Genomic DNA, 144179 nt, shown 5'->3' with positions numbered 1-144179 from the left:
CATTTTACATTTTTGTGCTTCAAAGCTACATATATAAATGAAAATCACAATGTCTGTTTCACATAATTATTATAAAATATAGACTAAGTAATATCCTCTTCTTCTTTCCCATCTGATCATATATATGTGTGTATATATATATATAAAACATATATATATCTTCCTTAATAAACATTAGTTTTCATCCTCTTGTAAGTAAAAAGATGAAAATATCAAACCATAATCTTATGTTTAAATATATATTCAATAAATGTATAGAACCACTGATTTTGAAGACAGTTGGTCACCACTTACTGCACCACTTACTTTTATTGCAGGAAGTATTATTTATCTTACTGAAAGGGAATGATTTTACCTATCTAAACAATAAGACCATAGCAATTTTCTTTCCTGATTGTCCTAAAGCCCCACTGTTCTCAAAGCAACATGAACCCTCACCTTTACTTGAAGGGAGATCTGTGTCTCTTGACTGATCATGTCTACTCCCGAATTGAGAACTATTAACAGCTACCTAAAGCATCACACTTGGTGCTAAGATCTTCCAGCATCAATTTTGTTTTTTCCACAGCTCAGCAAAATGTATGTGAGAACTATTTATTTATTTATTTATTTTACTTTCTCCTAAAATATTATAAAGAACTCTCATTTTACCAAATTTATTCTCCAATAGCTGCCTTTCCTGCTCCCCTGTTTTCACTGGAGGAAATTTTTCACTGGATGAAAAATTAAACATTTTTAGATGAAAACAGGAGTGAGAGAATTAACTGCTTCCATAAAAACTTCCAGAAATGGTATTGTGAAAGCATCTTGCATTTGTTATTTCTATTTTTCCTCCATAGTTCTTTAATTTCTCCTTTGTGTTTGAAGGAATTCTGTGCTCTTTTCAGCTTAAGAAGAATTAAAACCATACTCAGTTCTTCAGATTTAGACATTGACATTGCAATGATCTTTAGTGGAAGAAAAAAATACAGCAGAGACCTCACACACGTCTGTAGGCTGTGATTGGGCTAGTGCTCTAGACTGGGCACAGAATGGAAACTGGATTGCTCAAAACCAGGACACAAACTGATATTTGAGGCATAACTGCTGACCTCCTTCCACAGCTTAGGATGCTACCCCTTCACCAAACATTGATGAAGGAATTTGAAAATGATACAAAGAAGCAGAAAGATATCTTGTGTTCTTGGAATGAAAGAATTAATATTGTTAAAATGACAAGACTTCCCAAGGCAATCTAAAGATTCAACATAATCCCTATCAAAATACTCATGACATTTTTCACAGAACTAGAACAAATAATCCTAAAATTCATATGGAACCACAAAGTACCCCAAATTGCCAAAGCATTCTTGAGACAAAAGAACAAAGCTGCAGGCATCACACTCCCTGACTTGAGACTATACTACAAAACTACAGTAATCAAAACAGCATGGTATGGGCACAAAAAGAGACACATAGATCAATGGAAAAGAATAGAGAGCCCAGAAAAAGACCCATGCACTTATGGTCAATTAATCTACAACAAAGGAGGCAAGAACATACAATGAAGAAAAGATAGCCTCTTCAATAAGTGGTGCTGGGAAAACTGGACAGCTACATGTAAAAGAATGAGATTAGAACACCATATACAAAAATAAACTCAAAATGGATGAATTACCTAAATGTAAGACCTGAAACTGTAAAACTCCTAGAAGAGAAACTAGGCAGAATACTTATTGACATAAATCATTACAATATTTTTTGGATCTGTCTCCTAAGGCAAAAGAAATAAAAGCAAAAATAAACAAATGGAACTTAATTAAACTTAAATAAAACCTTTTGCACAGCAAAGGAAATCATTAACACAACAAAAAGGCAACCTGCTAAATGGGAAAAATAATATTTACAAATGATATGAATGATAAGGAGTTAATGTCCAAAGTATATAAACAACTCATACAGCTCAATATAAAAAAAATCAAAAAATGGGCAGAAGACCTGAATAGACATTTTTCAAAAGGTATACAGATGTCCAATAGGCACATGAAAAAAGTCTCAACATTGCTAATCATCAGTGAAAGGCAAATGAAACCACACTGAGATATCACCTCATACCTGTAAGAATCAAAATATCTACAAATAACAAATGTTGGAGAGGATGAAGAGAAAATGGAACCCTCATACACTATTGGTGGGAACGTAAATTGGTGCAATCACTATGGAAAACAGTATGGAAGTTCCTTAAAAATCTAAAAATAAGCTATCATATGATCCAGCAATTCCACTTCTGGGGATATATTTGAAGAGAATCAAAACAATTTGAAAAGATACATGTACCCCAATGTTCATAGCAGCATTTTTTAAATAATATACAAGACAACAGACAAATGGATAAAGAAGTTGTGATATATATATATATATATATATATATATATATGTGTATATATATATATCTACACACACATATATTATATATACACACACAAGGGAATATTACTCAACCATAAAAATAATGGAATTTTGCCACTTACAACAATGTGAATGAACCTAGAGAGTATTTTGTTTCATGAAATGACAGACAGAGAAAGACAAACGCTATATGTTATCACTTATAGGTAAACTCTAAAAAGTAAAACAAATGAATGTGTATAACAAAACAGAAACAGACTCACAGATATACAGAACAAACTAGTGGTTACCAGTTGGGAGAAGGAAGGGGGGAAGAGGCAAAATAGAAGTATGGGATTAAGAGACACAAACTACTATGTATAAAATAAATGAGTAGCAAGGAAATGTACAACACAGGGAAATATAGCCATTATTTTGTAGTACTTTAAATAGAGTCTAATCTATAAAAAATGTTATATACTATGTTGTATACCTGAAACCAATGTAATATTGTAAATCAACTATACTTCAATTAAAAAAATTTTTTTAAAATAACATTAACAGAGAGAGGATATGCAGGCAGCTAACTGCATAACCTCTGGAAAAGGTGCCAGAGTCCTGAGCTGGTGATGCGACAGTAAACAATGCAAACACAAGGAGATCAGAGAGGGAAATCCCGTTCTTTAAAAAGTATATGGCACGTAATTTTGTAATAGTCTGATTATCTAAAAATTTGTTCTAGCTCACATTTAATTAATTGTTGGACTGTAAAATGTTAGGTTGGAATTTTTTTTTTTCCTTGTCAGAAATAGGATGCATTATATTTCTGGTTTTCATTGGTGCTGATAAGAAGTACACTTCGTTTCTGATACTTGTTATTTTGTTTGAGGCAGTTTCTTCCCCCACTTTTTTGGAATTTTGTAGGGACCCCTCATTACTCTCATTGTTCTACAATTTCACAATTTTATTTCCTAGGTATAGTCCTAAATTCATCTTTTGGGCTAAGCACCAGCTATTCACTTCAATGTGAAACAGCATTGTTTTCCTTTTGGGAAATTGTCAGGAACTATTTCTTTGATAATTTCTTCCCTCTCTTTCTAAAGGTTTGTCTTTCTAGCACTCTGATAGTTCAGATGCCTGAACACCTGTGCTCACCCTCTCACTTCCTTACCTTCTGTTTCCTATTCCACTGTTTCTGCTTTGTGTTCTTCTTGGAGATATACTTAATTTTATCTTCCAGGTACTACGTGAATTTTCTTTAATCCATGTTCTTTTTAAGTTTTGTGTTGTCATTTTTATGTCACTAAATTCTTTCTTCATAGATACAATATATTCTCTCATCTCAGTGAATTGCTGCTTATTTGTGGGGACTTTTTGTCTTTTCCTTTTTGTTCTCTTGTTTTATTTTGTTTGTTTTTAAGTATTCTCTCTGTATCTTCTATCTGTGTTTTCATTTTAAATATTGCCTTTTTAGTATGATACCTTTGTTTTGGATCTTCTATAATAGACACATTACTCTACGGTTTGGTGATCCTTACATGTCTGCTTATATTTACAACTAGGAGATCAAAAAGCTAACTTAGGGAAATACTATACAGCAATTAAAATGAATGAGCTACTAAAACATGTGACAGCAGAGATCAATCTCACAAATATACTGTTGAACCAAAGAAGCCAGATGACAAGAATACGTATTATGTGATTTCATTTATATGCATTTCATTCAGGCAAACCTCATCTATGTTGGTAGAAGTCAGGATAGGTGTTATCTTGGAGGACTTGTGGGTTGGAGGAGGACTTAGGATGGCTCAGGAGTACTGGTAATATGTTATTTCCTGACCTAGGTGTAGTTTATCTAAATGTGTTCAATTTTTGATAATTCATCACATTTTAACCCTGTACATTTTGGGGTGTATATATTTTTAAAAACATTTAAAAAGTCTTATTAGAACAATCCTTGTACAATTTTTTAAAATGCACTATAAGCTGTCTGTGTGAGGAAGTAAAACGTTAATTTAAAAACACAGGTCTTTACTGTGGGATCATCTACCTGAGCTGATCCTATTAAAAATAATAATAATATTAGTATCTTTTATTCTTTCCTAGTGGGCTGCTTTTCTAGGAAAGACTATTTTCATCTCCTGACTGAAGGGTAGAGCTTTATCTACCACATTCAAGAAGCTGAGTAGAGAAGGTGGTCCATTCTGTTAATCTTCCTCCCTCAACTAGGAAAGCACTATTTTCACTATATCCATGGGCTTTTTAAAAACGAATAACATGTTTATTAAGATATAATTCACATCATAATATTCACTCCTTTAAAATATATAATCCAGTGGTTTTATATTTATCAACTCCATTAATTATAACAACCCTATAGGGTAAGTATTAATATCACCTCCACTTTACAGATGATGAATCCAAGGCCAAGAAAGGTTAAATGTCTTCCCCAAGGCCTGAATGATATCATTAATATAAACTATCAGACAAGATACATTTAGCAAGGTAGATAATAAATATGAATTATCTTTTCCCCTTATTAAGTAATTAAGACACAATTTGCAAATTGTCACAATAAATCAATCATTACTTTATGGAACATGGCCTTGGTCACTCTTCAGTTCCAGGCACGTGTGAAATGCCAGGTTTACAGTGATGATTAGCTCATGCCCCTGGCCTCAAAAACGCTCACAAATGTCTGAGAAACAGGCAGGCATGTGGCAAAGGTTTAGATAGATTTTATCACCAAGGCTTATCTGTACCCAGCACAAAGTATGAGTTAAGGAAAGCAGTTGGGAACCAATTTTTCAGAACAAAACCATTATTTAAAACGTACTCTTTTAGGCATCTTGTAAACATATGAAAGGAGCAAAACATTGATTGTTTAATGGAGCCGCAACGAGAGACACAGCATATAACCACACAGTAAAATGTATAATATGTGGTTTCTATGGGAAATAGGAACCCAGTTAAAAACAAATCAGCTCAAGCTGGGGTAGTCCAAGAAGACTAGAATTAACACTTAAAGAATAGCAAGAATTTAGAACCTTAGAGGGGCAAAAAGGACACTCAAGATAAAGATGTATTTAATTGTATTCATTGATTCATATCACATATTTATTAGACATATAAAACATGCTGGACATAAGGAAATTACAAGTGGTTCAAAGATGAATAAGATATAATTTCTACAGGAGAAGAGCTGTAGAACAGGAGAGAAATAATTACATAGACTGAGCTGAGAGCAAGTTATTCTCTGTGAGTGAATTCACACGTACAGGGGTGAAGAGGGCCCTTAGTGGGAATTTGGTCTTCCAGGAGGGTGTTGTTCAAAGCTACCCAGAATAGTGCAGCAATATAGAAAATTATGGTTCTTTAGGAAGACTCAGAAGCTAAAATCGGCAAAGGCAAATGCCAATATAAATAAAGTAGAAGCAGAGGCAAAAGCAGGAGTGGGCTGAAACATGAACGAAAGAGTGCAAGTTGGGAACAAAGTGAGAAAGCAAAGCACTGAGGGATTCTTACAGAAGGAGCCGAGTGGCCATTACAGCTGCTGTGGGTTGATGGTTATGTGGGCATGGGCAGTGAGCCTGCCTGCCAGGAAAGAGTCAGGACAGATGTTTTGCTAGTGGTATGAAGAGTATTCTCTGATCAAATAGGGGCACAGGTCAATGTTGTTTGTCAAAGGGGTGGGAAAACTTCCCAGAGGAGATAATGTATATATCAGCCTTTGAAAGTTGGGTCGGTTTTTCCCGGGGGGAAGGACGGAGGCAGGAAAGGTCACTTGATGCAGAGGGTACAGCAGACTCAAAGGCTCGGGGGCATATGAGTGCATGGCCACATGGGGTGTTCAGGGAACGTGAGTATTCTGGCATTTTTAGCACATCACGCGAGTGGGAAGAAACAGTGGGGTATGGTGCTTACAGAGAATTTCAGAGAATTCTAATTAGATGTGAAGGGGAAAAAAGAGCTTTGTTGCAGAAATCATGTAAGTTGCTACTTATTTTTCAAGTTAGACCTATATTCCCTTTAGGTCCAAATAGGATTAGCTTTACTCATTTTGGCAAATTGAATGAGCTTTATTTTTTTTTCAAAAGGAAGGGTTCACCAATGCTGTGATGGTTAATTTTATGTGTCAACTTGACTGAACCACAGGGTGCCCAGATAGTTGGTCAAACATTATTCTAGGTGTTACTGTGAAAATATTTTTGGATAAGATTCACATTTAAATCGGGAAACTGATTAAAACAGGAGATATATACACACACACACAACTTATATATATTTATTTTATATGTATATATATATATTTTTTAAATTAATTAATTAATTTATTTATTTTTGGCTGTGTTGGGTCTTCATTTCTGTGCGAGGGCTTTCTCTAGTTGTGGCAAGCGGGGGCCTCTCTTCATCGCGGTGCGCGGGCCTCTCACTGTCGTGGCCTCTCTTGTTGCGGAGCACAGGCTCCAGACGCGCAGGCTCAGTAGTTGTGGCTCACGGACCTAGTTGCTCCGCGGCATGTGGGATCTTCCCAGACCAGGGCTCGAACCCGCGTCCCCTGCATTGGCAGGCAGATTCTCATCCACTGCGCCACCAGGGAAGCCCTATATGTATATATTTAAATACATTTTTATACACATACACACATCCTATTAGTTCTGTTTCTCTGGAAAACCCTAATACAAATGCCAAGAACCTCTCTTCTGTGTTGGTGGTATAGTGGTGAGCCTAGCTGCCTTCTAAGAACCTCTTTTCTAACCTACTATGCAGCCATTCTTTATCCAGTTATCAGACTTAGCTGTTAAGCACGCCAACATTTCAGAAGGAACAACCTGAGATGAATCCCTGGAGTAAGAAGCGAACTAGACAGTTTAAAGTTCCCTAATAAAACTCCTTTGGGGGATAATTATTGTCTTTATCTCTTCATACACACACACACACATACACACACACACCGTGGCTTAGAGACAATTGCTTAGGATTTTGAGTCTCGCAAATCTCAGTTCAAATCCTTGCTCCATTTCCTACCATTTCTTGAATCAGAGGCAAATGATGGAACTTCAGAAGCCTCAAATCATTCTTCTGTAAAATGGGAACAATAAGAAAATGTTCCTGTAGGCTCGGGTGAGATGAGCTATGCAAAGCACTTGTCATGTAAAAACTACTACAAATATGTGTCCTCCCCTAGTCCCAGCAAGTGCCGCATATGATAGTTCTTCCTTCTCTCTGTTCTCCTTCAATTTTCCTCTAAATCCTCCCCCACGAAGAGAAATGCACAATAATTGGAATAAATTCCCTGTTGTAAACCATTGGATTTCATTTTTCTTCTGAGCATACATGCTGGTTTATAGTCATTGGAAGCACTAAAAATAAACTTTCATTGTCTATGGCCAGGTGTTTAATACACTAGATACTTGTCATCCAACAAAGAGGTGATTGCACCCCTAAAATATTGTGCTTTTTAGTCTATAGGAAATCATTCAGATAATGAAATCTCAAGAAGAAGAAAGCTAAGGGGTCACGCAAATCTGTTTCTGTAGAGCTGGGACTGTGGTTGAACACACACACACACACACACACACGTTTATAAACATGAACAACCACCCACAAACATGTTTTATGAGCTTTCATGAAAAGCCTTCAGGGGCTTCTGCAAAGTCACCTGGTTAATCTCTAAATTAATCTTTGTGCAAGCAAAACTCCTGTAAGCTGTTTAGCAGGTGACCTCAGAAACAAGGCAGTATATAAGCTTCTGACAATCTACTGTGGGCTTGACATCTTAAAGAGCTCTCTTTTCTGACCCCTCGAGCGCACTGCATGCTTCAAACTGCACTCCCTGAATCCTGGTATGTGTGCGTGCACGCACATGTGTGCCATAGTAGTATATTTTTATCTTTTCTTTCAATTAAAACAAAATCTCCAGAATACAAAAGTATCCTCAATCTCCTTAGTGCCAGAGTTATGGTATTTTTAGAATTGGGAAGGAAGTTAGAGATCACTGGCCTGAACCCCTGGAGGCTGAGGTCCAGATGAAGGAAAAAAGAGGAAGCCCTTGAGGAGCTTCGTTTAAATTACAAATAAGAGCATTTTAAGTACGTTTACAATCCCATTACTTTGCCCTTCCCTCAGAGAAGCAAGTATATTACCTTTAGAGGTGGACTTCTTTCAGCATCCAGCTATTTACAGAGCCACACTCAGAGCCCTGTAAAAATCACCCTCACTGTCATCAATGGAACTTTAAACTTTAAAATGTGATTTCACATGCGGTTACCTATTTGATTACTAACCTGCAATGGGTTGCAAGAAAATGAATCTTATACACGTAACACATAACAGACAAGGACACTGACGCTTTGGGAGGTGAAAAGAGCTGGTAGAGGCCACGACCTGGGATGTGCCAGAGTGCAGGGCCTCACACCTGCGGAAGTTTCCTTTCCTTCCCATTTGCCCTGTTGAATGTCTACTCGATATTCAGGATTCAGCAAAAGCATTTCCTCTGGTAGGCCAACCACATGGTCCTTTGGTTTGGTTCTTTTGAGATGCCTTAGTCCCTCGATCACTGTAAGTGCAAGACTTGAATGAAGTATCCCCTTACCTGTCAGCTTATCCTGACTAAACCTTGATCTCTTTGAAGAGAAGGAACATGGTGGCAGAGGGGAACAGGGAAAGGAGCTGGGGGTATGCCCCATAGAAGCAGAAGTTGGTGTGGAATTGACCACAGAGCACTGAGCTGGAACAAGGCTTGGGTTTCATGTCCTACTTGACTCCTTCACCCATTCCTTAGCTCAGCCGTCACTACCGAGTACTTTCTGCATGTGTCTAATAACTTTGATATGGCTCTACTCTCTTATCCCCGAGGGCCTCACACTTGAAACAGATCTGTTCACCAAATCCTGATCAAAGAGAAATGGATGTGATTCATCTTGATGCTGATAATAAATATGCTCAAATTCTGTTACATTTGTTTTCGTTTAACCTTATCACAACTTGTGAACTGGAAGCTGAGCCCTGCCTGACCACAGAGTTTCATCCAGAGAAGGGATTGGTGAGGATGCGACTACCCTCACCCAGCTGGCTTTCTCCTTAGTTTGCTATCGAACCAATAATCAAATGAAACAAAGGTAAGCATGAAATCATGGATACAGGGAAGCTGGAGCTGGGATCAGTCTTCTGGTCCTTCTCCTGATCTTAAAGTGGTAGCCTAAGCGGAACTGTTTGTCTCCTTCTTAGACTCCCAAAATTCCCGAAATGTGGCTTTAGGTGGAAGATGAGCCCCATGTCTGATTTCCAGGGTCCACTCTGGTAACAGATTTTTTAAAAATACTGAGCCGAAATGTCACACTTTAAATGTCTATTTGTTACTAAATCATTGGGTCTACTTACCTTTCCCTTCTAACAGGTTGGACCATAGTTACCATGGCAGGTGGCATGTTTACTCTTTTAATTTATTTACAGTAGCGGCTGGACCAAAAGAGTTATGAAAACAACAAAGTCATATTTTTCTTTCAACTGCTGCCCTGAGGCATGTTCTCTAGGTCCTCTCTTCCTAATCATGCTGTTTTAGACGTATCTCATAGATGCCCAGTTGCTATTCAGTTATAAAAACAAGTCTCATTTCAAAAATGAGCACACTCTGGATTTAGTAAAATCCAAAGGTTTGAAGAATCCAGAAACGAGAGCATATCCAAAAGGCCAGGACACATATGAGAAAATAATTAAAGTCACTGGTATCCAAGGACATTACAGTAACACAAATCAAAGTGACAATTATATTAGCTCCTTACATTTAAAAGACTGGTAAACATTTTAAAGTTCAATAATACATAATAGAGGCAGAAGTATCGCCTCACACATTGTGACAGAAATGTGAATTGTTACAGAGTTTTTAGACAACAGTCTAACAACATCTATGAAAATATAAAAGTAAACATTTCCATTGACCCTGCAATCTCACTCATGGGAATCTATTCCACAAAATGAAAACACAAATATGTCAGGGTATACATAATAGAATTGTTATTAAAACATTGTTTTGTAAAGGGAACAGTTAGAAAACCAGTGAAGGTCCATCAACTGGAGATTGTCAGAATAAATCATGCTACAATCACCATGGGAATATTGAATAGCATGTAGGCACTAAAGGAAAATACAGGAAAGTTTATGTGATATGGTTTCACTTTGAAAAACAGGAAAAGAACAAGGATTTATAAGCTTCAACATATGTATTATATATACACATATAATATATAAATATATATATATATATAAAATACATATAGTATGTTATCTGGTTTGTAGTGAAGGGCAAGTCTGGAGTCGGGAAGACAGAAAGTGGAAGGGACGGTTCAAGCAAAGTCCAAAAATGCAAAATGATAATAATAGCACTGCATATACTATGATCACACTAGTGCCTGGATACAATTATATATGTGTGAATTTTTGCAAAGTTAAATTAGAAACAAATATAAGCCTGTACAGATAACTAGTCTCGGTGAATCCTAATCAGTTCCAAAATTTTGGGACACAAAGAGAGAAAATCAGTAAAGCAAGTCCCATTTTCTATCTCTCACCAATCCGATTTATAGTAATTATTTTTTCTACGTAAAAGTCCTATATATGGCCAGAAGGGGCCAGAATCAAGAGGGCCAGGTTGACACGCTTATGCCTTTCCTAATAACTCCAATATTTCCTGGTCTAATCCACAGCCCAGCGATCTATCTTTTTCTGTTTGGTCCCTGGAGCTCAATGACTTTGTGTAAAATTACCATTTGCTGAAACTACCTGAAGTGCTTCATGCTCTATTAAGTAGAGCTCTCAAAAATTCTGGGTTCTAAACATCACAAATTATTAGAGAAATGCAAATCAAAACTGCAGTGAGGTATCACCTCACACTGGTCAGAATAGCCACCATCAGAAAATCTGCAAACAACAAATGCTGGAGAGGGTGTGGAGAAAAGGGAACCCTCTTGCACTGTTGGTGGGAATGTAAATTGATACAGCCACTATGGAGAACAGTATGGAGGTTCCTTAAAAAAACTAAAAGTAGAATTACCATATGACACAGCAATCCCACTACTGGGCATATACCCGGAGAAAACTATAATTCAAAAAGACATATGCACCCCAATGTTCATTGCAGCACTATTTACAATAGCCAGGTTATGGAAGCAACCTAAATGCCCATCAAAAGGTGAATGGCTAAAGAAGATGTGGTACATATATACAACGGAATATTACTCAGCCATAAAAAGGAACGAAATTGGGTTATTTGTAGAGACGTGGATGGATCTAGAGACTGTCATACAGAGTGAAGTAAGTCAAAGAGAAAAACCAATACCGTATATTAACGCATATATGTGGAACCTAGAAAAATGGTACAGATGAACCAGTTTGCAGGGCAGAAATAGAGACAAAGGTGTAGAGAAGAAACATATGGACACCAAGGGGGGAAAGCGGGGGTGTGGAGGTTGGATGAATTGGGAGATTGGGATTGACATGTATACACTAATATGTATAAAATAGATAACTAATAAGAACCTGCTGTATTAAAAAAAAATTTCAAAAAAATAAAAAATAAAAGAATGTTTAGCTGTCAAAAAGACTGCATAAATGTATTAGAAATTCTTAAACTCGAAGGTTTACTGTGAAATTATTAAGGCTTTTTCTTGCATCTGAAAAGGAATTTGTACTTTATGATTCAGGTTTCTAATCTGAACGAAGATTCCAGGAACGTATGCAGTCTATAAATTGTGATTATCAATTAATAAACACGTTGGTCTCTTAGAAGTATCTATCCTATACTTTACTTCTTAAACAACAAAAAAACCCACATGTACTCTATATTCTCTTTAACACAGACTGACAGTCAGCTGTAATTTCTGTTACTGATAGAAGTATATTTTCCTGCATATCACTAATATTTCATTTTTAATGAGGCAAGAAAACCTTTTTGTAATCTTGTATTATGACTAATACATTTGATTTAGTGTTTTAGAGAAACAGCTTTGTACTTGTCTTTGTTTTGTCTTTCAAAGATTGAGGAAATTCTGGGAAGTAGACATATTTCCCTCAGAACACCCAGAAACAATAAACACTGGGGCATATTTGATGACTGCCCAATTTCGCTACTCAGGGCACTTGGATAAGAAACTAAACCCTGGATACCTCTATGCACATCTGTATCAATCATGTGGCACAACACAGCTGTATCAGCCCCACGGTGGGAAATCATTTCTCAAGGATTTGTTAACAAATTACTATTTTATGGATATTGCATTTTTACCTGTGAAGGCAAGAGAGAGAAAATATGCTAGAGAGGAAGCAGGATTCATTTGATTAGCATCAGAAGAGACAAAGAGGAAAAGAACATTTCTTTCCTTTTTTTTTTTTTTTTAATAATTTTGCTTGTGGCCTTTTTTCAAGTTTATTTATGTATTTATTTATTTTTGGCTGCGTTGGTTCTTCGTTTCTGCGCGAGGAGTTTCTCTAGTTGCGGCAAGCGGGGGCCACTCTTCATGGCGGTGCGCGGGCCTCTCACTATTGCGGTCTCTCTTGTTGTGGAGCACAGGCTCCAGACGTGCAGGCTCAGTAATTGTGGCTCACGGGCCCAGTTGCTCCGCGGCATGTGGGATCTTCCCAGACCAGGGCTCGAACCCATGTTCCCTGCATTGGCAGGCAGATTCTCAACCACTGCGCCACCAGGGAAGCCCGAAAAGAACAATTATTGAAGCTCTGTTTCATAATAAAGAAGCAGAAGTATGTATATAAATTGAGAAATTAATTCTCTATTTTCTGCAAAAGTGACATGATTCACATGAGAAATAAGGAAATCCTGCCATTTGCTACAACATGGATGGACCTTGAGGACATGATGCCAAGTAAGAAAACAAGTACTGTGTGATGTTACTCATATGTGGAACCAAAAACAAACAACACAAACAAACCCAAACTCATAGAAACAGGGACTCCAATGGTGATTGTCAGGGGCAAGGGATGGGGGCAGGGAAGACTGGGGAGATGTTGGTCAACGAGTACAAACTTCCAGGCAGAAAGTGAAAAAGTTCTGGGGATCTAACCCATAGCATTGTGATTATAGTTAAAAAGACTGCTTTATAGACTTGAAAGTTGCCAGGAGAGTAAAGCGTAAATGTTGTCACCACAAAAAAGAAATGATTACGTGATGTCATGGAGGTGTTAGTTAACACTACTGATGGTAATCATATTGCAACAATAAGTGTATCAAATAAACCTCTTCAACTTGCACAATGTTATTATATATAATTAATGATGTCTCAATAAAGTTGGGGGGAAAATGACATGATTCAAATGACTTTGCTTAGCCAAAAAACAAAAACAAAAACAAAGGTGGCGCAGCAATAATATGAACGCAACCAATAGTATTTATTGAGTCCTTATCAAATAGCAGTCATGGTACCAAGTGTTTTAAAGTTATGTCATTTTCATCCTCACGTATCACAGTAACATGTTGTTGTGTGCATTCACTGTCCAACTTCACAAACGGTTAGAAATTTAGCAAGAGTGGTTTGCTTCAAGTCAGACAGAAGCAAGCAGAGCAGTCTGGGTTAAAATCCCAGTTGTCTGGATTTTACCTGTTCCTGGAAGCAGTTTAGTTGAGGCTGGGAGGGAGGATGGGGTGGGGCAGTGCCATCTGTGATAGGAGTCAGCTATGGCAAACCTTCCCTCCAACACAATGTTAACAGCGGGAATAAAATAATATCTCTTATCCACTAAACTCTTCATAGAATCACCATTTGCCTTTTCAAACTGGAAGGGAGTTGAAGCAAATCTCAGCTTTTACATGGGTGGTGCTTTATAATATGGAAAAGTACTTTGGTTACATTATCTGGTTATCTCATAACAGTGCATGAAATGAGTAGAAATTTTGAATCCTCTTTATACAAGTAAAAAAGTGAGAGTCTCGGGAGGGGAGGGTTAGTGGTTTCCAAGTATTACACACTTCCAAAGAAGGAACCGGCCCTCAATATCTTTAAAAAAATAAAAAGATTTAGTCCAAGCCCTCAGCTTTGGGAAAGGGCACTGATTTTCCTAGAGTCACACCATCAATTAGGGCTGGCTGCAGCCCTAAGCGCCTTCTTTTCCTTACTAAGAAAGACTGTACTACAACCAATAACAAAACAATTCTTTATTGTACACGCATTAGTACAACGAGAGCCCCTGCTCTGGCCCCATGCACTGGAGGGGACACTTGGACCCTTCTCTGTCCTTGTCTCTCCCCATCATTCCTGGAGTCTGCAGTGTCCGAAGGATCCATCCAGATCCTGCCTGGTACCCGGAACTCATTGTCAGGATCTGTACAGTTCTCTTCAGCAGTACTGAGACCTCCCTCCATTTATCAATACAAACCTGCCACCCCCCAAGCTGTGCTTCTGTGAACTCTAGGCATATCATCTTGGAGGCATAGGGCATCATCTAATTCAGTCATTTTTAAACCAGGTTTCATAGAACTCTACTACTGCACTGTACTTTGGCATTTCTGCAAGTATTTGATTTAATTTTTTTTCCTGTATGTAATTTGACTATTTTAAAAAATAGTATAACACATTCAAATGTACTACATAGTGTTTTAATACTTCTGAGACCACCAGAATGTCAAGTCGAAGTCTCAAAGACTGGATTTATAAGAGGTTTCATTATACATCAGATCTTAGTGAAATATTGCTTTCTTCTGGCTTAAGCATGTAACCCAAGAAGGTCATAAAGAATACTTTCTCAAGGGGGGAAGCATTCAAACATTAGATCTACTGACTATCTGGAAAAGGTCCCTTGGAAGCCCCTGTTATAGTTATGGCTTTGCCACCTCTCATAGATTAGCTGTAAACATATTCTGGTCTTTGTTAAGCAGTACTTAGAACTCCAAGGTAGATTTCGACAAATTCAGTGATACATTCTTCCAGCACCTCCACCTATTCTTGAAAGGGCTATGTGATGCACTAATAGCTCACCAGCCGAAGGGCGTGTTGTTGATAGCAGAGAAATCATTAGCTTATACATTTACCTTGACAAATTACTAGAAGATTTTCTGCTATGTATGGAACTATGCTATGTTTTGAACTAAGGGCAGAAACATAAATGAGATATGTTACTATGGCAGATTCAATCACTCTTCCCTTCCTACCAACATAACCCTTAACACATTTATTATTTTCTATTGTAAATATTAACTTAATTCTTTCTTGTCCAATACATTGTGAGACAGTTAAAGGACATGTATCTGGATATCACATTTGAGCTTTAAAAGAATAGTTTAATAGATAGACCAGTGGAAGAAATTTTATTCAGGTAGAAGATTCAGCAGGTCCAAGGGTGCAGATGTATGCAAAGATAGGAAGGAAGCAGTTTCATTTTAGGAACTTAGGTTCAGTATCATCAACAATAGAAGTGGAAGATAAAATGCACAAGTTATACGACTGTGAAAAGTAAAATGATAAAAAGAATGTAGTGACACAAGCAAATAATTAGTGTTTAATAAATATAAGCATCCATTTCTTCCTCCAAACACACTTCTATCACTACTCTTAGCTAAATTTGCTTTTTGTGAAATGAACAGAAGTAATTACCCTCACTTTATAGATTACTTTCTTGGGATAGGATTGCATAAACTGGTATAATGGCTGAAAACATGCTTAATCAATTTTGAAGCATTGTGCACATTTTAACTATCACTTAGAATTATTGTCCCTGATGTGTATTTACATCAATAATTGATTGCATATTTTTTTTAATTCCTCCCCAAATGGGCTTGTATCCACTGTGTTGGCACCAAAGGATGAAAAGTTATCCAAATGCCCAACTGATGAACTCTGGTAAAATATCCAGAAAATTGCCTCACATCATCATGTTCAGAATATGAAACTCGTTTTACCTAGAGAAAAAGAAATTCCTAAATGAGCTATGTAACTCTTGGTTTTAGAGCAATGGAGCCAGGAGAAATCTAGTTTTGCTACAGAAAATAACTGGGTCTCTTCCCTTAGCACAGTACAACTCCCCAGTGCCACACATCACTCTGGGTCAACCCTTAACAGTCTTTCCATTTGCTGGGCCAACAGAGAAAAAAACAGAAAATGTCCCTTCCCAAGTTAGCTGCCTGTATGAACTACAAAGAATAGATCAAGATTAACAAGGCAGATTCTTATGTCTTCCAATGGTTCTACGAGAGAAAACGTATTGTTTATTCACATCCAACTTCATATTCCAGAATCAAAATTATATTCCACCTAGATCTGTTAGAGACCTTGGTTTGCATTGTTAAATCTGTATGTTTCTCCGCAGGAATGTAAACACTACATAGGCAAAAACTTTCAGTCTCTCAGTCACATCGTAAAATTCAATATGTGTAGGATAAACAAACAAACACCTACCTTGAAGGTAGGGTCCTTCTCTGGTTCAGTTCTCTGCCTCTCTTCCTGTGACATGTAAAGTAAGGCAGGGACGATGGTTACATGAGAAATGACCTGAAATTGCTTTACTCAGGGGGAATGTGCAAAAGCATCATGGTGATCATGCACTCGTCCAGAAATGCTGAGGAAGGGAGAGAGGAATAGATATATCTTCATCTTGGCACAATCTGGAAGTTACTTCTCCCTCAAAAGCACAAATTCAGCATGACATTACTTCCAGAGCCGTGTACCACAGGATGTAAGCATTCTGCAGCTCACATGGCAGGAAATAATACTTTTAATAATGATTTTTTTTTTTACTTGAGTGGATCTGAGTAACAGCATAAATGAAGACTAAATATTTTTCTACATATAGCTACAAAGACCCAATTTAAGAAAAAGAAATTCCAGTGCATTCTACTTACTGGGTGTCAAAAAGAGTTCACAATCCTTTTTTTTTGCATCATTTTATTTAAGCCTCATGGCAACCTTCTAATGTAGCTAATTTGTGGAAGTGTTTTCCAACATAAATGTTTGAGGATGAACTTTTTAAACTAAACGTTTATGAGAATTTATTATTTTACGTATTTATTTTTTAGCATAATGGTGACCTGGAGGAGAGCTATATACACCTGGACTTTGTGACACTATCAAGTAGCAGCTGACTACACAGAGAAGTGAGCTAACTATAGCCAGCTCTCCAGGCCTGTCAAAACCCGCTCTGTGCATGGGCCACCAGCTGAGTGAATTTCTGTGGGACAGGGTTGGCGGGGTATACTCCCTGTGGATATCTATGATCAGATGAACACAATCATGCTTTTTATCAGCTAAGGAAATATTTTTGTTACTGTACCTTTGTTTCAGTTTCTGTTTGTTTTGTTTCTGTGATGGCCTCCAATCCATAACATCTTGGTTTCTTCTACAGGTAGGAACTATTTTTAGTAATTCCATTTTACAGATGAGAAAATAGAAATACAAAGAGAAGGTTAAGTAGCTTACTCAAAGTCACCTAACGAGTAAGTGCTAGAGCTGGGATATGGAACAACTGTGGTTTCACTTCAGAAACTAAAGAGAAATGGAATTTTTTCTGACCAGAGCAGAACACAAACTCTCATTTTAAGAACATCGGATCAATTCTTTTCAGCAATTCCCCTCAGATGAAGCATTGTGTGTGACTATCAGAGTCCTATCAAATCTGTGCTATGTGGTGTATAAGTATGTTGAGTATATCTTTATAGTGTAAACAAACAACCAAAAGCCCAGCATAACTACAGTGCTTAGTTGAATAGTATCTCTCAAAAATTCATATCTTTCCCAGAATCTCAGAATGTGATCTTATTTGGAAATAAAGTCATTGTTGATGTAATTAGTTAAGATGAGGTCGTACTGGAAGAGAGTGGGTCCTTGATCCAGTGTGATTCATGTCCTTATAAGAAGAGAAGAGAGACACATGGGAGAGTAACATGACAAGACAGGGGCAGAGATTGGAGAGATGTGTCTACAAACCAAGGGACACCAAGGATTCTCAACAACCACTGGCACGTAGGAGAGACGCATAGCACGGATTCCACCTCAGAGCCTCCAGCAGGAGCCAAACCTGCTGAAATCATAATTTTAGACTCTTAGCTTCCAGAACTGTGAGAGAATAAATTCACTCAATTTGTGGTACTCTGTTATGGCAGCCCTAGGAAACTAGTACAACTACCCAACTGATTTGAAAAATGTATCTATGCAAAAAACTGGCGCAAAATAAAAAGAAATGAGCTATCAAGCCATGGAAATATATGAACTGATCTTAAATGATTATTACTAAGTAAAAGAAGCCAGTCTGTATGAAAGAGGCTACCTACTGTGTGATTCCAACTATATGACAAAATGGAAAAGGCAAAACACTGGTTTAGCTTAATATAGATAAAGATAGTTACAGATAGAAATATATACAGATATATGAACATACACTGGTTAGGATAGATTTTACCTTGCTCTGTCAGTTGAGAAGGTCTAAAAGCAATGACATCTCAGTAGCAATGATCATGTCTAGGGGCCCAGATCTTGGTATCTAATACTATTCTTCAATAAAAGGAACCAGGGTTCTTTGAGAAATTCCTGATTCTAAGATTGGAGTAGGAAATATACAAAATGAGCCTGGAGCATTTTGTATTGCCAAAAAGTAAGAAAGTGCTCAAGAAAAAAAAAAAAAAAGAAAAAAAGAAATCCACAATGAAGGGGATATGTCAAAAGGAGAGGAGTCAACTGAAAGGCAAAATGGAAGAATTTGAACAATCAAATAAACTAGTGTTGGATTATAACCTAGAGTATAAAATAAATATCCACGAGTCCATTCTAATGTGAATAGACAATAAAAAATTAAATAAATAAATGAGGAAAATACATAATTCCTTTATGCAGAAGAATGCCAAATTTAACAAACTCCCAAGTTGTACATCAGTATATGAAACTGTGGTTAGATTGCCACCTGGTTATTTTATATATAATTCTAGTTCATACAGTGACTTCTTAAATAATGCTGCTCTCTCAAGTGTTATTAAACTCTTTTTTTGACTAACTTTATACCATGGACTAAATCAATATTTGGTGAAAGAATGACCGATGGTTTGAATCAGTAAATCAATGAATGAATGAAGCCCTAATTTACATACAAATTATGCTATTAAATTTATAATCTAGAAACAATATTTGTACTCTGGAGGAAAAAAAGCTAAAACAAACAAATTTTCTCAAGTAATAGAAATAAAGTTGATTAGAAAAAATGTTATAGATTTTTAAAACTAAATGTTTTAGAATAAACTGACTTGGATAGGCAAGAATATCTGTTTGAGATATAGCCTAAACACATCATAGCTGTTTAACCTTAGAGAAATCCCTTGCACAGTTGAGCTTCAGTTTCTCCTTCCATGAAAGGAGAAAATAATTTTTACCTAGCCAAACTCACAAGGCTGCTCTGAAGATCAAATGTACTCATAGACGTGAACGTGCTTTATAAACTGAATGCATTACGGAAAGTTATTATTATTTGAGTGTGCTGAAGTAGGAAAAGTGCTTGACTATGAATAGAAGACAATACAGAGATTAAATAGGCCAAGAAATACATTAAGAACTATATTAAATATCACACAAATTAACACACACAGACACACCTGTGAAATCCATTAGGTCCATAGTAGCTTCCAGCAGCATTCTCATTGGTGATGCTGAGTTGGCAAAGCTGTTATACTTGAGATGTTGTGCATCTCACCCTTAGCAAAGTAGGACACTGTGTGGAGATGCAGGAAGAGTGGCAGGATTACCAAATATCTCAGCAGAGTTATAGACAAGTGGTACCGTTATAGACAAGTGACACTGTCCATCTCACTGGGATTTTCCTTCAAAGAGAAAGAGATATCATTTCCCACCATAGAAGCAGATCATGAGAAAAGGTGTAAGCATTTTTAACATGGACCAGTAATCAAAACATTAAGGTTTGGAAGATATAGGATTTGAGGAGAGTGGTGTCTGCAAAAGATAGATGTGTATGTCCTGGGCATGAGAAACAGGGACCCCTGGGGTGACCTTATAGATCTTTTCCTTATAACTCAGGTTTAATATACCTCTTATGGCTCTAAATACATTGCATACCTGTTTTTCATTTAATCCACAGAGCAGCACTTTGCGGTACATATCACTGTGTCCCGATGACACATGAGGAATCTGAGGATAGAATGCCTTTTAGGAACATGACCTGTCCTTCAGAACATACACTGCTCAGTAAAAAACATTTTATTTTTGGCTTCTGTCAAAAGCTGACTTAAATTATATGGAAAATTCTACTCTATTAATGCTCACTACAGCATGGTATCACTAAGCTTTATCTTTATTGGCTAAACCACACTGACATATCTTGGACTCTCTCTCTGGGCAATCGTATAGCATTCTATGTCCATTATATTTCTTTTCTGCACATGAATAATTCCATCCAAGTAAGTGGCTGTTTTTCATAACCTTTCAATACCTTCATTTATTAATAAATGTATGTGTGTTTTAGCCAACTTTTTGCATAATTATGTAAGTACCTGTTGCTTCTTTACATATGTTGCTCTGTAGTGAACACTGTATTCCTATTTCTCTTTGGCAAATAACACTTCTGTTCGGACTTATTAAGCTTTACTTTCTAAGTCTCATATAACTGAATATATAAGTACAAATAATGATATAAAATGAGAAAAAAAGTATGCACTGCTTTCCATAACTGAAGACATACACAAATGAAGAGAATAAAAGAAGAAAGCAAAGTAAACACACATAGTTGCAAACACTGGTTTGGGAAATACTACTAAAATGTCTTAGAAGGAGACAAGCATAAGGTGAATATAACAATCCGTCTAAGTATCCACTCCCTCTGGCCTCTTTCACATGCCACAGGCACATCCACACAAGTCTACTTGAGAGGTACATAAAATGCTGCTGCTGACTTCACACCATCTTGGAAACAGCTTCCGTTTGATCGCCTGCCTACAATCAATGAATTTGATAAAATATCAGGACATTATTGAAGAGATTTTTTTCTCTATTGTATATCCTTGCCTCCTTCATCATAGAGTAATTGATCTGATAAGTGTGGGTTCATTTCTGGACTCCACCTTCTGTTCCATTGATCTATTTTTCTGTTTTTGTGCCCATGCCATACTGTTTTGATAACTAGCTTTGAAGTATAGTTTGAAATCAGAAAGCATGATACCTCCACCTTTGTTCTTCACTCTCAAAATTCTTATGACTATTCGGGGTCGTTTTTGTTTCCATACAAATTTTAGAATTATTTGTTCTAGTTCTGTGAAAAATGCCATTGATATTTTGATAGGGATTGCATTGAATCTGTAGATTTCCTTGGGTAGTATGTTCATTTTAACAATATTAATTCTTCTAATCCATGAGTGTGGTATATCTTTCCTACTGTTTGTGTTATCTTCAATTTCTTTCATCAGTGTCTTACAGTTTTCCCAGTGCAAGTCTTTTACCTCCTTAGTGAGATTTATTCCTAGGTATTTTATTCTTTTCGATACAGTTGTAAATGGGATCGTTTTCTTAATTTCTCTTCCTGAGAGTTCATTGTGAGTGTATAGAAATGCAACAGATTTCTATATATTAATTCTGTATCCTAATACTTCACCAAATTCATTGATGAGTTCTAGTAGTTTTTTTATTGTGTCTTTAGAATTTTCTATGTATAGTATTATGACATCTACAAACAGTGATAGTTTTACTTATTCCTTTCCAATTTCGATTCCTTGTATTTCTTTTTTCTCGTCTGATTACTGTGGCTAGAACTTTGAATACTATATTGAATAAAGTGGCAGGAGTGGGCATCTTGTCTTGTGCCTGATCTTAGAAATGCTCTTCACCATTAAGTATGATTCCAGCTGTGGGCTTGTCATATATAACCTTTATTATGTTCAGGTATGTTCCATTTATACTCACCTTGTTGAGAGTTTTTTTTATCATAAATGGATGTTGAATTTTGTCAAAAATTTTTCTGCTATTAATCTATTAAGACGATCATATGATTTTTATTCTTCAGCTTGTTAGTGTGGTATAGCACATTGATTGATTTGCAGATATTGAAACATCCTTGTATCCCTAGGATAAGTCCCACTTGATCATGATGTATGATCCTTTTAATGTATTGTTGAATTCAGTTTACTAATATTTGTGGAGGATTTTTGCATCTATGTTCATCAGTGATATTGGCCTATCATTTTCTTTTTTGTGGTATCTTTGTCTGATTTTTGTATCAGGGTCATGCTCAGCTCATTAAATGGGTTCAGAAACATCCCTTCCTCTGCAATTTTTTGGAAGAGTTTGAGAAGAATAGGTTTTAACTTTTCTTTACATGTTTGGTAGAATTCACCTGTGAAGACTTCTGGTCCTGGATTTTTGTTTGTTGGGGTTTTTTGTTTGTTTGTTTGTTTTATAAATTTATTTATTTTATTTATTTATTTTTGGCTTCACTGGGTCTTCATTGCTGTGCGCGGGCTTTCTCTATTTGCAGCGAGCAGGGGCTACTCTTCATTGCAGTATGCATGCTTCTCATTGCTGTGTCTTCCCTTGTTGCAGAGCACGGGCTCTAGGTGTGCAGGCTTCAGTAGTTGTGGCACACAGGCTCAGTAGCTGTGGCTCACGGGCTCTAGAGAGCAGGCTCAGTAGTTGTGGCTCACAGGCTTAGTTGCTCCGTGGCACATGAGATCTTCCTGGACCAGGGATCGAAACCATGTCCCCTGCATTGGCAAGTGGATTCTTAACCACTGCACAACCAGGGAAGTCCCAATAGCCTGTTCTTTAGTTTGGTAACTTCCTAATTCTGGACTTTGTGCTCTTTCTGAGGAATTAGCTATATAATTCCTCCAAATTAATGTTTCCTGGCCTGTAGCAATATATATAGCACAGGGAACTATACTCAGTATCTTATAACCCATAAGGGAAAAGAATCAGGTGGCTGGGGCCGACATTTGGGGCCTTTCTGCGGGCCTCCCCTCCCTCCATTCCCCAAACAGGCCCTGGAAAGCGTAGTCTGGGCCGGTGGGCAGCAGTGATGTCAGGCACTGCCACCCGCTGCACTTTGACCCTGAAACTCCTGGCAACTGAGGACGCCGGTGGCCGGGCTGCGGTCCGTGGGGTAGCTGGATGACCGTGTGCCCCCGCCGCCCCAGGTGCACTATTGTTGGGAGTTTTTAAAAATTACTCATTCAACTTCACTACCGGTAACTGGTCTGTTCATAATTTCTTTTTCTTCCAGATTCAATATTGCAAGATTTTACATTTCGGGAATTTTTCCATTTCTTTTTGGTTGCCCATTTTATTGGCATATAACTTGTTCATAGTAGTCTCTTATGATTCTCTGTATTTCTGTTATGTCAGTTGCAATTTCTCCTTTTAGATTTCTGGTTTTTATTTATTTGGTTCCTCTTTCTTTTTTTCTTGATGAGTTTGTCTAAAAGTTTCTCAATTTTGTTTATCTTTTCGAAGAACCATCTCAGTTTTATTGATTGTTTCAATTTTTTAGTCTCTATTTCATTTATCTCTACTTTGATTTTTTATTATTTCTTAACTCCTACTAAATTTTTTGATTATTTCTTACCTCCTACTAACTTTGTTTGTTCTTTTTTTCCTAGTCCTTTTATCCTTTAGTATAGTACATCATAATTTTAAGTTGCTGATCCCGTAAGTTTGAACACATTTTAACAACCCTGAATTTTTACTGCCCCCTCCTTAATGTTCTTGACATCGTATTTTACATCTTTTTGTGTGTATTCTTTAACTACTTATTGTAGATATAGAGGATCTTACTATTTTTGTCTTTTAACCTTACTTCTACTTTATAAGTGGTTGATCTAACTACCTTTATTGTGGATGTTATTATGTGCCCATCAGGAGATTAGGGATATGAATGGGATAATGACCACATCAGATCCTGTAGAATATCCATGTATATTACTGAGGGAAGTATTTTACCCCATACTATAATAATCTTTTAAGCTAGATAACACTTTATAAAGCCCTCTCTGACTATGTCAGCCTTCTTTGGCCTCTTTAAGTAGCTCTCATCATCCCAAAAATTCCTATAGCATTTTATTTGATTTCCACACAGCCAAATATTTCATTAAAAATTTAATGAAATGTAATAGCTTTATTTTTTTTTCTAACTCTCCTGTATGCTCCTCAGTAGCATAAAGATTGTGTCTTTCTGTTTTTTCTTCTTGCAAAGTACCCTAATTCAGCACAAGGCATATTGTAGCACCTTAAAAATAATATTTAGCTTACCAATATTTTTTGACCTATTGGTCCATCCTTTATTGAATTTTTTCTTCAGTTTGATACCTATTTAAATCTATAGAGTGTGGATGCAAAGTTCTTGCTCTCTGAATTTCTCTGTTGGTTCTTTAGCTCTGAGCATTTCTCATAATTTATTTCCTGGTTCATTTTTGATAAACTGTTTCTTTCTTCTTCTGTTTTGACTCTGGAGGAAAAATTTTAAGCTCAGATTGAAATCATTAAAAAATTCTCAGAAAAGTGTTTTGTACTCCTCAGGGGAGCTACTATTATTTTAATTCATAATTATAATTACAGCAATGTTCACTGGGATAATTCTCCAGTACTCCAAAACAACATTTTCTATAAGCACATTTTGTTGTTAATGCACCATAGATTCCTGGGAAGAGCTAATTTATTAATTGGGTATATTTGGGTTTGTTGCTGGCTGAAAGAATTAGTTTCTGATACATTTTTACTATATTCAATAGTTCACAGATGCTTAGCTGAATATTAAACTAAAATTGTTTTAAAATTTTGATGCACAGAGTAGATTAGAAAAAAATCAAAAGTTTTAATCCCCATATATTATTTATTTTTTACTTCCTTTAAATACAATTATTTTAAAACTGAATATATTCAAAATGAAAGAAATAAGAATAAGGTATAAAGGGACATGAGTACTATCTTGGATTCAATAGATACAGAATAGAATGTAGAATATAGAATATATCTCTTAAATATATTCAGAAAGTTTGGGCAAATCGATCCTCTGGTCCTCAGACTAGGTATGATAAGGAAAAAAGAATCATTTGTTTCTTAAATTCATGTATAATAAGGAAAAAAGAAAATTCATCTGTGTACTTTCCTTCTTCCTTTTCAATTTCCCTTCACTTCCTATACTTCCTTTCTTCTATAACAATTATGCTGAAACTAACTCATAAAATACTACAAAACAAAATTTTATTTCATCTCCCACCATTACTCTAACTTGAGTTACATGGGAATATTCTTTCCCCATTCCAGGATGGAAATTGGAGCATATCTTGGTACGTGTTTTCCAAGTTTGTTCTTAAGTAATTACATAATCCTATAGTCATTTTTCAGACCTAAAAAAACACACAATTTTTAATAGTCCTAACCAGTATTTGAACAAAATGAATGCTTCATTCAAATATTTGTTCCAGAGTAAGACTTCCTCTCTCTCTTACCTATGGTTCGTGGTTACCTATAGCCTGCTTTTGCAGGAGGTGATCTGCTCTCTCTCACTCTTGCTCTCTCTGATCAACCCCTCTCCCACCTTCTAGTTGTTCTTTAGGATAGGCAAATAAAATAGTTTTGCAGAAAAATCTGGATTGACCTCACATGCTTCTTAGTCCCTCTACCTCTGTTTCTAACTAGGTCTGATCTTAAAATGACCATCTCAGTCTTGGTTACGTTGCTTACCTCTACTGAGATGTAAAGGGGTGATTAAGAAGATGTCATGTCATCACTGATTCAGTTATACTTTCAGTCTTTGGCTTCAATGTCTGCCTGATGTCACCTTGTCTCACAGAGCCCTTTTATTCTGATTTTAAAACTCTGCTGTATCACCTTCTTCCTGTATTGACTTGCCTAGAACTAAAAAAAAGATGATAACCTTTGTTTCAAAGATTGGCTGTTGTAATAATCATGCCTACCTGCTAGTCACATAGTTAAACTGAGAAATCTAACTCAACTTAGCAAGCACCAAGCGGTGATGCCTCACACCACTACCCAGGGTGACAGGGTCCAAATTCACATAAACGTTCTTAGTCAGTCATAACATGGGCAATGGGTTTACCTCTCAAGAATCCCATGTAACACCCTTCACTCCACTGTTTCTTCATAGGTCAGAGAATTCCTGGCCCTTTAATAGGTTAATAAAGGGTCCCGAATCAGCTTCTAACATGGAATACTCTATTTAACTGGAAGCCTCCCTTCTTTTGAATTAGACAATAATGCCCTAATGTAATTAATGACAATTAATTAACCAGATTATATCACTTTTTGCAGACCTTTTTAGAAGCAGAGGAGTTTCTAGGGAATGCCCTTGACTGACAGCCAGAAGGCTTCCTAGGCTCCAAATCCCCTCTTTTCCCCAGATCCCAGTCTCCATGACACCATGGAGATTCTATTCTATTCTACTGGCTCCTTTATCCAGGCTCTTTTTTGTAACATGCAGAATTTGGGCCTCTTTCTGAACTCCTACCAATAGGAGGCCAGATTTCTCTAAGTCCTCTCAAATGGATCTAAGTAGCAGATAGTACTTTTTCTTTGAAGATTAAAAGTATATTCTCTCAGAAGAAAATCTGTTCTCATTTATATGCAGTTGAGTTTAATAATGGTGGTTAATCAACTTTTTAAATAATTAATTAATTAATTAATTTTTGGCTGCGTTGGGTCTTCGTTGCTGCGCACAGTCTTTCTCTAGTTGCGGCAAGCGGGGGCTACTCTTCGCTGCAGAGAGCGGGCTTCTCATTGCTGTAGCTTCTCTTGTTGCGGAGCACGGGCTCTAGGCATGCGGGCTTCAGTAGTTGTGGCACGTGAGCTCAGTAGTTGTGGCTCGTGGGCTCTAGAGCACAGGCTTAGTAGTTGTGGCACGTGGGCTTAGTTGCTCTGCAGCATGTGGGATCTTCCTGGACCAGGGCTCGAACCCGTGTCCCCTGCATTGGCAGGCGAATTCTTAACCACTGTGCCACCAGGGAAGTCCCTGGTTAATCAACTTTAAACCCTGGTCTTTGAAATTAAAAAGAAAATAGGAAGGGGAAGAACATTCATTTCAATAAAATGTAACTTAGAAAATGAAGATAAAATCATGTTTTTTCAACTACTTAAATCATCTTTATCAGGCTCACTACAGGAGGACTTAATTTGAAAAGATAAAATGTATTGACTGAGTAGTGGATCTTTGGGTATTTGATAGAGGAATGAGGCCACGAGTGAGAAGCTTATCTTTCATAGAGGTTAATTCTCAAATGGAGAGATTTGTAGACTGAAGCTCAGTCTTTTTGTCATTGCAACTGGTTTTATTTCCCTTTCAAAAAACACTGTTCAATTTAAGTAATGTAAAAACATTAGTTAAAATCATAGAGTATAGGCATAACTTCTTGACAAATTCATTGAAATCTTGGTGAATGCTAGTACAATTATGACCTACTGTAAAAAAAAGCTTTATTTTTAAAATTTTCATCATTTTCTCCTAAACAAATTTATTGTTTAAGTTAGTAGGAAAATAATGATACTTTTTATTTTCCTCTTTAGAATTTGTGACCATTTATTAAATTGCTCAGGGACAAATACACATTGGTTTTTTAAAAGGAAAAAGCCAGCATGGTCTTTAAGCAATGACAACGTTGTGTATGAGTGTGCATTTGTGTGTGTGTGCACATACATAAAGCAGAGAGGGTTCAATCATATCTCCAGCAGAGAGCCCTAGAAATGTGGTTTACCAAAGCATCATTTTCCCCTGAGAAATAGTAAAAGGATTAAAACCAGCAGTGATAAACTTCACAAGTAAAAATAGTTTGACAGTTCAAATTATGTCCTTTTTCTAGATCTCATTTTGCCCAATTCAAAAAATGAGATTATCAGTCTAAAGTAGACTTTGCTTCCACTCAACAATGACTATGCTTCCTTGGGACGTTAATGACCTGCAATCTATGTACTAAAAGTTTATCATAGTTTATTTTTTTTCAGTTCCTATTTGTGTTGGTGTGGGGTACTAGGTGGGATGCAGAAAATTATTAGCAAGTAGGCATACAAGTATCTGTCCCATACTCTTTAAACATACAGTCTGCTATTAAATACGTGTAGTAAAAGATCACACAGCAAATAACAAGTGGTCATTAACAGAAGAACTATGAGGTCAGTCCTATGGTTTAATTAATTAAAATTTATGCTTATGACTTAGATCATCTATTTGTGTACTATGAAAAATAGAAAATTGATGTCTTTAAGAAATTTAAAGTAATACATTATTTAATTTGGTGCTATATCTTAGTCTTTATTATGTAGTTAGTGTGGAAATAATTACATTAATTACTTATGGTGCCCAGGAGGAAATAGTGAACTGTCTGCTGCAAGGTTAAGCATCTCTGGACTAGAGGATTTCAGATGCCCCATGCAACTGCCCTGTCCACACACTCCGTAATTCCGAGGCTATGTCTCCTTCTGCCCCTCACCTTTCACGGGAGGATGACAATTGCATTGCACTTAGAAAACAGGTATGCAAGAGGGGAAACAACAATAACTAGTTAAGATTAAAACTTGGAGAGGGGAGAAGTGTCATTTGTCATATATGCTATAAATATCTATTAAATATTTAGTGGAGTGAAAGTATTGTGGAAAGTTACATTCATAAACGTTGGATGGAGACTATTGGGAGATGAGATTTTACTACCAAGAGGCTGGGTGATGCAAAGGAAAGAGTAATGCCGAGGAGTTCAGAAAGACTTGGGTTTAACATTTGCTAGCGAGATTTCTGGGACAAGTTACGGTGCATCTCCAAGCCTTTAACTTCTCATCTTTACAGTCGGGAAGATAATCCTTGCTTTGTAAAATTACTATGAGGATTAAATGAGACAGCATTTGGAAGGCAACCTGCTCAAACTTGGTGTTCAAAAATATTAATTCTTTGTTGTTGTTGATGCTGAGTGCCCAGTTTTTATACATGCTTGGAAGTGGTCTGTATTTAATCTCTTCTCCTATCATTTTTCTCACTAAATGGGTATATCCCAATTATCATGGCAGCCACAATACTCACAGATGACTTGGAAAATGTGATGCCACACGAGAATAATCTCGCCAGAGTTATCTCCCCTCATGTCCTGAGTTGTTTCATCCTTTCTTCCTCCTATAAAGTGGACTTGGAACTTCCTACTCTGGGTTACAGCGAATAAAAAGCACTCTATGTAAGCATCAAAGCCAATTTAATCCTTGTTCAAGTCTCACAAGCCTCTTCTTGCACACAATAATCCTGCAGGACATCTCATTACTCACTGGGATAATTGCTTCAAATATCAAAAGCTGCATAATAAAATTAGAAAATCCTTATTTTAAGAAAGCTCACTCTGGCTATCCTGAAAAGGACAGACTCAGGAGGAGCATGTGGAGGTAGAGAGAATGGTTACTGGGCTGTTAGAACACTCTACGTGAAACTTAATGAAGTCCTGCACCAAGGCGGAAGACGCCAGAGAAATCTGAAGAAAATCTTATCAAACTTACTGGAACAGACTTAACGTAGGGAGAAGGTCAACCCTAGTAATAATCCTAAGAATTAAGTAAACCTGTGCGTTTCTGTATGTGGTGTGTGTAATAAATGAGAGTAGAAGGAATCATGAAATCATGCTGCCAAAGTAGGAATAAAGGTTTCTGTGGACTATAAATAGAGTTACACAGAGATTTCAGAGGAGCTGGCCTTTCATTTGTTAGTAATCCCCGAATGACTCACAGCCCAGCAAGGGCCCAGCGTCGCTGCTCTGAGAATCAAATGCTCTACTTTCTCAGCACAAACGCAAAATTGTAGCTCTATGAATACCCAAGAGATGTTGTCCTGACCTCCAAAAACAGCAGTCATGATTTATTGAGCACCTACTATGAACCAAATGCTTATGTGCCCTTATAACAAATTTACAAGTTGTAATTAATTCCATTTTCCAGATAATAAAATTGAAACTCCAAATGCTGGGGTGGCTTACTCAGGATTACACAATCAGTAAATGGCTAAACTGAATGAAAGATCAGCTTGTGTCTAATTGCAAAGCTGCTTCTCATTTCACACAACCATTCCTCCTCTATAAAGAATATATACATGTATTCAATTTCAAACAGCTACTGAAATTGCACAGAGGTAAATGTATTGAGTTGCAGCAATGTTGCCAATAATTATTCATTGAAAAATACATATGGTCACACCATACCCTGTACACAAATGTTCATCATAGCTTCATCATAATAGCAAAACACTGGAGATGAACCAGCTGTCCTTTATTGAGTGAATGGGTAAACAAACTGGTACAACCATGCATACAATGGAATACTACTCAGCAATGAAAAGCAATGGACAGTTGGTACATGCAACAACTTATATGAGTTGCTGAGGAATTATGCTGAGTGATAAAAGCCAATCTGAAAGGTCACATACTGTGTGATTCCATTTCGTCATTCTTGAAATGACAAAATTATAGAAATGAAGAATAAATTATTGGTTTCCGGAGGTTAGAGACTGGGATGGGGATGGCAGGATGGAGGTGGATGTGGTTATAAAAGGATAACACAAGAGATCCTTGTGGTGACGGATGCACTAATCTACGCATGTGATCAAATTACCTAAAACTAAACACACACACACATGCACATACACTAAGAAGTAGAAATGAAACTGGGAAATCTGAATAAGACCTGTGGATTATATCAATACCAGTATCCTGGCTGTGATGCTATTTTATGCTATAATTTTGCAAGAGGTTAATATTAGAAGAACCTGTGAAAAGGATACACAAAATCTCCCAGTATTATTTCTTACAATCACATGTGACGATACCATTCAAAATAAAATGTTTAATTTAAAGAAGACAACAGACATTTATTGGGTGTTTGATGTTAATAACAATTAAAAATAATAACAGGAAGAATTTTTAAATGTATGTACAATCAAAAATGTGCTTTTAAAAATATATTAAAAATATTGTTTTGCATTATACAAGTAATTTAGGATCATTCAGAACAATTAGAAATTTTAGAATCACAATAACCAAAAACACCTACCGTTTGACTGCCCAATAACGATATTTCGATATACATCCTCTTAGACAATTTTCTATACACTTTATACACTTTTTCTTTATAAAAATTTTATTATTCAGTTTTATAATCAAGAATTTTCAGTTAATAATTATTGGCAACATTGCTGCAACTTAATACATTTACCTCTATTGTATAATTTCAGTAGCTGTTTGATATTTCTCTGGCATAAACACCCAAAAGTGCAATTGCTGGGTCATATGGTAATTGTATGTTTCGTTTTATAAAAAGCTGCCAAACAGTTTTCCAGATTGACTGTAACACCTTATATTCCCACCAGTAATGTATGAGAGTTCAGTTTCTCAGAAGTATTTGGTGGTGTCACATTTTTATTTCAGCCATTCTGATAGGGTGTATACTGATATATCATTGTGGTTTTCAAACTACAAAGCTAATCAAATTACAATGTTCAATGCTAGCAGAGGATAGAAAAGATTAGTCCTTTCACACAGTGCTTTTAGTCAGGTTAATTCCATTTGACATGGTAAATCCACTTCTTGGAATCTGCCCTACAAGGAAAGAGATTTTTCTCATTTCAAAATCACAAAGTCACCTTCTGATTATTTAGTGTTCCAGAACAATTTGCCAATAGTTAAGGACAGCTCAGGTCACAAAGATGTTGGCCTCTTTTTTAGTGCAAATGAAGAAAGTAAAGAAATAAGAAATTAGCTTTCTGGTCCAAGGGTCAGCATCCTTAGGTCAGTCTACGTGAAGCTGTCATACGGATAGATCTGAGCTGGGTGTAGCGAGCAGTCAGGTTTCTTTGAGCCCACAAGCATGAAGACCAGACCCAGGGCCTTGAAAAGTTTTCCAGAATAATAATGGTCAGTTCAGAGACTCAGCAATGAGCCTCTCTCCTGTGGAATACTCAGCAGCTATGCAGACATTCAAGGGCAACCTGTGCAAGAATTATGCTAGTTTACAGGTGAATATTTCAGGTGGAGAACATTGATAGCCATAGATATGACCACAGTATTTACTTCAAAAACCAAAAACCAACCAAACAAATAAAAAACTTCAAGACATAAAGGTCTGGAGTTTTTTAAATGGAAACTCTTCTTCCTAATATTATCTCAGATTTAATTCCTAAAAATCCTTAAGATTTTGTTAGGTGTAAAATCAATGACCTGAACACAGAGATTATCAGCAGGGTCAAAGTTACTTCTCCCTGAGAAAGAATCCAGAAGCCTCTCTCATTTACTTTAAGCAGGATTAAAAGAAAAATTAAGACCTTCAAAATTCATTCTCTCTTCTCGCCCCACACAACACATGCACGCCCACACACATACACACAAATGGAGGCAGACGAAATATTAATTTACTCCCATTGGAATTAAAGTGCTTTTCTTACCTTGAGCATCAAATATATTCAACCCACAATTAGATTTAAGACATATAATTGTGTGTTTATGAATGAAGGAAAAGCCATTAGACAAACATTGCTTTATTGGTTTTCTCTATATTATTAGTAAAATCAGTTACTAATCCTTGAAGATTATTCAATAATTGTTTCCAAAACATTTAAAGGAAAATTCATGAGATGATAAGTTCTTCATGATCAGTGTCTAAGTATCATTGCTTCTACATTTAGCTCATTACTTTTAGCGCTTCGTATGTGCCAAACACTTTTTTTTCATTTTTTAAAAATAATCTTTGTATGCATTAATCCTTTTAATCCATATAATCATGTTTTAGGTACTAAAATCAGCTTTTCTGAAGAGGAATAATAACTTTTCACATAACTTGTCTAAAGTCTTGTAGCTAGAATGGATGGAGCCAGTCAGAATCCAGACCCAGCCAGGCCCGCTAATAACCACTGGGTTCACTGGCTCCCTGTGCCCAGAACCTTCTAGATACTTGACACTTGCTAGATAACCATGTGCCCTCTGATTCTTGATAAATATAAAACTGTCATTTCTCCAATTTCTAAAATATCTTTCCTCTACCAAGGATATGGGCATCACAGCAAATGAGGATTAGTAATCAACGCTAAGGAAAGTGAAGGGTGACTGAAGGAAGTCTGTCCTAGAACTCGGGCCCAGGTCTGCCCCCTATGGGTGTGTGACTTACAGCTGCAGAGGCTGCCCAGCTAAGGGGGTGAAGGATGGAATCCAGCTCTGCTCAGCCTGAGTAAATGAGAGGAAGGGGCACCGTACGTGGAGCTTCTGTACCCAGAAGGCACCTTTTTGAATTGGCAAACTGAGAAGTTTATAAAATTCACCCAAAGGTCCAGTTCCACGTGTGCTGGTAAGAAGCTCCTGTCCCACTTTCAAGTATGCCCCAAACTCTGAGGGATCTTGGACAAGCCTGCTTATTATTTATTTATTTATTTTTAAAATGTACTCTTTTCTTTTTTTTTTTTAATTAATTAATTTATTTTTGGCTGTGTTGGGTCTTCGTTTCTGTGCGAGGGCCTTCTCTAGTTGCGGCAAGTGGGGGCCACTCTTCATCGCGGTGCGCGGGCCTCTCACTATCGTGGCCTCTCTTGTTGCGGAGCACAGGCTCCAGACGCGCAGGCTCAGTAGTTGTGGCTCACGGGCCTAGTCGCTCCGCGGCATGTGGGATCCTCCCAGACCAGGGCTCGAACCCGTGTCCCCTGCATTGGCAGGCAGACTCTCAACCACTGCGCCACCGGGGAAGCCCCCTGCTTATTTATTTTTAACCTCCTCTTCCCTCCTCCCTTAGGCTGCTTGGGGACCTAAGCACATGATTCTAGTAACTCCTTTTGAACTTATGGAATGTGCTTTATCTTTTTTTTTTTTAGCTTTGTTGAGGTATAATTGGTGAATAAAAATTATATATTTTAAGGTTTATAAACTCGATGTTTTTATACATCTATACATTGTAAAATGATTACCACAATCAAGCACCTTACATAGTTAGCATTTGCTCTTTTTATATCTTTTTGGATGCAAAGCTTGAATTCTGTCTATATAGTCTTTTAGGACAGGTTGACACACTGAGGAACTTTCAGCTTTCAATATATAACCATTTTTAGTCCCTGAAGGCAAAAAGAAAAAAAGAAAAGAAAAGAAAAAGGAAAGGAAAGAAACCATGGAATGAAGACCATACTTTGTCTTCAACTGGGGTCTGACCCATGAAGGGTAAAAGCCTAAAATTTCAGAGCATTAGTTTACTTGCATTTTACAGAAGCAAATTCTCCCTTAATGAAAATTCTCCAAGAACTGAAAAAAACTGAAAAGAACATAAACTGCATCTTAAGAAGGTTGATGTGTGACTTGAGGGCTTAGCAACACATCCACCATAAAACGATTTTATGTTGTCCTTAAGTCCCTCATATTAAATATGGCACCTCTAATAGTAATACAGGTAAATTTGAGGTTGATTTTGAATTGAAGAAAATTGGAAGGATATTTGGTGGAATCATTATGTTGTCAAGAATTCTTCACATTCTCAACAATTTGGAGGCTAATTATTCTGCTCTATGATTGTTCGGACTTTGCATTTTGCATTTTCCTGTAGCCCTTCTCTTTTAACCACCTCATTAGTGTTTTCTCTGAAGGATAGCAGGGGAATGAAAAGGACACTCTACTCGGCCTTGTGGGCAATGAAGATGGAGCTACTGACCCTCATAAGATTCCGGCCTGGTCCGGGATTATAGATGCCTGTGATCAGCACAGAATCCCCCTAGCTGTGAACTGACGGTGTACTATAAGCATTTAAATGGAAACACCATTCATTATAAATGCATAAGCATATGTTTTATTAAACCATGTTCCATTTTCTCTTAATAAACGCCTATAATATGCATAATCATTAAAAATACATATGTCTTTAAAGCCTCTACTTCTGCTTCCTTCTTTCCTCTGTATCTCCTTTTCCCTTAGGTTACTAAGGCTTGTACTGGGTTGAACAGAGTCCTGCAAAAATTTATGTCCACCTGGAAAATGTGAATGTGACCTATTTGGAAATAGGACATTTGCTGATATAATCAATTTAAGATGAGGTCCTATGGTGGCCCCTGAATTCAATGGTTGGTGCTCTTCTGAAAACAGAGATTTGAAGACACAGAGGACACATGGGGAAGATCACATGAAGACAGAGGCAGAGGTTGGAGCTATGTTCCCACAAGCCAAGAACTCCAATGATTGCCAGTAACCACTGGAAGCTAGAGGAGGCAAAGAAGGACCCTTCCCTAGAGGCTTTGGAGACAGCATGACCTTACCAAAACCTCGATTTTAAACATTTAGCCTCCGTGACTGTAAAAGAATAAATTTCTGTTGTTTAAGCCATCCAGTTTGTGGTATTTTGTTATGGAATTCTAGGAAGCTAACGCAGATAGTATCTAGAGATTTCCCCCTGGGCACAAGAGTCTTTGAGACCATGGAGGTGCCATTGTCAAACCTGGGAAAGGTAAGATGCAAAGAAATAAATTGATGAACACAGAGAGGAGGGCTCTACTTTTGAACTGGGTGGATGCAGCCCCATATGTTGGGCTGTATTTCCACCCTCCTTAGCACTGTTTTTCTATGTTCTAATTGTTGGTGAACTTGATTGTCTCCTAAACTGTGAGCCCTAAAAAGCAGTGTCAAAATTTGATTTACAACTGCTTTATCGCCAGTACCCTGTATAGTACCTAACAGACAGTAATTGCTCAATAAATATATGTGGGAAGAATGAAAGAAGGAAGGGAAGGAAGGAGGGAGAAAGGGAACAAAGCCAAGCTCTCTTAGAATGAAGTTGAATTATTCCTTCTATTGAATTGATTTCCAAAACTATTAATGATGTCAGGAAAACCTGGAAATTCACTACTATGTTCACACACTTACCAATGAGTAATTCAACCTTTTATTCTAAAATATAATTTACCATTTGTGGTAATGAATCATTAAATTTTGCATCATTTGTTATGCTCAGCTTTAGAAAAAGGAAATAATAATAGAGTTTTTGTATTAATAGGGACTCTAGAAATAACCGTTTCTACCCTATTATTGTATAAATGAGAAAATACAGGCCCGGAGAGATGAAGTGGCAGGATCCAGGTTTCCTAACTCCCGGCTTTGTGTCTTTCCTACTATATCACATTGTCTTCTAAGGCATAGAAGGTGATGGGTAAGACAGTCTTCATTTACAAGAATATAACTTCTAACCCTATGTCATCCCACAATGCAAAAAACTGAATCCGAATAGAAGCAGACTTCTTAAAGTAAAGCTTTTCTCTCTCTCTCTCTTTTTTTTTTTTTTTTTATCACTGACAGGTCATCAGAATGAAAAACAACAAAATGGTATTTTTCCTTGTCTCAAGTACTCTCACACGGGGCCATGAATTAAGGCAAGGCCAACTTCCATCACTCAGTTTCCTCATCAGAATATGGCAATACTTCACTCTCCTTTAGTTGCTAATTTCATCCTTAAAATATTGCTGAGAACCAAATGAAACAGTGCCTGTGAATGCTCTGTAAAAATATTTTATACATGTTCTCAGACTCTTGTTATCCAAACATTCCCCTGGTCTCCAACCAGCCTCCCCTCAATCAGCCCCTTGTTGATTGCAGCACACGCTTCATTTTTGGGAACCGTCTCTCCTTCTATTTCTTTATCCTCACCAATGAAAACATCCCTGGTGGTGTTCAGCTAAATGTCACGTCAAGCTAATTCAGTCTTATTGTTTTTCTAATTTAGAACAAAAATAAATGTTAGTTCATTGTGGCAAGCAAACATTCTTCTGACAAAGAGACCAGTGTCTCAGACAAGGCCTGGCAGGATTTTAAAATTTTACAAAAGAAGTCGCTGCATAGACAGACGACTTGATTTCAACGAGGGGATTGTCAAAGTTGACTCCTTTGAAAGAAAAATAATAATGGAATTCATTCTGCAAATAAAAACACATCCAAACTTTATTCTTTGCATCAAAAATATCCCTAAAAATTCATCAGGGGTCAAATGTATTTTGATCAGCTTGCCTTTTAGTATGCTCCAATAGTGGCCCCATAAATTTCTTCTGTTTACTGATAAACAGCCATAATTTAAATAACATTGGGATTCATTTCCCAGGCATTTTATTAGCTTCTCTGAATTGATTAATGCTTCATAAAGTCTGCTTGAGGGAAAAAAAAGACAATGATTGTGTATTTTTTTTTAATTTCAATGTTATGACTTTACAGATTTACAGCACAGTGCCATCTGTTGGACTAAGTGTGCTTTTTCAGCACGAGTCAAACTTAAAACCATTCACTCTGTTGGCCTCAAGAGAGCCACCAATTATTCAAAAAGAATATTCAATTTGAGCACAGCTTAAAGCTCCATGAAGAATATGGAGCCATAGGTAGCAAAGAAATATGCTGTTATATTATTATGTTATAATTATGCGTTATTATGCTGTTATATTGAGATACTGCTTTATCAAAGAAAGCATTGTAGCAAGATTTCCTGATTTTGGATTTTTATACTCTCTTGAGAAATATATAGTTAGATAATCAAAGGAAATGGAGTTTGTGATAATGCAGACTCCCCCAATACTCCAGAAATACCAAGGAGATGTTTGCTCTGTGCTTCCTTTGAGACTTGTAATGACACACTTTGTAGCACACATAGCCACAGACAACAGTGGGCAGTTACCATCTGCTTGCATGTCTGTCTGCATTATACTGTGGATTTAGGAGGTCAGGGAGCTTTTCAGATCTATGTTCCAGTATTAAGATTGGCAGAGCATTGGTTTCCAGAATGTGGGGAGAGTATCATAGGAACATAGTTTTCAGACCTCTCTGCCTCATCAGCATATTATCCTTCCTGCCTCACATGAAGAAAAGTGCCCATTGGTATAAAGAGTGACATATTCAAAGGAGGCAACTATTACAGATCAAATTTGGACAGTGTTTAATGCCATCCTGATCTAGAAGTCTTAGTTCTAATTTCATAGCTACAGAATGAATTTAAAACATTCAATCCACTGTTGTTATCTCCCTTGCAAATATTACATTATTTTTCTGTTTTATACTTGTCTTAAATATTCACATGTGGTCAGAGTGTGTTAAAGGAAGGGTCTTCATTTGAGAACATTGGTCCAGAGGAGATCATTTTCCAGATCTTTTTCATTGGTAAAATCTCTTATACTAGATTTGCCTGTAAATATCTTGAATTCATAAATAGTCCTTTCTCTTCTTTATAAAAGAAATCCATATGCCTTATCTACTATAAGTTTTAATATGGTGATTTGCCTAGGATGTGAAAGGTCTTATAAACCTCTATGTTTAGGGGTGGAATGGAATGGGGGATATAAAACTCAGTAATAGAAATGTATCTTCACATTTCTGAATTCAGATATATGGTAGCCTGGTGTAGAAATACTAATAATGTTCATTTATGTTTTTCTTCTACTCCAACTTGTGAGCTTTCTTTTCAAAGAAAATATTCCTTTTAAAGGAGGGACTCTTGAAAACAAAACAAAAAGAAACCTTTTAAGAAATATTTAACATTAAAACAGTATTTTTTTCATTAATTTACACCTAAGAAGTTCTTTCCAGCTATTCTTTTTTTAAAATTTATTTTATCGAAGCATAGTTGACTTACAATGTTGTGTTAATTTCTTCTATACAGCAATGTTATTCAATTATAAAGATAATATACATTCTTCTTCATATTCTTTTCCATTATGGTTTATCACAGGATATTATATATAGTTCCCTGTGCTATACAGTAGGACCTTGTTGTTTATTCATCGTATGTATACTAATTTGCATCTGCTAATCCCCTTGGCAACCACAAGTCTGTTCTCTATGTCTGTGAGTCTGTTTCTGTTTGGTACATATGTTCATTTGTGTCATATTTTAGATTCCACATCTAAGTGATACCATATGTTATTTGTCTTTCTCTGTCTAGCTTACTTCACTTAGTGTGATCATCTCTAGGTCTATCCATGGTTGCTGCAAATGGTATGATTTCATTCATTTTTTATGGCTGAGTAGTATTCCATTGTATGTATATACCACATCTTCTTTATCCATTCATCTGTTGATGGACATTTAGGTTGTTTCCATGTCTTGGCTATTGTGGATAGTGCTGCTGTGAACATAGGGGTGCATGTTTCATTTTGAATTATAGTTTTGTCTGGCTATATGTCCAGGAGTAGGATTGCTGGATCATATGGCAACTCTATTTTTCATTTTTTGAGGAATCTCCATACTGTTTTCCATACTGGCTGCACCAATTTACATTCCCACCAACAATGTAGGAGGGTTCCTTTTTCTCCACACCCTCTCCAACATTTTTTTATTTGTAGATATTTTTTAATGATGGTCATTCTGACCAGTGTGAGGTGGTACCTCACTGTAGTTTTGATTTGCGTTTCCCTAATAATTAGCGATGTTGAGCATATTTTCATGTGCCTGTTAGCCATCTGCATGTCTTCTTTGGAGAAATGTCTATTTAAGTTTTTGCCCATTTTTTGATTGGGTTGTCCAGCTATTCTTAAGATTCAGCCCTTGGACCAGTCATTATTTGAAAAGATTATTCCTATGAGCTGGCAAAGCAGGAATATTTTAATCACGAGGATTTTTAAAATGTAACCAGAATGTTCCCTGGGACTACCAAATTTGTATATTATATCAGATAATACCCAAGGATAAATTTTATATGTTATTATTTTCACATTCACTGTGTATTATTCAACAAGGTAGTCATAAGCAATTTGTCAACTCATACCATAAAACTGTTATTCCTATCATAATTAATCCTCATCTTATTTACTTTTAAATATGATCACTTTTTCTACCTCCAAAAAAGATAATAGGATAGTTGTCAGGTGATTAGTTTTTGCTATATGCCTTTTTATATTAAATAAAATTTTCAATAAGGTTTTATTTCACTAATGATATATTTCCACTTTACTTTCATAGTTATCAAGTTTTGAAATATACATCATTTTAACTGTGCACTATTGATAATGACAATAATAATAATTCTTTAACTCAATTCAGAGGAATTTTATAATATATGGGATCTCTGTTAACAAAACAAATATAAACAGAGTTATAGATACAGAGAACAAACAGGTGTTTGTTAGTAAGGAAGGCAGTAGGGGGAGGAGAGAAATAGGTGAGGGAGACTAAAAGGTACAAACTTCTAGTGGCAAAATAAATGCGTCATGGGTATGAAATGTATAGTATGGGGAATATAGTCAAGAAAAAATCCAATTAAATGGCAACAGTATATGAAATGGAGATATATGCTGAAAACTCTCAAAAAAAATCACTCAGAGATTGGAAAATACAATAATGGCTCTCATGTAGTTTACCTTTGATGTTGATAAATATTGTTCATGTTCCAGATATGAGTTTTTCAGGTACTTTGTGAAAATTAATAAAATTATAATTATATAAGAATTGATATATGCATGAGAATAAACACAAATATATAAATTTATATGCATTTATTTTTTATTTAAAATAGTTAAAGGAACTCACCATTTAACTATGAACATACTGTTTTAAATTATGAATTACAGTAGTATCAAGAACTTTCACCTTCCTTTATCTGCCTTTCCTAGTTCATCCACTTACAGCCTCCCTTCCCAAACACAATCAAAATTCTAAATTTTGTGTGTGAGATTTATAAAAGTTTAATCATGCTGCGTTCTACAAAATACAATGATCAGAAAAGAAAAGCATGTTCCTGATCATTCTCTTCAAGGGTTTTCTCCATCTTAACGTCTCGTGTGCTGAATAACTCTCTGTCCATTGTAATCCTATTCTATTAACATTTTCTTGTGGTATAATAAAAGAAGACAAAACTCAATAGCCCCAACTCAAAAGGATGGCCTGAGTCCATGTTGGTTGGCAACAAAATGACCATCGCTTTGAGTGTTTTAGTTTTCAGTTTCACATCACCCATTTGCTGAATGATTATAGAAATAGAAGAGATATCTAAGGAAAGATGAGTTGTTAATTTAATATTTTATAATTAAAAGTTAGTATATGTTTGTTATTTTAAAATTATAAAGGTAAGAATTTAATTACAATTATAATTTAAAGAGAAGAAAATGGATAAATCCATAATCTCCCCTTTCCAGTTACTATTCATATGTCTCTATATTAACCTTGTAAACAGCCTTGAATTTAGCCTTCCATCCATTTTTAGGTAAATGTGCATAAACCATTTTAGGATTCTTTAAAGCATAGTTGGTGACAAAAAAAAAAAAAAACAACAGCAACAGGTATGAGCAACAGTGCATCAGAGATTCTAGAGGTACAGGAACTAAGCACACTAAGAGGTGTGCTTCTGCTATGTTACAGGTGCTATTTTAAGTATTCTAATGGCAATAGCTCATTTAATCTTTAAAAAAAGCAAACAAGCTAGATACTGTCAGTTTCTTTTTGTGGAATTGAACAAATTTAAGTTATTTCCCAGGGTTAAACAGTTTGTCTCTGTGCTAGAACCAAGACTTAAATCTATGTCTATCTCTAAAATCTTGGTTTCTTCCAAGGACTCAGAAGGAAGAGTACTCTACAAACACTATGCTTGGATGGAAGAGGTGGCCACCTTTTTTTTTTAACATCTGTATTGGAGTATAATTGCTTTACAATGGTGTGTTAGTTTCTGCTGTATAACAAAGTGAATCAGCTATACATATACATATATCCCCGTATCCCCTCCCTCTTGCATCTCCCTCCCACTCTCCCTATCCTACCCCTCTAGGTGGTCACAAAGCACCGAGCTGACCTCCCTGTACTATGTGGCTGCTTCCCACTAGCTATCTATTTTACATTCGGTAGTGTATATATGTCCATGCCACTCTCTCACTTCGTCCCAGCTTACCCTTCCCCCTCCCCGTGTCCTCAAGTCCATTCTCTACGTCTGCGTCTTTATTCCTGTCCTGCCCCTAAGTTCTTCAGAACCATTTTTTTTTAGATTCCATATATATGTGGTATCGAGGTGGCCGCTTTTTGAAAGGAGGGTGGAGAGAAAAGAAAGACATTTGTGATCATTGCCTTTTGAAGTGCCTGTCAGTTTTCTCAACGAAATAGAATTATTCAGTGTGACAATAAATCCATTAAGTTGGATCATAGTGGCCTCTTCTGGTGAAAAATGAGAATATCAGAAATCGTCATTAAAAATTATAAATAATTATTAAATATAAATTTTAAATAAATTATGCATAATTAATTTCTACATATTTTCAAATTAAACTGCCTTGTGAATACTAATTTAAAACGTGATAGTTTGTATAGTAGCTCCTTCTGGGATGGTTTTCCTATATGTCATCCAAATGTATTATGTTACAAGGAAAGCATATTACACGGGAGAAACACAAAGATGGGTCCTATCAGTGCTGCTATCTTAGGTAAATTTCTAATTCTTTCTAGGCCTCAGTTTCTGAGAAATAAGGAATATTGTGATAACAAAAGCAAGAGCTATCACAACTACTACTATACTTGATGATCATGGTATACAAACAAATATCACGCATGTTATCATAATGATTCTCATAACAATCCTGTGAAATTCACAGGGTGAAGTTACAGATCCCAAATTATATAAGAGGATACTAAGACTAACATAGATTCCATATTTTGATAAGTATATCTCTTAGTAGTGAATCCAAGTTGTAAACCAAAATCTCCTCATTCGAAGTTGAGTGGACCTTCTGCTACAGAAGAGTATTTGTGAAGAGGTAGTGGGTCCCATCAGTCTCTGCCTGTGAAAACCTTTGTCAACTCGAGTTTACTATGTTTACTATCATGATACACTCGACAACGTCAGGGTAGAAAAATTACTCAGTCCAGTGGTTTTCAAAATGTATATCTCTGTTGAGCCTTCATACTCTTCTCATAAATAAGAAGTAATTAAATGACAAAATTCCAGTCCCCTGCCCCGTGTTAACTTTGTTTCAGACAGAGTACAGTCAGGGAATAGACACCACACAATAATTTGAACAGGGCATGTTTAACATCAAGAATTATTATTTAGAAACAACGGATTCATTTTAAATGGTAAAGAGAACTCTAAATAACCTAGATGTGAGGAAGAATATGCAAGGAAAAAAATAAACTTGGACGTGGGGAGCCCTCGCCAAGCATGGGATTTAGACCTTGTTGGAGAAGCTGTGGTTAAAACTCCTTATGGAGAAGGTCACTTGGTTGTCCTGGGCCAGAGCTGGTCCACTGCTGCTGAATCAAGGCTGGTGGGCAAGAAACCACAGCTTGCAGTGGCATGCAGGAAACACCCTTCCATGTTGCAGGTGTGTGGGAAGCCAAGAATTGCAGTTGGGCATGGCAAGCAGGAGATAGCCCTCTGGGATGCAAGCAAGCCCAGTGTGGGAAGCCAACAGCTGGAGTACCTGTGAGACTCATTGGCAATTTACCATAAGATTCTGAAGTTTAACGTGAAGTCCTTGAAGGTGTGGGCAAAACTTAATTGGGGTAAACATCACTGCATCTCCCCAGATATGTCAGTGGCTTCCATGAAAAGAACAAGAAGAATAAATTAAAAGTTACCTTAACCAGAAAAAGAAATCCCTTCCTCCTGCAATGTCTCTTCAGCAGTCACTCTCTACTGAAAAATCGGAATGCCATGTTTGATGCTAAAGTGGAATGCTTACAGGGTCCAGCCCCATTATCACAGAGCAGGTAATGAAGGACATATTTGGAGCTGAAAGGCAGTAAATTGATAAATAGTACAGGCTTCAACCAGAACAGTTCAATTCTCATAGGTTTTATATGTTAGGGGACAAAAGAAGTTCTGCTTGACCAAAAGAGAGAGAGGGATATATATATATATCGAGAGAGAGAGATTCCACTAATTTAAAAAATGTGTTGGAAACTACCAATGTTATTAAATCTGCTCTACTTCGTAGATTAGAAAATTGAGGTCCAGAGAGGGAAAATAGAATAAGCTGGGGCGCACTGTCTGTTAAAGGCAGATCAAGGGTTAGAACCCAAATTTCCAAACGTATAATCCCTAAACTTCAGTTAAGGCTTTACCATATTATTCATATGGCCTCTCTGACCATACAGCAAAGATAAAGATACACTTTAGTAAGCGTGTGTCTGGACAGTGTTAGGCCTTATGGCTAGACTATCATATTAAATATAAGGCCAACTAGAGGAATTAGGTAACTGACGCTACAATATGGATGATCCTTGAAAACATTTACCCAAATTACTAAAAGAAGCTAGTCATGTCCACCAATGGATGAATGGATATACATATATATGTACATATATATATATATTTATACACACACACACACAAGGGAATACTACTGAGCCATAAAAAGGAATGAAATCTTGCCATTTGTGACATGGATGTACCTTGAGAGTATCATGCTTAGTGAAATAAGTCAGAGAAGGACAAATACCATATGATTTCACTTATATGTGGAATCTAAAACACAAAGCAAACAAACAAAATAAAACTCATAGATACAGAGAACAGATCGATGGTTGCCAGAGGGGAGGGGGTTTGGGGAGGTGAGTGAAACTGGTGAAGGGAATCAAGAGGTACAGACTTCCAGTTATAAAATAAATAATTTATGAGGATGTAATGCACAGTATGGTGACTATAGTCTATAATATTTTATTGAAAATTTGAAAGTTACTAACAAAGTAAATTTTAAAAGTTCTCATCACAAGAAAAGAATTGTAATTTTGTATGGTGACAGATGTAACTAGACTTATAGTGGAGATCATTTCACAATGTATACAAATATCGAATCATTATATCATACACTTGGAACTAATATAATGTAATATGCCAATTATATTTTAATAAAAAGAGAAGCTAGTTTGCAAAGGACCACATATTGTACGGTGTTACTAATATGAAATATTGAGACTAGGCAAATCTATAGACACAGAAAGCATATTAGTGGTTCTCTAGGGAGAAATGCTGCTATTATAAAACATATTCTAAGATCGGGCCTTGGCAGTTTAGTTGTGGTAGAATGTTGAGAATTGACAGACCCTGAGTAAATAACCTGAGTGTTACCAGGTGAAAGTGAACAGCTCAGTAGAGACTGTGTGGCTGCAAACCATCCGGGCTTCAGCCAGGGATCCCTGGCACTGGCGTCCCACCGCCCTCAGTCAGGCAGAAGCTGAGTTTCACTTGAGACTAAATGATGGGACCTTCTGGTATCAGACAATCTGGTTACTGAGTCCATTCTTAAGGGTTATCTCAGAGTTTCTGCATTTTTGGCAAGATGGAGCTATATAATTTGGGTAGTAAGGGAAATGTGATATTGACACACGTTGGCAGGGTCAGGAACATGGTAGCAACTCATATTATTTGTAGTCCTCGTAAGAATCCTCCAATGCATATTATGTGTCTTTTACAATTTAAGAAATTGAGACTTGTACAGGTTAATAAATAGTCCAAAGTGTCCAGGCTAATAAGTAGAGACATGTGCACTGAAATCCAGCCTTACGAAGATCAAGTCTATTCTAAGGGGTCCAGGTTGTTCTATGGGATCTTTAATGTTTATGGATATTGAGGTTCTCGAAAAATTATTGTAGTCCCATGCCTTGGGCAACATTTCAAAATTTCTTGCTCTATCGTATAATATCACTTATATGTGGAATCTGGAAAAAAATGATACAGATGAACTTATTTGCAAAGCAGAAATAAAGACACAGGCGTAGAGAATGGACATATGGATACCAGGTGGGGAAGGAGGGGGTGGGATGAATTGGGAGATTGGCATTGACATATATACACTACTATGTATAAAACACATAACTAATGAGAACCTACTACATAGCACTCAGTGCTCTGTGGTGACCTAAAGGAGAAGGAAATTCAAAAAAGAGGGGATGTATGTATACGTATAGCTGATTCACTTTGCTGTACAGCGGAAACTAACACAACACTGTAAAGCAACTATAATCCAATAAAAATTTTTAAAAATTTCTTGCTGTTGTATTTATCAGCAATACTCCAAGAACCCCTGAGTGCTTCAGAATAACTATTTTATTAAACTCACTTATTATTGGTAAGTTCATTTTATAGCACAAATTTCAGTTGTTGCAGTTCTAGACCAATCACGCATGTTCAGTCTTCCTCCGAATGTGAGGATAAACACCCAGATTACTTGGTGCTTCATATTTAGGAGGATTGCAAGTGTTGCTCTGACACAACAAAGTGGATATTGACTGAACGTCTTGTGGCACAAATAAGGTTTCCTTTCCTGTTCACATGCAACCACACTTCTATAATCAAGGGGACAGCAAATGGACATTAAACAAAAATGCATGAAGCACACATAGGTAACATTTAACACAAATGTTATTTTTAAAATGGAATCTCTTTTAGCCCTTTGAGAATTGCAGTGCAATTCTTTGCTTCTCCTCTTATTTTGAGAACATGTCCAGACTGTCAACATAGTAGAAGAGAAGGGTCACTTGGAAATGCCCTGAAAGTCAGAGCTTGTGCCACTGAGCTTGTGGCCTCTGCTTTTTAGAGCCAGCACAGCTGATTCTTCAGAAAAGATTCTCGAGTTTCATTTAAGTAAATGGAGTTGAAAAAAATCCATTAAAAAAATACTTTCAAGATCAAATTACTTCAATTTCTGTTTACACTGGGTAAAATTTTTATGGTTTTGGCTTAAAACAAAGTGAGACAAGTCAGCAGCCTATACTAGGCTTATTAGTAAAGCTATGATCCCTGGTTTTCCACTTTCAGCTCTAAATCAATGTGCCCCACCCCCCAGAAGTAAAGGGCTTGTTTTTTTTCTAATTGTGGGTGTTTATCTACTCTTTCCCTCCTGTCTTCCCTTTGACCTGACCGGAGGGGGCTCTGACTTTGAACAGGCTGACAACGTGCTGAAGGTAACTTTGTCAGGGAATGTTTCCAGTTTTGCAAAGTGGAGAATAATACTTCCCATCAGTACTTCCAGTTAAGCATTTCCAACATTCTGCTCTGTTTCTCAGCTGTCAATGTTGATGTCTTCCATCATACAGCTGATGTGAAACCTCTTTGAGGAACTCTTACTGGATGTCCAAATTGGACTCATTGTCTTTCACTGTTTTCGTCATAACTGGCAATGCTTTTTACGAAAATTCTGATTAAGCTGAATTGCAGTTTCCTATCCATCTGTCATCCCCATCACTAAATTGTAGATTGTTGAGTGAAAGGATGAGCCTTGTACACAGAGTAGGCCCTTAATAACTCTCGTAGAATATATAAAATTAACTAGCAATGTGTGCGTTAAAAAAGCATTGGTACTGTTTCAAAGTATCCTTAACACAAGCTGATAAATGAAGTAGCCTCTTCCCACGCGTGGGTCTGTTTTGATGAAAACCAGGTCCAACAGCCATGGCTCATGTAATATCCGCAGATAAACTAAGGAAGCTCAAAGGCAGAAGAACTAATGGAGAAATTAGATCTAGTTATAAACTGTATCTTTTAGTTCCTGTCTTAGCCTTTGGTAACCTCTCATATCTATTCTATGGTGGCACAATTGTCACCTCCTCCTGAGCGTTTCCTGAACTTGGCAGGCTGAACACCCATAGTTCTCTGAATTCAGCTGACCCAAAACAACTTTTAATGATTGACTCACTGTGCAAAATAAAGAATTCTCAGTGTGGTTTAGTATAGCTTATGTAATAATTGCCCTTCTATAGCTGTGTAGGCTGTTTCACTGGAATTGTTAGAATTCTTAAAATGAAAATTTCTTCTTTTGGTGATAATCCTTCTTCTTTTCATGTAAAATGATCCCTTACATTATCCACTTAAAAGAGTCTGTGATTTCACTTAATAATTCTCTATGTCTCTACAGGATCTTAATTCTCTTAAATATTCATTTTTTTTCCTGTCTATTCAAATGACAATTTCAAATAATCTTTTTTTTCTCTTTGTGTATTAAGCTTTTGGTGCCAAATCCTTTGATTTTACACTCTGCTGGCTCAGCTCCATTTCTCAATCCCCCAGGGGTTGACAGGATGAGGCTTTGGAATCTCACTAACTAAACGGCCTCACACACCCCCGCTCACTCAGTGAGTGTACCCCTCCCAATTTCCAGGTAATATATGAGCGTCCCCTGTCACCCACCTGTAGTGCCACCCGTACTCCCTGAAGTTCTATCTTATTTCCCACCACATGTTTCTCTCCTGTTAAGGCCAGTTCAGTCTACCTCACCTAAAGGAGTCCAAGAGAGTAGCTCCATGCTCTCTTGAAGCTAGTCGTTTTGACAATCCATGACGTCTGCCTTTGTCTTCTTCTTCTTCTGAGCACAAACAGAAAAGGGAAATGGCATATCCCACTGAAGTTGCCACAGTGCTGGTGACCAACATAAGGGCTACTGTTGACATAACCATCAATGTCCATGCCCCTGATCCCCAAAGGGAGGGCTCTTGTGTCTGGCCAAGGCTGCTATCACCTAATTGCCGCAGAAACTGCTAGGATGCACTCACAATTTTCTAGATCTTTACCTTCTACTTACTTTTTCATCACAACCCTACCTGGAATTTAAGTACAGTTCCCTAGGGACTAAGAAATGGACAATTTTAAGAAACAGACAAGGAAGCACCTCCTAATTATACATACTCTTCAAAGTAATGTACTATCCTTGAAATAATCTTGAGCACTTGAATGCTCACTTCCTTAGTCCCAGAAAGCTTCCTACGCTTCCCCAAAACAGACTCTAGGCTCCCCCAACAAATCAGACTTGAAAACACACCCTGCCATGCCTGAATGTAGCAGTAAACTAGGTGAGGTTGAACTTTAAACCCATGTTTTTTTAAAATACCTTGATTTCCTCTTTTGCATTTGCCCAATGGCTAGTGGTTTCTTGAAGCCACAGCCCTAGCTTGTGTCCTTCGTTATTTCACACGTAAACTGTAGGTCCTACCCTTTCATCAACCCCACAGCAGCGCGGAGGTTGCTACACAGAGCAGGCAACTCTCAGGCAGGAGCCTGCAGTTAATCACAGTGTCATTGATCCACAGTTGGTTGTATGAGTGAAGAGCTGGGAACTCCGTCTTTTTTAATGAGGTCCGATCTAGGCCATGTCATATACATTAGTTACAGCAGTAGAGCCATTAAGGAACAGAACATGTAGGAATATTTTCTCAATGGCCCCTGAAGGACAACTGGAGACCTTCATTTTCAAGATTATATTGATAATTAACCAACAAAAAACCTAATCCTGGGGAGGTGCCAGACCTTTTTAAACCATTTGAGGCAACAAAAGAAAGCTCTAATTCCAGACAAGAAGAAAGACTAAGCTTCAAGTATGAAAAAGAGCAGGGACTCAGAATCAGACATTCCTAAATCTTTACCTTGTGTCTACAACTATAAAGTGATCTTAATGATACTGTCACCATCAATGAACCATAATTTCATCATTTGTAAAATGATAATTATTTGCAGGACTGTTCTAAATAATTCAGATGATAAATATAAAGTAACCTGCATAGTTCCCATACCATGGAATATATTCAACAACTAGAACGTATTATTTTTAAGACTTTATTATTATTCTCTAGCCAATGCTCACTAGCCATTAAAATATCCCTAAGAAAATTTCCATTAGAATTATAGAATACTGAAAAAATATTGAAAAAATGGTGCTAGCAATCACTTAGTCCAGTGAGTTGAGGGAATTTACACATCTGCCATCCATGAAAGATGCCTGAATGTCAATTGCACATCGATCTAGTTTTTAATTGAAATCAGGGAGACAAAACTGAATCAATAATAAGTACCGTATGATTCCAACTGTATACAATTCTGGAAAAGACAAAACTATGGAGTGAGAATGAATAAATTAGCAGCAATTGTTTTTTGTTCTTTCCAAAAGTAATGTTTATTGAACAATTACTATGGGCATTTTGTCCCGGGAAGAGAACTGAAAGAAGAATAATGATTCCTTGGCCAAGTGGGTTTTAACCCACAACTTCTGAGGGCGAGGTCCATGCTCACTTTTCTTTCATCACACAGTGGGCCCTTTCTAACCAGTTCTAGGACATGTTCCTTCTCTCCTTACTCAGCAATATGCCTCAGGCCATTGCCTTTCAGCTAGATCTTGTTTTCTTCCTCCAGAAACACAAAATACAAGAGCAATGGCAAAAGGGCAGAAATAAGTTAATAGCAAATTACTCAGAGTAACCCCTGGGAAGAGCAATGTTTATAGATCGTTAATAAAGAGACTTGCTAAGGATTATAAGACAAATCAGTAGTCAAAGTCTATTTCTTTTAATGACATAGTTTCAATTGTGAAATCCAACTGAGTGACTTCCTTACTTTTGACAATAATCATCTATTTCTGTATGTCATAGCTATTTTGTTTATATGTTCAGCTGGATTTAGTTAGGACTGGAGAAGTATGATTTCCTTCCTTCCTTCCTTTTTTCTTTCTTTCTTTCCCTTCTTTCCTTTCCCCCTTTCTTCTTTCCTTCCTTCCTTTCCTCCCTCCTTCTCTCTCTCCGTCCCTTCCTTCCTTCTAAAATTGCTCCTCACAGTTTCTTAATTCTCAGTAAGTTCACAGACTTAATGTCACATCTAGCATAAGCCAAGAACGTGTGTTACCTCCCAGTGTCTCATTAAGTGATGAAGCATTGACTGAAAGGAAGGGGAATTCTTACGTTTTCAGAAGTGACATATGGGAAAAGAACCTTGAGACAGGAGTGCCTGTATATACACCCCTATGCGTGCTGGCTCCGTGGGCCAGTGATGACTTTGCATTGATTCTGAATTACACAGGAAAGTTGCATCGGTTACTGCCTAGGGATCCACTCTCACCCCTGGGAAAGACAGAGCTGGGATTCTACTCACAATACATGCTCTTTAGTGGACAAAAAATGTTTTGTATGTAAGTAAGCCTAAACTTCTAATCTAAGCTTCTTTTTAGACAGATAATGAAATTGAGGCCTCCTGAGAGAAAATGGCTTGCTTAGGGCCACAGTACCTTGAGTTTTAATATTTATAAAAATATTAAACTAGAACAAAGGTCCCCTGGGAGATCCCAGTACCCTACTGCAGTTACTTTTCATGCAGTGACCAGAACGATAAAGGGGCAAACCCTCTTCATTGCTCCCAAATTGAATCATTAACAGCAACACTTATCACCTCGCTTTCTGGCTTGCTTTGTCCAAAAGACAAGAATGCTGGGATGAAATTGGATAAAAGTCAAGGGATCCCAGTTCTAATGTATCATCACTACCTTGTTCTCTTAATATCTGAAAGGTTACTTTTCCCCTCTTATTAAGAATCTAAAATATGTCATCACCTCATTGTGGTCACTTTCCTTAAAGCTGAGTTGTGCTTTCAGAGGGGCTGGCTGGATGATATTGTGAGTATAGACAGTGGCTGCCTTCAAAATTATTCCTTTCCATCCTACCTTCTCCCTGCACACCTGGAATAGTGTGATAGGATCATTCCTATGTGATTTGACTATCATGTCCTTTCAGGAAAGCCCCTCTCCAACAGGCAGCTGTGGTCCTCATTGCAAACTTATGTGATGGGTCATCTTCTAGGCCCCGCAGTCACTCATACATGCCTGGCATTAAGAATGGATATAATTGAGATTCCTAAAACGATACTCGCCACATCAGTTAAAGGGGTTTTCACTATACTCTACTGAAAGCAAAGATACTGAAGGGTATTCAGTAGATAGGCAAAATGAATTAGCATTTTAAAAACATTCTTCTTTAAATTAAGACCTGTAAAAAGGACAGGTATATGGCTGGACACAGAGTAATAGTGAAAGCTCAGATTTACAATAATGAGGCCTGGACTACATCAGTAGGTAAGAAACTTTTTCAAAAATGCTAAGAAGGAATGCTTGAAGATTTGGATATCAAATAGAGGTATGGAGAGAAGGAGAGAAGGTTTAGAAGGGGAGAAACTCGAATTAATGGTGAATTGTCTTAAAGTAAGACATGTCCCCTCTTTGGCACTCAACATAGTAAACACAATAGTTAAGTGATTGATACATTGACATTAAATCAGAAACACATGTATAATACTTTCACCTACCTTCACCCAGACTTTTAAAGAGCAACAGACAGCATCATTGTTATCACTTAAACTTGTTATCTCTTTGATGATTACTTAAGTTTTTCACAAATAGATTTTAGGAGACGAAAGTTTAAAGCAAAAGAGAAAAATGTTACAGTGAAATATAGACATTCATGAACAGAAGATGTACAGAGACATGTAGTATGAGATGAACCATGGCATTCAGGATATGCTGAGACCAGATTGTGGGATGCCTTGACTGTCATACTTAGTGGCTTGGATTTGGTAGGGAATGGGACATGATTTAGGGGTTTTAAAAGAAGAGTGATGACATAAAGTGATTCAGAAAGAACACAATGATTGCAGCTGCTTGTTGAAGGATTGATTTGAAACACTAAGACCCAAAATAGAGATACTGTTAGGAGAAGTGTAAGAAATAGGGGGAAATATCAGAGATTTAATTAGATAGCGAACCGCCGCATTAAAATAGGTCTTCACTGCTGCTGACTCCTTCAGATAACATGTATCATTTTTATCATAAAGAGAGCTCATAAGGCTAATTAGAGTTTCTTATGTGCCTGGCACTACGTTCTCAAACAAATTAATTCATTTTATGTCCACAAAAACCATATGAACAAAATTCTCTTACTAGCCCTCTTGTACAGATGGAGAGACTGAGTCAGAGAATGGTTAGGTAGCTCTTCCAGTGTCATACATCTGGGAAGTGGCAGACCTGGGATTCAGGTCCAGGTTGATCAGGCTCCAGGGTCTGTCCTGTGCAAGCTCATCCAAAGAGGCTCATTCTCTAGATTTTACTAAGGATACAGATGGAGGTAGCCTTCTTTCTTGTTTAGACCCTTTCTTGAATAGACCCTTCATCTATTCCTTTGGTGTCTAATTCACTAAATGTGGAGGGGAAGATGGTCTCTCTCCCATCCCCACACTGAGTCTATTGGTTTTCAGGATTCTTGAACTGACTGAGGTTAGAGACAGTTTGACTTGGTAGGTTCAGATTCTTAAATAATGTTTCCACTCTACTCTCTTGAGCTTACACTGACTGTAACTGCCTCGTGTTACTCAGTATAATTGATGCAATTTACATGAATGTCAGCCCAAAAGAATATTATATTGTTACCTTATTGTAAATGCTTAGAATCAACCTTAAATATCTTTCATTTTAGAGAACTATTATCTTCCCTTAAACTAAAACATCTAATCAAGAGATTTTGACCTCTGAGACTTGGTTCCACATTTGTAATATGTTTACATCATGGGCATTTTCTACCGTAAATCTGTCCTGCATGGGAAATCCTACAGGTAGAAAGGAGCCAAACTCTCTATAAAAATAAATCAATCGTTTTTGACTATTCTTCTTTAAAAATGTATTCAGAATACACTCTGAGCTCCTCTCACCTGACTAAACAGGAAGTGGATTTTCAGAATAACCCTCTTCCATAGGACCAAGTCAGGTCAGCACCAGAAAGAGCTTGTCTAATTAAAGGACCACAGGGGTCCACCTGCTGCCTCTGATCTGAAGCACACTCATAGTTTGTCTGAACTCTATTCCAAGTTGAGGCCAAATTGAAAATAATAAAACTCATCTGAAAATAGCTTCTCAGATCCTCCTCCCTTTTTTTCTCTCTCTCTCTTCCATTAAGTATTCTAGTCCTAGGGGATTTCAGTTCTAAAAGAAAGGCCAGGATAGCTTAGAAAGCACACCCTAATGTAAAGAGTAGAAAGATTTATATGACAGGAAAACAAGCTCAGATAACGGATAGAAAATGAAGATTAGTGTGCAGGTGAGAGGACTTGATTATAAAACCCCTGCCCTATCAGATCAGGCATCTAGCATAGAAATGGCTAAGCAATGGTAGAGAAAAGTGAGATAAACCATTCTGTGAGAAAGCAAGGAAACTATAATTACTATCTATAATTTTTCATGACCCTTAAAATATTGAAAAACCTTAAATGCAAGAGAGTTGGTAATCACAACAAAAAGAAACTTCTTATCTAAATCTCTCATAGCCAGCCTCTTATATAGAAATATGAATATGCCTTATTAAAAAGTTATGAAAGTATAAATACTTCTACTCACTTAAAAATTAAACCTGATGTAGAAGAATTTTGAATAATCATCTCTGCTGATATGTTTGAATCAGCATTCCAGTTATAAAAAATGCAAGTTCACTTACAGTTTATAGAAATGGTAAAAGTCAAAGTTCACTTGATGATATTAGGGTGTTAACAGTACAAAACAATGTACAGTATTTTCATGCACCAAAATGCGATTTCAATCTTGAAAGTTGAACGCTAAGATCCTTGGGCCCTGTGTTTCTGAGTGGTGTGTTGGTTGGTATGTACGGGGGGGGAAAAGGGGGTTGTATATATAATTATAGTATGGAATGAATAATAAGAAGAAGAATAATTACTATTTTTAGAATGTACTATGTGACAGACACTGTGCTCATCGCTTTACATGCTTCAGTTTACCCAAAGAGCAATGAAAATAGACTTCTGTGCCATCTCTAATATTTTAGCCTAGACATTGGCAAACATTTGCAGTGATAGAACACTAACTGCAGAAACTGAATATCGGTCTATACCAAAGACATCTGCTTGTTTCTCAAACACAAAGCTAGCTTAACACTTAAGGAAGGGTAATAAAACAAAGAGATTAAACTTTAAAAATGTGATTTCAAATCTTAGCTATGTCAGTTCTTACCTATACTATTGAGAAAGTCATTATTAACTTCCTGGGCCCTCAAATATCTAATGTGGGTCATGATACCTGCCCTGTGAATCTCACTGATACATTTTAAAGTAGAAATTAAATGATGTTTATGAAATTTCTTTGAAAATTATAAAATACCAGAAAATAAAATTATCATTTTTTTCTGTATCTATAAACCTCTCTGATTTGCTAGTGCTGTGTAAATAGATACAATTGGCTCAACATCTAGAGCAAACTTCTGGTGTTTATTAAAATTTGCATTATGACGAAGTATGGAAGCAAACAGCCAGCAGCATCTCAACTTGCCGTCTTCTCAGTGACTTGAAATTGCAAAGATTTTTACATCATGCTCATGCAGAGAAAACACATAGAAGGAACCACACCCGTTATGTCTGCTGCACAAGACCCATTTATTTTTTCGTGATTCTGCAATGTGCAGTGGGCCATTCTTCTTCTGGTCTCACCTGAGGTCACTCCTGCTGTTGTCATCATCTGAGGGTTCAGCTGGGGTCGGGGAGTGGGGGAGATGATCCAAGATGGCCTTAATCATATGGTACTTCAGCTGCAATGGCTATAATAACTGGGGCCTCTCTATCCACATGGTCTCTCTAGTAAGAGAGTGGGACTTCTGTATATCATGGTGCAGGACTTCAAGGGGGTGAAAATGGAAGGTGCAAGGCCTAGAGGTCATATAGTATCAACATCAGTCACAGGGCCAGATCAGATTCCAGGGCAGGGGAAGACTCCACCTCTTGATGGGAGGGAGGCAAGACCACATCACAAAAGAGCATGCAGGAAGCCAGGGATTACTAGGTCACCTTTGAAAATGTCTTCCTCGCTAGTTTAGTCCCTTGTGCAAGCTATGGGTGATCTCGGCCAGAGAACCCTCCTTTCTGTGGTCAGGGCTCACTGTGACACAGGGGAACTGTGCTGTTCTAACACAGACAGGAGAGGTACAGTCATCCATCCTCATTACACTCATCCTCACTGATGAAAATTCTATTGCCTGCTTTTTGGGGAAGTGATTCTGGCTCCTTTCCATTGCAAAAAACTAGCAGAGACTGAATGTGACAAGGAACACTGCCTCCTCTCCTTGGGATAAAAAATTAAAAACTAAAAAAAACAAAACAAGAACAATGTAAACAGCCCTCTAATATTAATTCACACCTTTTCTTTTCCCTCACATACTTGTTCAGTAAATATCTTTATACCAGATGAATGGGACACCCATGGAAGAAAAAAGTTTGGGGAGAGAAAATTATGGTTTATACATGTTGGGTTAAAAATAATTGCAAAACATCCAAGTAGATAACTTGATATGAAGGGGATCTCTGATGTTTTATGTTTTTATTTAAAACTTGCTGGGCTTCCCTGGTGGCGCAGTGGTTAAGAATCCGCCTGCCAATGCAGGGGACACGAGTTCGAGCCCTGGTCTGGGAAGATCCCACATGCCGTGGAGCAACTAAGCCCATGTGCCACAACTACTGAGCCTGTGCTCTAGAGCCCACGAGCGACAATTACTGAGCCCACGTGCCACAACTCCTGAAGCCCGCACACCTAGAGCCTGTGCTCCGCAACAAGAGAGGTCACTGCAATGAGAAGCCCGTGCACTGCAACGAAGAGTAGCCCCCGCTCACCGCAACTAGAGAAAGCCTGCGCACAGCAACAAAGACCCAATGCAGCCAAAAATAAATAGATTTTTAAAAAAAGAAAAATTATTTTGTGAACAAACATGTGAAGCATCAGAAGTAAAGGTATCTTATTTCACAATTTTGCCTGAAATCAACACTATCTATAAACTTAATTTAAAGGGCATGCCTGCCACCACTGCTGTAATTTTTCCCCCCAGTGAACAAGCAGAGATAGCATGAAATGGCTGTAAAACCCCAGGGAAAATACATATGAACATTAAAAGGTAAATAAAGATAAATCCTCAAAAGATACGACTCATAGGAGATGCTGTTCATATTTTGCTATTAAGACATTGCTCTTTTCCTGTTATTTGCATTTTTCCTATGATTTCAGCAATCGGTAGAGATTACAGGCAATATCTTATCAGTTAATGACAGAACATCTGGATCCTATCTCCCCTGATGCATTTTAATCAGGTCATTGAAAGGAAACTCAGCAGCTGAAAGCTATCCGTTTTCTTTGGGATAATTGCACAATGTAATTAAAAGTATTTTATCAGCAGTCCATGGCAGAAGAGAGAAGTTCTATGCATGTGGCCTCATGGATGTGAATTGCCAGCATTTTTAACACTTGTGGAACTTGTCTTATAAATCATTACCTCATACTCTAAGACACCATTAGCTTTTTGGTGCTCATGCTTGCTGGCTAGTCAGTGAAAAGACTTCCAGAAAGGCTCTAACTTTCAGAATCATAAATCCCAGGCAGTGTCACTTGCATTGAGGACACTCATGCAGTGCAAGTGTCTGTGGACAGAACCCATGCCCTCTATTCATCAACCCTCAAAGTCACACTAAGATAAAGACACATCTAGAAAACATCACACTTCCCACAAGGTGCGGGGAGGGTTCATGAGATTTGAAGTCAAAAGAGTAGAATTCTCTTTATAGCTGCACCGGTAGCTACATAAATTGAGAAATTATTTGCATTTCTGGACCCAGTTTCTTCATATGGCAAACAGGTCTATAAATTAAATACCTAATTTACAGAATTATGTCCTATGCAGAAAGTAAGGTGCCCTTGAAGCTTGCACATGTGCAGCAATAAAAGATACCTGTTAGCAAATTTATTAATTTCCCTAATGTGTTGTATGCTTGGCCTTTATTCACTGTTTTAAACTGAGGTATAATTTGTATATAAAAAACAGTACAGATCTTAAGAGTTCAGATGAATGAGTTTCGCAATTTTATGTGCTCATGGTAACCTCCAAAGGAAACACAGTGTAGAACTTCCACCCATGCCGGAAATTCCCTTGGGCCCCTTTCCAAGCAATTCCAGCTGCCTGCTTCCTAAGAGTGGCAATCACTTCTGATTTCTGCATTGCCTGTTCTTGGTCTTCAAATAAATTGAATTATACCATATGTATTCTTTTCGTCTGTTTATTTTTGCTCTCTCCATATTTTTTGAGATCCATCCAAGCAGCTGTTGACTCTTTTCATTAGTATTTGATTCCATGAATATACCACAATTTGTCTATTATACTGTTGGTAGACAGTTGGGTTGCTTGTAGTTTGAGACTATTAGGAACATTCTTGAATAAGTCTTTTCGGGTACCTGTTTCATTTCCCTTGGGAAAATATCTAGGAGAGAAAATGCTGGGTAGGAAGGCAGTTGCATGTATGATTTATAAGAAACTACCAAAAGTTCTTCCATAGGGCTCATGACGTGTCGCACACCCAGCGGGAAGATGCAGTTGCTGTATATGTTTGGTGACATTTGGTGTTGTGTTGTAGTCAAACTAGAGATGTGGAATGGACCCCCTGTCCCATCCAACATTGGTTCAGATGTCAAGACCGATGGCATCAGACAGACACCAAAAGGTATGAAAAGATTTATTACTGACAGAATGAGCTTTCCTGGGGAGGGCACAGCAGCCTCCCAAGTAGATCTGTGAGTCTGATTATTTTAGGTACGTCATGTAAGTGTAATCATGCAGTATTTGTCCTCCTGTGACTGATTTATTTCACTTAGTATGTCCTCCAGGTTAATCCACTTTGTCACAAATGGCAGGATTCCCTTCTTTTTTAAGGCTGAGTAATATTCCACTGTATGTATATTACAAATTTCTTTATTCATTCATTCATTCATGGTCATTTAGGCTGTATCCATATATTAACTATTGTGCATAATGCTGCAATGAACATGGGAGTTCAAATATCTCTTCAAGATCCTGATTTCATTTTTTTTAGTGAATTTCAATAGAACTGTGTTCAAATGTACTGATACTTTCTCATATTAAGGCTGCTAATTAACCCACCAAATGAGTTCTTCATTTCTAATTTCTGATTATTTTTTCCATTTCAAGTGTTTTTACTTTATTAATTTTCATGGATCAGCTGAAATCACCTATCTCTTTACTCATACTGTCTTCCTTTCCCACTCTGTTAACATAATTATCATTGCTACTTTAAAGTCATTGATAATTCTTACATTGGGGCCATCTCTGGTCCTGTTTCTAGTGACTATTTTTTATCTTAAGGATAGGTTATATTTTTCAACTCTTTGCTTTCTCCTAGTTTATAATTGTGTGCTAGAGATTCTATATGAAAGAACAATAGGGACCTGAAGAAAATAATATTTATCCTCCAAAGAAGGACATGACTCTTCTTCTGTCAGGTTGCCAATATGGAGGCTGAGTGGATCCAACCTGCAGTTAAGATAGGTCTGGGCTTTGTTGCAGTTTTGTTTAGTTCTCAACTTGCTTCAAATATGTTTAAGGCAGAATTAAAACTTTACATTCAACATGTCTTTGGAAATTGCACCCTGACAAGATCCTAAAGATTTCTTGATTTTTTCCCTACCGTAGCCATTAGCTTTCGAAACTCAGGAAACACTTTCTCCTCTCTGTATCCTGCCTGCCAGTTGTTGAGTTGTAGTTTCTTGCTCCTCCTCTCCTGCTCTAGCTTTCCATGCAGGGAGATCTCTCTGTTAATCCTGCTTCCCTGCACCCTAGGGAATCTCTCCCCTCATTACTATCCTACAGTCTAACAAACAGTTGAACTATTTTCTGACTTGGAAATTTCATTGCTCCATAATCTATACATCCAGTTCTGAATTTGTTAGAGGGAGGAATAATGTCTGTCCGGTGAAGATCAGATTGAACAAAGAAAAGTGCCTTGAGATGTGTAGGGTTACACACAAGCAGGGTCATATTCCCATTATATGCGACACAACCTAATGCCAGTATCTGCTCCTCAAGGAAAGCCTTCTAACACCAAAGAAACTGCTCAGAATGCTTTTCTCCCCCCAGATACCAGAACACTGTGATGGTAGCAGGAATGTCAAAACCAATTTTTCACTGTTGGGGAATTTATTTCCAGCCTTCTGTCTCTATGTTCAGAGTAATACATAATTGTGATTTATTTTAAAGGCTTTTTTTGAGATTCTGTCACAGGCAATTTGCTTATGGTACCTTCTCCATTTTTGAAAAAATAAAAGTTAGTAATCGCTACCATTACAAATTAGGGCATTAAGACTCATGTCCAGTAGGTATAGAAGATCCAGCCTTTAACTGAAAGTCCCAATAACTCCGTATCGTGTGTCCTTTCTAAACACAGTACACAGATATTTTAGGGTTATACTACAAGATTGTTTCAACCTCTTCTTTCTGTCCTTTCATACTCCTTCAAGACTATAACATTCCCTTTAAAAATGGAGGTCCCTGTTTATGTCCATTTTAAGATAAATTTTATAATAATGCTTCTCTTTGCTAACTGTAGCTCTGTGAATAGAAAGCCATTTTTGTCCAAGTTCAGAGCTTTTTTTTTTTCTATTTTTCTATTTAAGTATATCTAAGTTCTTTCATTTTAAATTATCAGCACCATCTCTGACAGTTTATTAAAGGACTCTGTTTTGCTGGGGTATTCAATAGAGTTAATGTTTACCCGTGTAATCTATAATTCTGAGTGGATTTCCTCTACCATCTCCAGGATGCCATCTGGAATTGCTCTTTGTTCTCTGTCCCCAGGCAAGACATCTGCCAGTGACCTGTTTCCTCCATTCTAAGCTCCTATTTCCCCAAAAGCACTCTGGCTCATACGGAATTTAACCTCCACATGTGCACACCCCACAAGTGATTTTATCAGAAATAGAAAAGTTACATTTGAATAAAATGTAGTTTTCAAATAGTTTATCCTCACTCTTGCTCTGGTCTACTGCTTTTCTTTCTTAAATCATCAATTCCTTCTAAGCTCTGATAAAAATATCTAATTTGAATACTTTGTCAAGGAGCATAGAAATTCACATGGAAGCTGACCTAGTTCACTCCTATACTCTTTGATTGTGTGACAGGTGTCGGAACTCTCATGTAACCTTCCAGAGTCGGAATACTTGTGGATAGTCTGGCTTATTTATGTTTTGTTTTCTTTGCTTTATTGTGAATTTCTAAACAATATTCTTGGTTTCAGTGATTATGACTGAACTGAATTAGTCTATACAACTAGTTGGAGAATATTGAACATTTTTAGTTATTGTTGGTGTTTTTAGTCTTCTGTTTACTGATCAAGGAACTGGCACAGAATTTACTCAACAAGAACTTTTGGGCACATTTTATTCTGGCTTATCACCAGGAATGTGCATTATAATCATCAGTGGAGCTTTCGAAATCGTGTATTCCCCACCTCGAGCCCTAGAACACGTGATACACCATGTGGAGTTGAAGCCCAGGTTAAATCTATTGTGTTCTCATGAATGAGGATGAATAAGGACTACTACCCAGTGAAGCACGAGGCTGCTCTCAGCTCAGGGAATGCAGCAGCAAGCATGATAAAGTCTCAGCTCACAAGGGACCGGCAATCGGTGTTAGAAACAGGCACATAAATGTTCATCTTAAGTATAATGCGTAGCACATCTGACTGATTGGCGATTAGAGAATGCTTTCAAGAAAAAGTGACGTCTTAGCACAGTTCTGAGAAATAGGATCACCCAGCTGAAAACAGGACAAAGAACATTCCAGACAGAGGGAGCGGCATAAGCAAAGGCACAGAAGGGAGAGGAACCTCGAACATTTGAGGAACCTTAAGTAAAATTTGTTGATAGGAGAGGGTGATGAAGACAACGTCATGCAGGGTCTTGAAAACCACGTGTAGGATTCAGATTTCATCCTTATCACACAGAGCAGAGTTGTAAAATGTATAAATGTAAACCTGGTAACTAAACACACCTCACATGACTTACAAACTCTGAAGCTTTTGGCAAGTTGCTGAAACTCTCTAATCCTCGATTTTCTAATCTCTTAAATAAGACTAATAATACCAGCCTTTCATGTAGGTTGAGGACAAAATGCTATTACAAATAAGAAGTATTTCTTTCAGGACTTTTCTCCTAACAAAAGGCCATTCTCTGTCCATTTTCTTCTTCCTCTTATCTCTAACCATGAGCACTCGGGCTGTAGTCACCCGGTGGCTTGAAACCATAGCCCAGGAAAGAGTAAGGCAAGGACACAGCAACCATTAGTATGCTGAAGCCGCAAGGAATTATAATCACATAGCCAAACATGACATTTATGCTGTGCTTGGGAGATGTTTAGAGATAGATGGTACCAGGCTTATTAATTAGCATCAGGATGTGAGGTTTTGGTGGGTGTCTCTGTGACTCTTGGTCTTTTCTTCATGGTTATAAAATGATGGCTGTATAGCAGTTTCATGAGGGGTAGGAAGGGGCAGCAGAGGAAAACAAGTGTGTGTAGCCCTTTTCCCCACAAATTTTTAGTCTATGAAGAAAGAAAATTTTAACAAGAAGAACTGAAAAGATGGACCTTTATATCCCACTGTTTAGCCAGCTCACCTCATCCTTAGCTGAGAGAACTGGGATTACAAGAATGGTTTCTACTAAACACAGATATTAGGACTGGGTGAAGCACCTTCCTTCCTTCTATTCATGTCCTGCTACTCGTCTGATATCTGAGCAAAATCAGGTTTCTGTTAGCAAAGAAGAAAATGAAAAATGGCTCCTAGTAAGCAAACAGCAATATCTATCAGGATTAGAGCATAAAGAAAGTCCAGAGGGAGTTATACGTGGCAGGGTCGGCAAGGAGCAGTGAGCGAAGGTCTTAATAAGCAGAAATCAAGTCTAAGTAGGGACTCGACAAGGACCATCTTATTCTGGGGAGATGGGAGAGAGACTGCAAAAATCTTCAGAAACCCAGGGCAAGGAGGCCAGGAGTTACACAGAGCTAACTATTATAGAAAATATGTCTAACAACAAAGTAGAAGAAACATGAAATAGGGCTACGGAACTGACATTTAAATAAACCCCAAATATCCACCCAGATTTGCAGGTTGGTTACTACCTTTTTGCTTGAAACCTGCTTGGAAGCTAATACAGGGCAAGGGTACCTGCTAGCGCCCTCTGCAACCCAGAGCTGGCATATTGAAAACCGCCACGTACCTTGCCCGACATGCTAACAGACTACAAATGTCTTTAAATAGAAAAACGTTTAAACTGAAGCCAAGAAGTTTGAAAAAAACAAACCCTCAACCCTACAACCACTTTATTGAGAACAAATAATAAAAGTTTTAAGATTTCCACTGACAAAAGATAGCTGTAAGGAAGATCATTTTAAAATGCCTTCTGGCTGAGTAATATTTCACATACTTTCTTAAATTTTTCAAGGTGAGTCATCTTCCTTGATATCCTCAGTTATGAGGAAAGAGGTGCATAATCCTTGAGTAAACACTAGTGGTCTGACCCAGTAGACAATGGTTATAGCAGCAGCAACGACCAGAGTAGAAAAAAAAATTTGTCAGTCTGTTGTTTTCTTGGAACAAGACCTGGAGTGTGTGTGTGTGTGTGTGAGAGAGAGAGAGAGAGAGAGAGAGAGAAAGAGAGAGAGAGAGAGAGATTGATGACCTATTGAGTGCCTACCATGTGTGAGGCACGTGCGGGATGTATTATATACATCATCTAGCATCATCTCTAATCCTCTTCACAATCCTGTGAAGTCAATTCCATTATCCCTACTTTACAGAGGAGGAAATGCATTCAAAGAGCTTGAGAACTTTCCATCAAATCTGATAGCCAGCAGCATAACAGAGCATCAGATCCGTCTAGGGCTGGAGCCCATGTACTTTCTACAGAAACCCAATTAGTGCTGGGCACAGGCTTGGGATTTATAGTGATGGAATATGCGGGTGTCTGACAGATTAAGCCAGTGCAAACCACAGTCCCACCAACCAGACCAGCCAGGCTGGGATGCTTTCATTCTAAAGAGTGACCTTTTCCAGCCCTGCATCCCTCTCCCATCTTCCACAGAGAGAAATAAGAACTCATTCTGTATCTGGGTGACGCCTGCATTATTTATCTAAAAGAGACTTTCTTCAATAAATTCCACACCTGCCTCCGCCCTTTTTTCATTCTCCTTTTGCACCCCAGTAACTACTGTGATTTGGGGATGTTACAGGAAGTTAAAGCTAGATTGATGTGAACTTAGTCAAGTGCCTAAATAATCTAATAAAAGTTTCTCCATGGGATCCATCTGGCAAAATTAGGATTTATTTAGTTATGGAACCAAAATATTTGATCTATAATACCAGTTAGGTAAATACACTGGTATATAGTATATAGAATAGTATGGTAATATAGTATAGACTATATAGTAAATGTATATATATATATATATATATATATATATATATTTAAAACACTATTTCTGACTAACTAGCTAGTTTGGACACATATTATCAAATGATATCAGACAATGAAAAAACTATCCTCTATTCCTTTGGTCTACTAATGTAATTGCTTCAAGAGCTGAACAGTTTTCTCTGTCAGATTGTTTCCAAAATCCTTTCCTTATTTAAAAATTAAAAATTAAGTTCATTAAGTTCACTAGCCTAGTCTCCTGCCACCTGTTCAGAATTCAGGTCCTAAACCTCTGAAGGTGTCCTCTCCAGAACCATACCAGAAAAGGAAAATTACTTTCGATCTATCACATAAAGATTAATCCACTATAGAGACTGTTCTTCTTTGATCTTCAGGATATACTAGACTACATTACTCAACCCAAATAATAGAGAGTGAAGATATACTAGTCTCCTGTTGGTTTTTTAAGAAAACCCATCCTACATTGCTAGTTTTGTTTATACACATTCCCATTCTAACTTGGTTCTGTTCTGATCTTTAAAGGTGTGTTCATTCCTTGTAGGTCTCAAGAGTGACAAAACTGAACCAGAATTAACTAAATACATTATCTGAAAAGATACCCTATTGTCAAATAGCACCCATAGAGTTTTATTATGTGATTTATAAGGAGTCATTCTGCCCAGGAATGCTGCTGGAGTGCATCAACCTACTTTATGAATGCTTTCTGATTCAGGACATCGCAGTGCTGGGCCTTCTCCCTCCAGCCTTTAAAAATCAGCTCTGGGGATCATTGGCAGAGCTGAGGGCCTGAGAGCTTTCCTTTGTAACCCACTAGTCAACCAGACCACCCCCATATGTGTCCGTAGGCCTTCTAATGCTGTGCCCTGGCCCTGCCTGCGAGAGTGTAGTCAGGGACTCCCCTCTTAAACTTTCCTGCATCTCACTGGTCCAGTATAGATGCTGCCTTAGGAATTGTGGAAGGAATGCTTTATTTACAGATAGGTGTTTCCAAACTGCCAATTATCAAACCATCACTATTGCAGGGCATTGAGGGATACTGGGCAGAGTTGGGGCTTTGGAGACACATAGATTGGCCTAGGTTAGAATCCTGAGATCAGCACCTTCTTTGGGGACCTGAGCCACTGAGGCTCTCTGAGCCATTCTTTACTCACTCGTGGGGATGACTAATAGCTACTTGATTAGGATTGTAGGAAGGCAATTCCAAAGTGTTTCCCCAAATTTCCAGATCATAAAATTCACCTGGAAAATCCACCCTGATTGAAGAGGATCTGGATTGTTCTCCAGAAGTTTTGAAAGCATGTTTAGGAAACATGAAAAGAGCATACAAATGTAAAACATTAAATGAATTTTAAAATGTGTATTCCTACTTTTTCATAGAACATTCAAAAATTATCAATGTTCAAAGATGAACGATATCTAAAAATGACAAATATTTTTTCCATTCATTCATCTATGTTGGCTCTTTAAAAGCCCTGAACATAACCAGTCTTTTCAAATCTCCTAGGGTAATTCTGATACCTGACCTAGACTCATTATTTTGGGAATCTTTAAGCCATCCATGCTTTAAGGTGACGAGCTGATTCTCTGAAATTCTACTTATTACAGACACTGTATTTTTACTCACCTAAATCATTTTATTAATTCCCATGAGACCAAACTCACAGGAAATGTCAAAAATACTCACAAATCTGGAAAAGGCCACACTTTAATCTATCTGACTTACTCCAGACAAAGCATATATATTTCTACTTCTTTGATATCCAGTTTTCCCTCAAGGTTAACAGCTTTTGAAGTATATTTGCCCACCAAAAAAAATCATTAAGGTGAAAACATTAGCATGAGTGTGATAAATATGCTTCCCAAGTGGAGATTCCCAGAGTTGAATTCAAGCTAATTCTGAAGGTTGCAGATTTTTAATAAAATGGCAGCATTTCCTTTTAATGAATTCACGTGAAGTTTCTGCCCCATGAATTTCCAATATCCCACTACCCCCACCACTGTGGGAAGTAAGTCTGACCCCTTGATTTAGGGTCAGGGTTGCCAGGAGCCCTCCTGACCCCTTAGCAGGAACCTTAGCAGGTGCACCCAGCCATCCTCATAGAGGACACCCTGAGCTTACTGGCCACCATGCTCGCTCCCCCACACTGATTCCTTTCATCTTGAATTATCTTTCTTCACTTTTTTTTTTATTGAAGTATAGTTGATTTCCAACACTGTGCTAGTTTCAGGTGTATGGCAATGTGATTTGGTTATACATATATGTGTGTGTATATATATATACACACACACTTTTTCAGATTCTTTTCCATTGTAGGTAACTACAAGATATTGAATATAGTTCCCTGTGCTCTACAGTCAGTCCTTGTTGTTCACCTATTTTATATATAGTACTGTGTTTCTTCACTTTTGATCTTCAGAATTCGAACCCTCTTCAAAGTCACCTCCCAAGCATTTCTGACCTTTCAAATATGCCTAGAGCCCCTGAGCCCACAGTATGTCCCTTTCCCTTGTGAGCTTCTGTAACATTCCCTGCACTTCTCACAGGAGAATCACCACCCTCTGGTCCATGTTCGACTTACTGGGTGAAAAGCCCATCCAGATGAAGCTCCCTGGGGTCTGGACACAGTGCTGTGCACCGCTGCCTTTCACAAACAGCAAGCCTGAAAATAAGCACAGCGATTTTGTTGTTGTGAATTAAAATCAGTGATAAAAAAATTAAATTATTGAGCTGTTTCAACCAGGCAGAGAACATCTCTGATTTACAATTGGCCGCTATGTGAATGCCGTTTTAAAATGTAATACTTGGGCCTCTTGGTCTTCATTTCTTTCTCTTTCTTAGAATAGACTTGCTTCCCCTCCCATTCTCTGAACTGTATATTTAGCGCCATTAATGAATCTTTCCAATTTCATGGACTCATCAGATGAGCCTTCCTTCGAGGGGTGTTTTCCAGAACTAAGTCCTTGGAGTTGCAGGGAAATTCTAAGAAGAATCACCAGGTGGCGCCAGAGCCACATTACCAGGCCGCCTAAAGGCTACTCCCAGCCGGACGGTGTTTGTCCTCAAGCACCTGATGAGTTTGTGCTTCCTCTCCATAGCTCCTTCCATCCGGGCTATTCCTGCAAATCATCTTGATCTTATCTATTCCTCATTACACCATACCTGCTCAATTTCAGCAGGCAGAACTAGGATTACCTTTTACCAGCTGCAGGAGCTGTTCCCCACTAGGATGAAAGAAGAGTTTCAGCGTTGCTGGCCAAGAAGCATTTATTGAGAGCCAGCTATGTGCTTGGCTCTGTTTTATGTCTTGATTTAAAATCTAGGATTTTGCTGTTGGGAAGGAATGTAGAGTTCTTGTGCTATCAGTGTTCCCAGCCGCTATTTAAGAAGGAGAGATACCGAGGCTCAGAGCAGAAATTTACCTAATGTCATTCAGAGAGTTAATAGCAGCAACTATATGAAAGACCAGACTTCTCGATTCCAATAGTGTCTCCTGAATGCTCAATATTACTCCAAAGCCACTAGACTATAAGCCATTTGAACATACAGATTAAGGCCTCTCTTCCAGGTCTCAGCACAAGCCAAAGCCTTTGTAGGTGCCCCAAGGTATGTGCCAATGGATGGATGAATAAACTGACTCTATTTCCTTTTATTCTGTTAGAAAAGGGTAATGATTTCGATCCATCACTCTCCACGTTTTATTTTCTTCAGGGGTATTTTGAATTTTAAATACCAACCTAAATTTTAAACTAAACAATGAAGCTTCCAAAATTTAAATAATCACATATTGGCAATCACATTTAAGTTGTTTATGTGCTTAGAAAGTTATGGATATGCTGAAAATCAGAAGTGTCATGGAGATGTTTCATTTTTAGAACACTGAGATATTTTGAATAGCATGATAAAACCATTACATGTAAAGATTCATTCATTTACTCACAAGCTCCGTGACATGTGGCTTCTGTGTGGTAAGCACTGCTCTAGTTCGAGGGATGCAGCAGGGAACAGGTAGACAGAACCTCTGCCTTCACACAAGTGCGTGCTGAGGGGAGGAGACAGATAGTAAACAATAACAAGTGAAATAATGTAGTTTGTCTGATAGAGAGCTCAGAGCTATGGAGAAGAAACAAAGGAGGGAAGGAGAACAGGAAGTACTTGAAAGGGGGGAGGGGCATTCTATTCTAAAGAGCTTGGCAAGGAAAGGCCTCACAGACATAAAGGGTACATGCAGGAAGGGCATTCCAGGTCAAAGGAATGGCAAGTGCAAACTATCCAAGGGAGGGGCATGCCTGGCCTATTGGAGAGGAGCAAGGAAGCCAGTGTTTCTGGAAGAATGTGAGCCAAGAGGAGAGGCAGCCAGAGATGACTATTACATCAGCTTTCCTGTTTTTTTTTTTTTTTTTTTTTTTAAAAACTGAGGAAGGGATACTTTGCTTTAGTCTCAACACCAGGTTAAACTTTTATGAAATAATTCATAGTTTTCCTTTTGCTACTGTGGAATGTACATAAAATGTCCAGGTTGCTAATCAAGCTTCAAGCCTTGGTAACAGGGAAATACTGTCATCTGAGAACCTCTAAAGATTGATTAATATCGAAATAATTTCCATCTCAGACTGAAAATTCAACCTGTCTCCTGGAGCTGACATCCAAGATTGATCACCCAAGCCAAGTTAATCATAACAAATGAAAATGTTGGGGCATCTATAATTAATTGCTGCCTAAATGAGAGTCCCACCTTTGCCAAAGACAGCCCCGGAACACATCAGGTCATTCATCTTTCAGTTTCTCATACTAGATTCATAATTTCATTGGCCTGCTGATTCCTCTCAGAACACACTACATGTCTTACACAATGATGTTTTTTTTTCCTTCGGTGTTTAAGAGTATTATATGTAAGATATATGCAATTAAAGGAAATTATGAGTCCTGCGATGATGAGTTTTTCTCTGCTGGCTAAGAACTGGTATTTAGAGATAATTTTGAAGTATATGATCTCTTTCCCACATTTTACCTTCCTGACCTTCCTCATAACACGGTGAATTAGGTATTTTTATCATCATTATTATGATTCATATTTTACGTGTGAAAAAGTGTGGTCAAGGTGTTTAAGAAGATTTTCAATCTTTTATTCCCTGTCAAACTGCCTGTTGTTGCAATTTGTTGGATACCTTTGTGACCGGCTTGGTCTCATTAACTGTTTCAAAACCAGCAAAGAGCTCTGTTCCAGCCACATAATAAGGACAAAATAAATGTCTGTTGGATGGAGTTGAATTTCTCTTTGTGACTGTCCTCTTCTCATTACTTGTTCCCTCATGTCCCTCCCTCAGAACTCAGCTCAGATGCCATTCATTCTGGGGACACGCCCCTGGCAGTTCTTCCTTCTTCAGGATAATTTGTCCCTCCATCCTCTGTGCTACCTCTGTACATTGTACATATATGTATCATCATTCTTTGCTACTAGAACTTCTGATTCTATTTATCTCAACAAGTACTCATTGAGAAAAAGGATTAGTAAGAGTCATCCATCACAAGCCCATAGCTAATATTACCTGATGGTGAAAAGCTAAAAGCTTTTCCTCTAAGACCAGGACTGAGACAAGGTTGTCCATCCTTGACAATTTTATTTAACATGGTACTGGAAGCCCTAGCCAGAGCAATTAGGCAAGAAAAAGATATAAAAATGCATCCAAATTGAAAAGGAACAAATAAATTATCTCTATTTGCTGATGATGTCATATTACATGTAAAAAACCCCAAAGACGCCACCAAAAAACTGTTAGAACTAATAAACATATTCATTAAAGTTGTACATATACAACTTTATACAATCTTCTATTATTCAGCCTTGAAATAGAAGGAAACCCTCCCATCTGTGACAATATTGATGAACCCCTAGGGCATTCTGTCAAGTGAAATAAGCCAGACAGAAGAAAACAAATACTGTACTATCTCCCTTACATGTGCAATCTGAAAAACAAAGAAAGTTGAACTCATAGAAACAGATAATAAAATGGTGGTTGCCAGAGTCTGGTGGAAGGGTGTGGGAGAAATAGGAAGAGGCTGGTAAAAAGGTACACACTTTCACGTATAAGATGAATAAGGTCTGAAGAGCTAATGTATAACATGGTGACTTAGTTGACGACATTGTATTGTATCACTGAAATTTCCTAAGAAAGTAGAATTTATGTTGTTCTCACAATAAAAAAAAAAATACGAGAAGTGATGGATGTATTAATCAACTTGATGGGAATCCTTTCATAATGTATACATATATCAAATCATCACATTGTACACTTTAAATATATTTGTCAAGTATACCTCCATAAAGTTTGAAAAAAGACTAGTAGAAGGAAAAATAAGTCATCCTTCATCTTGGGAGCCTACTAGAAGATTAAAAATAAACTGTGTGATAGACCCTGTAGGAGTTTCAGAGATGGAGGTGGGGAAAAGTCCACAGAAGTGGCCAATAGAGAAATGGAAAAAAATAACCTCTGCTCTTAAAGAGCTTGCAGTCTAACACGTTGGTAAGGTGTTAGTTAAAGCAAGTACACAGATGGAAGAAATAAGTGGTAAGTGCATAAAATAGACAGAAACAAATACTGTTAAAAGTCAAAGAATGGGGCGAGTAAACCTGGTTGTTGAGCTCAAGGAGATGTTGGTGGAGGAAAAGAGTATTTTGGATAAATTCTGAAGAATGAAAAGATCATCACTCTACAGAGATGTCATCTGAGAGCTGGGGGATGGGAGGTTGGTAAGGGAAGTCAAGGTCCAGGGAATAGGAAGGACAAGAGTATGGTGATGAGATTGTGAATGCAGGGCTGGGATGTAAATGGAGTCTGGTTATAACACTGAGGAAGAGAAAATATAAAAGGAGTCAAATTGAAAATGTGGTTTGCAACATTATCTGTCTATGTTCCTCCTGATTAAGGGACTATCTCTTCTAAAGTCAAAGGCAGGGATAACTGGGATTGCAGATGAGTGTTGTAGAAAGATAGAGATGTAACCAGCTTGGTGGGGATTCATTGGATCAAACTCCTAGAGGGGGCAGCACGCCACAAGTGGGAGAAATGGACCTGATTTGGGGAGCTCTGCAATAGAATCCTAGTCCTACCACTTAGTCTGTGGCCCTGAGCAGTCTCTGAGTCTGTTTCCATATTTGAGTGATGGAAATATTCACCCTTGCTATACACAATGATTCACTTTCTTAAGTGCTGATCTTCATAACAATCCAGCAGAATAAGAACTATTGCTGCCAGTTATACAGATGAAGTGGAGTTGTCTAGAGCGCACAGAGACTAGCGGTCCCACAATTTAACCTCCTCCGTGTGCTCTTGTATTTATTCACACAAACAAAATCAATTTGACATTCCCAAAGTCCCTTGAACATAGCATTGCCTTGCTCAGGAGGAACCCAGACTTGACTGCTACGTCTCTGAGCCTCAATCCCCCTCTGGAAGTGATGTTTTCTTCATTCTGTCAAGAAACTGGATGACACAGACACTTAGCACATAATTGACGATTGTCACTGGTATGAAGCAGATATCTACATGAAATGAATAGCTATAGAAGGATGTCTATGTTTATAATTGTATAATTATAATGTTCTATGTTTGTAGACTGTGTAAAAACTTTCACATGTTACGGTTGTTGACTGCATCAAACTTCTGGAGCTGGCAGCTACTTTGCATGTGTGACTTGCTCAAGTTCCCTCATAGGTTTCTTTGAGCTTTAAATGATGAATGTTTGCAGAGTTTATAGCACAGTCCTATAATGGAGTCAGTGCCCATCAGATGTTATTGTAGTTATTAGGATCACCACCTTTGTTGTCATTATTTTTTCTTCCTAATAGCCTGGTAGAGTCTCCAAGGCAGATGTGATTGTCCCAATTTTATAAAAGAGGGAACTATAAGGCTAGAAGGGAGAAATGGCTGCATTTAACAGATCTGCAACATGAACTTGGCTTTTACTTCATGATACAGTGGTCTTTCCTTTGCCATCATGCCTCAGCATATCCATGTTAGAAAATTCTTCCAGTTGGGAAAAAGTTTGGCAGAAAGAAAAGTTTATAAGCTGACTCATTTAAATGGAGAGATTGGAAAAATATTATTGTTCCTTTTGCATGTTACATTCTTGCCAGAAATCAAGTAGGTGGAGTTTTTGAAGAGTACCCAGTTTGCTAAATATGGTGGTTCCAAATAATCAAGTTTAGATACCAGTTATATTTAATGTTTGAAGAAAAAAATGAGACAATTCAGGCATGATGCTAAACTCACTGAGCTTGGCTCACTACCAAATTTCTTTCATCAAAAATAATGACTCTAAAGAATTATAAATACCATAACCCTATATCATGAAGCATAAATTATTCTAGGAAAAGTTTTACATTTAAGTCACCGTCTCAAAATGTTGGAAGTTAACTAAGATTACAAATGTTCAATTCATATCCCAGTTACCTCAAGAAAAAAAAATAAATGTTTATATAGCAATTGAGGGCAAATCTCCTCACTATGTGTACAATTTTATCTGCTCAGAGGTCATTCTGTCTTTAACTCTGATCTACAACTTACGCCAGTCTCCATAAGAGAAATCAGGTTCCACCAGCAATTTTCTAGCTTAATGAGATAAAAATCCTGATGATCAGTGCATGAATGTAAAACTAAGATAAACGAGTATCTGCTACTGATAAATATTTAACAGATGTGGTCCAAATCCCTCTGCCAACTGGAGGAGGGGAAAGCGTTCTATTTCACAGCTCGGATATAATTATTGGCCACATTTCTCCAATCAAAGACAGTGACATTGGCTCGCTCCCCAGGAGAATTTTCCTCTGATCTTGGCATTGGGATTTGCTTTTCTTTAACAGATTGCAGCAATATACCCTTCTCTTGACCCACTTTATTCATTCACAAGATACCTGGAGCCAAAACCATGTATGAGAAGTAGAAAAGAAAGAGGCTGGCGCAAGCTGTGTTCATATACCTACCAAAGGGTTATGGAGAAGTGCATATATTCCAGGCTTCACTTAATGCACCTGTCTGTGTGTTAAGAGCAGATCGGATTGGTCTGGCAAACGATCATTTGATCCAAGTAGTTCATTCAGGACTTAGAAGAACTTTTACCCAGACCCAGTAATCACTTTTTTGGACAGCTTCACAGACAGTCATCATTATTCCAAGTGTTTTGTCCTTTTCACTCCTTAAACAGATTGTGTGCAAAGAATTTTCCTAAACATCACCACTGAGACTCCTTCCAGTAACAAGTGACTCATCATTTGGATTCCCAAGCAGCCATTGTATAATAGGACAAGGATGTTTTGACCACGGTCCTTGACCTGACCATTTTGACCCCAAGGATGTTTTGGTCCAAGAATGCATTCCAGAGCTTAGGTGGGTAACACACTCCCAGTTTATTCATTTCCCATTTTTACTCTTTTCCTGTGTAATCATTTTCCAAACACTATTACCCGAATAATGTTTTCTAAAACACTAGTCTGATCATGTTATTCCTCTGCTTAAAAGCCATCAGTCACTGACTTCCTATCACCAACAAAAAAACACCACCACATTCTGACCCCACTTGACCTGCCTTTTCTCATCTCCAAGCCTTCTCCTTGCATCATCATCCCTCAGCCACCAAGCTCATCCTGCATGTATCATACATTAACTTATGTTGTTTTCCTTGCCCAAGGCCCTCACTCCGGAATTGTTTTCAAGTCTCATTATTCCTTAATAGCAAAGCATCTTCCAACATCCATGGCAAGCATCTCTGCATCCGGAAAGCATTTTCTGCCAACTACAGGTCTTGAATTCCCCCTGCTTCTAAATACACGGCATATCGATTCTACCTAGATCATTATAGACATTTTCTTGCTATTGAATTTATGCTTTTATTCATGAGTACATAGCTATCTCACCAATTACTGAGAGTCGAGCTTGTTAGTTTGGTTTAAGGAATGCTATGGAAAGGGAAGACCTAGATAGGAATACACAACTGATTAAACAGGTATCCCCATGGAATCTGCCTTTTTAAGGACCAAGTTTAATGGAGTACTAACTCGTAGAATATGCATATGATGTCTTTATTAAAACTTTTGTTAATAATATTGAATAATATTATTGTAATTCAAACAACAACAAATCCATGATCTGCAGAGTCATTTGTTTGTTTGCTTGTTTATGATATCAACAATTATTTACTGAGTACTTGTACTGTGCCTCAGGATGCATAGGGAGGGTAATACTGTCCTTGCTCTTGAGGAGTGCCCTGTAAACATCTTAGAGATGGAACAGCTGAAGCTCAGCAAGGTCAAGTGACTGGCCGCTGGCCAAACACTGGTTGGCCTGGACCCCAGTTAAGGTCCTCGGATCCCTATCACAGCCTTCTTTCCACTCTTTATGCTGTTCCACAGCACATGTTCAGGGAGTGACTCTGCTTCTCCTGGGTTTCTTAAATCTTGTCCGGATGGCTGGCAAGCTGAGGATAAATATACAATGTGACGGTAAATGTCCTATTTTCTATATGACTTGGAGGAGACAGGGGCACAAGCTTTCTGGGTTGGGCGGAAATCCTGTGATTAAAGCAACTTCCCGAAGACGGTCCCTCGTCACCGAGTTTTGGATTTTTTACTTTCAAAATGCTTCTTTCTGCTGGCACACGTGCTCAGTAAGACCTCACAGTTTCCCTAGGATGTGGGCCAATTTGATTACCTCTTTTTTCCATGCTTGGAAGCTGCTATGTAATAATCCTTTTAACCTCTGCAAAGCCGGGAAAAAGGTGACAGCAGAGGCAATATTAGTCCGTGAGAACGTTTTCCCCCTTTTAGATTTTGAGGATTTATTACATGTTTACAAAGAACAAAACAGAACTCTGTCACTGAACAGTTGGTGGTATCCCGATCCGCTCAGAGCGCTGAACAGCTCATTCCCCACCCCCAACAGAAGCAAGAGACTCCTTAGGAAGATGGCCTTTGACCTCATGGCAACATCTCAGACACTTTTTCCTATTCTGCTCTCCCAGTCCTAGCCCTCATGTTTTGATCTTCAATATCCTTAAGAATCTCTATGACTTTTTAAGTTGGTTTTACGTCTCTTCTCAGCCACTTTTGATCAATGTCCTGGTAGGAAGATCAACATGGTTTCCATTTCTCTTTAGTCCTTGAAACCAGCATGAAAACAACCTCGGTCCCACTCTCCTTAGACTTTCCACGAGTTTCCCCAGCACGATGCTCAGGCCAGGCCCCAGCTTAATTCAGTTCAGTAGATTCTAAGAGGAGAGTTTAGACAGGCACATAGGAGAAAAAATGAGCTGTGTCCAACTAACGGGTTTACTGTAAAGTTCTATTTCTCCCTTTAATAAACTAAGCATTTTAGCTATTTATTTTTTTATAAATGTGTAGGTATTCACGAACATATTTCCTCTTATCCCTGAACCCCTGCTAGGCAACATTTCCCAGCCTTCATTTCAGCTCATATGACCACGTATGACTTATTTCTAGCCAATGAAAATGTAGATGAAAGTGACATATACAGTAAGTCCCCTACATGCGAACCTTCAAGTTGAAAACTTTCAAAGATGTGTACGTGTGTTCACATGTCCAATCACGTAAGTTAGTTCACTTGTCTGGCGTACATTGTCACGTGCGTGCATCCTCTACAAGTGGTTGTGCTTTTGTGTACTTTACTGTACAGAACTGTATAGAGTACAGTAGTATAGTATCTTTATAGATAGAATTGAATCCAGCAAGGAACCAGAACCTGTGCCATCCATGTCAGGCGTGAGTGAAATTGCAGCTTGCCCTCCATCCCCTATTGCTGACGATCCCTCAGCTCTACCATCTCCCACGTCCTCTCCCTCCTCCAGTCAGTAACTCTTCTTGGCTGTTCACTCGATGCCAACCCCCTTATGCCAGCTGTTGTGCTGTACTACTGTACTTTTCAAGGTACGGTACTGTAAGATTAAAAATGTTTTCTTTATTTTTTTTGTGTGTTTGTTTTTTATGTATTATTTGTGTGAAAAGTATAATAAACCTATTACAGTACAATCCTATATAGCCAGTTGTGTTAGTTGGGTACCTAGACCAACTTTTTCAGACTTACGAACAAATTGGACTTATGAACGTGCTCTTGGAACGGAACTTGTTTGTATGTAGGGAACTTACTGTACCACTTTTTGGCCTATGTTATAATAGCTTCCCACAAATGGTTTCTTGTTGCTTCCTCCTTTGTTCACTGGTGCATAGAACTCCATTATCCTAGGTTATAGAGGAAAAACCAAATAAAGATACCAAGATGGGTCCTGAATTACTATGAGAAAGCCACCACTGAACACCATATTGGACTTTATGTGACTGAAAAATAAACACCTATAATGTTAAGCTACTGAGGTGTGGGGTTTGTTTCAAAAATATATGCTACCCCCAAAACGATAATAGAAACCAATACCTTGATGTTGGCTTAGTGGATGGTTTGGGGGTGGCAAGTGAAGATGAATTAGGCCAGAAGAGTGAAGGACTTTGTTTTACTGTGGCAGAATATTTGGTAAACTTTTGCCTTCAGTCTACTTGATTTCTATAGCTCTAGAGGAAGTAGTTGGAAAAAGTCAGAACACTTGCATGTCAAATTTTATTGATTTGACTTAGCACAGTCTTACGGGAAAGAGAGGAGTTCAGGCAAGAATAGACTGATTTTCAAATAGACGTCCACAACAACTGAGAAAATCCAAAGATACAGGGTTCTATGATGTTAGAAAAGCAAGCTGCTGCCAGATCCCAAATAGGAACACTTACAATTGAAAGAGACTTTTAGTAACTAAAGCCCAGTAAGTAGTCTCAGTTGAACTAAGTAGCTCAAATCTGAGGGAGCCATTCATGAATGACGCGGTTTTCCCAAGTATCATTTCACATAGCCTCTAGGTGATCACCATTAAGTTGAGAAGAAGAATGGGAAGAGATTGGAAAAGCAAAAAAAAACCAAAAAAAGGAAATTATGTCCAAGAAAGGGCAAATTACAATTATCTTGTGTTTCAATGAATACCTTTGTAAATACAAAGTTTTTTTTTATAATCTAGGCTTTGAGAAATAAATTAATTTTCAGTGATATAGATATTTTGTAAAATTTTATTATCTTGGCAGTTTTCAGGAGGCCATATTCACGTTTGAATCTTCATTTTTCTGGGGGTCTTCTTACTGTCTGAACACATGATTAATGACAACCCTAAAACAGACGGCAAATAAAAATATTAGCACTATGGGATTGAGTTTTACTGGTCACTGTTCAAAGAGATAATTGTATTATGTAGGATCAAATCTCATACTCTAAATGTCATTTCCCATAAAAGCTAATTACTCTCTTTTGGGCACTCATTCTTTCCACTTCAAATATCCTAGGAACACTCCTATTTTAGGGAGATCTCCCTGATGGAAAGCCTGTTCCTTTGTTATAGGTCAGAGAAATAAGAGACCTCTGATCAGACTGAGAGGAACAGCCACATATAGGATGACACAGATAACAAATTACCACTTAAAATTTTATTGTATGTTTATTTATGAAGTTTTTTCCAGTTTATGTCTGTTACTCTCATTTTACAGAATGTGTGCCTCCTGTACACAAAACTTCGCAGGGATTTTGAGGAGTCCTATGACCTGAGGTTATCAAAGCAATATTTCCTCAAGCTCTAACACTTTATAACCCTATGACTCCAGTTTTATTGCCAGGTTCTCCCTCCCGTTTATCCTTAGGGTAGTGAGAGACACAATCTTCATATGAACAGATTTGGAAATTTGTCAAAATTCCAACAGACCATTACTGGCAGAGCTTAAGTTTGCACCAAGCTCTTTTTCACTCATTCTAAAAAAAATCAGTTCTTTCCACTCTGCCATTCTGCTGTTACCTGCACTCCCACAACTCTATGGTTCTTGCCATAGAACCCATGTGTCATGATTAGCACATCAGAGCAAAAACAAAATCTATCATGATAATAATCTTTCCTCATGTATTCTTGGTATTAATATTTAATTACATGAAACATACATGAACACTGCATTAGTTATCTATTACTAAACAAATTTCTCCAAAATGAGTGGCTTAAAACAATGCTCATGTATTTTCTAGTACATTCTGCAGGTCAGGGATCTGGGTGTGGCTTAGCTGGGTCCTCTGGTTTGGGGCCTCTCACAAGGCTGCCATCAAGGATCACAGTCATCTCCAGGTTCAAGTGGCTCAGGATATGCCTCCAAGCTCCCTCAGTGGTTGCTGACAGGATTTGGCTCCTTTAGGGCTGTGAGTTTGAGGGCCTTGGTTCTCTGCTGGGTCCTGGAAAGAAGTCTCCCTCAAGTCCTGGCCAGGTGGCCTCTGCATCAGAGCCATCCTATGCGAAAACCCTGGGAGGGAAGTCACGATCTTTTACGACCGAACCATAGTGCATCACCCTGTCACTTTGCCACACTCTCTTCATTCACAGCACGTCACTGTGTTCAGCCCACACTCATGGGGAGGGGATGACGCAGGAGTGTGGACAATGGGGACAGGGATCACTGGGAACCCTGTCCCAATATGCCCACCACAAGTATACTCACATTACAATGGATTTTTTTTAACTCAAATCTTATAAATTCTCTTAAGGACGCCTTGATTGATGAATTCATGTGTGTTTGGGAGGATTTGGTTTTTTATTCACTCAGAAACATAGACTTTTTGGGAGACTCTGTGCTAGATGCTCAGAATACAGAAGTGAGTATTTTATTCTTGCCTCCCGGAGCTCGGTTTCTGGCCACAGCAGGAGTCATATGGATAAGCAAGGTTGTGGACAGGGTTGTAGTGAGGGTCCAGAGGGAGAGGCAGGATCTTTCCATGCCAACGTATCTCCTCTGTAGTGATGTCTCCTTTTAGGCAGTTGGTAACATCATTTTATGCTTAATATTTGTTGTATTCAATCAACCAATCAACATCAGTTCTATTCCTTCATAGTGAAATGGGAGCAAATAAGTATAATTATAAAACTATGGTGTGAGTCTGGACAGTCAGCACAAAAAAAGGAGTGGTCACAGCTGCTCTGAAGAGCATTAAGAAAACATTTTCATAGGGGAGATGGAATTAGATTTAAGTTTTGAAAATCAGTATCCCCGTCGGATGGCTGGGTGTACATGGTTGGTGGTACCATCCAGCAAGGCAAGGAATACATGAAAAGAAGCAGGTTTAGATGCAGTATGAAATAGTATCATAATATTACATTAGTCAGGGTTCAGTTGAAGAAAATAGAACCGATGTTATCTAGTTATACAAAAATGGGATTTAGTAAAGGTTCTTGCAAAATTCCTAGGAGGGCTCAAGAAGTTGGCTCTAATCTGAGGTATCATAGGACAACTTCCTACACACACACACACACACACACGCACACACACACACACACACACACACAGATGTTCTTTACTCTGCCTCTCTGGAAATGCCAGACATTGCCGAATCAAACATTTCCACTAGTCTCATTTCTATAACTATAGTTGTAAGAAAGTCTGGGAAATGCAGTTTTTCTTCAGCTCTGCTAAAAGGAAATTGAAACAACGAGAGCCATTTCTCCGTATCAGTCACATTTCACATTTTAGTTTTAAATGTGTGGTATGAAGTACTTGTGGGACACCTTTGTGGAGGTGCCCAGCAAACACTGGATACACAGTCATCCCTTGTCTCCTAAGGGGGTTGGTTTCAGGACCCCCCTGTGGATACTAAATCCGTGGATGCTCCAGTGCCTTATATGGAATGGCACAGTATTTGCATATAGCCTAAGTATATCCTCCCGTAAACTTTAAATCATCTCTAGATTATTTATAATACCTAACACAATGTAAACGCTATGTAAATAGTTGCTTTTTAAAACTTTCTAGAATTTTTTTCCAACTACTTTGGACCTGCAGTTGATTGAAACTGAGGATGGAGGCAGATGCTGAGTGTACTTGTTTGAAGTTCATTTTAGAAAAAGCCAAGAACATTAGAAACTCTAAGTTTCCAAGAACCAATTAGAGCATCTATTTCAACTGTTGTCTAATATTTGAATTTGTTAGCTTCCTGGCTAAATTAATGAGCATTGCATTGAACTTAACATCTCCTGAAGCCACCCATTGTCAGACAACTCTGTATGAAACTATGTTAGATTTATCCAAAATCACTCTCCGTGTAATTTCCACCCATTCATTCCTTTTCTGTACTCTGGAGCTTCAAAGAATGTGTTTGTGCCCCATTCCCTTCTAAAGTATATCAAAATTTGCAGGGAATTCTTAATATTGTGAGCTCCCTCTTTGGATAACAAGCCATAATCTACTTTGAACGCTTGACAAACATTTCTGTAAGGAAACAGTGAGAATCTCAGAGGATTCTGTTTTCTGGTATTCTGTGGGTCTCCAGCACTTTGAAGAGATTCATGAAGCTTGATTATGGCCACTACCACCCCTGACTTCACCTCACCCACCCAAGGCATCTAATTGTCTCCCCCCCTCCCTCTAAGGTGTCTGGCCAGGTGCCACCTCTGCTTATGCTACAGACTGGTTTTTACCTTTCTTCCATGACCCTCCAAAAAAATGTCTTGCCACTTTCTCACTTCAGTTTCCGCATCTGAAGTGTTTCCTTCCCCAAGCAATAGCAGTGGACCTAGAGAAAATCTCATGCCTCTAAGTAAGTGACCTCAGGGCCAGGTAACTACAGAGAAATAGATCTCAGGATTCCATGTTAAAGTTATAATTTTGAATTTTAAAATATAACTAGCAGAGACCAGGAAGCACCAGTGCCTGATGCTAACAGTAGGCACAGGAGGAAAAGACATCTGAAGAGGTCTAGGAAACAGACTGATATTAGATCCCATTTCATTAAAAGTGATTTTGCAAAGGCAATTCTGTAGCATAGGAAAGCTAATGATTTTTAATCTTCTATGGAAAGTAGGTACTGTGCTACATCTTTCATTTGCTGGTTTTATTTAATACCTAACAGCAAGGCAGCCGTTATTCTCTCTTTATCAAAGACAAGAAAACTGAAGCTCAGAGATGTTAGGTAATGTGTCCCTATATTCATTCATTCATTCGTTCATTCATTCATTCATTCATTCAGTGCTCTTCATGATAAAGCAAGAGGAACATTCTTTTTGGTCTGTCCTATTGCTCAGTGGAATAATATGACCAGAATCCTTAGGATCCTCTAACTTTGTATTTTGTTTTGCTTTGTTAAAATCTCCAGGTCAGAAGATAGATTTCCTGTGTCATTGCATCTATAAATCCCAAACAAAACATCTCAGATCACGTCACACCTGCTGATTTTTGTTCTCAGCTTCTCTTCCTCTGTACTCAGCTCATATGGGCTTTGGGACTTTAGTCTTCAGGCAGGAGCCTGGAAGAGAACGTGATTGCTTTCAGCGATTTCTGAGATAAGTCACATCCCTCCTACCTAGAGAGAGGAGTGGGTTGGGATTTAATGAGTGCCAGATGATTAACCCCTTGAGACAATTAGGCTATCGTTTAGGAAATTTAGCTTATATCTTCACTCCTATTGGCTGTTTGTTTATTGACTTAAAGACTATTATTATTTCAAGAGATCTGGAGTCCAGAAACCTTGACCCATTTCCTGTCAGTGTTTTTCATTGTACAGATGAAAGAATTTAGGCCCAGAAGGATGGAGTGAGGTGACTTTTCCAAAGGCATAAAAAAATTTGTAAATGAAAATGGGCCAGAACTCAGGACTATGGAATTTTATACCCAAAGTCATTCCCCCACCCCAGCTAGAAACTTTTCTTCCCTTCTGAGAGATGGTATCCTTCAGAGGTGCATTACCCACAGGTAAACATCAGACCAAATGGCAAGAATCTGGCTTGCACTGACCATTAAGTGGCGGTCTCAGCACTCTCTCTTAGAAACTAGAATTTCTAGGAGGAGATTGCACTACTTACTCATTTTCGTGTATCACATGGTTCCATCGTCTTATTTCTCCTGACCAAATGGGACATTAGACCACTTGGAAAATTTTTACAAATGCATATTGTATCCATGTGTGCAGTACAAACCCTGTTTCAAATATATGTATATACATTGGCAACCTCTGCTTTTCCTTTCAGGAAGTTGGAAACAGATGTTTCAGCTAAACTAATAACTGTGCTTCTGTATTTGTGTTTGGAATTCAAAGAACTTCTATCCAGTGAATTAAAGTCAAATTCATATAATTTTCCTGATGAAGTGAGAGAATAACATGTTTGAGAAATATGAGAACATTTTTGTCATTGAAAGATATTCTTTATTTACTTAAAAAGGTGTGTGAAGAGCTGTGTACAAACAAACAAGGACTAGAGCTTCATTTTGCCCAATTACTATAACACCTGCCTCCTGCTCTGTGTCATGAGGACTTATTGACATGTTGTTTTATATTATGCTAATACCTTACAAGTAGCCTATGTCTTGTCTGCATCGGAAGATCCTAATCTTCTTAGGGACTAATAAAACATGGTTTAATCTTTATTTTTTTCATGGTTTGTCCTCCAGGAACTATCACAGTACAGAATTCATTTTTATAGTAAGTGTGCACTAAATATCTCTTTCTTTTCTTATCAGTGCGTATTAATTGTCTATCATATTCCAGGCTCTCAGAAAGTAAAAATAAGTAAGAATTGGTTCCTGCCTTCAAAGAGTTCATAGTTTCATGGAAGACACACATGCGAATTCAAGTATGTATGACCCACCTCCTAGAGTAATGAAAATAAAAACAAAAATAAACAAATGGGACCTAATGAAACAAAAGCTTTTGCACAGCAAAGGAAAACATAAACAAGGCAAAAAGACAACCCTCAGAATAGGAGAAAATATTTGCAAATGAAGCAACTGACAAAGGATTAATCTCCAAAATATACAAACAGCTCATGCAGCTCAATATCAAAAAAAAAAACAAACAACCCAGTTAAGAAATGGGCAGAAGACCTAAATAGATATTTCACCAAAGAAGACATACCGATTGCCAAAAAATGCATGAAAAGATGCTCAACATCACTAATCATTAGAGAAATGCAAATCAAAACTACAATGAGGTATCACCTCACACTGGTCAGAATGGCCATCATCAAAAAATCAACAAATAAATGCTGGAGAGGGTGTGGAGAAAAGGGAACCCTCTTGCACTGTTGGTGGGAATGTAAATTGATACAGCCACTATGGAGAACAGTATGGAGGTTCCTCAAAAAACTAAAAATAGAACTACCATGTAACCCAGCAATCCCACTACTGGGCATATACCCTGAGAAAACCATAATTCAAAAGACACATGTACCCCAATGTTCATTACAGCTCTATGTACAATAGCCGAGACATGGAAACAGTCTAAATGCCCAACAACAGATGAATGGATAAAGAAGATGTGGTACATATATACAATGGAATATTAATTACTCAGCCATAAAAAGGAATGAAACTGGGTCATTTGTAGAGATGTGGATGGACCTAGAATCTGTCATACAGCGTGAAGTAAGCCAGAAAGAGAAAAACAAATAGTGTATATTAACGCATATATGTGGAATCTAGAAAAATGGTACAGATGAACTCATTTGCAGGGCAGGAATAGAGACGCAGATGTAGAGAATGGACATGTGGACACGGGGCGGAAGGGGAAGGTGGGACAAATTGGGAAATTAGGTTTGACATAAATGCACTACCATGTGAAAAATAGATAGCTAGTGGGAACCTGCTGTATAGCACAGGGAGATCAGCTCGGTGCTCTGTGAAGACCTAGGTAGGTGGGATGGGGGTGTGGGAAGGAGGTCCAGGAGGGAGGGGATATATGTATACGTAGAGCTGATTCACTTCATTGTACAGCAGAAACTAACACAACACTGTAAAGCAATTATACTCCAATAAAATAAATAAATAAATGCTCACAATGCCACCTGGTGTGCACAGAGCTTCTTGTGTTCTTCCCCTTTCACACCCCACCCATGAGTGAGGCATGGATGGCCCAGTTTAACAGATAAAGAAATCCTGGGTGGTGTGTGAATAACCTTTTTGGAGCCCCACAGCAAGTAGGTTGCAGAGTGTACTGGAATCCTGAATCCTGAATCCTGATTTCTCGTCTCGTGCTTGCCAGCCTTCACCATCAGCCTTTGAAGGGAGGGCCCTGTGTCAGAGAGCTAGGTGTGCCCCAGACCTGTGGGCTCAGAGACGTAGCAGAGGGGAGGGGACATCCAGCTGCGGAACCCTGCTTACTTCTATCTTCTGTAAATTCTCAGCCTCTTCTCAGCGAGAGAGGCAGATCTGTGAAGAATTTGTGCTGTTATCCAACTTCTACACCCTTATGTGGACGGCAACTCACTCCTTTCCTGTGACTTCAACTCAACCTTCCTGCTTATTAGGTTTGTTTTTATTTTTTTTTAAACCAGTTTGCCTTTAGCATGTTTTTATCTCATAAAATACCGTTCGAAGCCATTGAAACCACTGTTCCTTCTTCGCCTGACAATTTTATTGGTCGCTGTGTTTTCATATAGCGCCGGTACTTTGTTCCTGTACTCAACTCTTGACACAGCCTCTGATGTGATCTGAAACAAACTAATTAACTCAGCTTGGCAATCACCATTCATTGGTAAAGTGTGCTGACGCCTTGCTCCTGACGCTGGGAGCTGTTCTTTGTTTCCATTGTTCAAATTTAAGCTTAGGCCTTTCTCTTTCTAAAATATAAAGGAAGCATTCAGTTATTCATTCCTTCATTCATTCTGCAGACATTGATTGAGCACCTCTATTCCTATTGGACTTCATGTTCGAGATTAGAGATATAAATATTAGTAGAACTCAGTCCCGGCCCAGGAATTAATATAATATAGAGTAATGAGTGCTTTAATGAGTAATACAGACTATGCTATCAGGGCACAGAGAAGTTAGTGAGAAAATATACCTGGAAAACCAGCTTTCACAGAGGAGATAGAATCTGAGCTAACATTTTGAAGATTAACAGATGAATCAGACGGATGGTGGGAAGAGGTTGACTTTTCCAGGTCAAGGAAATTAGAAGGCGCCAAGCCACAGAAGCATGAATGCACCGGGTATGTTAAGAACCTGATGTAGATTGTGGTACCGCTGATGTGAAGGAGGTGGAGGGCACAGCAGAGTGAGAAGGGCCGAGAGAGGAAGCTAAGGCAGATGAGAGACTGAAAGGAGTCTGAGCTGGTGGACCTTTATCCTAAAAGCCGGACGATCTTGTCCTGGGTGCTGATGTTAGGCGCCCCTAAGGAACTTAAACTGCCATATATTTTGTCTACGTATATGCAATTTTTGTGGGGAAGGATACAATGGTGACCCCAAATATTTTGAAACCATTTCTGTAGGCTACAGTGTACCATTGCAGATCATTCAGATGAGGAGGAAATGATCAAGTCAGTGCTTTAGAAATTCTTAATATGCAATGAAACCATTTGCTCCCATGTCATTAATATGAATAAGTGCAATTGTTGGTTTCATGGTGTGCCGAAAAATGTTCCTTGTGATAAGCTAGAAGAATTTAAAGATTTTTGGCCAGATATGCAACTCCTTCTTAACTTTTGGCAACTTCTCTGTTTTTTCCAAAATGGGTAATCTGGGAAGTCTTGAACAAGGTATTATTTGCAAACAAAGTAGTCTATTTGAAAAGACTCATTGACTCTTTCCTATAGGAAGCATGGCATTTGGGGAAAAGGATTGTCACAAGTGCTCTGGGTCTGTGGGCCATGCCCCTGAATGAAACACTGAATGGCTGACGCACCCACTGGCATTAGCCTCAGTGTTTCCATATTCATAGCTTCTACATGATTTTTAAACAAACGCCCATATTTTATCAAGGGCCAAAATGCAAAGTCTGGAAGCCCCCTTGGGAACTTATGCAAGGGGGTTAAACACTATTTGAACACTGAACTTCTCCTATGTCCGCACTGCATTAATTCTCAAATTCTCCTGTTTGGGAACATGTGATGCATATTAGCAATAGTTACAGTTTTCACCAAGAAATAAACACTGAATTTTTCTGATGAATGAATGAAGCAAACTATCCAACAGAGTCTTTGGTGTGTAAGACTCAGTTCAGAGGGAAAGTAATGGCTATGTATTTTCCAAATGGCACATTTAATACAAAGAATGAAGACAAGGATATGACCTGGGAATCTCTGGATTAGGAAGACCCACTCAGAGCCCTAGTTACAATCTACCATAGTTTAAGTGAACTTGAGGTCTAGGAGTTTATTATTGGATGTTAGAAGTTAAATGACAGGTAAATAAATAGACAAGTTGGAATAAGAAAGGCAATGAATAAAGGAACTTAATTAGTGCTCACTAAGGACAAGTGATTTTCTAAGTGTGATCTCACTTAAACATCACAACAACTCCGTAAGACTATTACTAATTTTAACCTCCTTTTAAAGATTTTTTAAGGACCTAGACTTGGTAAATGACTTGAGTGAGTGATGAGGCTGATATTCTGTGTATTAGTTTAGTTATGCCAGTTGCTGTAACAAGAATCTCAGGATTTCAGTGACATCACTGTTAATTTCTCCCTTCTACATAGTCAAATATGGGTGTTTTCTAGTGATCAGAGATTCTTCATCTTCTTTTCTGAGATTTAGTTCTTTCTAGCTGTGGCTGATCTATCTCCCAAGTCTGTGGAGTTCCCTGCTTCCAGCCAGGGAAGGAAAAGGTAGAGAAAACTTAGCCACTTTGCAATATCCAATGCTCAAAACTAGTCACATAGTTTTAAGTAGAGGCAAGAAGGGTTTGAAAATGTAGTTGTAGGTTGGATATCCACTATAGAAAAGTAGCACAAAATTTTGGTAGACAATTAACTGTCTCTGTCAGAGATTCCATCCTAGGTCTGTTTATACTGAGTTAGTGATTCTCAACCCTATCAGATTCAAATGTCCCCATTTTATAACAAATGGTTGAATGCTTTCTCTACCACCTGGAAATAAATTCACAAATTATATAACCTACCTACACACATATTTTCAAAAAGTAAATAGAATTATTTCATGTAACATAATGGAGAAGTAAAAGGAACTTACAATAAGGTAATAGATGTTTCAAGGGGAAAATACTGAGCGAAAACTATCCTAATAGACATAACGTATTAGTTACTTGTGCAGATGTAAAGAATAACTGCATATGTGATACAAACACAAACTTCTATGCTTTGTATTAGACATTAAAACTTCATTAACAGAGATGTCTTTGGTTAAACGATTTTTCAATATAGTGACCAAGTCTTAGTAAAGTTGCAAAGAAAAGAATTTACAACCACACCGCAATATGTACAAGAAATGCATTCATATATTGCATATTAATATCATGAAAAAATACTTTGTATTTATATATAAAATTAAGTTGAGTTTTATGCACAGATAACTGTAAGTAGGGTTTGTTTGTTTGTTTATTTGTTTCCTACGCGAATACCCAGAGGTTGTTCAAGACCATCCTTCAGACTGCCGGACATTTGGCAACCCTGTTTAGTCCATTAATTCAAGTAATGTCCCCTTAATTATTGTAACAGAAGCCTCCCCCCAAATTTACAAAATTCCACCCAGGGACTGATACATCCCTTATCAAAAACCACTTCCATAAGTCATATTGCCTCCTTGAGTTGAAATTTTTAAATATAACCTCTTTAAGTTTTAGAATAATTTTAGAATTACGGAAAAATCATAAAGATAGTACAGAAAGTTTCCATATACCCACACCCAGTTTCCTCTGTTATAACTATATTCGTATAGTACATTTGTCACAATTATAAGCAAAAATTGTATTTTATTATTCACCAAAGTCCAGATTTATTCAGTTTTCCTTAGTTTTTACCTAACGATTTTTTTTCCCTTTTCTAAGATCCCATCCAAGATATCATGTTACATTTAGTGGTCATGTCCGCTTAGGCTCCTCCTGACTATGACAGTTTCTCAGACTTATTTTTAAGAATCTTGGCAGTTTTGAGGACTACTAGACAGGTATTCTGTAAAACATTCCTCAATTAGGATTGGTCTGATGTTTTGTCTCATTATCAGAGTGGAGTTATAGGATTTGGGTAGGAAAACCACAGAGACAAAGTGCCATTTTCATTACATGAGGTCAAGGCTAACTTCCATCAACATGACTCATCACTGCTGTTGACCCTGATCACCCAGCTGAAGTGGCGTTGGTCAGGCGTTTCCGTTTAAGGGTGCTCTTTTTCTGTATTGTACCCTGCATGGAAGTCACTGTGTGCAGCCCACACTTAGAGAGCACAGAGCGATGCTTAGCTTCCTTGAGGGTAGACTGTGGACCGAAATGTTTGGAATTTTTTCTTTATTATTTTATTTATTATTTTTATTTTTTTATTGAAGTATAGTTGATTTACAATATCGTGTTAGTTTCAGGTATACAGCACAGCAATTCTGTTATACAAACATATATACATATATATTCTTTTTCAGATTCTCTTCCCTTATAGGTTATTATAAAATATTAAGTAGGGTTCCCTGTGCTATACAGTAGGTCCTTATTGGTTATCTATTTTATATCTAGTGGTATGTATATGTTACTCCCAACCTAATCTATTCCTCTCCCACCCCCACCTAGAGCTTATCATACTAAGTGAAGTAAGCCAGACAAAGATAAATATCCTATGATATTGCTTATACGTGGAATCTAAAAAAAAAAAAAAAAAGATACGAATGAACTTATTTCCAAACCAGAAAGAGACTCACAGACATAGAAAACAAACTGCTGGTTACCAAAGGGGAATTTTTCTACGTGAGAGATTTATCTCTTGTTTGTGATTTCTTAATTTATTCAATCACTTATTTATATTTACTTATATGGATATGTATCTACGAGTACAGATTTTATAAATAAATTTTAAAATTGAAAGTAACTGAAATAAAAATAATATATTTAATATGAATAATATGTAAAAAACTAATTTTTTAAATCAAGGAGAAGAGATCATTTGGGTTATAATCCAATACTACCTTATTTATCTTGTTTCTCAAATTGTTCCACCTTTAGCCAGTTGGTGCTCTTTCCGTTGCTTTTTGTGTTCCTTTAACATACTTCCAACACCGTCTTCTTTTTCATTTTTTTTTATGCGCACTTCCTTACTTGCTAACACTACAGGATGCTTCAAGCTCATTCAACTTCACCATGCAGGTATGTTGGCATCAGAATTGTTAACCTGTACTCCCATGGGAAGCAATTTTATCAACTAGAATACAGTGCTTTATACAGTTTCTTTTGCTTTTGCCTTGCAGACACCACTCATTTCCAAAGGGCCAGATCTGCAACTTCCCCACAACCCCTTCAGAAAGGTTATTGCATACATTTGTAATATGGTTAGGTTACTTTGTCAAAGTTCACATTTCATCCCTGGATCCCTCATTCTTCTAAATATTTTTAATTTTTCATACATTAAAGTCCACTCTTTGTGCTTTGAATTTCAATAAGTTTTGACAAATGCATGGTGTCATTTATCCACCATTAGCCTATTATGCAGAATAGCTTCACCACCATAAGAAATTCTCCTGTGTTTCACCTATAAGCCCTCAGAAACCACGGGCCTTTTTACTGTCCCTATAGTTTTCCTTTTCCAGAATGTTATTACATGGAATCTTACACTATGTAGCCTTTTCAGATTGGTTTCTTTACTTAGCAATATGCATTTAAAACTCATTTATGTCTTTGTGTGGCTTGATAGCTTTTTTTAAAAAAAATCTGAATAGTGTTCTATGTATGGATGAACCATCGTTGGTTCATCCATTCTCCTATTGAAGGACATATTGTTTGTTTCTAGTTTTTGCTGATGATCAATAAAGCTGCTATAGACACTCATGACGCAGGTTTTTGCATCAATGTAAGTTTTCAAATCAGTTGGGTAAATACCTAGGAGTGCAAGTGCTCTATTGTATACTAAGACTATGTGTACTGTTAGTAAGTCTATGACAAACTGTCTTCCAAAGCGGCTCTGTCATTTTGCATCCCCACCAGTAATGAATGAGTTATGCAATCATGATTCTACCCTATATTCAGTGATTCTCAACTGAGGCATTAATGGCACTTGACTGGGGTAATGCTTTGCTTTTCAAGACTGTCTTGCACATTACAAGAGGTTTAACATTCTCGGGCTCCTATTGCTAAATGCCGGTAACATCCTCCATCATTGTTAGAGCAAAAAGCACCTTCATGCAATTCTAATGTCCTTTTGAAGAGGGGAAATGTACCATCCCATATTAAAAATTACTGATCTCTATGAAAGTTTATAATAAACATTAAAAGGTCATGTTAAAATTAAAATTATAAAAGCTAGAAAATTATACCACCAATGTAAAAAAAAAAGTGTGCAAAGTATGTTAACAGCTAGAAAGAAATATACCAACGTGTCAAGGATAATCGGCTCTAAATACGAGTAATTTTTAGCCCTATTTACTCTCTTTTTATTTTTTTGTAATTAGTATGTAGTACTCTTCTAGGATAAAATCATAAAAATATTATTCAAAAGTATTCTAATAATGACATGATTAATAAGTAAGTTTATTACATGAGCTAGATTATAAACAGCTTTTTCTATGAGAGATACGTTTATATTTCTTAGACACGCTTCCATCCTTTCCTGAATTCAGGCCAATGTGCTTCTCACACACTGCCTTTGATTGAAAATGGTGACAAGACAAAAATGAGAGACAAGAAAAATGACAATAACAACCAGGTTTTTTTTTTTCTCTCCTATGTTCTGTGTGTGTATGTTTCCAAATGGATTGTGCAAGGACAATAACTCTTCCCAGCTGACTGCACCTTTCCTTCTCCAATTGTTTTGTCTTCAGTCGCAATTTTCAACATCAGAGTTTTCTATTTAGGATGTGGATTTTTCACACTGTATTTCAGAGAGAGAAAAAAAGAGCAAAGCTAACAATATCATGCATGTTGAGAGGAGAAGGCTCTTTAAAACTGTTTTAACATCTTCTTATAAGACAGGCAATTTTAGTATAAGACATTTTGCCTGGCAACCGTTACCAGTGGATTCTGAGTGTTAAGGGAAATTTCATAGAATATCATATCTTGGCTATTTTCCATTCACTGATGAAAACTAGTTGGACACATTTATAAGAGCAAAATGATGTCTATAGGGACTGCTAAGAACATTTTCAGCTGAGTTTGGAAAAAGAATGGACTTTTGTGCCAGGCAGATCTAGGTTAAAAATACTTCTCTGCTTCTTCTGGCTCTACGACCTCAGACAAGAGACTCAGTCTCTGGGACTCAATTTCCTTATCTTAAAATGAGGATTCTGACTGGGTTATTGAGAACATTTAATATGTAAGATCCTTAGCACTCTTGTAGACATTAACTTTGTCTTGTTAATATATTTCCAGGACCTGAAATTGAGAGAGGAAATTAATTTCAATCAGCATTTAACCAACGTTTGCCATTGTTTGGAAATTGGCTTTTTTGGAATTGAATATTTTCTTACTCTAAAAGGGGAAATATAGTTCATGTACTTTACATGTGTATCAGTTATCTAATGCTTTATAACTAACCACCCTAGAATTTAGTGGCTTATAAGAATAATGATCTAATCATTTCTTAGAGTTCTGTGGGTTAGCTGAGCAGTTCTGCTTGGTCTTGCCTGGGCTTCTGCCTTAAAGCAGAAGTTCAGCTTGGGCAGAAATATTTAAAATAGCCTCATTTACAGGTCCGGCAGTTCATGCTGGCTGTTCGCTGAGCCCCTTGGTTCCCTCTACATGGCTTCTTATCCTCCAGGAGACTACACTGGGCTTGTTTATATGATGGCAAAGGCATTCTGAAATGCAAGTGCAGAATTTACACGACATCACTTTCACCACATTCTACTGCAAAAACAAGTCAGAAGGTAGCCTCAGATTCAGGGAGTGAGGAAATGCCATCTCTTCATTGATCGAGTTACAAATATTGCAGCCACATTTTTTTCAATCTTCTACAACATGTTTCAGGAATTTTAATAATTATCACAAGTGCTTTGTGAGATGGACATTATTATTCACATTAATTAAATATTAGTTAACAAATTTAGAAAGAATTAATATTTAGTGTTAAATGTAAAGATTCTGGAATCAAACTGCCTTGGTTAGGATTCAAGCTCCCTCCGTTCTCATGCAAACTAATTGTATGACCTTGGGTGTGTTACTTGATTTATCAGTTTCCCATCGCTGTTTAACAAATTACCAAAAACTTAGTGGCTTAAAACAACACAAACTTATTTCTTTACAGTCTTGAAGGTCAGAAGTCCAAAATCAGTATCAGTGGACTAAAATCAAGGTGTCAGCTGGGCTGAGTGTCTTCAGGAGGATCTAGAGGGGAATTCTTTTCCTTGTGTGTTTTTTTTTTAGCTTCTAGAATCTGCCCTCATCCCTTTGCTCATGGCCCAGCATCACTTTGACCTCTACTTTCATAATCACATACCATCTCTAAACTCTGGTCCTCCTGCCTCCCTCTTTTCGGGACCATTGTGATTAGATTTTGACCCATCTGGATAATCTAAAATAATCTCTGCATCTCAAGGTTTTTAATTTAATCAAATCTGCAAAGTCCCTTTTGCCATGTAAGGAAACGTATTCACAGGATCCAAGAATTAGGACATGGGCATCTTTTGAAATTTTTTTCAGGGGCAGGGTGCATGCATAATTCAGCCTATAACACTTGGGCAAGTGGAACGCCATCCCTCAGTTTTCTCACCTGTTAATGGGGGTAATAGTAGCTATAACACAGCTTTGTTATGAGGATTCCATGAGTTAAGTAAGTATGATGTTTACAATAGTGCCTGGCACTGAGTAAGCCCTTTATGAGGAGTAGCTATTACTACTCTCATTAGTCTTACAGTTTCCCTTGGCTTACTAAGTGGAGAACAAACATCCAAACTCAGCTTCCCAGCTACACATAAATTCTGAAAGAATCACTCATTTTTTTATTGACAATTTTGATATATTCTAAGCTAGCAATTTATGCACAGAAAACACAATGACTATCAAGAAACAGGGTTTGGTAGAAAGCTGGTTGAAATAGTTCAAATGTAGAAAAAGGAGTGAACATGGCCTTTTAAAAAACATATACTATGAAAGGAAAAAAAATCATACATAATGAAGCTCTTTATGAGGGCTTATGAGGTACCACTGTGCTGAATATTTTCTCATATGTTATCTTATTGTCCCCAAAGTCCTTTATCATTGTCAACTCCTCATCAAGGTATTATTATTTTCGTCTTACAAATGAGAAAACCAGAACTCAGAATGGTTAAGGGTACTGAAGTCCCGAAGTGGTCCAGGTCAGGCCCATTATGAAAGTCAGGCTCTTATCCAATTCAACTGTGCTGCAATAAAAGGAAATTTCATGAAATGACTTTAAACACATATTGCAGTTTACATTTTTACTTACCTTGCTTTCAGGGAAGAGAAGTTGTTGGGCTTTTCTTCCCTCCACTTTCCCAAATAAACTCAATAGAGAAGCAGAAAACTTAGTACAGTCAGAGTGGGAATCTTTTAAGCTCAAACCTCTCCTGGCCCAACATGGAGGCAGCCAGAAAAGGCATTCCTATAAAAGCTCTGAAAATACTCAGGCAAAGTCTTAAAGTTAAACAAGGCACTTAGTCCAAACCACTTAATTGCACCTCAGAAAAGTGAATATAAAGAAAGTGTTTATTGGTGGGCTTGGGGAAGGTGGGGTTGATGGAAACAGATTTTCCCCGAAGTGGGCCACTCCCAGCCTGGGTGGCCCTCGCACAGACACTGAACTCACTAGATCAGGATTGGCGTGCCTATGCTGTTGCTTACAGGATCTTTTGGGATTTGGAGGAGAAGGAAGAAAAGTGAAGAGTAAATCCAAGAGATATTGGGAGACTGGATTGGAAAGATAAATAGTGGGAACAACCCCTATATTATTAGTTATTTGTAAAATGTTATCAGAAACCAAAGGAGATAGAAATTCAGGAAAAAGCAGTGGATGACTATATTAAGCTTTTTACAATTTAATTTATACAGTGAGGCTGAGAGTTAAATATTATCCCTTTTTTATGGATGAGGAAGTTGAGCCTCCAAGAGGATAATTAATTTTAATTTTTTAAACTTTTTATTTTATACTGGAGTAGAGTTGATTAACAATGTTGTGTTAGTTTCACAGCAAAGTGATTCAGTTATACATATACATGTATCTATTCTTTTTCAAATTCTTTTCCCAATTAGGTTGTTACATAATATTGAGCAAAGTTCCCTGTGCTACACAGTAGGTCCTTGTTGGTTATAATTAACTTTATCAAGGCTGCAAAGCAGGTACATGCAGTACTAAGAATAGAGTCTAGGTCTTCTTACTCTGAATCCACTGTAATTCCAGAAACATCAAATACGTGTGTTTGCCTCCAAAATATTCACCTGTCTTTCTTACCGTGTGATACCTGCAGGTGCTGTAGCAATCAGTTTCAGCAGAAAACAGGCTCAGAGGAGTAAGCAAAGGCTGTTTAATGAAGAGCTTATTCATACAGGCGTGAGCAGGGTTGAGAGAACCAATAGGCAGAGGTACAGTCTTCATCCCAGCTGGGAGCTTCTACCTACTGCCTCGAAGCCTGGAAGGACCAGAGGAGGAAGCAAAGTAATGAAACCCAAGACAGCTGGAGCCATGGGAGAGGGGCTGCCTGGTAGGAGCGGTGTGTTGGTAGAGATGTAGCTACTTTTAAACCATTGGCCCGATGGGAACAGGAGATGTGAGCATAACTCCTCAGACGTCTCTTTTTCTCCAGGCTCCAATGTTCTTCTAGGTTCTCTGACTCAGAAGTCAAAGGGGTTGATGCTGCAGAATGTAAGTCAGTCTCCTGGGGCACAATGGAAAGAAAAGACTGTATCTGCAAGAGAGAACCTTCAGCTCTTGCACTTCTCATTGCAATTTTCAGTGGTCAATCTAAGAGAATGAGTCAAGTTCCATTCTGCCCAATTTCTGAGTCTATTTTTTAACTGTGAGCTCTTTGTCGCTCTAGATTCTATTTTTAGCTTTAAAGTTCTGAGTCTGCACTTTCAAGAGTCATTTGAAAATTAACTCACTGGTACCCTTAAAGCTCCATGGTAAATCATAAGATTCTTTCCAGATTGAATATCTAAAATTCCATTTCATTTTGTGCTTCCTCGTGTATAGATATGCGGCTGGAATTCTATTTGGGATATTCAGATATTTTCTTAATGCTCTGGTTTTGTTTTGTTTGTTCCTTTGGGCAACCTTATTTTTGCAGCTGGGTATAAATCTAGCATTCTGTTCAACTTCAATTTCAAGGGGAATCTGAGAATAGCCTGGTAGGATGATTTTTGAACATTAATATCCCACAAAAATAGAATAAGTACCATACACTTTGTTACATTCAGCTTGCACAGAAAAAATATAGAATGAATAAATGAGAATTAAAAATTGAATCACACATGGATTGATGTAGTAATTTGATTTAGACACCATCTTTCAGGAATAGTTTAAGAAATTGAAAAAAAAATGCTCAAAATTTTGTAATAAACATAGTCTAGATACAGGTTGTACAGCAACAATGCCAAGTTATCCATATAATTCAGAGAAAAGATATTTTGCCTGTTCTATGGTAGCAATTTGTCAACTTGGTGAAACAGCAATTTAAAGAAATGTAAAACCCGATATTTGAGGGGTTTTTGTTAGTTCAGGACAAAGTGTTCATCTAGAAACACAACTAAATAGCTAAAGTGAAGTAAACCGTATTCTATGGTCCCTACACTTGAGGTAGAACAGATCATGTGATATGATAATTGTCTTCGAATGTCTGAAGGGATGTCAGCTAGAGAGAGCTAGGCTTATTCTCTTCGATCCTGGAAGTCAGGGTTAAGGACAACAAATAAAGGCTATAGCCCATCGGAGTTTAGGTCCGTGTAAGTAAGAACCATCTAAGGGAATTGTTAAAAACAAAACTAATTGCCTCTGGAAATGGTGAGTCCCCTGTCCTAGGAGGTAATAAAACAAAATACAGATGTATCTCTTTCCATCATTTACACAATTTTGCTTTTGGAGAGGGACTAAGCTACCTGAAAGAAAGAATGTATTTAGCTCTGCTCATTTTCTTCTTTGCTGTGTTCCAATTATATGATTAAATTCTTGTGTATTAACAAGCAAATGTTGTTTCAGAAAAAAAAAAAAAACAACTAACCCTGAACGCAGAGGAAACCAATTCAACTGTACTCAGAGTGGGAAGGAAACAGACATGATGATCTCATTGTTGTATTTCTAGGAAAGATGAGTCATACAGTCTGCTCAAATTCAGAGGAGCTGGAGGAAAGCTGGACGTCAGTGATGCTTTCTTCCTCTTTAATAAGGACCAAAGTCTCAAGTTTCTTTTAAAATAAAAGGGAGGCAAGCACTTAGAAATTGGCCCAAATCAAGGAAACTTCGCTAGAATGTTCTGTAAGATATGGGTATAAATAAATCTGTTTCAACTTGAAATTAATTGAGTTGTGTGGGGGGGTGAGAAGAAGGGATCGTATAAAACATCCAAACCCACTAGCTCTTCTGTTTCTAACTCCCACCAGCCATCTTTCCCAAGTTCAATTTTAATTTCCCTTTGATTTACTTGTAAGGATGAAGAACCAGTCCAGAGAGGTGGAGGGTAGAGAGGAGAAGAGCTAGCCAGAGCCACTTACGGCAGCATCAGCCCTGACAAGGACGCTGAGGAGGGAGTGCATGCTTCTTTCTAGGAGAAACTTTTTGCCAATTGGACAGTGGAGTATGGCAGCCAAGACTCTGGAAGCTTTTTTTTTTTTTCTTAATTGCCCCAAAATACAATATATACTGTAGACGTATGATCCTATAAACTAGTATTTATTTAAAGTCTACTGTGGACCAGGCACTGTGAAGCAAATTTATATATGTCAAATCACCATGCTCCTCTGGTGGCATCCAATTTATAAGACTGGGGGGAATTATTTTGTTGCTGATACACTTAACCTCTCTAAAAGGGAGGGGACATTTTTTCTGTCAGTGGGAGGGGAAGGGAAAAGTAGGTATACTGACCTTTTGTGGAATATGGGAAGACATGAAAGTTACATTCTTTTAGATAGTCCATGTCATCTAAGTTTTTATAATAATAAAACAACTTGCAAGTTTATTTTAGATCCTGCATGCTTTAAAAACATGCTTATAATAAAAGGTTAAGCCTTAAGGTTAGGGACTAATCTTCAAAGATGGCATCTGTATAACCACACTGAAGTGTTAGTGAATATTAAGTAGATTAATAAAATCTTAGTTTTTAAAAAGGTTGTACTCTAGGTCAATTCTCTCATTTACTGAACTAGGAAACTCAAACCTAGCAAGGAAAATGACTTGTTTGAGGTCCCACAGTTAGATAATTAGGTAGAAAGTGGAATTTACTGATACTGTATGGTGTGCAAGGTACCTTAATTATGTTATCTCATTTCATGTTTTTTAAATTAATTTTATTTTTGTCAAAGTTATACTTGCATATAATTGAAATTGTTCAGCAGTTCTACAAAGCGTATTAGGACAAAATATCTTCATTCCTAGCTCCCAGATACCCAGTTTTAACTCTATTAATTGATTCTTTTTTATCTGCTTCTGTGACTCTAAAATACGATGTTGATATTGCTACCTTTTAATATTTCTTAGTTCTTGTATTTCAGTTTAAATTCATATTGTAGTAGCTTCCTAAGGTGCAACAAGTAAGATTTTTTTAAAATTAGATTTCTAAAAATGGCTTTACTCTTATACTTAATTGAGAGCATGTTTGGATATCAAACTCTAGGTTGGAAATTACTTTTTAAAATAGCAAAGATATTGTTCACCTTATTTTTTTTTAATAGATCTTTATTGGAGTATAATTGTTTCACAATACTGTATTAGTTTCTGTTGCACAACAAAGCGAATCAGTCATAGGCATACACATGTCTCCATGTCCCCTCCCTCTTGAGCCTCCCTCCCATCCTCCCTATCCCACCCCCCTAGGTCATCGCAAAGCACCGAGCCGATCTCCCTGTGCTATGCTGCTGCTTCCCACCAGCCAACTATTTTACATTCGGTGGTGTATATATGTCGATGCTACTCTCACTTTGCCCCAGTTTCGCCCTCCCACCCCATGTCCTGAAGTCCATTTTCTATGTCTACCTCTTTATGCCTGCCTTGCAACTAGGTTCATCAGTACCATTTTTTTTTTAGATTCCTTATATATGCGTTAGCATATGGTGTTTGTTTTTCTCTTTCTGACTTACTTCACTCTGTATGACAGACTCTAGGTCTATCCACCTCACTACAAATAACTCAATTTCGTTCCTTTTTATGGCTGAGTAATATTCCATTGTATATATGTGCCACAACTTCTTTATCCATTCATCTGTCGATGGACACTTAGGTTGCTTCTATGTCCTGGCTATTGTAAAGAGTGCTGTAATGAACATTGTGGTACATGACTCTTTTTGAATTATGATTTTCTCAGGGTATATGCCCAGTAGTGGGATTGCTGGGTCATATGGTAGTTCTGTTTTTAGTTTTTTAGGGAACCTCCATACTGTTTTCCATAGTGGTCATAACAATTTACATTCCCACCAACAGTGTAGGAGGGTTCCCTTTTCACCACACCCTTTCCAGCATTTATTGTTTGTAGATTTTTTGATAATGGTCATTCTGACCGGCGTGAAGTGATACCTCATTATAGTTTTGATTTGCATTTCTCTAATAATTCCTGATGTTGAGCATCTTTTCATGTGCCTCTTGGCCATTTGTATGTCTTCCTTGGTAAAATGTCTATTTAGGTCTTCCACCCATTTTTTAACTGGATTGTTTGCTTTTTTGATTTTGAGCTCCATGAGCTGTTTGGATAATTTGGAGATTAATTCTTTGTCTGTTGTTTCATTTGAAAATATTTTCTGCCACTCTGAGGGTTGTCTTTTTGTTTTGTTTATGGTTTCCTTTGCTGTGCAAAAGCTTTTAAGTTTAATTAAGTCCCATTTGTTTATTTTTGTTTTTATTTCCATTACTCTAGGAGGTGGGTCCAGAAAGATCTTGCTGTGGTTTATGTCAAAGAGCATTCTGCCTATGTTTTCCTCTAGGAGTTTTATAGTGTCTGGCCTTACATTTAGGTCTTTAATCCATTTTGAGTTTATATTTGTGTATGGTGTTAGGGAGTGTTCTAATTTCATTCTTTTACATGTAGCTGTCCAGTTTTCCCAGCACCGCTTATTGAAGAGGCTGTCTTTTCTCCATTGTATGTTCTTGCCTCTTTTGTCATAAATTAGGTGCCCATATGTGTGTGGGTTTATCTCTGGGCATTCTATCCTGCACCATTGATCTATATTTCTGTTTTTTGTGCCAGTACCATACTGTCTTGATTACTCTAGCTTTGTGGTATAGTTTGAAGTCAGAGAGCCTGATTCCTCCAACTCCATTTTTCTTTCTCAAGATTGCTTTGTCTATTCAGGGTCTTTTGTGTTTCCATATGAATTGTAAAATTTTTGTTCTAATTCTGTGAACAATGCCATTGGTAGTTTGGTAGGGATTGCATTGAATCTGTAGATTGCTTTGGGTAGTATAGTCATTTTCACAATGTTGATTCTTCCAATCCAAGAACATGGTATATTTCTCCATCTGTTTATGTCATCTTTGATTTCTTTCATCAGTGTTTTATAGTTTTCTGAGTACAAGTCTTTCACTTCCTTAGGCAGGTTTATTCCTAGATATTTTATTCTTTTTGTTGCAATGGTAAATGGGAGTGTTTCCTTAATTTCTCTTTCTGATTTTTCATCATTAGTGTATAGGAATGCCAGAGATTTCTGTGCACTAATTTTGGATCCTGCAACCTTACCAAATTCACTGATTAGTTCTAGTAGTTTTCTGGTGGCATCTTTAGGATTTTCTATGTATAGTATCATGTCATCAGCAAACAGTGACACAGTTTACCTTATTTTCATTTCAATATTATTGAAGAAAAAATTGTGAAATTCTGATACTTGTACCATTTTTTGAAACCTATTTTTTTTTCTGAATGGAAACTTATACTAATCTTCTTTTTTATCAGTTCTGAAATCTCAGAAGAGGTACCTTGGGGAAGACCTTTGGATCTATTTTCATCTGTCATGCTGGGTGTGTGGTGGGCCCTATCAATAAGAAAATTCTTATCAGTTCTGAGAATATTCCTTAATTTGTTCTTTGGGCAATTTCCTCACCTCTGTTTGTCTGGCCTGTCTTTCTGCAGGTCCTGTTATTCAGTTGTTGGCATATTTGCACTTAGCCTTTACTTTTCTTATCTTCATATTCTATTTTCTACCCTTTTGACTTTTTGCTCTAATTACTTGTAAATTTCTTCTCATAATTATCTAATCCTCCTTTTGAGATTTTAAAATTTCTGCTATCATGCTTTTAATTTTCAAAATTTTAGCTATCCAAAAATTACTTTTCAGAGAAACTTATCATCGTTTCATGACTACAGCATTTTTTTCTTATTCCTCTGGTGATAGTAATCTCATCTCATTTCGTGTTTTCTCTGCCCTGAAAGGAGCCACAGATTCTATTTTGTCTTAATTACTAATTTTTTTTCCTTTTGGTTTCCTCTGCACTTAAATGAAAAGTCTAGTGATATTTGGTTGTCTATTAGTATTTAAGATTAGGACACTGAAAAACAGAATGGAAGCTGTGTGATGGTTTGTCTGACTATGGTCTTGTGCTGCCGTTCTCAACTATAAATTGCCTGAAGGACAGATTCAAGGGTTTGGCTTTGTTTCCTGCCTGTTAGAACTTTCTCAGGGCTAGAGCAACCTCCTGTCTTGTGTTTGTCAAAAGCATTTAAAGGCATATACAAACTGCAATCTCTTGGGCAAAAAGTAACTACTAGGGAAAACAGAAGACAGACCAAAATCCTAGAAACAGAAGGATGGGAAGGAAATATATTGGAGGAAAAAAACTTTGAAAAACTTCCACATATACTGGAGAATCTAGAAGGCCATGTGCATGCTAAGGATTAGACACACACGCTAAGACCTGAGAAGACCCCAGGCTTTCACATCTGGCTGATGTTTAGGCTCGATGTAAGCAGGAGGTGAAAGCTAAGGCAGAGTTGTAAACGGACTGGCTACACATAAAAGAAATTCCCCAATTCAAAGTCAATCCTCAAAGACCAGGAGAATAATGTTTTTCTTTCTTTTCTTTTTCTTGGGTGAAAGGTCATCCAGGCATTTAAGAAAATTCCTGTCAAATCACTACCTGACCATTAAGCAAACAGAACAGAAACTTCAATGACAACACACAACAGAACACAGTCATTATAAAAATAGTCTAGACAAGTCACTAAGCAAACAAACAACAACCTACAACAATGAACAAAAACAAACTCTGGGGAGAGGTGGGAGAATCAGATTTCCATAGTTATTACATTATAATTTTCAACATGTCTAATTTTCAACAAAAAGATATGAGGCCTGTGGAGAAATAAGAAACTATTGGCTTATTCCTGGGGGGGAGGAGGGTGGAATTAATTGAAACTGTCTCTGAGGAAGTCCAAATATTGGGTATACTAGACAAAGTTTAAATCAACTTTCTTCAATATGCTCAAAACGCTAAAGAAAATCAATAAAAAAGAACTGAAGAGAAACAGAATAATAATTTCTCACCAAATAAATAGTAACAGTAAAGACATAGAAATTATAAAAAAGGAATCAAACATAAATTCTGGATCTGAAAAGTACAATCAGTGGGAATGTTATGTAGAGAGAGAAGGGTGGCATGGATGGTACCTTTATAGAAAATATGAGCTGTGGGTTTTGGAGAGAGAAGCAACAGTCAGATCATAATGGATAAAGTGGGGTTAGAAAACACTCATGTTATTTTTCTTAATGAAATACAAAGTGCTTCAGTAAAATACATACACTTTTAAGGTGTTACTAGGACTTCTGGTTTCTCTCTGGAGGGCAGAGAACTGGAAAGAGCTTTGTTCCTAACCTAACAAGAATAAAAGCGTGACAAATTATAAATTCAAGGCTTGACTTGAAACTTCTTGGTAACAAGAAAACCAATCAGTCTGAAATCTCAGTATAGAAAGTCTGGCCTTCATCAAAAGACAAAATATGAGTATTTGCCTACCTAGGGAATATGCAAATGGGCACCAGTAAGAATTCAGCTAGAGTTATTCACGAATTAGTGGATACTGTCTACACCCTGGTGACAGAGTGTGGGGTGCCTGGAATCCACAGATATAAGGGGTTTTACCCACTTGCAGGCTCTTCCCCGTGGACCTCATGAGACACTCCCAGAAGAGATTGGCGAGGGTCCTAAAAAAGTTTCCCTCATGGAATAGACCTGGGAGAGTGGAACAGCTACCACTGTGGGAGCAGCATAAAGCCTCACCCAGATACTTTTTCACATCTGTTCCACAGGAAAATAAAAGGGCTTCCTATGGGAGAAAGGTCAGCAAACACCGTTGTTCTGAAGGCACTGGTGAAAACACATTATAGCTGGTAGAGAGTGACGGATAAAACACCAGCCTTGGGGAAAGACAGAAATGCATGTTAACCCCAGGTGTGCTAATAAGGGAGGGTCTGGAAAGCCACCCCCCCCCACTCCTTTCCACTTGATTATTTTCTTCTCCTGCACTACAGACAGACTTTCTTCATGTGTCAGGAAATACGTCTACAGATATTCTCTTTTCCATGATTCTGGGGTCGAGGCCCCTCCTCCTCCTCTTCAGGCCTCACAAATTGAAAAATACTGGATATAAACTCCATGTGCCCTAAGTTGGTGGCAAGCCCACTTCTGGGTCAATGTCTTCGGTCATAGAGGAACATGGTTCATTACCCAGAATCACATGATTTTTGTAAAGAAGAGCAGTTCCTCAAAGAAGGGAGGATTTTGAGTTCCAGAGAGACAAAAATAATAAATATCCAGTTCAGGCTCTCGGGGAGTAGGAAGACGCTGGGATGAATTGATTGGAGGTTCTTGGCTCTAGTCAAACAGACCAGAGTTTAGGACCCGATTCTAATCCTGGTGTGGACTGGTACCAAACCAACCTCCAGTATGATAGGTGGAGGGGAAGGGTGGGAGGTCACCACGTTACTAAGACATAGAAACACGACATACTCACAGACTCTACCCGGTGGAGGAATAGAGCTTCTACTCTATGAGATGCACCTGACAATGAATAGGAACATAGAAGAGGCTGCTTCACACTGAAGGGGGTGACCTCTCTCTCCTCCAAATTCAAAAACTCCTTCTCACCTGAAAGTCTCTTAGAGCCTTTATTTCTTTCTGCAATGAATTGACCAATATGTTCACACTTTAGCTCCCTTAGTAAGCTGTGCTTTCTATGGGGGCCTCTTTTCATTTATATACCACCTCCTAGCCTCTAATTCAGCTTTAAACACAGATTTGTACTTGCAGATAGAATGAGTGAAAGAATGAGACATCTTCTCTCAGATTCTCATCAGTTTTTGGTGAAATCACGTGTTTTCTCTTCATTGAATTATTGTTGTAGTACTTGCTGCTCAGTGGTCCCTGCCACATAGGAGGACCTGAGTACTTGTGAGCTGAGGGAATACATAAAAGAAAAAAAAATATTGCATTCACTAAGTCATCCAGAATTAACAATGGGACTGATACAGTTCCCAAGAGTTATCTCACAGCTTTTGGCTTTGCCTAACTTCTCCCTCAACTATAAATCAAATAGATAAGGCAGAACAGTGTGATGAACCAGTCATCAGTCAAGCCCAGATTCTAGTCATGTGACAAATCCATTTGCTTCCAGCCACAGACCTCCTCCGGTCTCTACTTGAGAATTTATGGCATTAACATTTGAATCTTCAGGGAAAGAACCATAAAGAAAAATATAAGGTATAAAAAAATGTGTTTCCTGGTTCCAAACTTCATACATATGCTTTTAATTGCAAGAAAGCCATTCAGTAAAGAATTTCCAAGTGCCTTGCTACCATTGTAGATGTTGTAGAAAGGCTGAATTACATTGTCAACAAGAAACTGAACCAGTGGCCTGAATATTGTCTCCCATCTTCTCAGGCACCTCCCATATATACATAATGCCTTGTGACTTAAAAGAAATTTCAAAAATTCATAAATACATATAATAATGTCATAGTGTGGGAAACTAGCTATTTCCTCTTATCTAAGCAGAAAGGCATTTAAAGTTTTTGAGAATTCCAACTTTTTTGGAAGCCTAAGGCAAAGTTAGCGTTTCAGTAAAATCAGAACAAATGTACAAAAGATCTATATACCTGGGTTGAGAAAGAGCCACACTCAATTTAAAGGAAGGAATAAAATCTCAGTAAGAAGTTCAAGCAGGAGGCAGGTTCAGCACTCATGGATGTTTAATTAAGCAAGTCTTCATGCAACAGAGCAAAGACCTATATACTATTTTTTTTTTATTGTATTGAAGTGTAGCTGATTTACAATGTTCTGTTAATTTCTGCTGTATAACAAAGTGATTCAGTTATACATATATCTACATTCTTTTTTTTTAACATCTTTATTGGAGTATAATTGCTTTACAATGGTGTGTTAGTTTCTGCTGTATAACAAAGTGAATCAGCTATACATATACATATATCCCCATATCTCCTCCTCTTACGTCTCCCTCCCACCCTCCCTAACCCACCCCTCTAGGTGGTCACAAAGCACCGAGCTGATCTCCCTGTGCTATGTGGCTGCTTTCCACTAGCTATCTATTTTACATTTGGTAGTGTATATATGTCCATGCCACTCTCTCACTTCATCCCAGCTTACCCTTCCCCCTCTCCGTGTCCTCAAGTCCATTCTCTATGTAAAGACCTATATACTATTTAAATGACAGGTTATACTTTTGTGCCTGATGATCTTTTTTTCCTAAGAAATGAGGTCTCAGGTAGGCAGTGCTCACAGAGAAATGTGCTTGAATGCTGCTTGGATCATGGGATAATGGACAAGTACTGATTCACCCCACCTGCTGCCATTCAAAAGCAAAGCTGGACCAGAGCATCCTGGCTATCCACAGTGGACAGAGGAAAAGGGTAACTAATCTTTTCCTGGTTAGGTGCGAGACATTGTAAGAATGGCCTTATCTGTGTTATTGCAGTGGATTTTCATGAGTGAAGGAGGGGTAGAAGGGAACTGACAAGTTTTGAGCACCTACTGTGTGCTAAATCTTGAATCATGTACCTAATTTCATTATGTTCATCAATACAGCAATCCTTGATGATGGTTTTTTATCAGCTACACTTACACTTGAGGAAACTGAGTCTCAGGGAAATGAAGTCTCATCTTTGGCTCCTGCAGATGACAAACCTAAATTTTAATTCAAAGTCTGTCTCTAAAGCCAGTACTCCTTCCATTCATCTTTCATCCATTTACTGGGAAACGCTGACCATGTCCTGTGCTGAGGATTCAGAGATAAATGTGGCAAAGCACCTGCCCGGGGGCATTCACATTGTACCAAGAAATCCAATACTTGAATAGGATGCTACATGCTCCAGCTAAATAATTGTTTGTCATCAACTCAGAGTGACCCTTTTAGAGTCATTCAAAATTCTCACCATTGAGGCAAAATAGACAGAAGTCAAGTCAAGTAAAATCAAATTTTGAAAATTGAGGATTTACAGTTAGAGAGAGACTACTGCCTTCTAAAAGAGTATTTCTCAATCATGTTACTCAAGGCGATTGCTTACCTGTTTTCTCATTAGATTTGTGGTCTTAAAATGGTCCTTATTTACTCATGTTTCCATCGTACCTTCCAAGGGAGTGTGCACATCCCAGGGATAAATGCACATTTGTTTATGGAATCAATGAATAAAAGAGTTAATGAATGACAACCTTCAAACTTGCCTATGTGGGCAATAGGGCCATAATCAATTCAGAGAAGACAATGTTTACAATGTGTTTAGGAAGGCTGGTCTCCTGGCAGCTGAGGGTCTGCAAAGGATGGGTGGTGGCTGAAAGCTGGAAGATTGGTTAGTAGAATTGCACTGTGATTAAAGGATTAAGAAATAAGCAGAAATGCTTAAAGGCTATATTTTTTAAAATGGCAAATGAGTAGGCATTTCAAAGCAAAATTGAGATACATCTTTATATGGTATCTCCACTAGGAGGTGCCTTGGAGAAGAGGAAAGCTGAACTAAGAAAGATTTCCTGTCATGTACTTGCAGTTGGCTCTTTAATATTTTATCTCATTGGATAATCATCACAAAACATAAGTGAGTGTGTATCTCTATCTTTTAGTAAGGGAAACAGGCTGAGAAAGTATAAATAATCTAGTCTCCCTACAATAACTTGGGGAGCCGAGATTTGCAGTCATGTCTGATGATTCCAAAATTGATGTTTTTCCCACTAGTTCATATCACATTTCTAATCAAGATGAAGGAAGAAGAGGGAAAAGCTGAATTCTGGAACTGGAAAAAAATAGAGTATATATCTTCGGAAATGTGCTTGCTGACTCAGAGTGACATAGAGGTACAGCTAACAATCAAATTAAATGCAGTTCTTGATGAGCTAAACATACTCTGAAGTAATAAGCATGATACATTTATTTTCCATTTCCTCTCTGTGGCTAGAGATTCAAAGGATAAAGTCATTAAAAATCTTTCAGATGTTTGCTTCTTCTGGTGAAATGAGAGCGTACTAGGTCTGGAAAGAGAATGTTCTAACGAACAGGACTTATTTATACTTGATGAATATAATGATATAAGAATCAATGCAGTCCCTCTTCTGTATGCAAGGATCTTCTAGTAGTTCAAAGGTGTATATTTGTTCTGCAGATGAACCAAAGCTCTGTCTGCCACGAACAGACTAAGCCGAGACATTAACTTTACATTATAAAACAAAGCTCCATGTCCCCTAAGAGGGCTCATCATATTTCCGGCTGATGGTAGCTGGATTTTGCATGCAGAAGGAAAAAGCAAGTTTCAGGTCAGCCAGGAACATGCTCACCCATCAGGAGGATGCCAGACAGTCTCAGGGGGGTTGGACTGATTCCACGACCTTCGCTGGTGTGAGTGGAGGACCAGGGGAACAGTCATTTCTTCTGCTAAGTTGGTCTATTGGCTACAAGGTATCAGGAAGAAGTGCCTTTCTTTCCCGAGGGCCCACCTGTCCCCTTAGCATCTTTGGCTCTGATCTGCATGGGCAAGGTCCAGCCTTCACATCCAACGCTGCAGTCACCTTGTGTCAATTCAGGGTCGTGGCTACAGAGCTTCTGCCCTCATTCTTTTTCATGTGTAGCTCCTGTACCCAGACAGGACAAATGCCCATCATCTGGAGTTTTACAGCTCACACAGCTGCCTGGTTTGCATCTGTACCACAGAAGACCTTAGATAATGCAATGACATCTGGCCTAAAGGTGGCCAGGGACCCATGCGATGGAATCATTGTCTGGGGGCATTCCAACTACTGCTAATGTAGCCCAGATGACACCAGGCATGAAGTGATAAACAATAATATACCCAAACTACTCTTAAGCTGCCGCTGGTCAGTTGATGTTTATTGATGTTACAGAGGAAGTATCCTGGGGTCCATATGTTCAGATTCTAATCATAAAGTGATTTTTCTTCCCTCCAAAGAGAGGTTTAAAATGTCCCTCTTACTGCTCCAAGTCACAGAATGACTGCTCCTGCAGAGAAAATGCAGACTTCTGTTTAGATGGAGAGCGAGCTCCTGCTTTAATACAGACTCAGGAAGCAATATGCAGGACAAAGCTTAGACATCCACTCGTACACTGGGCACTTCGAGACCATGCTATGAGCGAATACTGAAGCAAAACTAAGACCCAGTTATGTCCCTGAAGTCGGAAGCTTACTCTCCAGTACAGACCAGACCACTTGCAGCAAGAGCAGGGAAACCATCCTGACAGAAGAGACACAGAACAACAAACAGAAAGAGAACTAGCACCCCAACCTCAAAGGTTTGGAGTTCTTACCAGTATGAGTCAAGAGATGCTGGAGAATGAGCTCCTACCCTACTCTGTGTAGCATCTCTAAGCATGTGTGTTTAGTGGTATCTAACCACCTTCGCACAGTCTGAGCATCTTCATAAAAATTCTAGTTTAAAAATATAAAACTAAAATGTCAGCAGAAATCCTTCTGGGAACTGTTATTTACAGATGATTGCGCTGGATGCCTATCTCAGCATCAGCGGATAAGCAACGCTCACTCCCCTGCCAACGCTGACAGGTACAGGGATATGCAATCTGCAACCAATGTTCTGCAAGTGTCCCAGGCAGAACACCTCTGTCCTCAGCGATGAAAGAAAAAGGCAAAGTCTGGAGCATATCGGTGGGTCTTCCTCAGCATCCAGTGTACAGTCTGTGCAAAGGAAGAGTTGGCCGCTTTAGTTGGTAAAGCTATTGAGTGTCTAACTGGGCAGATCATTCAGAAATGTACATTTTAAAAAAGATATTAAACAGTGTTGGAAATGGTGTTTTTAGCAGAAGGGAAAATGCAAGAAAGAAAAAGAGGAAGAGAGAGATTGCTCTAGTAGCATGGAGCCCTGTTATTTTATTGCTGTAGATTTAAACTGATGGCCTCGTGATGTCCCTGACACAGCACCCCTCTGTCAGATTTCTTCTATTTCATATTCCTGAGGTCCCCCTTCACCTGCCCACTGCTCAGTCATCCTTGTTGTGCTGTGTTGATCCGCTTTTAGAGAATGAAATTCACCCTCATTGGCCATTTCCTTGTTAATCTGAATCTAGGATTATACTCTAGAATCCACTTGTTGCCAATAGAGTTGACACAATCTGTGAATTAGTGGATACGAGAGTGGGGATATGGGAGTTAACACAAAGCTTTGAGCCAGATGTCCAAGTTTTCCAGTTCTTCTCTGTATGAACAGTTGGCTTATCTTCAAAAATGAAAAATATCAGTACTTCAGAGTTGGTCTAAGGATCAGAGGACATGAACATGAACATGTATAAAGTCCCTAATGTATAGATAGATCCTTTGCACACAGTCGATACTTAAATACATTCTTCTCATCCTCTGTAATAAGTAACATTGTACAACTCATTAAATATGCAAATAGTTTTGATTCATCATCATATTCTAATTTCACAACTGTCCTATGAGGTGGGCAAGAGAGCCCAGCTTAGAATTGGGACATTCAGATCCATTTACTGAATGTAGCCTGAGGTACTCAGCTTACACCAAGGAACTGGACCCTAAACCCTGACTCTGCTCTTTGTAGTAGGTATCCCATTGGATAGAAGATTATCCTGGGTTAGCATGATTTGAGCTGGATCATTGCCTTCAGGTTTTGCCTTCATTGTCCTGTTTTAAGAGAGGTCTACTCCATTCTCTTCTAGAAAAGTGCCCCTCTTCTTAGGCAATCCCTACCATACCATCCTAGGTTATTCTTCTAAACACGTATCAGTCTTTTCTTCATCCTCACAAGACTGTAAAATCTGTAAGGGCAACATTTAGCCCTAAGCCTGGCACTCAGCAGGTGTGAAAATATATATTTTTGTAAGTTAAACAGAAAGTAACTAATATTATTTTTGAAGACACCCTTATTAATTAAGTCTATTTCCACTTAAAATGTTGAAAATCCTCTTAATGTGTCCAGAACTTCATTGGGCATTTTCCCATTTTATGACATGCCAAAGGCCAGAAGCAGGAATAGCACCAGGCACAAAATAGTCCACAGCTGGCGACCACCGGTTGCTCACTGAGCCCGTCTGGACTCAGCCTGCTCTGTAGAGCGAAGGTAGTGACTGCTTCACACAGCGCACTGGGAACCTGGATGCAGAAGTCGATGTGAACGCACATACACACATCCTGCCTGTGCTGGAGTTTGCTGGTGTAGATTTGCAGGATGGGATAAGGAGAGGAGGATGGGATGTTCTGACATCCACAAAGAACTTATTTTCATTAAGAGGAAAGAAAACTACCCCCTCCAACAACCCTGAAATAGTGAATGCAATTTACCATCCAGGGCTACTTTAGCAATGCACTTGATAGCGTCAATTCCAGCCCCTCATGGGGTATTGGTAAGTCTGTCTGAGCTCTCAGCCCAAGTCTCGGGACTTTGATCCCAGCATCAGCCTTGGGACAGATTATCCTCTTGGAGCATTTCTAGAAAAAAAAGCAAGAAAAGGAAAGAAAACTCGTGATTTGGAAAATCTTAGAATCACACTGAGAAGGCCAACTAACAAAATCGTATGAGAACAGAAAAGATTCCAAAAGAGAAAATGAGAATCAGTAGTTAGGCACCAAACAGGGACAGAAGCACAGAAGATAGAGTAGGAGAGAGGGGGGGTGGGGAACAGCCTGTCTGCTGAGAACAGTCGTTCTGAGGAGTATCAGCGCACTTGACACTCCTCTTTATCTGTTGGTAAGAGTCTGATGCACAGGTGACCACTGAGTTAAACAAAGATAGAGTCCAGGCACATTTGTGACATGGGAAGTGCTTAACTCAGAGCCTAGTGTACACAGAGGGTAAACAGACAATGAAGTGAGTCACTCCCCACTTCCTGCAGCTCTGATGTGAAGACTTCATGGTCAACACCTGGGAGGAACACTTCTGAGTTTCGACCACCCTCTGAGTGGGATCAGATTCCAAGCCACCCTATATTATGTACTTTAAATGTACAGTCAAGGCTCTCTAGAGCCATGCCAGGCTGACCCTCCACCTGTGCCGTGTGGCTTCAAATATAAATACAGAGCTGCTAATTTCTTACTGCAGTGTTTCTGTAAACAACTAATAAATTGTGAAGAGAATCTGGTATCCACCAAGCTCTCTTATGACAAAGAAAACATTACCACTGCTCAACATTACTTTTGCTGACTGAGGGAAGCCCCTCAAGGAATGTCTTCCATCTGGGTTCAAAAATAACAATAATTCTTAAAATGATCAATTCAGTGCTAGGTCATTTTTCTCAGTCTCCAATATTTTTCGGGTTTCAGTAGCCTCTGAGTGCAAATACAGTCCTCTGCACCTTAATATTAAAAACTGTGATCTAAGTCACAACTTATTTTCTAGCAAAATTCCCAAACTTTTTACAGAGTTCCTTACCACAAATTTTTGTGGGTCTCAGAGAGATGAACGTGTGACCAGGACAAGGATGCCATCTGCTTGTCTGATGCTCTGGACCAGAGGGTACACACATCCAGGTGATGCTCAAGACAAAACCTCCTGCTGACCCACAGCCAGTGGTGGAACGATGCATCTAATGCAGTCTCTGTTAATGGAGTCTGACACCTGATGCAAAAAAAAATAATAATCGTAATGTTAAAAATACATAGAAGTGTATCTGCCCCTGAGTTTCCAGTTCTGGGGTTTCTCTCCCTGTAACTTCTACTACTGGTATTACTGAGCCACTGCTATTACTGTCTCCATTCTGCTGACAGATGGAGTCCCTAAACCCTGAATAATTCCAGTCCGTATGGCTTCTCAAGGTGATAGAGTAACATTCCCTCTTTCTATGAGATGCCTCGGTCAGATGTGCCCCAGACCAAAACTGCCTCAGCTCCAAGTTGAATGATTCTTTCAGTTCATGCTGCCAAGACACCTGGATCAAAATATATTTATCTAATCATCTATACTTCGCCAGAGACGGGTTCTCCTTTCCAAGGATTTATGAATTACACAGAACCAATCCAGCCCAGCATATTCATTTTCTGCCTTCGAACCTCAGGTTCCTTTTATTCTCTGAGCTGTCTCAGCCTCTATCTAAATACATTGATGAAATTAATTATCTGAAGAGGAATGCAACCACCACATTTACTTTAATCATCCCAAAGAGCCCGAGATCCATAGCTCATATGGAATCAAAATGGACTTCTAAGGTAGCGTTTCTTTTGACGTGAACAAAAATCTCTTAAATAATTTTTTTTTTATTCTTGTCTTGTACATAAGAAAATGCTCCACAGTTATACAGCTAGGAAGTATCAAAACTTGCATCCAGTCCTGAGTTATCAGATTCATAGTGTATGCTTTTGCTGCTATCATTAATTCACAGGTTAACATGAAATTGCATGTTAATTGTTCCACAGTTGATAGTTTTATCACTAGCTAGACTATGAGATTCTGAAAGACAAGTCCACACCTGTACTTCTTTTCTGTCCCAGTAAAAGACCCAGCAGATGACTGACTACATAATGCTCAAGAAAAAGTAATATTAGCTTGAATTGAATTGAGTCACATTGGGCTGGGTAGAATTAAATTCATGCTCTTCCTTGATGAGGCTATTAATAACCTTGACCCCTGTGCAAGCCACACTTAGCTGTAACTGGCATGCCCCCTCACATTGAAGCCACATGATCACTGAGTTTGAAAAACTACCATTGATGACGGCAATGACTGCAACCTCTGAAGCTATCTATCATTGCCTCTCACAATTTTCAGAGATTGTAAAAGGTAGTGGAACAAAACATGGCTTAGGAGTCTGAGAAATGTGGGTTAAAATCCTCTTTCCATTGTATAGAACTGCTCAAACGTTGGCAAGTTGCATAATGTCTTTGGACCTCTGTCTTGAAATCTATAAAAATGGTTATAATACCACATACTTATAAGGTCATTGTGCAATTTTAATGTGATACAATATGTTGACCTGTAGGGTAAACCATCAAGCTACAGTAGTTCACTTCTCAACTTGTTTCTCTTCCGTCCTATTCCTAGTATCAAGTGGACTCAATGTACTAATGAAAACATCCAAACAAAGCTTTTAACGAATTGGATTATATCTCAGACTTTTCCTCTAATCTTGTATAGTCATTTCTGCAGAAGGGAATATAATGTTCTAGCAAGAGCCCAAACATCTGGTTTTTGATAAATATTTGCTGCTTCTCCTACTGCTACCACTTCCATATATAAAAGAACATAGCAAGTGTGTAGTTGATACACCATGGGGGTCCCCATGAGTACCCGTAGGAAAGTGAAATAGTCTATGGATATTCTGGAGAAATTCATAGAAAAACATGAAGGACTGAATTCTAGGACTGAATGCTGGGTCATTCTGGCTGTAAAATCCAGGAGGGATTGAATTTTCCTTTCTTTCCACAGGAGGAGAAAATTATATGAATGACTATATTGGGCCAATATCGTTATATTATTTTTGTTCTCTATAACTGCTAGTATTATAATCTTCACGCATCCACATCATCATCATCAATGAGCATTTTTAACCTGACTACATGTATAAGACAACAAAGTGCATAATACAAATCAAAAAACAAATGCATATTTAAAAAGAATATTTTAACTGGCTATCGTTTTATTTCAAAAATGGCAAGTTCTTCCAAAATTGATATTTCTTTGTTAAAGTGATGGCTGGATAACAGTTCCTGAATCACTGTTTCCAAATTTCCCATGGAAATAAGCATTAAATTAGAATCTGAAAACATTAGTCTGTGATCTGCTAGATCCCAGAAAGACTTTTCGTTAACTGATACTTTATGTCTATATATTGGCAGGTTCTTTTGAAAACTCATAAGTCATGAAAACTCCCCAGAAAAATGTACATCCACACCGACACACACAACCTGTGGGCCTCAGATCTAAAATACCAAGATTACAGGTGCCTGAACTAGGGACCAAAGGTCAAAGAGAGAATGTCAGGAAGGAAACAAAGTGCCCCCTCATACTTTGCACTGTCCTTCTGGAACCTGCTTAACTGGACAATGGCCGTAAAAATCATACCTACGTACTACAAGGGGAGTGGGATTTCACCCTCCTCATCCTCTATCTAGAATCATGAAATCTTAATATTCTGCTTTATGAAATTTGCTAATTTTCATGGTACAGCTGTATGAGGACATAGCCATTAAAAATCAATATAGATGAATATTCATTAACATAAAAAGTTATTTACAAATGTTTAGTGAAATATTAGTTTGTAAAACTATTCACACACTCATGCATAGTGATTGAACTTAGGGGAAAAAGTTTTAATATTGGGTATCTCTGATGAGTTTATGCGTCCTAGTTTTTCTAGTTTCTTCTATATTTTTTATCTTGTAAGAGCATTTTGTGTTATATCTATATATTTTTTAATTAATTTATTTTATTTTTGGCTGTGTTGGGTCTTCGTTGCTGAGCGGGCTTTCTTCTAGTTGCGGCGAGCGGAGGCTGCTCTTCGCTGTGGTGCAGTGACTTCTCATTGCGGTGGCTTCTCTTGTTGCGGAGCACGGGCTCTAGGCACGCAGACTTCAGTAGTTGTGGCATGTGGGCTCAGTAGTTGTGGCGCACGGGCTTAGTAGCTCCACGGCATGTGGGATCTTCCTGGATCAGGGCTCAAACCCGTGTCCCCTGCATTTGCAGGCAGATTCTTAACCACTGTGCCACCAGGGAAGTCCCTGTTACGCCTATATTGTTCACAAAAGCCAAAACTAATTTTTAATATTTTATAGCATCTGACTGAAATGCAATACCAAATTACAATCTTTATTTCAAACAGAAAGTAGCAAAAATGACATCAGAAACTCTATTTAACATTTTGTGGAATACATATCTTAAACCAATACTGAACTCCATACTTAATAGTGAGTCACTGCAGGCATTTTAATTTAAATCAGGAAATAGATTTAGATGGCTGCTCCATTTCTAGCCAACACAGTAAGACCTGAAACATCAAACAAACAGATCTACTAGAACAGGATGCAAATTAGCAATATCAGCGGATGACATGACAGGCCACCTTCCCCAAAGAAAAAAGTATTAACTCCACACTATTAAAACTAACAATAAAATTTAGAAAATACAGGAAGTGTAAAATTACAAATTATAACCACCTGTAAGCAACTCACAATCTTAAAATAACTGTGGTTAAATTTATCTTTCTGTTTTATATCTTTACAAATGATTTGCTTATAAAATTAACAAACTGGTATCATATAGTATAGGATACACTCACATATGTATTCAGTTTTGTATTCTACATTTCCATGTCATTAAATACGTCTCAGAAATATAACCAAAGCAAATATTCCATTGATGTATTTGTCATATTGATATACTGTTTTGATATATTAATGTAATGAAAATGTAATTTTCTTCCATTAGCTAGGTTTTAGATTTCTATCACTGTTCTGTAGATTTGTAATTTATGCATCTAGAGTTGGGAGTCTACCAAATGGTTATCACTAAAAGTTATTTTAAGTAGAATTCTGATTTTGTCATGCTTCTTTACAGCTTTATGGCTTTGTAAGTATGTTCTCTATTTTATGTCTCTATATCTAATGAAAATATTGCTAAAAATGGGACAGAAAATGTTCTTATCAAAAATCCCACTGAAGATGATAGTTCAATAAAGCAAGAAGAAAAAACATGTATATGAAAAGGAATGAACTTTTATTATACAACAACAAAAACTGCTCTTATAGACAATATATTGAGTGAAAAATACTATTTGTTTCCATTTACGAGTTCAAGGGCAGACAAAAATATTCTATGGTGATAAAGGTTAAAAAAATGGTTTCCTTTTAGAGTGTGGTAATACCTGGAAGGCAGCAAGAGGGAGAATTTTGGATTCAATGTAAGGTTTTGTATTTTGTGAGTGATGGTTGGTTACTTGGAGGTGTTTGCTTTAAGCAAAAAAAAAAAAAAAAAAGCAATAAAATAAAGTAAAAATGCACTAAGTTTTGTGCACTTTACTGTATGTTATAGTTGTAACGAAAAGTTAAAAAGCAAATATGTTGCATCTGGCATTTAGAACTGCACATTGGAAGAAGCAAATATACCTAGTATTACACAATGCAAATATAATACTTAAATTTAACTTTAAGCAATTGCATAAGCCATGACCATTAAAATATGTATACAGGTCATTGTAGTCTGTGTCACCCACCTTATGTCCTGAGAATTTTTAACTATCAATTAATAAGCTAATAAATAAGTTTGCTAAATTACTTGTGGTGAGAAGGCAAGTAGTCCAGGAGATTTGGTGTGAAACTTCCTGCTCACCAAAGTACTTTGAAGGCTGCCAGGTGTCACAGTAGTAGGCATGGAAAGGTCAGTTATTAAAACAGGATTTAATTCATTCTACACATTTAGTCCTTTAGTTTAATGTTCCTAAAGTTAAATCATAAACCTATGATTCCTATAAGACACTATGGAATATATCAGACAAAAGGTAAATAAGTCTGAATATTTCACTTGCTCTTAACTAATATCTATTCCTGTCCAATAATCACGCACCAAGTGGGTAGTTACCCTTAAGATCTCAAGGCTACGCTTCCTCCAATTTCCAATGACTACATATATTTATGTGCTTCTGGTATGTGGAAATCAAGACTCCTCTGCCATCATCAATAAGTGTGTGAACCCACTTATTATTGGGGATGCAGATGAGTTTAGGCTAATAATTGGCCAAGTGAGTTATTGTGGATGTGAGACTAGAGTTGGGGTAATGAATTCTCTAAAAGAGGGGGGTGGAATTTCTAGCTATCTACTACCAAGTCTCAAAAAGCTACCGCTAAGGAAACCAAACAGCAATGTCAAGTCCAAAGAGTGAACTTAGGGCCAAAATAATGAAAAACAGACAAAGGTCAGTTTGTTGAAAGCAAATAAAATTGGGATAAATGCAGATGGGAGGAAAGGAAAATGTTTAGTGTGACTGTCAAAGATGACTCTGTCACAATAATGGGTGTGTTTGCCTGGCTTTGAGGAATAAGACCAAAGCCAACAATGACATATGCACTTTACCCACAAGCACAGAGACAGTGAATATGGAGGAGGACCAGGAAAAGTTGGGAGACTAAAGGAAAAGGTCAAAAACACTGAAAGAGAATATTTGGACTTCGTCGAAGAGAGGCATTTGGTCACAGCCAGGTTTGGTCAGGGTTTCCCGATCTCATCAGCTTAGACATTTTAGACTGGATAATTCTTTGTTGTAGGGACTCTCCTAAGCATAGCAGGAAGTTTAGCAGCACCCCTGGCCTCCACCTATTAGATGCCGGAAGTACTTCCCCTTCCCTCCAGGAACAACCAAAAATGTCTCTAGAAATGTCCCTCAAGGGACAAAATCACACTCAGTTGAGAACCCCTGGGCTAAATGAAAAGTTAGTAGTAGAATTTACTGTATCAGATGCTTACTTATTACATATAATTACCCTTGAGTAAAATATGTAGGAATTTTTATGTATTTCAGTTCATAAAGTACCTTTATGTCTGTGCTTTGCAAAGATCAGAATTAAAGAATTCCTCAAAGTTTGTTTCAAATTTGGTAGACTTTTATTTGAGTTGACCCTTCTTGACCATTACATTTAAAATTCTGGTGATTGTAGAGAATGTCTATGTAAGCAGCCTCCCCTACAATGCCTAAGCCTGGCTTGGTTAGCTCCAGAAGTCACTCATTACCCATTGACGTTGTACCAGATGATACAAGTAAAACCACCCGCCAAACTTGTGATGCAGGCAGTGGGCATCATAGACTCCTTTATTCAACAGGTAATTATTCAGCAGTTACAATGTGAACTTGTATTAGATTCTGAGAAAACAATAGTTAAAAAAGAAAGGTATGGACCCTACCCTCATGAACTTTAGCGCCTAAAGTACAAGTTCAAGTTCAGAGGCAGGAGGAAAGCTTTTGTGATGCAGGACTCTTAGAAGGCTTCCTCCAAGACGCATAAGAAACCAGTTTCGCTGGTCTTGAGGGGATATTTGTAAGTAATTACATAGGTATAAGTTTCAGGCTATTGAAGAAATGACTATATTACAAGTGCCTCACATGGCCCCAGCTTACTTTCTGAGTCACTCAGGGAGGGAAGGAGAGGATGGCAAATCCCTGTAGATGTCGCCCATGATAGAAACCCTGCTTTGGAGATGGAGGATTCTGCCTTCAACAGGTAGCCAAAGTGACTCCCAAAGTAGAGTACCCATAGAGATGGGAGAGGCTCTTATAGAGAATAGGCTACCAGTAGTTCTGAAGATCGTTTCTGCAGCTAAGTACCTTAGAAACTTTTTTACAAATTTTGCATCTCTATCCACCCACCTACTTATAAGTGGAAAAGTAGTTCTACAGTACCAGTAAATATGTGAGATCATAATCTCAGACTTTGTACTTATTTTCTACTTAGTTATAAAACCTATTTCCTGATTTCAGACAAGATACTGGATTTTTACTTTCTATCTGAATTTACTACTTTGGCTTTTCATTAGAGATTTATAGGCAACCAGTGGAAAAATAAAAAAAGGACAAATTGATGATGTAGTACCAGTTTTGCAATCTTTGTTGCTTTTTTTTTTTGCAGTGAGTAATCCCTCTGGAAAAATCCCCTTACTACCAAATCCAACTGGACTACGGTAGGACTTTATAGAAATGTCTGGCCTGCATGACCATGACAAAGATAATGGTATCGAGCGATGAAAAATAAAATCCCCATATCACCACCATGCATTACGTTAGTGTCACTTTCCTTTTGTTCTGAGTATGCCATCAAAGTAAGGATACCCTTGTGTAAAGGATTTTGGGGAAAAGGAACAGCAACAAGTGCTTGAACCCAATGTTCAGCACACTACTCTTTCTAGTAAAAGATACTCATACATACATATTATGCATTTAGCGAATCCACCATGAAAGGAATTGTGTTTGCTAGCCATGAAGATCTGTTTACGTCAGCAAGGAGAAATCCTAATTAAAGGGGCAAAGACAGAGAAATGGCTTAGAATTTCCAGTCACTGGGAGGAAATGTTTAATGAATATTTTATAATTTCACATATCATTGAGCCACAACACGAGTGTTTTTACATCCGAGAAATCCTTCACTGGTTTTGAGTTTTGAAAGTTTTGAGTATGAGGCATGGCTCATGGGTTTACCCCAAGCCTGACTTCATCCGAACGCAGCTTCTCTGCAGCATTGTTCCTGAAAAAGAACCTTCAGGATAGAGTTTCCTCCACAAAAAGATTTTCACAGAAGGAGACGGGTCAAAATGACCTGTCTTAGATGAAGAACACCGTAGGAACTCTGCTAGAATTACAAGCCACTGGCTTTTAGTGGAGGCATATTGCGACGGTTTCCATTTCAAAGGGACTTGAATTGGAATCTCCTGATTTTCTACTTTATTCATTCATGCATGCATTCCTTCATTTACATCAATTAGTATGCACTTAACTTCCAGGGCCTCTGTTTCCTAATCTGTAAAATGATAATGATAATAATATCATGATCACTAGGTCACTACAGAAATACTCGTGTTAATATACAAGCAACGTTTAGAAAGATTCCCAGTACAGAATAATGATAATAGTTATTGCCCTGATTAGAACACTGGACAGTATGAGATGCTTCACAAGGGCAGAGATCTCTGCTCCCTGTGAGTTCCATGAGGGGTGTCTGCTATAAGGCGAGAACCTCAGCAAATATTTGTGAAATAAAAGATGAATAGTTTGACATCTTTCTGCCACGATGTATCTAGAAAGATGAGTCTAAAAGAAAATTTGAATACTCCTTTACATGCAAAGGTAAGCTCCCAAGAAAGGAAGAGAAATCCATCCACTAAGGCCAGTAGTGGAAATCCATCCACTAAATCCATCCACTAAAGCTGTTTATGTTCAGGAAGGCTTTGAAGCCACCACCTGTCCTGGAAGTGCCTTCCAATCCCAGAAGGACCGGAATTCAGTGTAATAAATGCATCTCTCTAGCCCTATGCCTAGTACAGAGGCTAAAACAGAATAAATGTTCAAAAATCACTTGCTGAATTATTGAGGGGTGGAACGAAGGGAGGGAGGGAAGAAGAAAATTAAATTCATTTTCTTTTCCTGACCCATCCTAAATTGGGTGATCAGTTTCCCAATGGGAAAGACCGGTTTTCATGGAGTTAGGAGTACTTTCTCTAACAGTGCTCTCTGAAATCATTTGTACGCATAAGGTAGTGGCTAGGCAAGAATAGCAATGTGCAACTACAGGGCACTTTTATAATTTTATGTGCCCCTGTAACAGTTAATGTGTTATAATGGGAAGAGGAAAGAAAAACAGAGTTTGAGATGCCCTGAAAGCTTGAGATCAAATCTTATACTGGCCTCTTACTAGCTATGTGATCTTGGGCATTTTACCTAACCTCTTTGCTTCTCAGTTTCTGTAATCTGTAAAACCTGGATAACATGCAGCATGCAGGCTTGATGTGAGAACTGAATGAATTTTCATATAATATGTTTGAAACACTTTGAGACAGTACCTGGCACGCAATCAATGCTCAGAACAATTTATTTCCTCCCTAAGGGGTTTGAATTCCAGACTTCACCCACATCAACCCACCGCCCCAAATATCTGAGTAACCAGAAGCTGCCACATTGCTCTCCAACCCCAGTGTGTATATAAAGCAGCTGAGAACTTTCAAGAACCCAGAGCTCCGTCTGTCTCACCATCCTAGTGAATGAAAGCCCGAGTGAGTATAAGCCAGCAATTAGGCTTTTCTCCTTAGTCTACCTCATTCCAAACTAGAGCCCAAAGCAACTGCAGCATCCAGCTGGAATTTCTATCATTGAAAAGATTTCCCACTGTGCTGCCTGGGTGGGTTTCCCGAGGAAGGAGAAACAGGGACTTTTACAAGAGCTTCCTCCAAGGTCTGAATGACATGTTTTCGCTGGCTCTGGACGGGGGCCCTGTATTAACAGCAGAGACATTAGCAAAACACTGACCACAGTTTTTTATTTTCCTGTCTGTGGAATGCGGCTTAGTCCTCAGGACTGATGGTGAATTATTTCTCCTTACATAACTATTTCTTCTCTGAAGTCTATTTAGAGGGTAATAAGAAAGGTAATGCTCTGTTCGTGGTCCCCAGGCTGGGGTGCCTCACAGAGGAAGTCCCCCCCAGTAGTTAAAATCAGCTGGGGAGTCCCAACTCTGCATGTACACTCAGTGGAAAAAGGACAATATGGTTTTTGACACCAAGCTCTCATTCAGGCACACACACACACACACACACATGCCTGCACAAAGAGAGAGTGAGAGATACTGAAAAGGAGGTTGCAGCATCAGTGACTTCTTCGAAATCTTTATCTTATTTTTTGCTGATCTGACATGTTGGTTTCCATAGCAACCTAGGGTGGCCTGGATAATACGTGAAGTCAATTTCAGAGAGGTCTGCAGAGCCAAGCAGAGCATTTTCGATGAAAGCCGCTTCTTGTCTCCCAGGAACTGCAGTCACTGAGCTCCAGGAAGTGTTAGCACACGTGAACTTGGTAATAAAGATACTCTTCAGCCTGGAAGAAAGAAATGTCCTGCTCCTTTTAGTTTTGAGACTCCAAAATTAGCAATAGGAGAGAAAGATTTTACAAAATTCATGCTATCTGTGCTTAACTTGCAAGACAAAATTTCCCCAAAGAATTATTCTATCCTTTAAAGCAGAGATCAGATTGATTTTAGGGGCCATGATCACAACAGAGGGCATGAAATTAGAAGAGGTGATCCTGAAGGAAGGAGTGGACAAAGGTGATGAAAGTTGGCAGGAGTGTTATAGAAACTTAAATAGCTATTAGGGAATATACATTTACACACATGTATTTATTGGGTTTTTCCATAATTAGTCTGTAAACTCATACATCAGTAAGATGTTGACTGAGCCTTCATGTAATTTATATTTTTCAAAAACAAGGACCTAAATAGAAAATAATATTCTATGGTGAGGTGATGATAAAAATATGAGAATATGAAAATCATTTACCTGCTCTCCACGTGTTTGGGAACAGGGGGGCGGGGGGAGAATCTGCAGTGGAATATGGGGAAAGACAAACTGGGGAGTGTCACAGAACACTTCTGGAAGAAGATGAAGTCATCAGAGATCAGTCTTAAAAGAAAGGCAGGTGTTAGCTCATTAGCAGGGGAAGATGGAGTGGTGGGGAAGGGTGTGTCAGGAGACTGCATCAAAAATAATATATATATGTACATATACATATATATATATACATCTGAATCACTTTGCCGAATACCTGAAACGCAATATTGTAAATCAACTATACTTCAATTAAAAAAAGACAAGAAAGTGAGGTAGGAATAGCCTGGTGTCGGGAGAGAGGGAGGAGCAGGTAGAATGAAGTTGGAAGACAGTGTCTTAAGGGACATGAAGTCGGAAAGAGAGATAAGGACCAAAATGTGAACTCTAGACTCAGGACCGTGTACTTTCTATCACAGGTGATGATGGGCAGTTGAAAGTCTTATGCGTGGAAGGGACATGATCAAGTGAGCCTTTGAGACAATCATCATGGTGGTCCCTCTAGAGAATGCACTGGACAGGCCTGGAGACAGCAGAGATGGTTAGGAGGCCACTAAACTGATTAGTCAAAATACTGACAATCAGGACCAAGCCAGGAAGACCCTGGAAGACAAGTGACATATTTAAAAAATGGTAAGTGAAATCAGCTGGCATAAGTAACTGATGGGAGGTGGTAGATTAGGAAGCAAAAGACACACACACACACACACACACACACACACACACACACAGAGAGAGAGAGAGAGAGAGAGCTTTCAACAGATACTCTGGGGGAGTCTTGAACTGGGGCCTGTATGTGGGCTGGGAGCAAACACAGGGCTATGTGAAGTTAATTCTTTGTCATTCTAAAGCTGATACTACCTTTCCATGCTGTTCTCATGTTCATATTGAACACTAAGAGTCTGAATTTGAATTTAAAATTATACTTATGGCACATCTGAAAGGATAAACTGTGAGACTGGCCAGACCTTTTTCTATTTCTAATAAGAGTAATGGTAAAGGACTTGGCTTATGAGACATTGAAACATGATAAAGCTCCAGCGAGATAGCATGGGGGTCACCCAGGAGAGACAGAGCAGTGAAACTCTATAGAAAGTCCAGAAGAGAACAAAGTATTTGGAAACATTTGAACATGTTGAAATGTTTGGTTTACTCATTAAGTAATGGCAGAGCAACTGGTTACACTTTTGAAAAATAATGTAAAATCCCTAATTTAGGGCCAAGGTAAATATTTTCGTAATAATAAACTCAAGAGAAAATATATGTGCCTACTTACATAAAGGGGTGAAAAAGGCTTTACCAAAAAAGCACAACCATAAAGAGAAACATGAATAAGTTGGATTAAAAAAATCCCTTCTGTCTATCAAAAGATGTCATAAATAAAATTAAAAGGCAATGATCTGGGATAACATTTGCAGTGTATATGACAGCAGAGTTAATCTCTAATATTTAAAGAACTAATAAAATGATATAAAAAGGAAAAGAAATCTAGAAAAAATTGGCAAAGAATGTGAACAGGAAAAACATAAAAGAGTTATAAATATTCTCTATTATCCATCTATCTATCTATCATCTATCTATAATGCTCAATCTCACAAGAAAGATTTGCAGTGTTGGCAGGAATGTTGATTGGTACAGACTTTCTAGGAAGCAATTAGATACCATGTATCAAAATCATACACTTTGACTCATACATTTCATCTCCAGGCACCTATCTGATAAAAGAATGTCTATTGTAGTGTTGTTCATAAATTCAAAAGTAGAAAAGAAACCAAAGTTTTCAATAATTGGAATTCTTTATTTAATTTATGCTACACTTATACTATACAGTGGGATAATGTGGCCATAAATAATGAAAAAGCACAAGGGTATTTCAGGAAATGCAAATTATTTCTCTTTCCAGAACACTAATATGTCAGCTGCATGAATGCAGGGTCTCTGTTTGGTTCACTGTCCTAGTTCTAGAGCCTAAAATCTAGCACATAGTAGACCCACAATAAATATATGTAGAAAGCGTGATAGTTAAATGCAGTGGGCAGGGTTCTAAGATGACCCATGACTTTTGTCCCTGGTGGCTTTTCCATGGTATGTTACATTATACAGCAAGAGGGATTTTGCAGTGGAACTAAGGTTACTAATCAGTTGAACTTAGCATAAGGAAGATCATCCAGGTGGGCCTAACTTAATGACAAGGACCCTTTAAAACGGAGGGATTTCTCCAGAAAGTTGCAGAAGAGAAAGTCAGGGAGCTGAGAGAGATTGGCTGTGGGGTAGACTGTCCATTGCTGAGACGGAGGGGCCACTACCAAGGACCTGAGCAGCCTCTAGGTACGGAGAGTGGTCTCTGGCCAGCATCCAGCAAGAAAAAGGGGCTCTCGGTCCTACAACTGCAAAGAACTGAGTTCTGCCAACAACCTGAATGAGCTTGGAAGCAGAGTCTCCCGCAGAGACTCTAGCCCCAAGCCCAGCCCGGAGCCCAGCCCCACAGATACCTTGACTTTGGCCCCGTGAGACCCTAAGCAGGGAACCCATCAAGCCTGCCTGGACTTCTGACTTGTAAAACAATGAGATAAATGGTTAAGGCACTAAATTTGTGATAATTTGGTAGGTAGCAATAAAAATTTAATAAATTAGATAAAATAAGCAGGTTACAATACAGGACTTACACTATGATTCCCTTTTATGTTTATATATACACATATTTGTGAGTTGGCAAAAGAAACCCAGCTGAAGTATATGCACAGTTACGTTAACAGTGGTGTGTTTTGTTTTGTTTTGTTTTGGTTTGGTTGGAGAATTCAACTACGTTGAATAGAACTTAACCACTAGACATCTGGAAGGTTTGATAACCCATTATTTTCATGGGTTCATGGAAGAAGTGTGGTCATTCTCTAAGCCCTTGTCAAATGTCACCTCATCATTGGAATTAATCATTACCTGCTATTTGGACACAGAACAGTGTAGTTCTGACTTTGAGATATGAACAATCAGTTTCCAAAAGCTAACTTTACCACTTACGAGCTTTTTAAAACTTGGATGATTTAAATAACCTCTCTTTTTTTTTTTTTCTTTTTTTTTAATTGGAGTAAAATTACTTTATAATGTTGTGTTAGTTTCTGCTGTACAATGAAGTGAATCAGCTATATGTGTACATATATCCCCTCCCTCTGGGACCTCCCTCCCCCCCTTCTACCACCCCACCCCCATCTAGGTCACCTCAGAGCAGTGAGCTGAGCTCCCACAGCTTTAATTTCCTCAAATCTGAAATGTGAATGATAATAGTCACCAGGTAAGGTCATTGTGAAAATACAGTGGAATAATAAATACAGAGCAGACTGTACAGTTATTACTGAGTACCTGGTACGCTGCTTAGTAAGTACTCACTGAGCTATAGTTCTTATATTTATCAGCAGTGAGCTGCTATAATAGCTTCTTTTTGGTCTTTCCCACGGTTCTTCTGTAAGTATGTCCTAATATTCTCAAGTGCCTAGCACAATGCCTGGCACCTACCAGATGCTTAGAAACTTCTGGTTCAATTAATGCGTGGAAGAGTAAAATGTTTAAAATTGAATGGCGCATGAGGCAATGCAGGCTGCAGTAACACCAGATGACCACAAGATGTCACTATAAATAGGAAAGCTCTGCATTTCAGGAATATTCTGGATTGTCTGCCCCTTCCCTCTTCTAGGACTCCAGGGAAAAGACACAATTGCAATACTGTGAAGGCAGAAAGCAAACTACCAAGAATTTGCACACCTCCCTCCTATTCCACTGTGTGGACCAATGCCTTAAAAACACAACTCCTGATTTACAGAGGAAAATATTTCTGCTGAGCTGGTAGACCTAAATAAAGATTCACGAGACCTCATCTGGGGACAATTTTATTTGTGCAGCCTTTTTCCTATCCTTGCCTTAAATCTGCATCTCTGGGCCTGGGTAGAGGCAACCCGGTAAAGAAGAAAATGCAGAGTCTAATTCTGCTTACCATTCATGTGTCTATGCAAGTTTTTCAGCCTTTCTGAACTGCATTTTGTCATGTGAAAAAAAGAGGAAAACAAAGATATAGAGATTACAGATGTGCTATTACAACCATAGAGATTTCAGCAGAACAGCATTCTGTAAAGACTAGTTCCCAGAGTATCCTGGAATCAAAAAGAAGAATCTTCTTTGCAATTCTGGAAGGATTTGGGCATTGAGCCCACAGCTACTTGGCCTGGAGCATTCTATCTCCAACAGATCAGCAAATTCTCTGAATAAGGCTTACTTGGACGTAGCCCCCAGCAGTAACTTTCCCTTTCAAAAAACACACTCTGTTGAGTACAGAAAAATTGCTCCTCACCAGACTCTAAAAAAGGGTAAGAATGTCATTGTCTCTCTGGCTTCCTGTGGTCTCCATAAAATCTCCACGCAGAGTATTCTGGGCTCATAAAAATGTCCACAGCCCGTTTCTCATCTGCTTTAATGACGTTTCCTAATGGCTGACATTGACATTGGCATCTTTTCTCTGGGGAAAGTGTTGTGAGACTGGCTTTCCCCTTCCCCAAAATAGCTGGTGGAACAGCCCAGGAGCTGAAATACAGAGCAACGATTTTTCTCTTCCCACGAAGAATTATATCCTCCAAGATATGGGAACTCTGCCTTATTTCCTGCAGCAACAGGCTGAGAGGTCCCATTGCCACCAAGAAGCAGTCACATCCCCATTCAAGGAGCCCAGCACTGTGTTGTTCCAGGAGCTTTGGGGAGGGAATAAAGTAATCAATAATGGAAAAATGATAGTATCGATTATCTGTGAAAGAGGTTTTATGAGGTACATTTTGTAAACGAGGAAATCTTATTTAGAAAAGAAGCACGTTATTTTGTCCAAAATATGTGATCATATTACTTGATCAGGTCACTTCAAGGACGCTAAGAGGAAAACCAGCCACGGGCATAAACAGCTCTAGGGATAAATGCCAGCCTGGTACGTCGGGCTGTGATGAGAATGTGATGGGGTTGGAGGCTAGGGGAGAGGGTGCCCTGAGAATTCAGAGGAAGAGGATGGGAACCGTGACTGGGAACTTCTTAGAAGCTGGCTGGTCGGAGCAGGACCACCCTTTGCCGTCACTCACTGAGCCCCTGCTCAGTGGGGCCTCCCGGAGGTGGGCGATGCCCAAGCAGGGCTAGGCTTTTAAATTTTTATTTATTTATTTATTTTTATTTTTGGCTGTGTTGGGTCTTCGTTTCTGTGCGAGGGCTTTCTCTAGCTGCGGCAAGCGGGGGCCACTCTTCATCGCGGTGCGCGGGCCTCTCACTGTCGCGGCCTCTCTTGTTGCGGAGCACAGGCTCCAGACGCGCAGGCTCAGTAGTTGTGGCGCACGGGCCCAGTTGCTCCGCGGCATGTGGGATCTTCCCAGACCAGGGCTCGAACCCGTGTCCCCTGCATTGGCAGGCAGATTCTCAACCACTGCGCCATCAGGGAAGCCCCTAGGGCTAGGCTTTTTACTGCGTCTGGGGATACGAGGGTGAATAATGTCCAAAATTGTCCTCCGGGGGCTCACATTAGAGTGGGAGTAAAAAATGCATAAACAGCCAGTTGTAAAAGAAGAAAAATGATGAGTACACACGGGGAGAGAAACAAAAACACAGTGCCCCATGGGCAGGGCAGAGTGAAGTACTCATTCCCTGTGTCTCCTCTGGCCAACGGAACTTTCTCTTCTGAGTCACCATTGGCTCAAGAACCCATGGCTGCTCCCTTTTGGCGTCACGTTTGGTTTTACATAACAGAAGTGTTTCTTCTGATGGCTTTGACTTGTGTTTGTACTTGAATGGTTGGAGAAGTCGTTCAAGGACATCGTAAAGACCCGAGTTTAAATCCTGGCTCCTCCCCTTAGACCTTCAGTTTCCTAACCCCTAAAAATAAAGAAAACAATACATCATTGGGGTTTTTTTTTTGGCTGTTGTCCGTCGAGGGGAATGAACGAAAAAAGATCGTTGTGGCTTCCATTACATGCGGCTAATGTAGCGTAGAAAACCCCATGCGCATGTGCGATGTCACTTTCTTGCCCCTCCCCATGCCCGTGACTCTAGCCACGCACGTGTGTTGTTATCTAAATAATGCTGCTAATAATAAAAACAAACACTACTATTCACCCTCTTCTGGGTAATGGCTATGTCGTTCTTCTTCCTTTGCAATCATAGCTGTTGATTTTACCACCGCCGCCTTCTCTGTTGGGAATGATGCCTATTCATATTTTCTGTCCTTGCGTTCTCTCCTCCCGTCCCCCAGGAAACGACTTTCAGCAGCCAGGGTAGGAGGTGGATGTGGAGAAGCTTTACCTACAGGTGGAGAGACGAGGGACTCACTACTCTCCAGTATCTTTTCTGTTTCTAGATTTTTTTTTTCAAATTCTCTTCCTCTCCCACCCCTCCCCCCAAATTATGTTGCATCTGGGTGTCTAAATCCTGTTCACAGCTGTGCCAATGCCTTCTCCACTCTTACCATCTGCCTGTTTGTTTTTCTTGGTTTTAGTTTGCAGTCTGCTATTTTGTATAAGCAAAATTATCCTTTCATGTCTTACCCGTTTCGGCGTTTCTTCTGGTTATTGTAAACTGCAGCATCTGTGGTGTTTGTCTCCTAATTATATTACCAGCCTCCAAATAGAAAGGGCAACCAGGCATATGGAACAGCAATACGGAGCCTTCTGCATCTCTGACCTCCGTGTAAGACTCCTCACAGAATCTCCAAAACTTTCGAGGATGTTTCGTTGAACCCAGCTTGCTAAGATAATGCACAAACGTCTGCTGTATAGAGACGATGGTAATACAGATTTCGACAAAGCTCTTAGGCACGTTTTTCTCGTAAATGAGTCATCACAACTCTAAAAGTATGACTCTCTCTCTCTCTCTCTCTATATATATATATATCTCTTCAGTTTTCTGGTTCTAGTGATATTCAAATTATTGCTTATTTTTAGACTAATTTGGACAGTTGAATTAAGTAAGAACAAAGATGACAGGAATGAGACTCGAGAGACCTGAATTTAAGACACAATATGGATACGAACTCGCTGGATGTTTTGGAGAAAGTCCCTCAAACTCTCTTGACCTTAATTTCCAAATCAGTTAAATTAGCAGTTGGACTAGATGCTCCATGAGATAAATGAGCAAGATTGATTCAATCAAGTGTTCACTGTACGATAATGTATTAGGAGTTAGGGAAACTAAGATGAACTGAATATAGTCCTTGTTCCAAAAGGAGCTCACAGTCTAATGATGGGGAAATCAAATAAGTATACAGATGGTCTGAGTACAGTAAGTGCTAGCATAAAAGCATGAATAGGTCTCTGCATTGTTTGTAAGATGATCGATTCCAGGGGCCATTCTCTGTAAAGGACAAAATAGCAAGTATTTTAGGCTTTGCAACCCATACAATCTCCATTGCCTCTACCCTACTCTGCCATTATAGTGTGAAAGCAGCCATAGATACACAACTAAAGAGCATGGCTGTGTTCTAAGAAAACTTTGTTTATAAAAGCAGGTGGTGGGCTGAACTTGACCGACAAGCTGCAACTTGCTGACAACCGATCTAGTCACAAACAATCTCATTGAAGGTTTTTTTTTTCAATTTCCTATAATATTTTATTTATTTATTTTTATACAGCATGTTCTTATTAGTTATCTGCTTTATACATATTAGTGTATATATGTCAATCCCAATCTCCCAATTCATCCCACCACCACCACCCCCCCATTGAAGTTAATCTTTAGTGGCTTCCCCATTCTCCTATGAGAAAGACAAAACCTCTAACATGGCCTCAAGATCCTATAAGATGCAGTCCCTGCTTTCCTCCCCCACCAGGACCATCATGAGTTTCCCTCTCCCTCATTTTCCATATTCCAACACCATGGAGCCCTCACAGAGTTTCCCTTCAACATGGCATAATCCTTCCTGCTTTGCTCCTTGCTCCTCATACCTTGCCTTTTTCTCCATACCTCCATCTCACCATCACGTTAATGGCCATCATCCTTCAGAGAGCAACTTATACATCACCTCCTCATGAAAGCCTTCCTGGATTCCCCAAACTCGGTCCACTCCTATGCATCTATACTCTCCCTGCTCCTTATATGTCTCTTTCATAGCCCCTATAGCAATTGTAAGTCTTTATTTAATTTTGTAATCAAATATTTAATTCTTTAAAGTGTCCCTCCCTATAAAGTGTCAGTTCCATGAGAAGAGCACCCATATATGTCTCGCTTTTTTTACAGCTGTATTTTAGCATCTACAACAGAGCCTGTAACAGAATACACCTCCAAGAACTATTGTTGGTTGGATGAATGAATGAAATAATGCCATAGAAAGGACATGAAGTTATTAACTATTGCAGCCTGAGATCAAGGGTGACAGGTGGCTGGGAATGTTTCATAGGGTGGGTGACAATCTGAGGTGGGATTTGAAAGACACATAGGGGACAAGAGGATTGTGTGAGCTATTCCAACATAAAAGATAACGATTTCGTTCATTTATACTACTCTTCTCCTTCACCAAGTCTCCAAATGTTTGATATTCTATTCTTCTTCTTTGTTATTCTATTGGTTACTTTTAACATTAAATAGCGTATTTAAACATGTCTTTCTTATTCCATCAGTGCTGGTCAATATCTAATAGCTATTTCCAAATTGTAAATTAAGGATACTAGTGTCCTTATACAGTTGTATACCCCACTATGAATTCCTTTGTGACAGCTATACTTCTACATAATCAATCACAATATTTTGTATATATTGTCAGACCACCACAACCAAAATTTCTGTTCTTTGTATAAGGTTAATTCTACTTATTTACATTTACATAATTATATTACTCTACTTTTATATTTATTTTTTAAAACTATATAAATAGTGTTCATAGCTAAGCCTAGGTGGCTCTGATGCCAAGATTTACGGAATTCTCAAAGGGGAATATTCCTACTCAGTAAGATTACATGTTCTCTCTTTCCTTAATTTACCTCACTTATTAACATGCAGCAACGTGGTTCATTTCATATCCGTACCAGGTCTTTCTTATTGATTCCCTATCTTCCCTCCCAGAGAGGCACATACCCAGAATTCCTACTTGCCTTTTTTTCTTTCTGTACTTATTTCCTTTTATGATATAATTATATGTCTAGAGTGGCCCAAACGCAATCATACTTTCTATCCACTGAGTCCGTCCACCACTTTTTTTTTTTCCCTGAGAACTTCCTCCTCTCTTTCCCTCCCTGGTCTGTCCTTTCAACCTTTTCTCTTTTTTTCCAGTTTGGTTTGTTGCTTTCAGGCTGCACACTGTCACGTCGGCGGCACTTCCTTTTATGCTCTGTTGGGGTGGATTCTGTTTCCTTTCCTGATTGCTTTCCTCAATTTACTGAAATAAATCTTCAGGTATATCCCTGAAAAGGAAGGCTTGAGATGTGAATGTTTGGCTACTTCCAAGACTGAGAATGAAAATATCTTTACATCTTATGCCCAATAGATAATGTGGCACATGGTATCATTTATGATGCTTTCTGCTGCAAGCGAAAACTCATATCCACAATAGCCTAAGCAATAAAAATCCTTAATTATCTCACATAACAGGAAACCTGGAGGTAGGTGGTACCAGGCTTGGTGCAGTGACTAAACAATGTTATCAATGACCCAAGTTCTTTCCATTATTCCACTTGGCCATTCGTAGTATGTTGGCTTATTATCTCATGGTCACAAGATGGATGACACAGATCCAAGCATAATATCCTCAGATAACTGAGTTTGAGGCAGGAAGATGGACTGCTGGAGCAAAGAGACCTTCCTGAATAGCTCTATCTTTTTATCAGGTAAACCATCTTTCTTAGAAGGAATTCCTGGTTAGAATCATATTATAATCCCACGCTTTGAATAATCAATAGCAAAGAGGAATGATTTTACCATGACTGATTTAGACTAATAATTCATCCTCCAGGGCTGTGGGCTGGGCCTCCCTCCTTTGCATGTTCCTGCTCAACAAATACCTTCACAAAACTGCAGACATGCCTACAGATAGGAAGAAAAAAATGGTTATCGAGTAGGAAACCACAAGCTTCCACCAAAGCTAACTGTAGCATTCTTTGTTGAAAATACTTTCCCTCAGAACTATGAATACATTACTCCATCGTGTTCTAGCATCTTGTATTACTAATGAGAAGTCGGATGCCTGTTCATTTTTATTCCTATGATATTTTCAGAATCTTCTCTTTATTCTGGTGTTTGAAATTTCATGAGGGTGTGTCTGGTTATGACTTTTGTTCTTTCTTTTTTTTAATTTTTAACATGTACCCTTTGTCTTTGAACCATTTTATGAGCAAAGTGATTTGTTCAAGGCTAGTTGCCACTTCAAGACTCCAGTTAGTGTTGAAATTCTTGCCCATTTGACTCCCTTGTTCCTCTCTCCACAATCCATTGTCAGGTCTGTTGCATCCTGGACCCTGCCACTCTCCATCCAAAATCCTCTACAGAATTTTAATTGAATATGTGTTAAGTGCTGTTTAATTTATGCTAATGAGGCCAAGGCCAGCATCTTGATCTTTGCCGTAAGCACTTCTCTGTTTGGATTACACCCTAACTTTCCCTCCAACTCCCATCTATGTGCCAGGTGGACCCACTGATCAGGAGAGATTCAAGTGAACAACAACAATCATATTCTCTTTAAGCACAAGTACATTCCATTGATGGACAGCCCTTATGCCTTAGTTCATACTTTATTATTATTTTTAATCTTAGTTTTGTCAGTATAATAGTTATCTGTCTTTACTTTTAAATAAATCAGTAAAAGGCATCTGTACAAGGCAAGACTGTCTTTATAGTCTACTACTGCTGTTATTTTAGTCACCAAATTTCAGGGTTATTTGTTACACAGCAAAAGAAACTGAGACATTAGCTGAAAGGCTGAATAAAATATTTTAAAAGACGTTTCCCTTGACATACTACTCCCTGTTACCTTTTTTTAAACAACATAAGCAATAGAGTTAATTGCCTTTTCTTCTGTATTCTTCTGGCACCTTATTCTTCAAGGTAATACTTAGCTGCATGGTCCTCTCTGTCTACAATTAGGAACTCCTTGAAGGTAAAATCTATGATATATTAAAGTCACCTTCCCAACATGTAGCAAAGAGTCTGACACACAGGGGCCACCTCACAGTTATTCGATGAATTTAGTACATATACATAATTTGAATCCAACACTACATTGAGAGCAAATGCAGGCTCAGTGTCTCTTGCCCTCTTACTGGAAACATCCAGTGTGGGCCACAAGAAGAAAATCAAAGTAAGTGCCCCTCCCACATTTCCCATGTCCTTCAAGTCACACTGCCCTGAGTCAAGGTCTCAGGATGCTTTGGCAGTACCCATATGTCTTTCTTTAACAACCAGAAATTATGGGGCCTGGACAGGATGCAAATTGTTCTCAGTCAGCCTGGGAAACAACTAAGAGAATGCCAGGCAAATGAAAATGATCTGTTTCATCTTTCCTCCCTTGGCCTTTGGAAAGCAATGTCAGCTTTGATAAATGTCAAAAATATAAGGAGCACAGAAATCAAGTGAGTGGATGCCCTTCTCACTTGTCTATTACCATTACTGAGGATAGCCCACCAAAGTTGCTTTATTCTGGGGGTCTTGAGCCTTCCAGAGCTCACAGGTCCCAACATGTCCTCAGGAGAAAAGGAGGTGAGATTTAGTGCCAGGATGAGATGGGAAATCCACCTGCAGTGGTTCTGGCTGTGTGGTGTGTTGCCAAGACTCAAGGCAGGAAGAAGAGGTTGATATGAGAGACCTGTGAAGTTCTCCATCCTGATCAGAACCTACATGGAGAAGTACAGGTGCATACTTTGTGCCAGAACCTTGATAAATAGTGAGGAAAAAACCCCAAACTCAATTTTTGACACTCCAGAAATATACATCCCAGATGGGGGGTGGGGGGGGGTGGGGTGCAACACATGTGTGGGTAATTTTCTTTCAGTGTAAGGAAGCACAGAGAAGCTAGTACCTAAGTTAGAGCTGGGTGGGTAGTGGTTGAAAATAGTTACATCAGCTTCATTGGAGGACTTAATCCCTAAATCTTAAAGGATGGGTAGGAAATAAGGAGGTAAAGGGGAGGGGTCTATTAAATATAAAGGAAATGGCACACCCCATGATGGAAAGGCAGTGTCAGGCCAGCAAAACACATTTGAAACATTACAAGGAGCCTCAACTGTTGGGTTATGGTGGGCACGTAGGCACTAGGAGGAAAGTAGGTGGGAGTGGCAGGGGCTGTGCCCTGAGGACCTTGTGTGTTACAGCAGGGCTGGGGGATGGTTGTTATGGATTATTTAGACCAGGAATTTCCAAACTTTGATGTGTTATAAATCACCCGGGAATCTTTCAAATGCAGGATGTGATTCAGTGGGCCTGAGGTGGGACCCGAAAGTCCACAGGTTTTATACGCTCCCAGGTTCTGGGTCCTTGTCCAAGTGCACCAGAGACAGCCAGCATCACCGGGCACTGGCTTCAGATGCAGGTGCACAGGCTCCACCCCAGACCTGCTGAATCACAGTCTGCATTTTCACAAGATCCCAGATCATTCTCATCACATTATATTTGAGAGGCGCTGATCGGGAGTTTAAACTTAGCTTCATCTGGGAATAATCTGGAGAATTTTTTAAATACACAGCTGGGTCACCCCCATTAGCTTTCTGAATTAATTGGTCTGAGGTGGGACCCAGGCACAGGCTTTTAAAAAATCTCCAGTGGTAGTTCTAATGCACAGTCCTTATTGAGAACCACTGAGTTCAGTTGCAAAGAGAAAGCCCAGTGGGGGAAAGTAATTGGTCAAAGTCACACAGCACCAGGACTAGAGGTGAGGTTGCAGGTGCTACTAAGGGCCCTTTAAAAATCTCACTGTGTTCTGTCCCCTCCCACTCACACCCCTTGGTGTCTGTACCTCATTCCCAAACAGTGGATGTTACTCCAAAAACTCAAGTCGTCTTCCTCCAGTGAATGGTAAGTAAATTGGATTTCCTTTCCTATCAGTTCAAACCAACTGAAAGGCTGTCTAACCCCCAGAGCAGTGAAAAGAATTTCTCCTTTACTAGGCATTACGTTTAAGGATTCATTAAATAAAATAGACTTCCAGCTACGTGTGAGGTGCTGTGTTAGAACTTGGACCACAGAAACAGGGGCTGTAAAGAATCTGAAATAACGTTTATGTTAAGTGAGCCGCGTTCCCGTGTACACAAGTATAAGGCACATTTAGAGGAAGCTAAAGGGGCCGAGGATAAAATGAGGAGTTGGAGGAATCCATTCTCCAACTTCTTTGCAAGACAAGCACACACATGCACTTCCCCCATGAAATGGTCTCTCACCTAACCCTTGAAAAATTAAAAAGTATTACAATAGTCTAAACAAAGAAGGGGAACGTTTATTTATTTATTTATTTTTAAATTTATTTATTTATTTTTGGCTGTGTTGGGTCTTCGTTTCTGTGCGAGGGCTTTCTCTAGTTGCGGCAAGCGGGGGCCACTCTTCATCGCGGTGCACGGGCCTCTCACTATCGCGGCCTCTCTTGTTGCAGAGCACAGGCTCCAGACGCGCAGGCTCAGTAGTTGTGGCTCACGGGCCCAGCTGCTCCGCGGCATGTGGGATCTTCCCAGACCAGGGCTCGAACCCGTGTCCCCTGCATTGGCAGGCAGACTCTCAACCACTGCGCCACCAGGGAAGCCCGGAACATTTATTTTTAAACCTGACAATTTAAAAAAGTATTTTTAAGCTTTCATAAACTGTGAGGGAGAAATCTATCTTATTAATTTTTTAAATAAAAATCATAAAAACTTTATATGTTTTATGAAGACTGTGTTTTATGATTTCTTTTATTAATAGGTACTTAATACTGTAATTGTTTCTTTGTGTGACAGAACGATTATATAAAATGAATATATTTAAGATAACTACATACTCATTTCTTTCCTTTTTTCCTATGAAGTGCGTTTTCTTTAGAAGCCAAATTTGTACTTTGGAAAAGGCAGCCGAATAGCCAAAGTTGTAATTTTATGAAACCACAAAAGGCTCTTCTAAAGGGATCTGACTTGAATACACACTGCAAGGAAATTAATAGTCTGAGTTCAAGCATCCTCTTTAATCCATCTCCTACTGCCTCTTACAAGGAAGAGAATGCAGTTGTCCAGTCGACTTAGGAGAAGGATGAGTGTTGCGCAACACGCTGTTGGCACAAGTCCACACAAGTTCTTTCTGGGGTATCTCAGCGGCCTTCGGGGAGCTGCCAGGGCAGCGATGTGTTGTGTGTCATTATCAATTTGCACTCTGATTTCCTAACAGTTCAAGAGGCCTTTGACAAAAGCCTCCATTTAGATCTAATAATAACTCTGGATTTTTGCTAAATGTCTTGCAACCTGGGAACGGGCCCAATTGCTAAACATACTTCCACTGCATGAGTTTCTTTGACTGAGCCCAGAGGGGACAGACAAGCAGACTAGAAAATGTGAATTGGAGCAACATTCTCACTTTTAAAAAAGAGTTATTTTCAAAAGAATGACTTCCGCTCATTTACGAAGTCCACCTGAAAATTACTGTAATTGTGGGTCACAACATTGCTGTCCAGCCCTAGTCTGGGATAATAGCAGCTGAAATTCCAAAGCCCCCAATGTCCTTCTGCATCATATAATTATAAAATCTAATGGACTGAACTGACCTACTTCCCCCTTCTTAGTCACACATCTAGTCCATTTCTAGTAAGTTACAATATCCACTTACACTTCGCTGCCTCTTCAGGGGCATATTCCCTATCTGGCTAGCCCTTTCCATTAGAATGTTCTTCAGTAATTTCTATCAGTATTTCTCCGTGGGAATACACAGAAATATCTTAGCTCCCTCATACTCGAAAAATTACTGAATTTGTTAGTTTTTCCTAACCACCTCTCTCTCCTGACAAAGTTTCCTTTTCTTCAAGGCAACTATCCAATGTCCCTTTGAGGATTTCTCACATGGCATAAGAGTCTGGCAGGTTCTTAGGGCAAGTTGTGAGGGGGCAGAATAAGGAGGTGAGTCAACAGAAAAGGGGGACAATGTGTTGCCCAGGGAAGTGAGGGGATGACAGGGTTCAATTCCAACATCAATAAATGTGGCGTGGCTTGGTTAGAATGGTCTTGGATACCTTGCCTTGTCTCAGGAACACTTCATTAAACTCCCAAATTATTAGGCCTTTGCATCCCAATCCCTGACCCAGGATACAACTTACACAGATACATTCATCTTCACTTGTTGTCTCTTCCAATTTCACGATCTGCACATCCAGTATGAGACATAAAGAAGACCAAGGAGGGAGCAGATTAAACTCAAGCTATCAAAGACAATCAAACATTTCAAGCTACTATGCTGTTACTGTTACTCATTCTTGAAAAGGGTACTAATGGAGGACAAGTTTGAAATAAATTGATTAAAATTTAGTTTATGGTCTCTTTAGAGGTGTAATCGTTTCCAAATTATTTAATTGGTGACTTGTGCTGGATACACGATTGACAGTGTGGTGTCAGTATTGTAGAATCAGAGTTTTTGAACATGAGTTTACGTTACATCTCATTGGACTACCCAAAGAACTAGAATACCTTTAAAAATCTTTCCAAGAACTGGTCATCCAAGCTCTCTCTGGACACTTCCAGAAATACAACAATCCTACCCAAGTTTTCTAATCAGCTAATTACGTTAGCAGTGAGTCCAGAGCCATCTGAATTCTTTTTCACACCTAGTTCACATTCATTCCAGGAATGTTCTCTCTTTGGGACCAGTTCAAACCTCTGGAGGATAAGGAAAGAAAAAATGATCCATATCCTCTTCTGTGTGACTGCTTCTAAGGAAAAGGTGGTGCAAAATTGTCACGTCAATATTTTTCTAGAATAGAGCTCTTGAAATGCCATATAAGCTTCTACTAATAGAGTAGTAACATAGAAAAAAAGTCTTTAGCAATTTAGCACATTTGCTTCAATTATTAAACAAAAGAGACAAGGTACTTCTTGAGGAGAAAGAGATGTTTCAGTATTTAGAATATATCCACATTCTTTCTATAGAGAGTTTGGAAATATATAAAAAGTGCTTTAAAGTACTCATAATTTAGACTAAAATATTCCCTTTTGGGGATTATTCCTAAGAACATAATCCAAAATACGGAAAAAGCTTTGTACACCTAAGTAATCAACTCCGTGATGTTTTTAATAACTAAAAGTTGGAAACATAGTAAACAACCAAATTTGGGATATAATGAAATAACCTATGGGCCATAATAATAATTGAAGTCTATGAAGCTATTTAAAAATACTTTTATTAAACAAACTGTATCAACACACAAACTGTTACAGGAGGAAAGCAAATATATTTAAAGTAAAACTGGTACATTGGAAAAGAAATATGAAGAATAAAGCTCTAAATGCTAGTATTAGCTAGACTTGAGTGATCAAAAAGTGGATAACACCTCTATTTTCAAGATTTTTTTAAATCCATGCTTTATATTTAAAAGATAAGTGTTCTTCTAAATGAGTCTGGAAGGCTGAATCTTAAAAAATGAAACTAAAACGATAGAGAACATCTGAGCTTACCTCCTCCCAAGTTAAAACATTTTATGAAGGTTATTTATTTTTTTATTTGCAATTTCTCTAATGTTTTCAATCTATTTTGTAAACCATATATTCACTTAGGCCCTACCTATTACTCAGTTACATGAAACACCAGGCAACAATGGAATCTGACATGTTCAATACTTGTTAACCATAGCAAAAGACATGGGTCCCATTCCATCAAGCATTATTCATTTAATAGGTTGTCTGTGTTGACAGTTTTAATCCTAACTTAATGATCTGTTTATTTGACAATTCTCATTAGAAGCCCCTGGCTGCATAGGAAAAGGGTATCCTAAATACCGAACAATTATCCCTGGGTACAATTTTCCCAATCAAGGTGATGTGCAGTTTTGTACTACAGAGATATTGAGTGTCCTTGTGGCCATAATGTCAATGTCATATCATTTCTGAAGCTAACAAGTTCATGCTTTTGTTGATGCAAACCAAATACTACAGACCCGTTTTTATTTTGGTCAATTTTACCAAAAGAACAAAAATCATTTTCTTCTAAGTCAATGTAGTCTTTTATAGATTAAAGTCAGTTAAAAACTACTTACTCTGAGAGACTCTAATTTGTGGACCAAGATATACTATAAAGGTCATTTCTCTCTTACCAATAGCCAGAAGCAGAATTGGAAAAAAACTGAGCATTTTTACAAGGGGCTACGTTTAATTTGTCAAATAAGTCATAAAATAAGGTTTGTGAAATATTGTCAAACCTGTAACTTTGTCACGTATTGCAACTGCAAATTGTCTAGAATAATTAAAAGGTGAGCTATTCTTAATCCTTTAGGCAAAAAAAAAAAAAAAAAAAAATCCTTTAGGCTGTTAGAGAAAAGCTTCTGTGCCCAATAAAATCCTGGAGTCACATGAGAGATGGGAGGAAATGATCTCTTTGATGTGGAAAGAAACTGCAGTGAGCCCTCTTAGGTAAGTCATCCATTTATTTATTCCCTCACTAAATAATGTATTTATTTGTCCATTAATTAAATAACTATACAATAATTTATCCCTCAGTCATTTCCTCATTTCCTCAATCATTATTCAATCATTTGCTGACTCATTAATTTGATCACTCATTCATTCCCTTGTTTTTTTTCATCAAATAATGTGTTCTTTATATATCCATTCATATTTATAACCAACATTGACCAAGACATCATGTTGCTGGGTGCTGGCAATGAGGAAATGAGAAAGACAAGGTCTCTACCCTCGGAGAGTTCATGGTGAAGGAGCTGGACACGTGGCTTTGACAAGTTCTTTGCTTGAGGTGGGGAAAAGCACCAGGGGTACAGAAAGAAAGAAGTCATTGCCTGAATCAGGAGCCCGAGGAGATGTGACAGTGGGATTTGAACTGGGTCTCCAACAAAAGGTCACAGCTCAACAGGTGGCAGACAGAGCAGGGAGAGTCAGAAATCTTCATAGAAATAGGAGGAAGGTCTTTCCAAGCAGGGGAAACAGCTTGTGCCAGGCGCAGAAGTGTGGGGAAGCATGCCAAGTTTAGAGGATGGTGAACAGCTTAAAGTTCCTGGAGGAAAAGGGTGAGATGAAAAAGACCCTAGAGAGGACAAATAGGTCAGGGTCCGATTGTGAACAGCCTTTCAAACTACTATGTAGGATTATAAAGGTGTTCGTTATATTTGCACAGCAATGGTGAATGTGTGCTAGACCTTATCTTGGTTCATCCTTGTGAATAACTGGATATGGTGATCATAGTTTTAAGGAAATTGAAGACTACTTAGTTGTTTTTCCTTCTGTGTTCCTATCAAACTTTTCAAACTCTTGATAGGCAGAGCTCTGTTAGAGCTTTTTCTTTAAACTTTTCTGCCTTATTGAAACACGAGGCTCTTGAAGACAGGAACCAGATCATTCATTCCTATACCTTCACTGCCTAGCATCATGCCTCACACATGGCAGATAGATGCCATAACATTTGAGGAATGGAAGAATTGTGAATGAATAAATGAGAGGAAAAAGGAAGGGATGGCGGGAGGAAGGGAGGAAGGAGGAAGGAAGCTATGTGGTGAAATCGATAGTAAGTAACAAGGTAAATGTAAGAACGGAGGTTTCAGTTGGCAGCCCATTCTCATCCCCACATTCACATCATGGTTTATGGTACACACCACACCAATAAGAACTTTATTATACCATTTTTTACTATGAATCCTTGCCATGGAAGTAAATTGTTCATGTTACTCAGGATGTCAATTAAAATATGCATTGAATAACATAGGTATGAGCTTTCTTATGGTAGAGACTATGGCTTTTTCTTCTTTTGTCCTGGTAATATCTGACATTTAGTAAGTCCTAATTCATTGATGCTGGTTGGATGAACGAATTCAGGACCCTGTTAATGAAAAGGTGGGATGATTAAGAAAAGGATAGGATGCTGCTTACAAAAATGAAATATATATATAGGTGCACGTAAAAAATGTATGAAAGTAAGAGCACATGAGAATAATTCCCTTTCAAATTGTAAATTGTTCAGATGCCCTCTCTGCATGTCTTATTATTGTCAGTGAGGATTTTAACAACTTAGAATATATAGACACTAATCAATATTCAATTATATAGTTAAATTTATACTTGAGTTGTACTTTTATTTTAGCATTTTATATAAAAAATAATAACAGAGGCTATTAAAGAAAACTTTAAATAACTAAATCTTAAAAACCCCAGCTGTGACCCATTTCCTTTTTCCAAATTCCTGTCTTTTCCTTCTTCGACTTATAATCAAAATGGAGACAATTTTCTGCTGTCCCTACTCAACACTTCCACATTTGTAAAACAATTTTCAGGATTTCCTATATTCATATAGTGACCTCAAAACTGAAGAATAAATTTGTTAACTCTTCCCTATTTCAATTTTTGCCATTTGGCAAATATTCTCAGGAAAAAAAAAGGGAAGAACTATGTTTTCAGTGGGTTAAGTAAAAGAAACTGGACTCAAACTAATTCTCAATGCAAGAAATATCTTTGTCTATTATTTTTCTTTGAATATTTTTCTAAAATAAAGTTTTATATCTAAACACAGTAAGTAAAATTTAATGTGCATTTTTACTGCTCTCTATGTCCTGCTCTCCTGCTTTCCAACACAGCTGAGCAAATTTGCAGTGTGCCCCCAGCAATATAAGTGCTATGTTCTGCTACAATTTCCCCAGCATTCAGGTTATTATATTTTATTATTGCTAGCTTAGGGGAAAAATGTTTCCCCAATATTGCTGTTATTTGCACTGTGATTACCAAGGAGTTCAAGTAATACAATTACATTACATTAATGATGGTTTGTAATTCCGGCTTTTCACTGAATCATAATAGTGCTTCCCCTGCTTAGACCTATTTCTGTGACAGTGATATAATTTGCAAAAAAAAAAAAAAATGCAGTGTCATTGGCCCAGAAAATTTTCACGTTTTTATTTATGTCTATTTCCACTATCTGAAAATAAACGTGCTCTTTGCTTTTCTATAATGGACTTCACTTTACCTTCCATGTGGTTTATATTTCTAACATAATTTGGTTAATACTATTCTCCTACTTTTAACTCTAAAATATGGTTAGTCAGATGACACCTGTCTAGACTAGACTTTCCCAAAGAGTATTCAATGAAACTTTTTCTGGAGGATGTTAAAACGTATTATGTGTTAAAAATTGTTCCAAAAGTTAGGGAGCAATGGGTTAAGCAAAATAAGTTTTTTAATGCATAGAATCGCACTTTATACATCATGCATTTCTGAGAGAGGGATATAGTTTATGAAACTCTAAAAGAACAGCATAGAAGGTATTGGGCATTCACCCGTGAAGGCAGAGTCTTCAATCATGAGCAGGGATTCTGAATCTAAATTAACTGATCAAAGGAGAATCCAACAAAATGCTTTCCCTTGTGGCTGGTTTATAATGTCCTTTGGCAAATGGATCATTGTTTTTTCTATTTTTAAAGTTATTTTCCTATAAGTCATATACATCTGATTAGTATTTATGTGGTACCTCCAAAAATTCTATGCTCCAGTGGAAAATGCTAGCTTCAAAAGTGATGTTATCATGATAATCCTCAACGTCCTCTGGTGATTCCAACTGAATGGTACATGGGTGAGATCAGAAAATCTCTCAGTCCTAACCAAACCAGCATATTAGGGGCTGTAGAGTGAGTAAACTTTATTATATGGAAGTTGAGAAACAGTCTGTAAAGTGCTTGCAAATTAAGTAGTCAAAAGAAACGCAATCAGCAGATGTCTTCCAATGTTCTCAATGTATTTTCAGTACATTCCCTTTAAAAAATGAATATGGTTTGAATTCTCAGGCAGTAGGTGAGACAATATAGCTAGGTTTTATGTCCCTGTTTCCAAGACAGGATTTTAATATAATCTCTTAATTAGTAAAGATATCTTTCCTCTAAAGGGGTCCTAAATATTCCTTAATGTTGAATTTCATTTATTCAGTTCTTATTATGCAGCAAACATATGTTAGGCACAACGTATATAGTCCCCATGACAACTCTGCAAAATAAATTTGATTATTATTCCCCTTTTCCTTATGTGGAGACTGAAAATGAGAGAATTTAAATAGTTCACCCAAGATCACACAGCTAGTGGTCAGCAGAGCACACTGTGACTCTTTCAAGCCCTTCTTTCTTATGCTGAATTCTTTTCACCCAGGAGGGACATGTGGGTGCCACTCTGCTCATTAAAGTGGCTCTACCAGTCTGTCACTGTGCAGAACGCTTCCTTTTCTCTCATTTTAGAACCAAATAATACTTTGACGTTTAAAATTCAAAAACAAAAATCCCTGGAAGGCAAACAGCCTTTTAGCAATCATTTTTCCTCCCAAGGGAAGTTCATTCAACATGGGAAAGTAAGATTAAAATGTTGAAGGGGGTTGAATGCACAGGCAGATATGGAGATAGTCAGGAAACACATGGTGACACTTTAGAGGACAGCAGGGATGAATTCCCTAATGTCAGAGAGAAACATGCTCAAATCCCTTCTCCCCTCTGAAGTTCAGTTTCTCCACCTGTAAAATACAAGTGTTCAACTTAATGGCCTGTGTATTAGTTAGAATCCCTCAAGTTCAAACAACCCACACCAAATAAAATGTGAATGAGAGAAGATAGATAGATAGATAGATAGATAGATAGATAGATAGATAGATGATAGATAGGTAGATAGATATAGATAGGTGGGTGAGAGGATGGATGGATAGATGATATATAGATACATAGAAACATAGATACTTGCATAAATGAATAGATGGATAGATATATAGATAAAGTAGATAGATATATACATAGGTACAAAGATGGATGGATGGATGCAGGGAATGATAGATAATAGATGATAGAGTAGATAGAACAAAGATAGATAGTACATAGACAGATAAATAGATCCATGTAACAATTCCATGGAAAGGTAGGGTTGAAATTTGCCTCAGAGTAAACTACATCCAGAAATTCAAAGTCTTTCTGTTGATGCTCTCACTTTCTCTCCCTTTTCCCCTCTCCACTCTCTTCCAAAAACCCTATTTGATCCATAATAAGTCATTTTCCCTTCACGTGAATGAATCGTACTAGTTCAGGGAATGCAGCACTGAGCAGCAATGTGACT

The sequence above is a fragment of the Eubalaena glacialis genome, chromosome 14 (genome assembly GCF_028564815.1).
Source record: "Eubalaena glacialis isolate mEubGla1 chromosome 14, mEubGla1.1.hap2.+ XY, whole genome shotgun sequence".
NCBI classification, from domain to species: domain Eukaryota; kingdom Metazoa; phylum Chordata; class Mammalia; order Artiodactyla; family Balaenidae; genus Eubalaena; species Eubalaena glacialis.
This window is presented reverse-complemented; position numbering follows the sequence as displayed.